We start from the raw sequence: 131,219 nt of genomic DNA on the forward strand, positions 1-131,219 counted from the left end.
CACCACGTCCCACCACCCCCATGGGAGCAGCCTGGGCTCCTCCTGCCTCTCCCCACTCCTGGAGATCAGTGCGTCCTCGTGAGAGCTCCTGGGAAAAAGTAGGAAAAGGGCTGGATGGGGAATGGATGGGCTTCCCTGGAGGTGATGGACGTGGAGTCTGGACACACTCCGGGAGTTTTCTCTCCTCGGCTTCTTTGGGCCCTGTTCCATCAGCACAGGATGCTCCAGTAGCCTCAAAGCTGCTTCTCCAGGGATGCTCCCAGAGCCAGAGTTTGACCCCAAACCACCCCAGTTCGGCTGTGATGTCACCGTGATGTCACCGTGATGTCACCGACAGCACCCCCGGCCCGGGGCCTCCCACCCCCAAAGAGAGGGAATCGCCGCGGTCCTTGGAGGGGCAGGACGGGAGTTCGGGGAGCCTCGGAGAAGGGAGGAGGAGGGGGCGAGGATGATGAAGGGCAGGGGAGGAAGGGTGGGAAGAGGAAGGATGGGCAGGGAAGGACAGACAGACAAACGCTGCCACCTGCTGTCCACAGAACCTCCCAAAGTCCTGAACTGGGATGAATTCAGCTCTGCGGGATCCCGGAGCTCGGGATCCTGCCCGCTGTGCTCCTCCGGCCTGGGAGAGCCACCGGCAACTCCATCCAGCTGGAAAAGGGAGCACGACTGGGAACGCTCGGAGTGGGGAAAGCTCCTCGTCCCACGGGGCTGCAGAAAAACGCCCGGGGACGGTGGAGAAAGGGTCCCATGGGACATTTCCTGAGCCCACCCCAGCAGCGGGAGCCACGATGAGGAAACCGAGGAGCCACAAGAGAAGCACGGGCTGAGCCGAATGTCCCCTCCCTGAGCTGCCACCCCCGCAGGCAGCGCCGTGGCCTCCCGGGCCAGGGGGACGTTGCAAACAGCGACATGGTGAGCTAATTGGGTGGCATTAATAACAAACATCCCACCCGAGTGATGGGCAGGAGAGCTGGCCCCCTCCTCCCGAGATTCGGCTAATTAACGGCCCCCTCCCTCCGCTGATGTCAGGCTTCCTCGAAAGGCCGTCTGTGGCCCTCATTAGAGGCTCCTCAGGATGAGTGTCCTCTGAACACCGACCTTATTTTGACAGTGGCAGTAATTACAGAACTCTCGGCGGTGCAATGACAATAATTACCCAGCCACGAGCAGAAAGGGCCCGGGGGGAGAGCACAGAAAGTGGCGGAAAAATCCAGACTGGAGCCCTCGTCCCTCCTGGTGGGAGAGACAAGGCCCAGCTCCCCAGGACTGGCTCTTGTCTCCCACTGCCTGTGAGAAAAGGCACATTCAGAGCCCCAAACACCGAATCCTGGGCATTGCTTGGCTGGAAACTCCCCAGGCATCTCAAAACTGCCCTGGAAACACCTCCTGCCATCCACACTCCGAACGCGGAGCCCTCAGGAGCCCTCCTGACCCCTTCAGGGGGCTGAGGGCTCTGCCCTGGGCCCACCTGGGAGCCCCCACCCTCCCCTGGGCCCAGACCCAGCTCTTTAGGGCTGCCCTCAGTTTTCCTCTTCTCCTTTTTCCTTTGCTGGATTCAAGGATTTGAAACAAGCAAGCCCAGTTCCTATGGGACACCCCTGGAAAACCATGGGCTGTTGCTTGATGAATTCCAGGTGTTCCCAGGGTTCCTGGGCTGAGCCGGGATGTCCCACGAGGACCCAGAACTGCAGCCCCTCCTGGGGCCTCGTTTCACCCCCAAATCTCATAAATCACAGGGAACATCCCCAGTTTCAGGTCTGGATTTGGGGAACCACACCGGGCTTGGATCTGTGGGATCCAAGTGGGATCTGCCTGGCTGAGGAGCTGCACCAGGAATTCCACTTGGCAGAAAGCAGTAGGAAGTGTTTGGAGACACAAATCCTCATTTTACGCCTTTGCTCTTTTTTCCTTCGTGTTTCTTAGCGCCAGTGCAGGTGCTGGAAAGGGCAGCCCGTGGGCAGAGGGATCCATGCAGGACACGCTGTGCCAGCAAGAGGCCACCTCACCTGAGAGGAGGAAACCCACAGGTCACTGCTTAGGTCCAAAAAGTGGGGGGGGAAAATGAAATATAAGAGAAACAGCAACAACAATTAAAAAAAAAAAAAACCTCATTGAAGGCGTCATTTGGAAAATCCGCCAGTAAGGATATTTTGTGCAGCAGCCCCGCTCCCGAAAAGCCATAATGATTCACAGTGACCCATCCAGGAAAAGCAGGATACCCGTGACCCACCTGTCAGCTCTGGGCATCCTCCAGACGTGTTTAAAAGCACCAGGAAGGAGAAGAGTTCAGCCAGAAGTGGCTCAAAGGAGGAAAATCAGATCTGGCGTGGAGGGAGCGGCTCTGTGCCCAAGGTAGGTGCCTCTTCCTCCCTTCCTTCTCCCAGTCTCCCAAGGAATTAAACCAGGTAAGGAAAGCATTTGGTGATGGGCAACAGAAGTCTGATTTTTGGCAAATAAAGGGTTTGGGGGGTGGCGTTTTATTCCCGCAGAATCTCTAAGGAATCCAGCGAAAATAAGGAATGTAAGATACAAATAAAGCTGCTCGCTTGGAAGGTGCTTTTCCAAGCAGTGGGAAAGTTCTCCAGCACGGTGGTGATAATTCCGGGATAGAAGTGTCACCCCCAGATAGAAAATGGGAGTCAGGGATAAAGTTCATTGCAATTAATTTTCTCTTTGGGTATCGCTGTGTGTGCCTGCACCAAAGCACAGGGAATGCATCGACAGGGAATAGGGAATGCACTGACAGGGAACAGGGAATGCACTGATCGGGAATAGGGAATGCACTGATGGGGAACAGGGAATGCACGGATAGGGAACAGCGAGGATGGAATTTTTCACCCATCCCAGTCCTGTCCACGCTCCTGGGCCGGGGTTGTCCCGGTGGATCCGTCCCGGGCCGTGCTGCCGGCGCTTCCCGCAGGGAGCGGGGGCTCGTTGGGAATTGCAGCCAGGAATTTCCCCCGCATTTCTGCCTCCCCAGGAGCACAGATGGTGCGGTGGCTGTACCTGTCCGGGCTGGTGTTCGCCGTGCTCATCCCGCCGGGATGGCAGGTGGCTCCCAAGGACCTGGAGGAGCTGTCCAGGTACGGGGCTGGGTGGAGCCGGGGCTGTGGGAGCAGCTGATCCCTCTCCATTCCCGTCGCTGTCCCAGCTCTCCCTATTCCCGTGCTCCTGTTTGTTTTGTACTGATCCAAACCAACTCCCTCCGCCCCCCCCCAGCCCAGGCAGGGACATTCCCGTGTAGGGAATCCCGGGATTTCCCGGCTCGGTCAGAGCAGGGACACCCTGCCCGGGGCAGGCCAGGCTGGGCCGGTGTTCCCATGGCTCAAATTCCTTTGGGAACCCTCTGTGGGGAATCCCAGCATCGCCCCGGAGCTGCGGGAGGATGAGCCGAACCTCGGAGCAGCCCCACGTTCCTGCTCTGATGTGGGAAGCAGGGAGCCGGGTGGAGCTTGGGACCCGCCGAGCAGGACAGAGGGGAATCATTTGGGACAGGACACCGGATGTATGGGATGCCAGGAAAACCCAGGCCAGGCTTGGCAAATCTCCGGAAATGGAAACAGGAATTGTGTGTTTGATTTGTGGGAATTCTATTAAATATTCCAGATTTCTTCCTATGCACTGTTCCATCTTTCCTGGCGGATGCTCCCACAGAGACAGCGTTTGCAGGGCACAGCCCTGTCCTGGGCATCTCCCGCGGGAGGATCCTGCTGGGGTGTCCTTAAACCCCGTTGTTCTCCCTTCCCCTCCCACCCCGAGCAGGTGGAAGTTGTTCGGATCCCAGAACTCCCAGAGCTTCCCACCCCACGCCAAGCGGCACTCGGAGGGGACCTTCACGAGTGACTTCACGCGGTACCTGGACAGGATGAAGGCCAAGGACTTCGTGCATTGGCTCATCAACACCAAGAGGTGCCGGGAGCAGGGAGAGGGGCGGGACCGTCCTGGGACACAACCTCCCCCCACCCCAATCCCGATCCAGAACGGAGCCCACAGGAGAGCTGGGGAGGGACCTGGAACAGTGCCAGGACACAGGGAATGGCTTCCCGCTGCCCTAGGGCAGGGTTGGATGGGACATTGGGAAGGAAATTCCTCCCTGTCAGTGTGGGGAGGGCCTGGAAGGGATTTCCCAGAGCAGCTGTGGCTGCCCCTGGATCCCTGGCAGTGTCCACGGCCAGGCTGGAGCAGCCTGGGGCAGTGGGAGGTGCCCCTGCCATGGCAGGGGTGGCACTGGATGGGCTTTGAGGTCCCTCCCAAGCCGAACCATTCCGTGATTCCATGAAACCGGTGGGTCTGGTGCCAAGGCAGGGTGGGACTCCCTTTTCCTGATGCCAGATGGCTCCTGGGGATTCTCTGGTGTCCTGTAACAGGGTCGGGAACGTGCAGGTGTTTGGGGTGGGATTGGAACTCTGGGATGGGAAGGGGCTGCTCCGTCCTCTCCGGGGTTTGTCCTCACATTTCCCTCCTCATTCCAGCGTTGCCTTGGTGGGATCGTTGGCATTTCTGGGGATTTTTCCTGGTTCAGCCATTCCAAAGGGGCGGCTCCCTCTGAGCAAGGGAATCCTCACTGCCCTTTCCCAGCTCCTGATTTTAGCAGGAGTTCCCGTCCCCTGAAGCTCTTTGGGGTTTGTTTTCAAGGTACAATTAACGGCGAATCCGGGCAGCAGCTTTCCAGCCCGCTGCACTCGGGAATGTCGGACCTGTCCCTCGCCAGCCAGGACCGGCAGCTCCGCGGGAAGGATTTGTCCATCGCACTCAGCTCCCTGCCCCATCCCGTGTTCCCAGGCAGCTCCTCCTGAAATCCCCCCACGGACCGGCCTTCCCTCAAACCTGCCTTCCTCTGGCTTCCTTTTCCCCGCAGTTCTCCCCAAATTCCAATAAAATTTTGCTCAATCCCGCCGCTGGTTCCCAACGTCTCCAACCTTTCCGAGCATCCCAGTGGGATCCCACGCGGTCCCAGGGGGTTTCAAGCCTCTGACTCCCCACTTGGTGCCTCATTTTTCCCTCAATTCCTCAAGTTTCGGATAAAAGGGAAACCAGGATGCACCCACCTGACCCCAGAGACCAGGTCCAAAAGAAATTGGAGAGAAATTTCGGGGAAACCCTGCAGGAACTCCCTTTTTGGTGTTAAATTATTCCAATACAACCTGGAACCAAAGAACCTCTTTGGAGTTCATTTAGTTCTAATTAATTACAGGGCAAATGGGCCCAAAGAAAGCCCAGAAAGGCAGCAGAGGGAGCAGCCCTGGGTAGGGAATTTCACCTCTCCAGGGCATTCCTGGAATCCCAGCACAGCTGGGCTGGCACAGGGGACACGTGTGACACAGCTACCCCCACTGAGAACGAAATGAAACGAAATGACATAAAATTTTAAAATAAATAATTTTTCAATAATTTTTTTAGAACAGAATAATTTTAAGGTAAAGTAATTTGGAAAAAAATAGAATAATTAGAAAATACATTTTAAATGGAGTAGTTTAAAAATGAAATAAATTGAAAATAAAATAATGTAGAAGTAGAATAATTTGAAAATAAATTTAAAATAGGTTAATTTAGAAATAATATAATTCTTAAAATAAAATAATTGAAGTTAAAATAATTTTTTAAAATTAAAAGTTTCCCCCCTTGATTTTATTTCCCAGAGCATTCCCAAACTCCCTTGGGATAAAATAAATGAAATTATTTCAGCCTCTCAGAAAGAGAAACAACTCCAGAATTTTCACAGAGAGCACAAAAACAACACAAAGAAAGTGTCAGCACCGCGTTTATTCCCTGCTCGAGTTATTCCCTGGTTACAGCCTTTGTCCTCCCCATTGCCATGGATTTCCTTTTGGGAATACTCTGGAAGGGGCCCAGGGGGGAAGTGGGAGGGGATTGATGCCAAATTTCACTTTCTGGGTCATTCTGAAGATATTTTGTGTTTATCCCTAAAGCAGCTCCAGGAACCGTTTGTGGGAGGTTTTCCCTCTGCACGAGGAAATATCAAATCCTCCCAGAACAAGGAGCTGTCCACGGCTGCCTTCCTTCCCAATTCCTTCCCAATTCCTTCCCAATTCCTTCCCAATTCCTTCCCAATTCCTTCCTTCCTTCCTTCCTTCCTTCCTTCCTTCCTTCCTTCCTTCCTTCCTTCCTTCCGAATTCCTTCCGAATTCCTTCCGAATTCCTTCCGAATTCCTTCCGAATTCCTTCCGAATTCCTTCCTTCCCCCCTTCCTTCCTTCCTTCCTTCCTTCCCTTCCCTTCCATGCCCTGCCCCTGCCCCTGCCCCTGCCCCTGCCCCTGCCCCTGGAAGTTGAGTCCAGCCCTGTCTCTCCTCTTCCAAAGAGGAAAAGAAAACGGGAAAACCAAAGTTGTCCAAGAGTGGGATCCCACTGATCCCAGCTTTCCCTTCCTCCAAAACTTCTTCCATTTTTCAGCCTCCTCTCCTTCCTGAGCGCCCTTGGCAGCTTCTCCCGCTCCGCCACTCCCCATCCCAGGCTGGCAGGATTCCAACTCCACTTCCCAAATCCCCATCCATCGAATCCGATGGAGTTGTGCCCTGCCTGGGGAGGTGTCGCTGCCATCCTTACAGAGCAGTTCCAGTTCTTCTCCCCAGTCATTGTCCTTTTGGGGTGGTCCCACGCAGGAAAAGGCTCCTGGACGGGCGGGATGAGCTGATGGGGGGAGCGGCCGTGCCCCTGTCCCAGCTGCAGGTTCCAAGAGCTGTTCCAAACCTCCCGAGGGCTGTGGGAGCCTTTTCCTCTGGAATGTCCTCCCTTCCCAGCTCCACAGCCCCCAGACTCAGCCGCACGTTCCAGGGGGACACCAGAGCCCCCCCAGCCCCCCGAAGGCGGGGAGAGCTTCAGGACCTTGGCTGCTCCACAGCCCCTCCCTGCGAAGGGACAAGGAGGAGGAGGAGGAGAAGGCACTTCCCAGTTCCCACCCCACGAGGAGAGGCTGGGCACGGACGGGGGAAGGGAAAACCGAGCCCGGGGATGCAACCGGAGGAGGCTCTGGGGGTGCAGAGCTCCACAGCTCACCCGGCTGCTCCCACCACCAAAATCCAGGGATTTTCATTTTAATCTTCCCTTGTGGTCATTTTAGACCTGGCTAAAAAGGGACATTTCTGGATTTTAGCACTTTCAGGCTGGTGGCCGAGCTCAGAAAAAACCCTCAAAAAAGATGGGAAAATGGAGCATAGGGAGAAAATGCTTTTCCTTTGCCTTATCCCGAGTGCTCAGGGATGGCTCATCCCAATCCATGCGAGGCTCCCGATGCTGTCCCACCATGGAGAGCATCCCTCTTGCACCACTAAGAGACAGAAGTCATCCAAAGGAGGATCCCAAACCAGACCAAAACCCCGGCTGTGAGGAAGCAGAAGGCGCCAGATCGAGCAGGGAATGGTTTTTTTTGTACATTCAGAGTTTATATTTGGAAAAAAAAAAAAAAAAAGACGAAGGAGAGGAGGAATTTGAGATTAAAAAAATAGCACTGATGGGAAGCGGTAGCGGAGCCTCCACCACTGCACAACACACGCACGGACACACGAGGCTGGACAACACGGATCCCCCGGGATGCAGCCCAGGGGAACGGGAAACTCTGCATGGCTTTATGGGACCCCTCGGATGGGAAACGAGCCGCTCCTCCGTGTCTGCCTTGGCACATCCCTGAGTCACGTTCCTGCTCCCCGACGGCGGCGTCGAGGCGCCTAAACGTGGGAATGGGGGCAAAGAGGGAAAGAGGGAAAGAGGGAAAGAGGGAGAGCATCATCAGTGGACGACCCAGAATCAGAGATCCGTGGAACTGTTCAGGTTGCAAAAGGTGTTTGAGATCCTCAGGTCCAACCATCGACCGCCGTGTTCACCGCTGGCCACGTCCCCCAGTGCCACATCCATGGTCTGGGAGCTCTTCCAGGGATGGTGACTCCACCACTGCCCTGGGCAGCTCTGCCAGGCCTTGGACAACCATTCCAGGAAGGAATTTTCCCCAGCATCCAACCTGACCCTGCCCTGGCCCAGCCTGAGGCCGTTCCCTCTCCTCCTGTCCCTGTTCCCTGGGAGCAGATCCCGACCCCCCCTGGCTGCCCCCTCCTGTCAGGGGCTTGTGCAGAGCCACAAGGTCCCCCCTGAGCCTCCTTTGCTCCAGGCTGAGCCCTTTCCCAGTTTCCTCAGGAGTTCTCCAGCCCCTTCCCTGCTGCTCCAGCCCTTCCCCAGCTCTGGAGCTGCCCCCAGCCCCTCAGGGCCTCTCTGGCTGTGGGGCCCCCGGCTGATCCCAGCATTGCAGGTGCAGCTCCCGCGCTTCCCTGCAGAGAGGAGCCGCTGTCCGTGCTCCTGCTGCCTCTTCCCTGGGGGCCCGAGGGCCGTGGGGATGTGCTGTCCCCACAAGGTCACGCCACAGCCGAGCCTTTACCTCTTTCCTCCCGGATTCAGAGCGTTTCTGTGTTCATGGTCAGAGCCTTCCACACCGTGGTCTTGGACATCTCATCCGAAATGTTGATGTCAGAAGGATCAGCCCTACAAGGAAAATTCCACCTTCCTTGGATGCACCCACCTGACCCCACAGACCAGGGCCAAAAGAAATTGGAGAGAAATTTCGGGGAAACCCTGCAGGAACTCCCTTTTTGGTGTTAAATTATTCCAATACAACCTGGAACCAAAGAACCTCTTTGGAGTTCATTTAGTTCTAATTAATTACAGGGCAAATGGGCCCAAAGAAAGCCCAGAAAGGCAGCAGAGGGAGCAGCCCTGGGTGGGGAATTTCACCTCTCCAGACCCATGAGGATGGGTCTGACCCCACCAAGAGCATCGGCAGCGGCCAGAGGAACAGGAGGGCCTGGAACAGCGGAGCTCAGCTGGTGAGGGTGGTTTGGGTGGATGAGGAATTTTGGGAATCAAGCCCCGGAGCTGCAGACCCACAGCTGGTGTTTCCCCCTGTGACCTCTCAGGTGGGAGCAGGAGGGTCTCCAGATCCCAGAAAGCCACTGGTGATGTAGTTTTGGGATAAAACGGGACTCATGCAGCCCCTGCGTGGGGTCAGAGCTCTGCCATCACCTCCAGTAAATTGGGATTTTCCCACTAAGATGACTGGGAACAACAAATCTGCAAGAGGAGAAACCTGAGCCGGACGCTTCCCATGACCCTGCTGGGGGTGCTGGCCTGGGGGGCTTTACCTGTCACTGCTGGGTTTTGGGGTGTCCACCCTGCTGGTCTTGCCCAGCTTCAGCTGGACGGAATTCGCAGCAGCCGCTTCCATCATTTTCTGGGACTCCTGAAAAGGGACGAGTCAAGTTCTCCCTCCTTGATCCAAGAGGGGATAAATGAAATTCCTTTAAATGAAATTCCTTTAAAAACCCGGCACGCTGCCCTCTCCTCTGACCCGCAGCACCGTTAGCAGCAGGTCAAGACCTTCCCCTGCAGGTGTTTGGGGTTACCGACACTGCTGGGAGCAAACCTCGCAGAAAAATAATTATTTTTATTATAAGTCTCATTAAAAAATGATAACGATGCCTCTGTTTAGGTGTGAAACTCTGAGAATTTAGGGGGAAAAAAGGTGGGATCCAGGCTATTGGATCTGTTGGGTTCAGTTCTGAGGTTCCCCCAACAGCTGTTACCCAGAGAAGCCGAGGAGTCCCCATCCCTTCCCCCATCCCTGGCAGTGCCCAAGGCCAGGCTGGACAGGGCTGGGAGCAGCCTGGGACAGTGGGAGAGTCCCTGCCAGGGCAGGGGTGGCACTGGGGGGGCTTTGAGGTCCCGTCCCACCCAACCCATTCCATGATCCCATGATTTAAGGATGAGCTGCGGCAGCAATAGGGAACCTCAGAGCCCAGAGGTTCCCAGCTCCTGGCGTTACCTCCTCTTCTTTGGCTTCATTTTTGGCATCGTCCAACTTCTTCTTCTTGCTTTCTGGCATGAGGTCATCCAGGAAGCTGAGCTCCCGCTTGGAGAAGCAGAAATCCATCACTTTCCGGACAAAAACGAGAGCCAAAACCTGCAGGAGGAAAGGGAAGATGGGTGAGGCCAGAGATGGTGCTGCCCATCCCTCCAGGGCTGCGAGCACTGGGAGCACCAGGGACACCAGGAACACTGGGAGCACCGGGGACACTGGGAATACCGGGAATACCGGGAATACCATCTCTCACCATCATGGGGAAGATGATGGCGGCGCGGGAAGCTTTGATGGCCCAGAGCAGGACGAGGCAGAGCAGCTGGATGAGCGTGAAGAGGTGCACCTTGCGCAGGGGCACGTGGCGCAGGTAGATGAAATCCGGCTGGTGCTTGGCCGGCATCCAGAACAGCTTCAGGCGGTCGAAGAACTGCAGGGAAAAGGAGACGGCGTCACCTGGGCGCTGCCAAAGCCCCTGGAGCTGCTGGGGTGGGGAGGTTTCGGGGGCAAGGAGAAATCCAGGATCCCGTCCTGCTCCTCCGGGAGCAGCGCCTCTTTTCCCTCCACTCCATCCAGAGACCAGCTGGCTTTGCCCACCAAATTCCAGCTCTTCCAGGTTTTTCTCTGGTCGGCATCTCTGGGCCCAGGGAATGCCCCAGCGAGGATTCGCACCTGTGGAATTTCCTTCCCTTCCCACTGAATTCCCCCAATTTCCCATCACCAAACACCAACGTGCCCTAAAGCCTCAAACAGAGAGCGCTGAACTGGTTCTCCCAGTGCTGAACTGGGTCCTCCCAGTGCTGAACTGGGCTCTGCCAGTGCTGAACTGGGCTCTGCCAGTGATGAACTAGGCTCTGCCAGTGCTGAACTGGTTTCTCCCAGTGCTGAACTGGTTCCTCCCAGCGCTGAACTGGGTCCTCCCAGCGCTGAACTGGTTCCTCCCAGCGCTAAACTGGTTCTCCCAGTGCTGAACTGGGCTCTCCCAGTGCTGATCTGGTTCCTCCCAGTGCTGAACTGGTTCCTCCCAGTGCTGAACTGGTTCCTCCCAGTGCTGAACTGGCTCTCCCAGCGCTGAACTGGTTCCTCCCAGTGCTGATCTGGTTCCTCCCAGTGCTGAACTGGGTTCTCCCAGTGCTGATCTGGCCCTCCCAGTGCTGAACTGGTTTCTCCCAGTGCTGAACTGGTTCCTCCCAGCCCTACAAACCTCCTGAGCCCCCACCCACGGGTCCGTGACACAAAACATTTGCATTTCCAGCTTTCAGAGACATTTTTCCCATCCCAAGGCCTTCAGGAGGAGGAAATTCCCCGGAGCAGCCGTACCTGGATTCCTCGGAGCGACGAGACCCCCATGTACAGGAAGACCCCGTAAAGCACCGGCATCGGGATAAACTGCGGGAAAAGCAATAAATTCCTGGCTCCCCTTTCACCTGCAGCATTGCCCCTCTCTGTCAGCACTCCTTCCTCAGGCACTGCCTGAAGATTCCCGGCTTTCCCACGCTGGATTTTATCCAGCACAGATTTTGGGCTCGGTGTGAGGCTGATCTTTGGAGTAACATTCCACCAGAATAATCCTCTTTTCCAGAGAGCTTGGAGACAATGAGAGGATTTCACCCATGAGGAGCACCTTTCATCTACCAACCACCTGAGACCTCCTGGGGGGGGAACAAATGATCCCGACAAACTCTTGTGGGAAGGCAGGGAAGTGACATCTCCTTGGAGCCTGGAGCTGGGATTGTGGCTCCCCTTAGCCTGGAGTTGGGATTGTGGCTCCCTGGAACCTGGAGCTGGGATTGTTTGGTGGGAAGAACAGGCAGGGAAGCCCGTGGGGGGAACTCTGAGGGTTCAGCTCCTGGGAATGGCTCTGACGAGGCTCTTGGGGGAGTGAATTGCAGCCAATAAACTCTTGCCTGTCTGAAATTGCTAAATTCTACCCCAAAACAGGGCTGGGTGTGCTGGGTTTGTGTGGCCATGTCTGGGGAGCAGGGGCTCACAGGGGTGGCCTCCGTGAGAAGCTGCTGGGAGTTTCTTCCACGTCTGGCACAGCCAATTCCAGCTGGCTCCAGGATGGACCCGCTGCTGAGCGGGGCTGGAGCAGCCCCTTCCTGAAGGACTGAGGCCTGGAAGAGTGATCCACGCTGGAGCAGTTTGTGGAGAGCTGGGAGGGACCGACGGTGCAGCAGGGGAGGGAGGGAGGGAGGAAGGAAGGAATTCGGAAGGAATTCGGAAGGAAGGAATTCGGAAGGAATTCGGAATTCGGAAGGAAGGGAGGGAGGGAGGGAGGGAGGGAGGGAAGGAATTTTTAAGGTCTGGTTTTACTTCTCATTTTCCTGCTGTGATTTTGTCAGTAATAAATTCAATTAATATCCCTAATTCCAGCCTGTTTTCCCATGATCATGATTGGTGAGGGATCTGTCCCTGTCCTTGTCTCAAGCCATGAACCTTTGTTCTATTTTCTCTCCAATCCCGCTGGGAAGGGCAGGGATGGACCAGCTTTGGTGGGATCCAGCCAGGATCCCCCCCACTACAGAGGGTCTGGGGGACACCTGGGAATTCAAGGATTTGTCTTGTTTGCTTGGCTTGAGCAGCCCAAACTGGGTCTGAAGGGCTGGGAAGCCACCGTGGCTGGTTCCCATCCTGGCGTTGGGATCACCTCCCTGGGGGAGAAGCCTAATCTTGCATCCCCTCCCAAACTCCGGCGGCCACCAGGTGCCTCCCATCCCGCGCTTACCTTGAGCACGGAGGTGAAGAAGACGGAGCAGCCCATGAGCACGAAGATCATCAGGCCGGTGACTCTCTGCTCCCGGATCCCCAAGAACTTGGGCTGCTCCCCCGGCGCAGAGCAGTCGGACTCCACTTTGAGGCTGTTCACGTGGGTGATGGACAGCACGGTGGCGGCCACGAACCAGGGCAGCCCCATCACCGAGCACACCCCGAGCATCACAGCCACCATGAACAGGTCCAGGTGGTACCCACAGCCTTTCTGGGGAGCAAAAGGGGAGTGGGAGCATCCCTCAGGGAGCAGGACAACACCACAGGACTCAGACCCTGCTCAAGCACAAGTCAACTTCTGGAAAACTTAAATAAGGTTTGAAATAAGAACTGAAATCAAACGTGGATTTCACGTCTTGCATGAAAATCTGACGGGATCAGACAAAATGGGTCTGGAGGGTTTGTACCATTTCTGCTTCTCAGAAATCATTTAAAAACTGATTATTTTTTCATTCATAAAGAAATTCCCAGCACTTGCAGGTAGGAGGTGGCTCTGAGAGATCCCTGGAGCTGCCACTGACTTTTGAAAACAAAAACACCTTCTCCCTCACTCCAAGATTCATCTGCTGCTCCCAAAAGCTGTCATCCCGTCCCCGCGTCCAGGAGAGCTCCTGCCACACAGCCTGGTGTTATCCCAAACCTTCCCAAAGCAGGTGGCGATGGGCTGAACCCCTGCAGCCCCTCACCTTGAGCCTGTGCTCCTTCCTGTTGACGATGACGGCCGTGATCTGCTGGTCCATGAAGATGAGGATGGTGCAGAGCAGGGCCGGGATGAGCGCGGCCAACACCGTCCACCACGGGTTGGGCCCGATGGGGTTGATGAGCCACCCACGGTCGTCCCTGGTGGGCTGCAACACACGGCGGGATCAGCCCCCAGCCCAAACCCTTCCCTGGCCTCCATTCCCCTCCAGCCCTGTGTCCAGGCATTTCCTAGCCCTGGCTTCGTGTCACCCTCTCCCGGGGGCCTCTACTGTGCCAGAGTCCTCTCTCCCAGTGCTCTCTCTCCCCTGGTTTTGGAGCTGTCTTCCCAAAGACAGGAAGGAATCGATGCACTTGGATGTGGCAGAGGAGATGCTCACACCACCAGCACCTCCTCCAGCCCAGCCCTGTCCTGCCGGAGATGGTTCTCCTGGTCAGTGTCTGGTTTTGGGGCTGTCTCCTGATTTCCAGGGGGGGTCGATGCCCTTGGATGTCTAAGAGGAGATGGTTTCACCACCAGCACCTCCTCCAACCCCGCCCTGACCTGCCCTGACATCACCTGGTGGCACCTGAGGTGCCAAAAGCCTTCTCCACCAACCCCCCCCGATACCTTGAACATGTGGGGGACGTGGAGCTTGGGGGACGGGATCCCGATCCCGAGGTCGATGAGCACCATGATGACGATGGTGAGGAACACAGCAAAGTCACTCACTGTGGATCGGACCTGGGGCGAGAAACCGGGGCTGAGAGGGGGCCAGGACACAAGATGGGAAATCTGGGGACACCCCCGACGTTTGGACTGGTTAATTCCTAAAATCCCACCACTCCGAGGAAACGCAGCCAACTCCCTTGGGCGGATATTGCTGCGTGTTGGAGATCTGGGGATCTGCTGGGGGACAGTAGAAGGAGTTTAATTAGGGGGAAAGTTCAAATTTTAATTCAAACAGTAACAAAAATACTAAAAATGAGGAAAGGCACCACACTGCTGGGTAAAAGGGGAATAAGGCACTGAGGCACCACTTGTTCCTGTTTTTCCATGGCAACTCCTCATTTGAATGCCACTCCAGCAAATGATGCTCAGAAGGTGAAAAGAAAAGAAATAACTTTGGAAGAGCTGATTTCCCACTGCCTGAGCCAACAAGCATCGCTCTGGAACAGGTCGTGAGGCGGGCGGGGAATGCTGCAACCTCTCTGCACTCATGGAAATGAGGGAGGGACATCCAAGGTCAGGACTTCCCAGCCTGGCCGAGTGCTGGCGAATCCTTCAGCGCTCCAGGGATGGCATTTTGGGAAAGGAGCGGGGAGCCTGTCACGGCCACCACCTTCCACCTACTCTGGTTGGGAAGTAACGGCTGGTTTTAAACTTCTTCAACAAACTCGACAGGGCAAAGGTGGAGAAGAAGAGGATGCAGCACCAGAAGAGGACGTTGGGCGCGTAGGGGCCGTTGCGTCCACAGGCAGGTCCTTGGAACTCCCCATGCAAAGAGCGACATTCCTGGAGAAACAGAGCATCAGGACACGGAGGAAAACCAGGATAATGGGGGGGGTTTGAGGGTCTTGGTGCAAGATCTGTGATCCTGCAGCTGCCACAGAAGTTATGAATGTAAATATATTATCGATATACCAATGTATTGTAAATATATCAGTATATTATAAATAGGTAAATATATTTAATGGGCAGCAGCGGCTGAACAAGTGACACGTGGAGCTGGAATTACACGGAGAGGAGCAGAGGTGGGATGTGGTGGGACATCCTCTGCTCCACCGTGGCTGAGGAAAACACCAGGGGGAAGGAAAAGCTGGAAATTGGTGGATAAAGACGGAGCAGGGAAGGAGGGCTGGGACAACCATGGGAGGAAAAAAGAGACAAATCCTCCCTTTGCAGTCGGGGCTCACAGGACAAGGCCAAAAGGGGCTGAAGAGCTCCCAAAGAGCTCCTGTCCCTCACCTGGGCTCTGCTTCCAGGGACAGTCCTGTGGGGCTGCTCAGACATGCAAATTTATGCGAGACCCCACAGACAGCAGGGCCTGGAGTCCTTAGGAACCAATTAAGGGAGCCAATCACGGCCTTCAGGCAGCAACTGCAGTCCTCCAAAGCTCCAAGAATCAAAGCACTGCCTTAACCTCGATCCCGGTCCCACAGCCCGGCTTGGGGACAAAGTGAGGTGGGCAAGGTGGGATGGGCAAGGTGGGCTGGACCAGGTGGGCTGGACCAGGTGAGCTGGGCAACGTGGGCTGGGTCACGTGAGCTGGACAACGTGGGCTAGGACAGGTGGGCTGGGCAAGGTGGGCTGGGCAAGGTGGGCTCTCCTTCGCAGGACCAAGCAGGTTAAAAGTACCCATGAGATTTCAGCAGGGACTTCTCAGAGCACTTTGAAGCCCAAAGTCACCTGAAGATGGTGCCTTTGGCACCTGTGAACGGCCCTGGCCTCCCCTGGCCTCCAAGAGGAACCGGTGGCCCGGGGCACTTACGGTTACTGTGAGGTTTCCCCAGGCGATTCCTGACACGTTGATCCCGTTGCTCCGCCAGAAGCGCAGGGTTTCGTTGCTGGGATGAGCCGGGGGCTCACACTTACAGCTGGAGGAGGGAAGGCGGGACAGGGCTGAGGGAACAGTGCCGGGACAGCCCCTGGGGCACCTGCAGAGGGATGAGGAGGAGAACACCCACTAATAGATGGTGAGGAGGTCGAGCTTGCTGTGCATGTGCACGGGGAAGGTCTCCCGCAGGTGGCTCAGCTTCTCCAGGGCCTCGTAGATGAAGATGATGCAGATGAGGGAGGCGAAGGCCTCCTCGGTGAAGCGGGTGATGTAGCACACCAGGCAGCTGGCGTCCGTGGCCACCAGCACCACGCAGAAGAACGCAGTCCAGAGCCCGATGCAGGTCCGCAGGGACAGATAGGAGAGCGTGTATTCCCTGGAAAAGCACAAAACTCCTGGGGAAAGGCCAGCACAGGCCTCGGAGCCAAGCTGTTCTCCAGGGAAAATCAGGAGCAATTTGGGAGCGTGTGGCGGCTGCAGGTGGTAACTGAGGTTTCCACATCCTTGAGGTTGCAGGGTGTGGGTGGAGAAGCCAAGTGTTTAATTAGCATTAATTAAGGTTGTCATAATGCCTTGAAGGCTGATTGAAGTTGTGGAAGGTTCTCCCACATCCCCCAGAGCCCCGACACCAAAACCAGCTGGGTTTGCCCCGGTCACCCACCGGCAACTTGGGGCTTAATGAGAAGTTTAATTGCAGTGTCACACCAACGTCACCAAGATGGAAGGACGGTCATGGAAAAGAGACGTTTCCCAGGAGAAACTTCTACTTGTTCAAAAATTCCCCAAAACTCAAACTATTCCAATTGAAAACTATTTGGATATTTGGGCGAAATCTATTTCCTCCTCCAGCAAAAATCAGGTTTAAAAGTTTTGTACTCAGTGGAAAACAAAGCCTCCCTCATTCCCAAACCACAGTGATTTGTCTCACCTTCCCTGGGCATCCATCCAGAGCCTCTGGTTCCTCCTCCTCCCACTGCTTCATTTTAACCCTAAAACCCAAAATGACCCCAAGCCAAAACCCCAAACGACCCCCAAGCCCGAGGGCTCTCACCCTTCCTGTGCTACAGCAGCAGCATGAGACCTTTGTGACCCAGCAAACAACTTAAATCTGACAACTGCCACCGAGAAAATGAGAAGAAAAACATCTTCTCCCCACCCCAAAAAAGAAAAACATCTTTTCCCCAAAAAAATAGAAGACAAACTTCTCACTTGCAGAATTTGTAGAGAATCTTCTCAAAGACCAGGACGGGCCCGGTGCTGCCGAGGATGGTGAGGGGTTGGCCAGCAAAGAGGGAATAAACCACGCCCGTCATGGATGCTCCCAGCAGGGACTCCATGGCACTCTGACAGGGAAGAGAGGGAGCAGAGAGTAAAGAAATCATTAGGGATAAAAACCCCCCCAAAAAACCCAAAGGAAATTCACAGCAGCAAAGAGATTTCAAAGATGATGGAGTGGGTTGGGTTGGAAGGGACCAGCGGGTTGGGCTGGCAGGGAATGGTTTGGGTTCCAAACACCCGCCATGGGCAGGGACACTCCCCAGCAGCCCAGGGGGGTCCGTTTGGGGCGTTTCCCCCTCCCGGGGCTCCTGGCAGAGGGAGGAGCTCACGATGTGGCCGTGGGTCGCCTCCCCCAGCAGTCCCCCGAAGGTGATGACGGGGGACATGCAGGCACAGTAGAGGAACAGGAAGGACGCCAGGCACTGCAGGCTCAGACCGTCCCGGAAGTCACTCCAGAACCACGGGGCCTTGCGCTTCACATCCAGGACCAGCCCTCCAAAGAGCCTGGAGGGAGGAAAAGCCAGGCTGGGAGAGCATGTTTGGTGTCCTTTGTGCAGAAACCTGCAGGGGTTTCCAGACCTGCCGCCACCCCAAAGCCAGAAAACCTGAGGGTGCCCATGCTGGGGCTGGGCCCCCCTGCCCAGGTGTCCCCCCTGCCCAGGTGTCCCCCCTGCCCAAATCTCCCTCCTGCCCAGGTGTCCCCCTGCCCAGCCCAGGGGACCAAGGTGGCAACGTGGAGCCGCTTCACTGAACCAGGTGACCCCAAAAGCTGCTGGAAGGGGAGGTGCCTGCTCAGATTTTGGAGGCAAAACAGAAGGCGGCCCCAAACCAGGAGAGCTCCCACCTCCCAGTCCGCTCCAGTTCAGGACCGCTGTGTTTCTCCGGCTTGCTGTGGGAAGAACTCTCATCCAGAGCTCCCGGCATCTTCCTCTTTTCCTGTGAACACGGAATTCAGCTCAAAACAGGTCTTTTTCTGGTATATTATCAACCACCGGCTTGTTTTGCTCCTGGCCTGGGTGTGGAATTCCAAGTTTAGCAGAATTTGCGTTGTTGTGCTGCCCGTCCCCCTTGCAGCACTCACCTGGGAGGGGACGTTTTTGGGGGGCTCGATTCGGATGGATGGGTCCCACTCTCCCGGCGGCAGCACCGTCACCTGATCCAGGAACTCGTCGATGCCGGCCACGAGGTCAGCCCGGTCCTTGGCTTTGTAGGCAACGTCATGGAAAACCTGCCCAGAGGAGACCTCCAGGTGGTGAGAGCAGAGCCCACCCTGGGTGAGAGCAGAGCCCAGAGTGGGTGAGAGCAGAGCCCAGACTGGGTGAGAGCAGAGCTCAGAGTGGGTGAGAGCAGAGCTCAGAGTGGGTGAGAGCAGAGCTCAGAGTGGGTGAGAGCAGAGCCCAGCCCGGGTGAGAGCAGAGCCCAGACTGGGTGAGAGCAGAGCCCATACTGGGTGAGAGCAGAGCCCAGAGTGGGTGAGAGCAGAGCCCAGCCCAGGTGAGAGCAGAGCCCAGACTGGGTGAGGGCACAGCCCAGCCCAGGTGAGAGCAGAGCCCACCCCGGGTGCCCTCACCAGGGCAGCTCCCCTCTGGCTACAGCAGGATCGTCTTCCCCAAATCTCCTGGCAGCCAGAAATATTCCCCCAACAGGAAAAATCTGGGCTTTGTGGTGCTTGTAATCATCTCCTCCATGAGGCCACCGTCCCTCATGGCCTTGAGGAGAAGTTCTACCACCCTGGCAGTGCCACCACTGGGATGGTGCCAGCCCTGGATGTGGGAAGGATGAGGTGCAGGATGAACCCCGGGTGGGATTTCAGCCCTGCCCCTCGTGGCCACACTGGAGGCTTTGGCTTAAAGGGAAGGAGTTCTTCTGGCCCGGGCAACGCCACCACTGGGGACAATGTCCTGGGTACCCCGTAGGGAAGGATGGGGTGTAGGATGCACCCAGAGGGGGTTTCAGTCCCCAGGATTTGGGTTGATGTAAATCTGCCTGGTTTGGGGTGCAAATGAAGGGCTGGGACAGCAAATCCTCTTCCTCACTGCTCCAGGGACAGGGAATGGTGAAGAACCCCAAAAGTGACCCCGAGATCCCTCTTATCTCGTCACACCTCGTCTGTCATGGTGGTGGCCATGGACCTGCCGATCTCGTGGTACTGATGGGCTTTTCCTCCTGGCCCCAGCAGAACAAACAGGAACCTGGGCAAGGAAAACCAAACTGAGAGAGGGAAACGCGGCTTCATTCCAAGAGCACCCAGGGAAATCCCTGGGACCGCAAGGGTGAACATGCTGGTTCCCCGCCTCCTCCGTGGGCTGAATTGTTCACCAAAACCAATCACAAATCTCATTTTGGGGCCAATTCCACTAAAATTGGTCTGTACGTTTCAAAGATCCAGCAGGGAAGGGAGGAAGGTGAGGAGCGGCATGGGAGAAACATGCAGCTCCCGCTTGTTCCCTTGGGCCCCGAATCGTGGGGCAATTTGAGGCGGGTTTGGGGTTTTTTCAAATAAAAACTTTGTGCTTGTCCTTCAGACCTTGTTGGGATGGGAACTTCCGTCATTCCCGACAGGAGCACAGCGGGGGTCAGGCGGACAAAGGCCACGAGGGGCTGCTGGAGGAAATCCAGCTCTCCCACCAGCACGTTGGACGCTTCGGCTCCGCTGGGAATTTTCTTCATGAAGTGCAGCTCCGCCTGGGCAGGACCAGCGATTCTCAGGGAATTCCCCAAAAATGAAGCCCTCAGGGTCCCCCTGGAGGTGTGGGAGAGGGGCAGGGGTCTCACCTTGCTCAGGTCCATGGCGCTGGTCTCAGGGGTCACCCCGTTTTTAGCTTCTGCGGTGGTGGGAGAAGGGTGAGGGGTGAGGGTTTGGGCTGGGAGGGAAGAGAAAGACACTGAGAAAGGGGGGAAAGGAGGAGCTGGGGTGTTTCTCTTTTGCCAGAACAAGTCTAATGGGGACAAAGTCACCCAGAAACCCCTGCCTGGTGCCAAAGCCTGGAGAAACCCTCAGCTGGTGTTAGATCCTGGGAGAAACCTTCACCTCATGCTAAAGACAGGCAGAAGACCTCACCTGGTGCTAAAGCCCTGGGAGAAAACTTCACCCGAAGCAAATTCCTGGAGAAAACTTTACCTGGGGCCAAATCTGACAGAAACCTTCACCTGGTGACAATCGCCTCCAGAAACCCTCACCTGGTGCTAAAATCTGTCAGGAACCCTCGCCTGGTGCCAAATCCCAGGAGAAACCTTCACCTCATGGTTAAACATGGCAGAAACATCACCTGGCCCCAAACCCCGCAGGACCTCACCTGGCTCCAAACCCCACAGGACCTCACCTGGTCCCAAACCCCGCAGGACCTCACCTGGCTCCAAACCCTGCAGGACCTCACCTGGCTCCAAACCCTGCAGGACCTCACCTGGTCCCAAACCCTGCAGGACCTCACCTGGCCCCAAACCCTGGCAGGACCTCACCTGGTCCCAAACCCTGCAGGACCTCACCTGGTCCCAAACCCCACAGGACCTCACCTGGCTCCAAATCCTGGCAGGACCTCACCTGGCCCCAAACCCCACAGGACCTCACCTGGTCCCAAACCCCGCAGGACCTCACCTGGTCCCAAACCCCACAGGACCTCACCTGGTCCCAAACCCCGCAGGACCTCACCTGGCTTCTCGAGCAGGTGCAGGTCCTGTTTCTTGCTGACGTCGGCGAAGGAGCGCACGATGGGCAGGAGGTTGTTCCTTTTCCTCTCGTTCTGGTGGTGGTGCTTCTTCAGCAGCACCTCCCGAACCTTGGCCCGCGTGCGCTCGTCGAACTCCGGGGACGGCTCCTGCTGGGCCAGGATCAGGTCTGGGTGGGACAGGGACACAAGGTCAGAGCACAAACGGGCCCTGCCAGAGCCACTCTGCCTTTAAAGCCCTGAGCTCCGGGGTGTGGAGGGCAAATGAAATCAGTGTAATGGGGGTAAATGGCTTGGAATGAATCGTTATTGAACGAAGGTCAGCTCTCAGGGAGAGCCGAAGAGCCAGGCCCGGAAACACTCAAAAATGTGCAGAACATTCCCCTTTTACCTCAGAACATTCCCCTTTTACTGCAGAACATTCCCCTTTTACTGCAGAATGTTCTCTTTCTGCTGCAGAACTTCCTCCAGTCGCTCTCTAACCCCAAAAATCGCTTTCCAATGGACCCCACGTTGCCAGCAAGAGCTGCACACCCAAACCCCACTCAAATCCCAGAAACCCCATGGGGACAGCTGGAAACGCCCATCCCTGGGCAGGATTTCCCCCGTACCCGCGATGTCCTCGATGCTGGTGGCGCGCACGTCCAGCAGCACCGTCCCGTTGATGATGCAGCTGCGCAGCTCAAAGAGGCTGTGCAGGGACAGCGTGGCCACGTAGGGTTTGCTCCAGCGCTCGCCCCCATCCTCCACATCCTCCTCAAACTTCAGCCACCTGCGGATTTGGGGTGGGATCAGACGGAGAAGAATGGCTCCAGCCCCTCAGATAAAACCAAGGGGCGGCAGGAGGACGTTCCTGCAGCTGGGAAGGTTCCACATCCCAGAGAACAGGGACTCCTCTGGCACCACAGCCGGCAGCAGGGGTCATGCAATCATGGAACAGCCTCAGCTGGAAGGGACCCACAAGGATCACAGAGTGCAACTCCTGGCCCTGTGCAGGACACCCCAACAATCCCACTGAGGGCGTTGTCCCTGACCTCTGGAATCATGGAATATCCAGAGATGAAAGGGACCTACGAGGATCACGGAATCATGAAAACTCTGGAATTGGAAGGGACACACAAGGACCATCAAGTCCAACTTCTGGCCCAGGATAACCCCCAAAATCCCAACTAATCCCCAAATCCCAATGTCCAAGCATTCCCTGACCTCTAGAACCACGGAACCTCCTGAGTGGGAAGGGACCCACAAGGATCATCGAGTCCAATCCCTGGCCCTGCCCAGACACCCCAAAATCCCACCCTGCTCCAGAGAGCTTTGTCCAAACACCCCTGGAGCTCCGGCAGCCTTGGGGCCGTGACCATTCCCTGGGGAGCTGTTCCAGTGGGGGAAGAACCTTTTCCCAGTATCCAACCTACCCCACTCCTGACACCGCTTCCTGCCCTTCCCAGATCCCAGGGATTTACCTGGCCGTCTCCTTCCACTCGGCATCTTCTCCCTCCTTCACGCAGATCTCATCCAGCTCCGTGAACAAGTCATGGGGGACGTGCTGCTCGTCCTCCTCCGTGCCCAGGATGAACTGGACCCGCTGGGATGGGGTGTCTGGGGACAGGAGGAGATTCCCCATCCCATTACTGAGCCTGGATCCATCCCGCCACGCCCACATGCTGGTGGCATCACACTGGGACCAGTGCAGCCATAAATGCAGGGCTGGCCCCTGTCCCACAGCTCTCTGTGGGCTCTCACAGAGCCCCCGTCCCCCCCTCCATGAGGATGAGCTGCTTTCCTTCCCCACACCTCCGGTTTCAAACCACGATCCCTAAATCCAGTATGGATTTAACTCCAAAACTGGAGAAAACTTTGGGAAAAGGGGAGTCTTGCTAAAAAAACCAGTTTTCTTTGGTAAAACAGCCACGCCAAGCATCCACAGGGACCGGGCTGGGAAGGCCAGTGGTGGCCACCCCGGCAGGACTCACAGTGGTATCCCTGCTCCGTGGGGACCGCGTCCTTCTCCCGCTCCCGTTTCCGGTGTTTCTGGCTGTGGGCGCGGTGGTGCCGGTGGCTCTGGCGCACCAGCGGCATCCGCACGCCCACGTACAGGGTCCGGTGGCCTGGGAAAACAGGGAGGTCGGGAATGAGCGGTGGCTCAGTCGCTGCAGCCATCCCAGGAGGTAACCACGGAATCGTGGAAGCTCCTCAGTGGGAAGGGACCCACAAGGGTCATCGAGGCCCTGCACAGGACACCCCAAAAATCCCACACCACCTTCCCTTAATGTAAATTCCAGTGGATCCCTGACTTTCCCAGACTTGTTCTTTTTTTTCCGAGCCTGTTTTACTCAAGCTTCACACCAAGGGACAGTTTGGGGTCACCTAAATGTGCCCTGAAAGCACCAAAACCCTTCTCAAATTCCAGCTTGGGCTGGACAACACCACCAACACCACCACCACCCCTCTGATTTGCTCATTAAGGGGGAGATAATGCAATAATTATAGTTTTGAAATCTTTTTATGGCACAAGGTGACAAGGAAAGATCAAAGGAGTCCCGTGATGATGAACTCCAGGAGGAAAACAGGGAATCTGCACCACACCAAACAGTTCTCCCGCCCTGCCCAAGCCAGGAGCAGCTGCTGTGGGAAAAGCAGATGGGAATTACCCAACCCCATGGCCACGACTCACACCGGGGCCTCCACGAGGGCTTTAAGAGCCACCACATTAAAAAACAGATCAATAATTTGTTGTTTAATCAAGAACCACGACAGGTTTGGCTGCTCCTGATGTGACACCGAGCAAGGGACATTGCAGGGACTTTTTGCCAGGGCCCGGTGGCCCCTCCAGCAGGATCCCAGCAGGATCTCACCTTCCAGCTCCTCCTTCTCATAGTGGATGTTGACCACATTGCTTGTCCTGCCCTGGTCAATCACGGCCTCCTCGTCGTGTCTCTAACGAGGAGAAGAAGGGAAACTTTGGCCATGGGCGTGCAGAGCTCCCTCCACCCTCCCTGTCCATCCACCATTCCCTGAGGAACGCGGCTTCTCCTCCAGGCACCGCCCAAAAAACAAGCACTTGTGGGAGGTTCTTTTCCCATTCCCAAATAAACCCGTCCATGTTTACGCGCTGGGAGTCCGGAAGGGTTACTACAGGGGGAGAGGGATTTCAGACCCAAATTCGGGCATTTCAGACCTAAAAATATCCAACCGCCTGCTTTGGTTTTGTGGTTCCTTTCTTGAAAAAGAAAAGCTACACCAGGATTTCCAAGCTGGGGGAAAAGAGCCACTTTTGGTCTCAGGGTGGTTCCTGCAGGACTCCCTGGGTGGCTCTTGGCCACAGGACGTGGCCACCAATGACCTCCAGAAGCCCTCAAGGTCCTGCAGAGGTGACTCTTCAGCCCAGTGAGGCTCGGGCTCCCCTCAGTGCGAGTTTTCCATGGAAAACAGCATTTTCCATCTTTTAATTGAGATTTCTGAGCCACCTGGGCTCGTGGGAAGTATCCCTGTCCATGGCAGAGGGCTGGAGCGGGAAGGTCCGATGGTTTCCCAACCCAAACCATCCCATGATTCTTTTATGCCTCAAATACTAAAGGAAAGACGCCACCACTGCTCACCTTGCCCTTCCTTGTGCCCCTGGACAATCCAAGAAAACCAAAATCCCATCATCCATGCAAAGAAAAACCCCTGCAATGCCCAGCCACCCCTGTTTTCTACCAGCTTCCCAACCATTCCTCATCCGAAGGCTCAGAGGGAAGGTTTGGGATGATTGAGTGGATGAGGTTCATCCTCGCGTCGATGCCGTCGCGGCAACCGAAAATGATTCGAACAACAAAAATCACACCCAGATTTCGATTCCTGAAACCGAAGGTGGGAAAGGAGCAAAATCCTGAGGGAACTGGGGGAGCTGGTGGGGCCGCTGGATGGAATTCCAGCAGCAGGAGCTCCCCTGTGCCCCGGGAACCAGCTCAGAGCAACCACAGCTGGGATTTGTAAGGAAACTTTCCAATGCTGCCCTTGTATTGATCACGATGCCCCAACCACGAGGTTATTGGAAAACGGAGAATAAAGAATGGATTATGATTTCCACTGGGAAAACTAACAGGGAGTCTGCTCTTAAGCCCCCAAATTCCTGCTTTAAGCAATGGGTGGAAAACCTTCGGGTCCCAGTCACGGGGGAGTTTGATGAGGAAGAGGAACAAACATTCCCGTCGGGAATGACCAGCTGGTCCCTGAGGAACGATTCCAGAGTTGACTGTTGCTCCCTCCCCGCCCGCTCCCGGACTTGCCCGCGTTGCCCAGGAGCCAGATTTTCCTGCACCAGTGGCTTTTCCGTCCTCGCTCCGGTGACATCCATCACCGCCCTCGTGCCCTTCCTGGCACCCTGCTCCCTCCGGAGCTGCCAGAAGGGACTAAACTCCAACCTTGGAAAAGGCACGGGGTGAAAGGGCTCAATGAATCGCAATGAAAAAGGGGAATTTTGGTAAAATGGTGAATTTGAGCCACACCCACGGCAGTGGGAATAAAGGGAGGGATTTGGGAGTGGCACATTCAAACCTCCTGTGGCTGACACAGGCAGTCTCCTTCTCTCCCGAAAAACATTTTGCCAACCCTCCCCTCCCGCACTCCAGGGAAACTCCAGCAGGATTTGGGGGAGTTTTCCCTCTGTCGGGGGGATGTGCAGCCCCTGGCAGAGCCCCGGCCGTGCTCGCTGGGATTCTCCCAGAAAGGGTCACTTTGTCACTGCCGTCACCTCGTGGGTCCCTTCCCGCTCAGGACATTCCATTCCCATCCATCCTCACGTCAGTCCCAGGTTTTGGGTGAGCCTCCAGATGGATCAGAGGGTTGGATTCCCCCAGGAGAAGGTGGCACCTGGTGCCCCTCAGCTCCAGAGATAAAAAGGGATGGAATCGGAATCCGTGGTGCCAAGCCGGGGGTTATTTAGAGCCACGCTCCCCAAAACTCTGCCCACTTGGAGAACACAGCAGACGGGAAGAACCCAGCTCTGTTTTACAGAAAACTCTGCGGAACGGGGTGTAAACACCACATCCTGCCAGGGGAAGGACAATCAGCCTCTGGGTGGATTTTAAACCCAAATTCCCGAAGAACAAGTGAGGTACAAACTATCAGGAAAAGAGACATCATGGGCAGGGCTGATTTCCATCCAGACTTCCTGCAGAAAGGGAATTCCAGGAAGGTCTCTCTTTGGCACGAGCCCCATCCCCTGGGGGATCCTCGTCAGCCGGAGCCAGTCCTGCCGCAGGACGGAGACTCCGGACAAGCCCCATTTTTCCTCTCCTCGCTCTCCAGCTCTGCCTGGCTTCCTGAGCTGAGCTAATCCGGCATCTCCATCCTCCAGACTCGTTTGCTTTAATGAGCTCCCTCCCCGGCGCCGCCGGACTCAAAGGTCACCTGCCCGGAAAGGTGACCCGGGTGTAAAATGACCCGGCCGGGGAAGGCGACACCGAGGGCTGAGCAGGGAAAATCCCGCCGGGATCCAAGCTCAGAGCCCCACTGCTGGGTTATTAATCAGGATTGGAGCTCCAGGAGCTTTAGGACGGGCAGGTGGGCACCTGTGGGTCCATGGGTGCTCCGACATCCCATCACCCTTCCCTGGATGCAGCAGCGTCCCCAAAACCACACAGAGGTGCCACCAAAGGAAACTCCAAAGCCCCCAAGCCTCAGTCAGGCCACTCCAATGGCCCGGGAGGGGTTGATCCCCAGAGGAAATTCGGGGGGACTTCAGGACTTTATGGCCGTGGGCCCGTGGGTTGGGGATGGGATGGAGCAGGAAGGAGGGGTGGCTCCAAACCACGAGTTATCCCAGGATACCTGGATGGGTACCAGCCTTCCCTCTCCATCCTCCTCACTGCCAAGCGCCTGGGAACCACCAGATCAGCCAAACTGGGCTGGAAAGGGGATGCCGAGCTTGGCATCGCTCACTCTGGAGTTTCAGAGCAGCCAGAGTTGTTTCAATTTGCTGTTTTCTAAGAAAAAACTCAATTTGGCCGCCTGGAAGTTGTTTTTTGGGGAGACAGAAAGGAATTGTTGCTACTAGGAATGAAATCAGGAGTGGCTGGAGCAAAGCAGGAAAGCCCATTTCAATCCCCCTCCACGTCACGAGCTCAGTGCTTCCCGTCCCCCTCTCCAAATCCATATTTTGTTGGGATTCTGTGTCCCCCAGAGGGATTTTTGGGAGTTCTGCCTCAGTTTCCCTGACTCCCTGCAACTCCTCAGGTCAGGAAAGAAAAACTCCTGCTCTGAGGAGGTTTGGGGTAATTGAGGATGAGGAAAAGCTCCAAGCAGAGGCTCAGGACCAGCTTTGAGCTCTCTTGGTCCCCAGCCCAGGACACACCAGGAGCGGCCACCAGCAGCGCGGGGAGGATTGATGTCACTCACCTCACCCGAGGTGTAATTAATAATTAATTAATAACTGACCCACCGTTCTTATGGGATGAGGGCAACAGGGGGTACCTGGGGGCTGCTGAGGTGGCAGAGCAGGGACACCCCCCCTCACCCCCTCCATCCCCATCCCTGGGGTCCCTCGTACCGCGTCACCCCCAGGGGCCCCCCGGCTCCTGGGCCAGGAGCTGAGCTGGGATCGGGACTGGACACAGCTGGAAATGGGGGAGGGGACAGGTCTCGGGACCCCCAAAATGGGGCTGGGGAGGGCCACGCTGGTCTCAGCCGAGCATCACCAGGACACGACCCTCACCGGTGCTGAGGGGACAGAAACTCCTTTCCTGCTGTAATTTCCGGGCAGATTAATTTATTCCCAACCTCTCATTAATTCGCCGCCTGTCGTGGTCACCCAGAGCGGCTCCTCCGGCCGGTCCCGTGGGTGCGGGGGGGGCAAGGGACAAGGAGACGCCAAAAGGGGGGGGAACAACCCAGCGGCCCCCTGCCCCCCCCCGGCACCGGGCACGGACTGGGGGCACAACACCGGAGCCCCCCGGACCTCGGGGCTGCGGCTGGGTGACACCGACTGGGTGACACCGACTGGGTGGCACCGACTGGGTGGCGTGGGGCTCGGCGGGGACAGTGGCCTTTGTCCCCTCTCCAAAGGGCCGATGGGGGGGGCAGGAGGGAGGGGAGGCACATCCAGATGCGGAGAAGGAGCCGGGCGGGGGCCCAGTGGGGACCCCCCCAACAGAGAGCACGCAGGTGCCCTTCCCCCCTCTTCCCCTCCCTCCTGCGCCCACCTTGAGCCCCTCTCGCCCCCTCTCTGCACCCCCCGCCTTGCCCCCCCTTCCAGAGGCCGGACTCCCCCTTCCACACCCCCGGCACCCCAATTCACGGACCCCTCTCCCCTCCCCCCTCGCCGATGCCCTTCACCCCCCTCCGCACGCCCCTTGGGGCCCCCCCTTGCAGATTCCTCCCCTCCCCGCCCCCCCCGCTCCCCTTCACCCGCCCCGGTCGGAAATGCCGCAGTGAAGCAGCCACGGAGCATCCTCCGGCCGCACCGGGGGGACCGGGCATCCCCCCCGCCGCCCCCCACCTGGTAACTGAGGATCCCATCGGGCTCGTTGCTGCCGGCGGGCATGGCTGGGCCGGGGCCCGGGCACCCCCCCGGGGTGGGGGCCAGGGGGGGCCGCCGCCGGCTGCAGCCCCGGTGCCGCTCACACCGGCTCCAGCATCGCCCGGCGCCGGGGCCAAACCCCGCCCAGGGCCGGCGGGAGGAGGAGGAGGAGGAGGAGGAGGGCGGGGGGAGGAGGCAGGGCCGGCGGGTGGGGGGCGATGCCCGGCGGGTTTCCTGCGGGTTTCGCTTCGGCAGAGCCCCCGGCCCCGATTCCCTCCAGCATCGCACTGACGCCCCCTCCCCCCCCCCGCCTTCGAAATCGCCCCCGGGCTCACCCCGCTAGCCCCCAGCCCCGCCCCCTCCTTCCCTGCAGCACCTGCCCTCAGCTGACCCCCCGCATCCCCCTGCCCCCATCCCCACCCGGATTCCCCCCAGCTTCAGCCCCATCCCCTCCAGCAGTTCAGAGCCCCCCCCTCAGAATTACCCCCTCCCAGGGGCGCTGCAGCAGCACCCCCAGCGTCCTCCTGACCCCCCCAGGATCACCCCAATTCCCCCCTCACCCCAACCCCCGCCAGCATTTCAGAGCCCCCTCTCCAGATCCATCGCCCACCCTCGGTCCCCCCCAGCATCCTCCTGCTCCCCCCCAGCATCGCCCCGACTCTGCTTCAGCACCGGCCCTTGAGCCCCTCGAGCATCAGCCCCAAATCCCCTCAGACCCCCCCAGCCCCCTCCCAGCTTCCTTCAGCAGCACCCGCGATTCCCCTCCACCATCCCTCCCCAGCATCACCCTGATCCTGCCCAGCATCACCTCCGACATCATCCTGACCCCCCCAGACCCATCCTGACCCCCCCCGGTCACTCTCATCCCCTCGAGAATCCCCACCCCAAACCCCATAACCTCCCCCTCACCCCCCATGTCCCCTCCTGGCCTCCTCCACCATCCCCCACCCCTCTTTTCCCCCCACCTGAGGCCAAACCTGGCCCTTTGTTCCCCAAAAAGCCCCTTGTCCCAGCAGGAAAGGCTCAGAAATTTGGGAGGGTTGAGCTGTCACCTAAAACTCTTCCAAAAACAACACTTGGAAGTCACTGAGTTGCTCGGAAATGCACATTTTTTTATCCCATTTTCCAGTCTCTGCCTCCTCGAGCTCGTGTCCAAACACAACGGGATCACGGAACATTTCCCTTCCTTTAATGAGGGATGAAAATCGAGGGTCAGTTATTAATTAACAGAGTCATGAATGACTTCCCATCCTCGCTGGTGGCACAGATGGGCTCCTGCTGCAGATGGGGGGAGAGATGATCCCCCTCTCCCTCATTTCCTATGGCAGCTCCCAGGAGGTTTGGGACAGCCACAGCAGAGAGTTTTTCCTTAAGAGAAGTGCTGTTCCTGGGCAGGAAATTTCCCTTTTTCCTCACTCTCCCATTAGAGGGATGAAATCCCGCCCTGCCCCACCCTCATTTCTTTTGTCTCCTCTGAAAATGTGGCCCCAGAGGAGTTGGGTGCTGGAATCTGGGGGTGTTTCGGGATTAGTGCCCAGAGCTCGGTGTCAGGACACGCCCGGCACCTGGGCAGCCCCTTCCCCCTCCCACGGCCCAGACCCCGAATTTAGAAACCCTCAAAAATGAACATTTCCCACCCAAAATGCCATTTCCAGCTGCGTTTTTGCTGCCGTGGTTTCCCCAGGAGCGCTGTGGCCGGTTCCATCCCCGCTTGGAGCTGGACACCCTCATCCCCGAGTTCTCCTGGCCCAGCTTTCACCCAATCCTGATTTTCCAACTTCTCCTTACGGGAATCTGCCCTCACCCAGCTCCTGCCTTTCCCAAAACGACTCCCACCCACCTGGAGCCCAACCTGGCCCCAACAACCACACCCCACCCACGGCCCCACCAGCACCCTGCAATTAAGGTTATTTCGGAGGCAGAGGCACATTCCTGCCCTGGAGAGGGCTGCATCCAAAAAGGAAGCTCCGTGTCCCTGGGGACCAGCTGGGAGGGGGGGATTAATCACCCCCACAGCTAAAAATGTCCTCGAGAGAGGCCAGGTGTGTGGAGCTTCCATCATTGTCCCTCCCGGCTCACTAGGGATGGAGGATCAGCCCAAAATTCCCTCATGGCTCACTCCAAACGCTCCCAGTGGGATTTTCCACAGGATTTTGGGCACTGCGGAGCCGCACCAGCCCCGTGCTGGCGGCTTTGACTCCTGAGGAAAACCATCCACGCTCCTGCTTGGGGAATTCAACTCCCCGGCCACGCTCTCCAGGCGAGGGGAGCCTGGCTGGATTCTCCTTCCGGCCATTCCGGGTGCCTGTGGCGATTTGGTAGCAATCCATGGGAATGAACTGATGGGTTCTTTGCTCCGGCTTTGGGATCTGCGGCTTCCAGGGACTCGCCTGGGAAACGAGGGTTTCTGCCCTAAGAAGAGCATAAAACCCCATCAAATAATCCCGGTTAATCTGAGGAGCCACAGGAGGAAACTTGGAGCAGGAGGTGGTGGTGGGAAAGTTCACTGGGATGTGGAGAAAACCTTGAGAAAATCCCGAGAAAACCCAGGAAAAACCCATTTTCAGGGAAATAAAGGCCTCGGTTCTACCCAGGGCTGGAAGCAGCTCCAGTATCCCCATGGATGGAGAATCCAAGGTCAAAGCTGCAGGTGCAGAGAAAGGAGTTGTGGGATTTGTCTTGGAAAGTGGCTCCGGGGACCCTGGGGACACGCAGAGCTCTGTCACGAGTAAATCCATTAAAGTGGCTCCGTTTTGGGGAAGAAACTTCACTCCTGACTGCTCTGTGCTGCCAAAGAGGAGATGTTGGAGCTGGAGATCCCAATTATTCCTGATGCCTCCCGAATTAGAGGAGATCCTGGCTCTCCGTTTCAACACAAGTTTCCTCAAACAGGAGATGCCAAATCCACTTTGGGAGAAACGTGCAAAATAGAAAGGCCTGAGATGGGATTTTTCCCAAAGAAAAGAGGGATTTGGAGCTGGTCCATGCTTTGTGCCTCAATTCCGCACTTCTGCAGTGAATTCCTTTGGGAAACATATGGATACCACTGATGGAAGTGCCATAAAACACCCAAATTACTGTTAATTAATTAGAATAATCCTTAGTGACCCCAAAAACCTTGAGATTCTCCCACTCAACCCTCCAAACTCCCAGAAAAAGCCAATGTGCCTTTCCAGACATCCCTAACTATTTATGGAAGACTCCTTTCCACTCAGTCAAAGGCAAATTTTGAGGAATTCCCTCTTCCCGGGAGCTGCAGCTCCCCCTCACACCTCCAGAGCCCGGGATGGGATCGGCTTCGATATCCACAGAGATCAGTAACCCAAAACACACCCGAGGTGATCCAAATTCCACATGGAGGACGAGGAAGGTGGAAAGTGCTCCCAGCCCAAACCAGCAGCAGGATCCCAGGATCCTCATCAGCCACAGAGCCCCAGGGCTGGAAGAGCCCTCCGAGGCCACCGAGTCCAGCTTGGGAATATCCAGAGCCCGTCCCGTGGGTCAAGGTACAAATCCATGGATTTCCCATAGGGAAGACAAGTCCTACTCCAGGTGGGCCAAAATGTGGCTCAAATACTCCACGTGTCCCGCTGCATCCGGGGGGAAGATCTCCTGGCGCAGGTCACAGGCCAGGCCCGAGCGTTCCCTCCTCCAGCGCCCAGCCCGGAGTCCAGGACGTCTGCAAGGAAAAGCGGGATTTGGGACAGAGAGACCCCCAGGAGCAGCCTGGGGCAGCCCCCAGAACCCGACCTTTTTGTGCCCAACAGGGCTGGGCTGGAGCCTGGGGGAGCTCGAGCCGCCCCTCGCTCCACCCTCCATCAATTCCACGGGACAATCCCATGCCCACGTGGCTCCCCAGCCTCCCCAGCGCTTCCAACGAGCCAAACCAGGAGGAAAATTGGCTTTGAGCAGCAAACTGGAGCCCATTTGTCACTTGTCCCTGTGCCGTTGTCCTTTGGGTGCTGATAGGGCCCCTTGGGGCCTCCCCAGACAGACACGGCCCCACTTCCCCCTTCTCCTTAAAAAACTCCCTCCCAAATATGGCCCAAAAGCAGGAGTTAACCCCGGGAATACCCAGCCCCTGAAGCCATGGAAGAATTGTTAAGGGCTTCATTTAGGAAAAGGAATGAAAGAAAATGGGTTTGGCATCCCAGGGACCCGGGTCTGCGGTGAAGGTTCACCAGGAGGACTGAGGGGCCAGAGCTCAAGAGGTCTTTAAAAGTCCTTTCAGAAGGACAGGAATCATTTGGAATGGTTTGGAAATGTGTTTTGGGGTGGAGAGATCCGGGAGAAGGAAGGAAATACTTCAGAGCTGTTTAACTGGAAGACCCAAAGGAGACAGAGAGCTTTTCCCCCAGCTGACTCCTCCAGGGGATCCTCAAAGCCTCCGCCAGGATCACGGGAGGGACGTCCTGGCTGGGACCCCGGGGGATTTCTGTACCCAATTCCCCTGGGAACCAGAAAATTGGGTGCCCAGAGACTTTTTAGGGCAATAACCCCACTCTGCCACACTTCCCGTGGGGCCGGGACTGATGGAGAGGAGGATGAAGAGTCCCTGATGCCGCAGCTCCCTCCAGCCTCCCGAATTACCTTCACAGGCCCTCGGATCTCCACCGGAGCCTCCACAGGGAGAGCCCCGTCCCTGGGAGCATCTTCCCTCTCAAGCACTTCTGGGGCTTCGTAGAGGTCCAGAAGATTTAGGAAGGAGCCCTCAGCCCCTGGATTTAGTGTCTCCAACCCCCGTGGGCTGCAGGGAGCTCTCCCTCCTTCCCGGGGGACAGGGAGGATCCAGGTCCTCATCCAGGTGGGCACATCCCCCTTCTCCCCCTCGGTGCTGCCAAAAGCTGCGGCGCCTCCGGTTCCAACGCCGTTCCCAGGGCTCAGGGGGAGCCTGCTGGCGGCCTGGGGCTGTTCCATGGGATGAGCAGAGCCCTCCAGGTTGGATGCGGAGGATGTCGGAGCCCCTGGGTGGTTTTGGTGGCTCTCAGGTGACCTCTGCCCTTCCCCCGTCACCGCGTCCTCCGTGCACTGGATGGGCAGCGACACCGGGATGTCTTCGGGACAGAGCGAGGCAGAGGGGTCACTCCTGGCAATCTGAAGGGTTTGTTTTCCCTTTCCACTGCCCCATTTTCCTGCTGGGCTTGGGGAACCCCCGGGCTGGCAGAGCTCCCCTGTCTCCTCTGGAGCCTGGGCCAGCAGAGAAAGGACACTGAGGACAACCAGGGAGGGCTGGAGGAGCATCAGCTCCCTCAGGAGACCGGGACATCCCTGGGCCCCCAAACTCCAGGCTCATCCCAGGAAAGGCTTTGGTTTAGGTCCTGGAAGGACACAGGTGGAAAGGAGGGAGCCCCAGGGCAGGGAGGCTGCATTTTCCCAGCACAGCTTTGTCCAAACCGAACCCTCCTGGCCACAAAATTCCCATTTTAGGGTTGGGAAAATGGTGCCAGACCCCATGAGAGTGATGTGAGTGTTTGGGGGGGACAGGAGAGTATGGGAAGGAGGAATCCTTGGAAAACCAGGGGGTTCTGGGTGTTTTCTGGGCTGCGGATCCTCCCCCAGCCCCAGCTCCCCCCACCACCAGTGATGGTCCCAGGACCAGGAGTGTCCCTGAGCAGCGAGAGCCAAAAGCCACGATGGGCTCAGGGCTCGTTCCTGCTCAAAGCCCCTTCACCCCACCGCCCTTCCCGCGGGAGCTTCCTGCAGGCACCGGGATAGAGGTGGGAACGGCCCTGCCAGGGTAAAGGTGGGAACGGCCCTGCCAGGGTAAAAAGGTGGGAACGGCCCTGCCAGCCCAAATGCGCGCTCTGGGGACACTGCAGGCCCCACTCACCCAGGACTGGCCCCTTCCTGGCCCTCAGCCTCTGGAGGAGCCTCCCCTGCTCTGAGCACAGCTCCTGCAGCCTGGCCACCTCCGCCCAGAGCTGCAGGAACAGCTCCTCCATCTCCCTCACACCTGGGCAGGAGAGAGGAGAGGGAACGACCACCTGTTAATGGTAATAATAATTAATAATCATAATAATAATCATCCACTGATAGCTGGCGTTAGGCACAGGCAGTGAGGAGCTGCCAGGGCCAGCCCGAGGATCTGGTGCTGCTGGTACCTCGAGATCCCGGGTGCTGTGGGTGTGTGGGATTGCACAGAAAGGAGCATTCCCGGTTCTCTCATCATTTATACAGATAAAAAAAGGAAAGGGAAGTGGATCTTCCTAAGAAGAGCCAAGCTGGGCTTTTCCACCTCTCCCCCACAGCTTCTGCGAGCTCCAAACAACCCAAAAATCCCATTCAGTAAAAAAACCTACCTGGAAAAAGCTGTATTTCCAACTCGGTACCAAAGGATCGAATTTTTTGGGCACGAGAGAAAAAAAAAACCCCAACTACAAATCCATCCAAGGAACGACATCCAAGGGTGGGGACACAATTCCCTTTTTTTGAGCTGCTCAGCCCCTTCTCCTCCCAAAAATACCCCGGGAAGCACCACCCAGCTCAGGCCCACCCAGTACCAATTAACCAAATATTGTCATTACGGAGGAAAATTGTGCTCCCCACGCTTGTCCCTGCTTTATTACAGATTAAATTTCCCAGCTTCCCCATCTTGCACCAATTATTACTGGGCGAAAAGATAAATAAACCCAAAGCTGGGCACAAATCTGCAAACCATCTGCAAAGGGGATCTGAAAGGTTCGTGCGATCTTAATTAGCATAAATATGCAAATCAGCCTGGCTTCCTGTCAGCTCCTCCAGGTTTGCTGCCGCTCAGCGCTGAAAGTTTCAGCTCGGCGTTCAATTTAAGCTCTGGCTCAAATTAGGGGTTTGACTGGAGGGTTGGATGGAGCCGCCTCCGACGCTGTGGATTCCCCGGGAGGGATGAAGGGCAGAAATCCCGAGGGAAATGCACCTGGAGCAAGGAAAACCTCCGAGGCAATGGTAAGGTTTGCTCCCAGCGCAGGGAATTTCGGTGCTCGCCCCACACCGAGGGGAAACTTCGCCCCAGTTCTGGCTCTTTGGGGTTCCTCTGCTCCTTAAAACCTTAAAACCGAACATATTTTTCACCCCCCGAGGCAGCAAACTCCACCTCTAATTCAAGTTTTATTTTGCCTGAGAGCTGTATAGAAAGACGCCAATTAATTATTAATTGGAGCGTGACCCGGAGCCGTCACTCCCTAACAAGCCTGGGAAGATTTTGTTATGGATTTCACTCCATCCCTGCTGGGGCTTTTCGGGACTCAGCTCCTCCTCGTTTCCCCGCATTGGTGCCACCAGGACGAAGCTACAGCAGGAGATTTTTCATGTCCCGAAAAAGCCTCTCCCAAACTGCAATTAAAAGCAGCAATTTGGGAGCACAAAACTCCCCATTTGCGGGGTTGGTGGAGCGGCTGCGAGGGGCGGAACCCGGCGGGGGGGAACGGGGCGGGTTCAGGGCACCCAAAAATCCCATCCCCACGGCCCAGCCCGGCGTGGACCCCAAAACCCTTCTAATTTCCCCCAAAAGTGACTTACCGTGGTGGGGACCGTCCTGGCCCTGCCCGGTGGCCGCGGTGGCATCGAGCTGACAGTGGCGGCCGCCTGAAAGTCGAGCAGCAGCAAATTTGGGGGAGGGAATTTCCCCTTCGGGTTTTGAGAGAAGAGCGAAACCTCCGAAGCAGGAAATGAAATGGGCGAGAGCGGCGGCTCCGAACTCGGAAAAGCCCCGGGGAGGGCGATGGAGGCCCCGGGGGGCTCGTGGGGGCCGAGGGTTGGCTCCAGGCGGTGCCTCAGTTTCCCCTCACGCCTTATTCCAGCTTTAATTTGCGGCTGAGGGGTGTTTGTGCCCCGGAGACCTCATCCCCTGTAAACCAGTTAATATTCCAGCGAATATCCCAATAATCCCGATTAATCCTCGCTCTGCTCCAGCTCAAATCTCCCAAATCCTCCGCGCAGCGCCGGAGCCAAAGGAAAATCCTCGGCTGGGTGATGGGGCCCGCCCGGGCCCGGGGGTTTTCCCGTGCTGCTCCCATCACCCCCAGCGCCGGGCGCTTACTGGTCCCAGCACTCCTGGGGTCCCGACCTTGGGACCTCCATGAATCCCTGTGGCTCCCAGCACGCCCAGTGCCACTCCCTTACTGGTCCCAGCACACCTGGGCTCACAGCCTGTGACCTCTATAGGTCCCTGAGGCTCCCAGTGTCCCCAGTGCCAGGCATTTCCTGGTCCCCAGCACGGCACCCCCATTTCAGGCGCGGGGCCGGTGGGTGGCACCAGCACCCGGCGTTGTTCCCTGACCGGCACCTCCAGGACCCGGCGTTTTTCCCGGGACAGGCGGCTTTAGGACCCGGCGTTTTTCCCGGGACAGGCGGCTTTAGGACCGCGGTGGCCCCGGCCCGTGCACCTGTCCCGGGGGGCGGGGAACAGGTAGCGCAGGTGGCTCCGCCCCGCCCGGACGCACCTGCGGCCCCGCAGCCGCCGTGGAGCCGGTGAGAGGGGAGGAGAGGGGACGGGACGGGGGTCCCGCTGCTGAGCCCCCTCAGCTGTAAGCGGGTCTGCGGGTCCCAGTGCCGAGCCCTTGCCGGGGGAAGGGGGTCCCGGGGTCCCGGTGCGCAGCCCTCGCCCCAGGGAAAGGGGCTCCGGTGGTCCCGGGGGTCTCGGTGCGGCGCCCCCCTCTGCGGTAAGGGGGCCCGGGGGTCCCGGTGTGAAGTCCTTGCGCTGGGTGAAGGGGTCCCGGTGGTCCCGCTGCAGAGCCCCCCACCACGGGGAGGGGGTCTGGAGGTCCTGCTGTGGCCCACCCCTTCCAGGCAAGGGAGACAGGAGGCTCCCGGTGAGGAGGGCTCGCCCCGGGGGAAGGGGAGCAGGGTGGTCCTGGTGAGGGCCCCTCCTGGGGGTTGGGTGCTCGGGGGTCCCGCTGCAGAGGCCCCTCCGTGCAAGGGGGTTTAGGTGGTTCTGGGATGGAGCTCCCCGGGGTGGGGGGATCCGGATGGAGCCCCTCGAGCAGCCCAGCGGCTCCAGGGCCTGTGGCAGTTCCGGGCAGGGCAGAGGGAGGACCCGGCCCCCGTCAGCCCCACGGGGTACCCCAGAACCCCTGGCGGGGCAGAGACCCTCACACACCCCCATCCCCCGGGGCTCCCATCCCACACCACCGGGAGCGGGTCCAGGACCCCTGGGGCTCATCCCAAGGGATGAGGGCAGCACCTGGACGGGGGGACCCCGACAGGAATCTGCTTCCTGTGAGCTCGTGCCCCTCGCACTCCCCAGCACATCCAGTTCCTCACACTGGAACTGAATCCCACCGGGAACAACCCCGCCTTTCCCTTGCTGCGCCCCACTTCCCGCTCCTGGCTTTTCCCCGTCCCTGCCACTCCCGATGTCACCGTGGCTCGCTGTCACGTGGAGCCCGTGGCCACCTCGCCTGCGGCAGTTTCGATGTCATTCACTTGTTCTTCTTTTTCCTTTTTTTCCTCCACGAGGATCTCTCGATTTCCACCTCTTCCCACCATCCCTCGCTCCCACACCACCGGGGGATGCTCCTCGAATTCCCACCAAACCCCTTTTCCCCCTTTTCTGACCCCAGCAGGCTCCCCTGGGTCATTCTCATGTTGTTTTCGAGGGTGCAGGGCCAGCACACGGGATTCTCGGGATGGGCTGGACGGGATGGAGCAGAATCCAGCTGGGAGTTTGCGGGGCCTGGAGCAGAGGGCGCAGGTGCACCAGGAGCTCCCGCTGGGGCTCTGTGCCAAATCCACCCCGGTCTTTTGGGGGGAGTTTTTAAATTTGTATTTGGGTTTTTTGCCCTTTTGGGGAGGGGGTTCCAATTTGTATTTGGGGTTTTTTGCCCTTTTGGGTTGGGGCCCCCCGGGAGCTGCCGCTCTTGTTGTGCACAACCGGCGCCCCCCTGCACACCTGAGTGTCCCCCTGGGGTTAATTAGCACCGACACCTAACGAGCTTCGTTAGCAACGTGGCAGGAAGGAAACTCCGAGAGATGCGCGGTTAATGGAAACGGGGGATTTTCCCCCAAAATCTGTTGCTTTCCCCTCTCCCGCCTTGCACGGCAGCGCCCTGCGACGAAAACCTCGGTGCTCAGGGGCACGGGTGGGGTGGGGGCACCTTCGCTCAGCTGCGGGCAGGAATTCCGAGGAAATGGCAGAAAATACGAGGGGATTGATGTTTTTTCCCTGGTTCTGCTTTTCCGTGGAGCCGCTGGATGGGGCCGCGCGCCCTTGGCAGTGGAGCGTGGTCCGGCTTTGATCCCGCGGCGCTCAAAGCGGGGACCCCGGGGACCCTCCTCCTCCTCCCCAACCCAAACTTCCTCGCCCTTGAAGTTGTGGCAGGTGCCCTTCCCCGCCCCATTTCCAAGAGAATGAAAAGAAAAGGGAAAAAAGGAATCAAGAGAAGGGGGGGACCCCAAAGTGGAGGAGGAGGAGGAGATGGCGGTGAATGGATCCCGCCGGGCTCGTCCATGCTCCGGCGGCCGCGGCTCACAAAGAGGAGCCGCGGGAAGTTTGGGGGTGGTGGGAAGCTCAGAGCCTCCGACGGGTCCCGGGGGAAATTTGGGAGCTGGCGCCGAGCTCCCGGTGGCCGCAGCACCGGACACGGCATCGGACACCGAACCTGCTGCTCCAACCCGGCCGAACCCGGAGCTCTGCAGGGTCTGCTCGAGTTTTCCTTCGCAGGCAGGAAAATGCCCAGGAAAAGGCTTTTTCCCAGCGGCCAAAAATATTTTGGCAAATTTCTGGCTCTGTTTTAACTTTGGCGCGCGAGGAGTGGTGGCGGGGGGAGGCTGCAGCCTCCGGATCAGACCCAGGAGAAACTTTGGGGGGGGGTCCCGGGTGTGGTGGTGGGGCCCTGCACATCCTCCGGCATTTATTAACCCGCACTTTTCTTGGTGCTTTAATTTTGGGATGGGTTTAGGGGCTGGAAGGGCTGGGGAGGGAATGAATTTTACAGGTATTGCTTGTGCCTGACTTTATATTAACATATTGCTAATATTATATGACTGTATTAATATATTTCTAATATTGTATTGCGATATTGATGCGTTAATATGTTACTGATACCGCATTACTATGTCGATATATTAATATATTACATTGCTATTGTATTAATTTATTATTGTTTGTTATTAATAATTTGGGGTTTTGTCTAGTGGGAGGTCCCCGCTCGTGGCAGGGGGTTGGACTGGATGGTCTTTAAGGTCCTTTCCAACCCAAACTGTTCCATGCCTTGATTTATATATTTATATATTTACATATTTACATATTCCGCTTTAAGTACAATAGAATCTATTCTAAGTGCAATACATTATGTCTCAAGTACAATATATTCTGTTTGGACATCAGTGGGATCAGCACATCCAGCCCAGGAATTAACTGCAGGTGTTTCTCCTTCCCCCAGGTCGCTGGAGCAGAGCAGCACATCGTGATACTCCCCGAGCCCCCACATCCCTGAACCCCCATCCCAGCCCGGAGAACCGTCCAAACCCCGCCCCAAAACCCCAAAATGAGGCTGTTCCGCCGCCGCTACAGCCCCTTGAAGGTGGCCTTGGCGGGCGCCGTCTTCGTCCTGTTCCTCTTCATCCTGCAGAAGGACGTGGGGCGCAAGGACCCGGGCGAGGAGCCGTGGCTGAGGAACATCGTGCAGGGCAAGGACCAGGTGCTGGACCTGATGCTGGGCGCCGTGCGGGACCTGCGGGACTCGATGCCGCGGCTGCAGATCGGGGCCCCGGAGCCGCCGCCGGAGCCGCTGCCCAGCGCCCGCTCCTGCCTGCCCGGCTTCTACACCGCGGCCGAGCTGCGGCCGCTCATGGAGAGGCCGCCCCAGGACCCCGCCAGCCCCGGGGCCGACGGAAAAGCCTTCAAGAAGGATCGCTGGACGCCCGAGGAGACGAAGGAGAAGGAGCGGGGCTATGAGAAGCATTGCTTCAACGCCTTCGCCAGCGACCGCATCTCCCTGCAGCGAGCGCTGGGCCCCGACAGCCGCCCCCCCGAGTGAGAGCCGGGGCCACTTAAGAATGGGCACTTACTTAAATCTGGCCGCTTACTCCCTTAAATTTAGGAGGAAATTAAAGCAGATTTGGGCCAGGACGTCAGCCGGCACTGGCAGGGGATTGAATGAAGGCAGAGATGAAAAAAATGCATTTATTTATTTATTCTTATTTTTCCCTATTTTTGGCCCCTTGGGGGTGGGTTTAGTGGCAACAGGCTCTTTGTGTCTCCCTGTACCTGCTTGGTGGCTCCAGCACCTCCCCGCCTTTCCCTCCTCTCCCTCCTTTTTTCCAGTGGTCAGACTTTTTCTTTTCTCATCCGAGTGGAACAGCCTCGGACCCCGCTGGGGCAGGGGGGGAGGGAAATGGGGAAACTCCAGAGATTTCCCCGCCTGCCCTCGGCCGGGGGCTGCCGGATTAAAGCGGGGCCCCCCCAGCCCTGCCCGCACGGGGGGGTGGGATGGGGGAGACACGGGGGGAATTCGGGATGGAAAAAGCCTTGAAAGGGATGGAGGAATCCAGCCCCCCGCGCCGGCAGGCGATTATCCGTGCTTAGCAGGTGTAGCGGTGACAAAGAGGGGACACGGGGGCCGGGAGCGGGACTCACTCAACCAAAATCAATGGGAATCAAAGCAGGGATGAGTCCGGAGGGGCCAGAGCTGCTCCCCCGCTGTGGGGTTGGGGGAGGATATCGGGGGGGGGGGTCACTCCGGTCGTGCCTCCCCCTTCACCCCCCCCCCCCCCATTCTGCCCCCCAGGTGCATCGACCAGAAGTTCAAGCGCTGCCCCCCCCTCCCCACCACCAGCGTGGTCATCGTGTTCCACAACGAGGCCTGGTCCACTCTGCTCCGGACAGTCTACAGCGTCCTGCACTCGTCCCCGGCTCGGCTGCTCCGAGAGGTCATCCTGGTGGATGATGCCAGCACGGATGGTGGGTGGGGGCCACGGGGACACAGAGGGATGCAGGAGCCGTGGTGGGATGTGGGACCAGAGGGGTGCAGGAGCCCCAGGGAGGTGTGAGGGAGCGGTGGGGGGATTCGGGGACCAGAGGGAGGCAGAACCCCTGGCAGGATGCGGGATCAGAGGGGTGCGGGAGCCCGGGCAGGATGCAGGGGATGCCAAGCCCCTTTCCATGCCTGGAAGCAGCAGCTCTGAGCCACTCGGAGAAGCGGCTCAGGCTCCCGACATCCCGGGATCTCCCAACAGCCGCTCCCCGTTCCACACCCAGCCCGGAGCACCCCTGGGATTTTCCCTTCCCCAGCACCGCTGTCAACCCAGCCCTGGGGACAAACCGGGTGCCCCACAAACCTCCACCCCCAGCCAGCTGCAACCCTCGTTAATGAGCACCCCGAGCTAATTAAAGCAGGGTTCAGTGTCGGGGCGCTGGGAGGAGCGGACTCTGCCCTTGTCCCAGATAAATTCTCCCTTTCCGCCCGCGGGTTCCCGAGGAGCAGCAACCTCGCGGTGCCGCGGGGCTTCATTGCCCGGGAACTTGGCTCCCACTGTGGCTGGACGTGGGCTGGACTCGGGTCCCCTTCCCAGGACGGTTTTCCGGCGGTCCCGGCTCTCACTTGGCCATTTCCAGCTCCTGGCTTGGCTGCATCTGCCAGGAAATCCCGGGTTCCTCTGGACACCCACGTCCGCTGTCCCTTCCCTCAGAAACAACTTGGTCCTGGTGACACTTCAAGCACAGGGATGTGACCTCCTCACCCTGTCATTCCCCGTCCCTCTCCAGAGAGGGATTAGACGGGAGGGGGCGTTTCCCTCATAAAATTCATTTTCTTTAGCCAAAAATACACTTGGGGCAAAGGTTCAGGTGTCCCTGAACCCAAACCCGGCTGCAGGGTCTGAGCAGCAGGGGATGGGATGGGATGGGATGGGATGGGATGGGATGGGATGGGATGGGATGGGATGGGATGGGATGGGATGGGATGGGATGCAGGGACCGGCACCTGCCTCTCCGATGGATCCGGATGCTCTTCCCGCCCGCAGAGTACCTGAAGGAGGAGCTGGATCGCTACGTGGAGCAGCTGCAGATCGTGCGCGTGGTGCGGCAGCGGGAGCGCAAGGGGCTCATCACGGCGCGGCTGCTGGGGGCCAGCGTGGCCAGCGGGGAGGTGCTGACCTTCCTGGATGCCCACTGTGAGTGCCCACCCTGTGACTCCCGTGTCTGCTCCCGGGCGCTGTGAGCGGGGCTGCCCCGCTCCAACCCTGCCCCGTGTCCCAGGCGAGTGTTTCCATGGGTGGCTGGAGCCGCTCCTGTCCCGCATCGCCGAGGAGCCCACGGCCGTTGTGAGCCCCGACATCGCCACCATCGACCTCAACACCTTCGAGTTCTCCAAGCCCGTCCAGAACGGGAAGCAGCACAGCCGGGGCAACTTCGACTGGAGCCTGACTTTCGGCTGGGAGGTCGTTCCCGCCCGGGAGAGGCAGCGCAGGAAGGATGAGACCTTCCCCATCAAGTAAGCCCAGCACGGGGGGATTCGTCATCCAGCTGGGTTTGCTCTTTTTTTCCAACGAATTTGGGTTTTCCTTGGTTTTGGTGCCTCCGGGTGGGCGGTGCTGCCCCTTCCCAGTGGGGTTTTCTCCGGGGATTCTTGGCATGAGGGATCTCAGGGGGTTTGTTCCCGGGCATGGTCAGAGCTGTGGGGGTGGTGGAGGACAAACCTCGCCTGAGGCTTGGGGGACGGACCTTGCAACTGCCTCCGGCAGAGTTTCTCATTAAGGATTTAATTGCTGTCTGTACCTTCTCACCCTCGCATGCCCAGGTGCCCCCGCACTGGCACAGCAGCACAAGTCACCTGCGGATCAGACTTGTACCAAAATCCCTCTTTTTATCCCTCTATTTTACATGCAGAGAAAGCCTGGGTGATTTTCCCACCTCTCCGCTGCTGCCCCAGGACAAGCCGGGTGCTCCCACGGGGAGACACCGGACAGCCCGGCTGGCCCCGTCCCCACCGCGGCCGCGGGGCTGGCTTTGTGCGCGGGTCACCTGGGAGACGCTCCTGTCCCTATAAAGGCCTCTTTTACCTCCAGCCGGGCGCTTGGCTCCCGGCGCTGCCTCGTCTCCAGCAGCTCAGCGAATCCTTGGGGTTTATTATTTCTCCTGAATAAAGGCGAGGTTCTGTTCCAGCCTCAGATGGAAAAGATTAGGGAAGCGGGAGGAGGGATTGGGGCACCGAGCTCTGACCTCCCCCTGGTTTTGGCGACAGGTTTTTGGTAACAATATCCCCTTTTCACTTTGAATCCAGCCGGCAGCGAGGCCCCTCCGCGTCACGCTGTCACCTCTGTCCCCTCCCAGCAGCTGGGCCCAGCCTGTCCACCAAAGCCACCACAGCTGGATGGGGGGGACTCTGATTTTGGGGCTGTGATGTCCCAAAACTCAGATTTCCGCCCTTTTATTTGTGTTTTACCCCTTCTTTGGTCCCCCCAGGTCCCCGACCTTCGCAGGTGGCCTCTTTGCCATCTCCAGGTCCTACTTTGAGCACATCGGCTCCTACGACGACCAGATGGAGATTTGGGGGGGTGAGAACGTGGAAATGTCCTTCAGGGTAAGGACGGGGGGTCACCTTCAAAGGCACCTCCAGGGAGCTCCCTGTTGGGGGGCCCGGGGGCTGGACCCCCCCGCCTCAGGTGTGGCTTCCCCGCAGGTGTGGCAGTGCGGGGGACAGGTCGAGATCATCCCCTGCTCCGTCGTGGGCCACGTGTTCCGCTCCAAGAGCCCCCACACCTTTCCCAAGGGCACCCAGGTGATCTCCCGGAACCAGGTGCGCCTGGCCGAGGTCTGGATGGACGACTACAAGGAGATCTTCTACCGCCGGAACCAGCAAGCCTCCCAGATGGCCAGAGAGGTACTGGACACCCTGGGGGGCTACTGCTTCTATTGGGGGGGGGGGGCTGGTCCTGCTGGGAGCTCCACCTGAGCAGGGGGAGGGGGGTGATGGGCGGGAAACCAGACACAGGTGGACAGAAGTAGCCAAAAGCCTATTTTCTTTTAATTCTTTGGCCAGAATGTTTCCTAGTAGGAAAACATCGATTTGTATGATTTTTTTTTTTTTTTTCATAACACCAAAACTTTGTGCCAAAATATCTCCGAGCTCTTGGTGGAGCCCGTGGGTACCTGCCAGGTGACACTCCCCCCCCCCCCCCCAATTGTCTCGGTGCTGCTCACACCGTGAGGGATGATGACAAAGCTGGGGTGACGCCCAGCTCTGAGCCCCAGCTCAGAAAGGAGTTTTTTGGGATTTTCCCTGCTGTTTCCGGAGGTGAGTTTAATTTTCTCCCGTGACTCCGTTGATAGAAGACGTTTGGTGACATCACAGAGCGGCGCAGGCTGCGGGAGCGGCTGCACTGCAGGAACTTCACCTGGTACCTGCAGAACGTCTACCCCGAGATGTTCGTGCCCGACCTCACCCCGACGTTCTACGGAGCCGTAAGTGCCGGGATGGCCAAAGCATCCACAGGCCTCGGCCCTGGGTGGGAACAGCGGAGCGGGGAAGTGCCCAAAGGTTGGGTTTGGGGGATTTGCATTAAACCAGCGCAGGGGACGGGGGTTGGTGCTGCCACGTTTGTCACCCGTCGCTGTGTCTGTCACCGTGTCTGTCACTGCTCACTGTGTCTGTCTGTCGCCACCTCTGTCACCGGCTGGCCGGGCCGGTCTGGGCTCCGGCTGAGCTGGAATCTGGCAGAGCTGGTTTGGGGTGAGCTCCAGGGTGGGGAACCCACAGGAACGTGGATTTGGGTTAAACTCGGGGGAAGAGCTGAAAATTTCCCTGAGCCCCGAAGAGTGCCCTGGCACAGGGAGGGCTGGGAAAACTGAGCTGGGGACGGGATGCGGAGCTCCAGCTCCATCCCGAAGGATTCTGGGAACAGGCGGGATGCAGGACCCCATCCCCATCCACCCATCCACAGGGAAGTGGAGACAGGGGGGATGTGGAGGGCTGGCTCCATCCCTGAGGGAGCTGGGGACAGGCAGGACACGGAGCTCTGGCTGCGTCCCCAAGGAACCGAGCACAGGCAGGATGAGGGGCTCCAGCTCCATCCCTGAGCAGTCGGGACAGGCGGGGTGTGGAGCTCCGGCTCCATCCTCAGGGATGGAGCCGCCAGAAAAGCCCTTTCCCCCAAACTGGGTCTGCCCCTCCTCAGGCAGGGCGATGTGACCGCAGCCGGCACGACCAGGTGACAGCGCGGTGACAGCGCGGTGACAGGGTGCTGGGTGCTGGCTCCCGTCCAGCTTTTAATTCACCTTTATTTCCTGAAAGCTCAACCCGGGCAGCTTTCCCTTTGCTCCGTGCGCCGGAGGCGTTGGCTTGGGCGTTCCTCGTGTCCTGGAAAGGACACGGGACCCGGACCCGGTGCTGAGTGCCGGAATCGTGTTTGCACAGCGATAACCCAGAGCCCCGCACAGCCAAACCTGAGGCGGGTCCTACCCCGGCTCCTCTGAGCCCTTCTTTCTTCCGCCCTCCTCCCCCCCCACACCTTTTGCCTCACTCCTGCCCCTTTTCCCCTCTGCCCCGTCTTTTTCCGCCTCTTTTTCCACCCTCCCCCCTCTTTTACCCTGCCCCCCCCTCCCGTTCCCTTCGTCATTTTCTCTCTTTTTCCCCCTCTTTCCATCTCCTTTCTCCCCTTCTGTTTCCCCCCACCCCCACCTCTCTTCCCCCCACCCCACAGATAAAAAACGAGGGCACCAAGAGCTGCCTGGACGTCGGGGAGAACAACCACGGTGGGAAACCTCTCATCATGTACCCCTGCCACGGGCTGGGGGGCAACCAGGTGCGCCCCCCAAGCCACTCCCATCATTTCCCCGTCTGCACCCCCCCTCCCGGTTTCCCCCGGGGGTCCCTCCCGGGGCGCGGCAGTGACGGCCCCGCTTGGCTCTTCCCGCAGTACTTTGAGTACACGAGCCAGCGGGAGCTGCGCCACAACATCGGCAAGGAGCTGTGCCTGCGCGCGGGCGCGGGCGCGGCCGAGCTGGGCGAGTGCCAGTTCCGAGGGAAGCCCGGCCGGGTGCCCGCCAGCGAGGAGTGGGACCTGGCGCAGGTGAGGAGATCCCTCCGTGCCGGGCACCGCCCCTGGGCACGGCGGCACCGTGCCCGCCACGGCGCTGCTTCCCCGGTGCCGCTTCCCCTCGGTCACGCCCCTCGTTCACCCCGCGATCGCTCGCTGACCGCTTGGGTTGTTTCTCGGCAGAACCGGCTCATCAAGAACTTGGCCTCGGGGATGTGTCTGACGGCCCGGGGGAAGCACCCGGCGCTGGTTCCCTGCGACCTCACGGACCCGCACCAGCTCTGGTCCTTCACCTAAAAGGGAGCGGAGCCCCCGGCCGGCCCCGGCCACGCTCAGGAAACCAGGATCCAAAAACCTTCCTTGTTCGCTTTAAGAAGTGAAAGCCTTAAATATGCTGCATTTCGTGGCTGCCTTGAACTGAATCCCGTGCCTTTGGGAGCCGGGCTCTGCCGGGGGCACCCCACGGACCCCAAAACGCAGCGGTCGTGAGGGGACGCTCCTGCAGATGCTCCTCGGAAGCCGCTGCTCGTCCTCCCCATCCCGGCTCCAGCCAGAGACTCTTCAGTTCACATCGGGCATTAAAAACGTGGATGTGCCTCCGCAGATGTGGAATCGGGGTGGGGAAATCCGCCGAGGAGGAGGATGGTGACCGTGGGGCTCCTCCCGTAAGGGGGCATCGTGGCTTGCGGTGGCCCCTGGCGGGCAATGGGAGAAGTTGGGATCTGTGCCTTAGGAATCACGTTGGATTTGAGGGGGAGGGAAGTTCGATTTGTGTTTGTTATTGTTAAATGATGATGATTCCTGGGTGCGATTCTGCTTGGGCTGAGCAGGAGGAGTTTCCCTGGATGGCACCACAGAATCCTTCCGAAGAGGATCCCGGGTGCCGCGTCTCCTCTGTTCCTGAATTTTTGTCTAGCCCAACTCCTGTAGCTGCCACTTTTGTTGCCATTTCATTTATAGTGGGTGCAAAATCCTCCTGGACATGGCAGGAGGCGAGAGAACCTGTCCTAGACACACAGCCTCAAATAAAGAGATGATTTATTTTACACAAATGCTGTCTCTAGCCTTTCCAAGCTCCCCACAATCCTCTCACCTTATAACCGTCCCTCTTCCTGCCCTAGAAACTCCCTATTTAGCCCAAAATGAGTCTACAGCCCTTTGTACTACGACTGGGGGCTCAGCTTTGGATTGGGGTGTCCCGGCGTGGGGCGGAGCCGCTGCCGCTGTCCCTCGCCGTGTGCCCTTGGTGCTGATAGAACCAACACGGGATCAGTTGGAGATTGTGTCCCTGTGAAATCTCGTGTTTTCCTTGGAGATAAGGGCAGAACGGCAGCAGGTGCTTTTCACTTCCTCCATTTTTCTTTACCCGCGTGAGCCCATGACCCCCGTGGTCCCAAATGCTGTTTGCCAGTGCCTGCGCCTCGAGGGCCAAGGTTCCCCCCCAAAACAGCCTCAAGTTGAAGGGGTAAAAAAGGACACCGTTTTGGCCAGAACTCCGGGCTTTATTTCGAGCCGTAGCGCTGCTTCATTTAGCCCCAAAGTCAGGCCCCGGGGAGGCCGAGCCCCGGCCCTGCTCCAGCGCTGGCTGTGCCGCGGGGTTGGCGAGGGGCTGGAGGTCGTGCCCCGTTTGTGCCTCGATTTCCCCAGGCCAGCAACGCTGCGGCTCCATTCGGGTGCTGGATCAGCCTCTGGGACCGTCCCACAAATCAAGGCCACGGAGCCGCAGCCGAGGCCCCCCGGGGCCGAGACCGGGACAACCTCGGGACGCGGCTCCGGGACACGGGAGCAGGAAGGTGCCGGCGCGGGGCGGCGTCTGCGCGGGATCCGGAGCCGAGGGACGCTCGGGGTGTCCGTGGGCTGCCTCGGCGCCGTGTGTGCTTTGGCAGAGGGGCCAAGGCCGCTCGCTGGGGCCGCGGCACCTGCTCCCCTTCCCGCGCCTCCTCCCGCGGCCCCGTTAAAGCGGCCGCGGGGCAGCGCCTCGGTCCCGCCGTGGACACCGCGCTCCAGGATGATGCTGCAGCTCGTGCTCCTCGCCGCCCTCGCCCTCTGCGGTGAGTCCCGCCCGAAGCCTTCGGCCTCGGCACCTGCTGACACCCTCCCTGAGCCCCCCGCTGGGGACTCACGCCGTCCCTCTGTCGCCAGGGCGCTGCTCCGAGCTCGATCTCGATGGGATGCAGCGGGTGGTCGGTGGGACCGAGGCGCGCTCGCACGCCTGGCCCTACCAGGTGAGTCCTGCCGGGGTCCCAAGGGCGATGCCGGGGCTCTCCTCGCCCCGGCACCCTGCGCTGAGCCCCCCCTGCCCGTGTCTCGCCCCCTCCCCAGATCTCCCTCCAGTATTACTCCGGGGGCAGCTGGCACCACACCTGCGGAGGCTCCCTCATCCGCAGGAACTGGGTGATGACCGCCGCCCACTGCGTGAACAAGTGAGCAGGGCGGGCCCCCTCCTTCCTCTCGGGAAAGCTCCTTTCCCCCAAAACCCTTTCCAAGGAGAAAGTCCGGCCGCCCCAAGCCGCAGCGCAGCCGCCCTTGGAGGCCTTTTGGGCTCCTCCGGCAGGGGCTGCACGGGGCTATTTCGGGAGCATGCTCTCCCTGCTCTGACCCTTCCGCATCAGCTCGCGCTTGGAATGACCGTACTTTGGGGCTGAAGGAGTGTTTTTGCACCTTCCCGGCAGTAACATGAACTACCGTGTGGTGGCCGGCGAGCACAACCTCAACAGGAACGAGGGCAGCGAGCAGATCTTCAGCGTCAGCAAGATCATCGTCCACCCCTACTGGAACAGCAACAACGTGGCCGCGGGGTAAAGCCCGCGGGAGGGGACCTGGGGGGAGCCCGGCCGGGATCCGGCCCGGGGGTCCTTGTAACATCCTCTCCCTCCCCGCCGCAGCTACGACATCGCCCTCTTCCGCCTGAGCGGCTCCGCCACCCTGAACAGCGCCGTGCAGCTGGCGGTGCTGCCCCAGGAGGGCAGCATCCTGCCCAACAACTACCCCTGCTACATCACCGGCTGGGGGCTCACCCGCAGTGAGTGACGGGCTCCCCCCGCCCCAAATTCCCCCGAGGCTGGGCGACGCCGGCAGCCCAGGGAGCTCTCGGAGCCCTTGGCCGCCCCAGGAGGCTTCGCTCGGGGCACGCAGGTGCCCAGCGCCGGCTGGGGCCGCGCCGAGCTTTGGGGGGACGGACGGGGCCGGGGGGGGCTGGGCGGGGGCCGAGGCTCTGCTTTGGCCGGGCCGTTGCGGGCTCCGGCGGCTGCGAGCCGCCGCTGACCGGCGCCGGGTCCGTGCAGGCAACGGGCAGCTGTCCAGCGTCCTGCTCCAGGCCTACCTGCCCATCGTGGACTACCAGACCTGCTCCAGCGCGTCCTACTGGGGCTCCACCGTCAAGAACACCATGGTGTGCGCCGGCGGCGACGGCGTGCGCTCCGGCTGCCAGGTCCGGCCCCGCGCCCCGCGCTGCCCCCCGGCACCCCCGGCGCCCCCCGCAGCCCCGGCTCACGCCGCTCCTCGCTCCGCAGGGCGATTCCGGCGGTCCCCTGCACTGCGCCGTCAATGGCCAGTACCAGGTGCACGGCGTCACCAGCTTCGTGTCCAGCCAGGGCTGCAACGTCCTCCGCAAACCCACCGTGTTCACCCGCGTCTCCGCCTACGTCTCCTGGATCAACAGCGTAAGGCGGCCGGGCCGGGCCGGGCCGGGGCTCAGCCCCGGCGCTCTCGGGGCACCTCTGCGCCGGCCCCGGCCCCGCGCGGCTCAGCCCGGCCCCTTCTCCCTTCCAGGTGGTCGCCCAGAACTGAGCAGAGCGGAACAAGCGCCCGCTCGCCCTCGCCCACGGACATCCCCTGACGCCCCCGCGCCGCGCTCCGGCCTTCTCGCCCCCGAGCCGGGGCCAATAAAATCTCTCTTCCCGTCTCTGTGCCTCGCTGCTGCCTTGTCCCGCGCCCGCCGATCCTTCCTCCTCCGGCCCGGCATCCTCCTCCCCTCCCATGCCCCGTCCATCCCTTGCCCGCCTCCTCCTCCTCCTCCTCGCCCCTCAGGGAAGAGCCCTGGGCAGCAGGAGCCGGCTCCGAGCTGTCGGGGCAGCCCGAGCGTCTGTGAGATGCTGGCAGAGGGGGGGGAAACGCTGCAAATCCCCTTCCTGGGCAGCAAGGCGGATCCTTGGGAATGCGGGGGACACCCAGAGGATACGGGGCCGTCCCATCGCCATTTTCCCTGACACTCGCTCCGTTTCTCTTCCCAAACTGACCTCCTTGGCCATGAGAGATGCCGGGTTCGGGGACGGTCACCTCCTCGTCCCTCAGCTGCATCCTGCGGCTGTGCCACAACCCCCCAGCCCGGGGGCAAACCGCCAGCACCAACGTGCCCCAAACACCCAGTTTACGCCCAAAACAGACGCCGCTGCATGGATCCAGTGGCCCCTGGGGGTTCCTCTCACCCCTTTGTCGTGTCCTGCTGAACAAAACACCCAAGGACAGCAAGATGGCCCTCCCGGCACTGGGGTGGCCGCAGGAGCGGTGGCTGCACCTGGCACTGCTGAAGCCCCTCGAGGGCTGTGTCCACTTCTGCCCCTCCCAACAAGAAAAACACTTGAGGAGGAGCTGGACCATGTCTGGAGAAGGGAACAGAGCTGGGGAAGGGGCTGGAGCAGCTGAGGGAGCTGGGGGGGCTCAGCCTGGAGCAAAGGAGGCTCAGGGGGGACCTTGTGGCTCTGCACAACTCCCTGACAGGAGGGGGCAGCCGGGAGGGGGGGGGTCGGGCTCTGCTCCCACGGAACAGGGACAGGAGGAGAGGGAACGGCCTCAGGCTGGGCCAGGGCAGGCTCAGGGTGGACAGCAGCAGGAATTTCTCCATGGAAAGGGTGCTCAGAGACTGGCAGGAGCTGCCCAGGGAGGTTTGGAGTGCCCATCCCTGGTGGTGTTCAGGGAAGGGCTGGAGGTGGCACTCAGTGCTCTGGGCTGGTGACAGGGTGGGCATCGGCCACAGCTTGGCCTTGATGGACTGGGAGGGCTTTTCCCACCTCAGGAATCCTGGGATTCCCTGCTTGGTGTGTCAGGAACGCAGCTGGTGCAGTAGCTCAGCTTGCGGCTGAGATGAAGGCTGAGCTCTGGGTGGTACCAGAGACCGTGAACTGCTGAGCCTTTGCCGACCCTTTGGAGAGCAGTGGCACAGCCAGGTGGGTGGACACTGGGCGAGACGGGAGGGGCCGAAGATTTGGGAGGAAGAGCCAAACTTGCACTCTTGGACTGTGAGGGGATAAACCCGAGGGAGGCAGCAGCTCAGGCTGTGCCTGTGTCACTGCCCCGGGATCGATGGAACAGGACACTGAGACTGCCGTGGGAAACCAGGGCTGGAACCGCTGAGGAAACAGCGCCTGACCTTGGGACTGGGGGATGTGGGGAGTCCGGGGGGGCCCGTCGGATCACTGAAGACACTGCTGTGAAGGGGCTCCAGCCCCCACAGTGAAAGTCTCTTGAGGTGAGAGTGCGACAGCCAGAGAATCTTGGGACTGCTCAGACTGGGAAGTTTCCTTAAGGAGGGCACCAGGCCCAGCACCACAGCTGGTCAAGGGAGGGGATTGTCCCACTCTCCTGATGTCCAGCCTGAACTTCCCCTCTTCCCTCTCCTCCTGTCCCTGTTCCCTGGGAGCAGAGCCCGACCCCCCCCGGCTGCCCCCTCCTGTCAGGGGCTTGTGCAGAGCCACAAGGTCCCCCCTGAGCCTCCTTTGCTCCAGGCTGAGCCCCCCCAGCTCCCTCAGCTGCTCCAGCCCCTTCCCCAGCTCTGTTCCCTTCTCCAGACATGGTCCAGCTCCTCCTCAAGTGTTTTTCTTGTTGGGAGGGGCAGAAGTGGACACAGCCCTCGAGGGGCTTCAGCAGTGCCAGGTGCAGCCACCGCTCCTGCGGCCACCCCAGTGCCGGGAGGGCCATCTTGCTGTCCTTGGGTGTTTTGTTCAGCAGGACACGACAAAGGGGTGAGAGGAACCCCCAGGGGCCACTGGATCCATGCAGCGGCGTCTGTTTTGGGCGTAAACTGGGTGTTTGGGGCACGTTGGTGCTGGCGGTTTGCCCCCGGGCTGGGGGGTTGTGGCACAGCCGCAGGATGCAGCTGAGGGACGAGGAGGTGACCGTCCCCGAACCCGGCATCTCTCATGGCCAAGGAGGTCAGTTTGGGAAGAGAAACGGAGCGAGTGTCAGGGAAAATGGCGATGGGACGGCCCCGTATCCTCTGGGTGTCCCCCGCATTCCCAAGGATCCGCCTTGCTGCCCAGGAAGGGGATTTGCAGCGTTTCCCCCCCCTCTGCCAGCATCTCACAGACGCTCGGGCTGCCCCGACAGCTCGGAGCCGGCTCCTGCTGCCCAGGGCTCTTCCCTGAGGGGCGAGGAGGAGGAGGAGGAGGCGGGCAAGGGATGGACGGGGCATGGGAGGGGAGGAGGATGCCGGGCCGGAGGAGGAAGGATCGGCGGGCGCGGGACAAGGCAGCAGCGAGGCACAGAGACGGGAAGAGAGATTTTATTGGCCCCGGCTCGGGGGCGAGAAGGCCGGAGCGCGGCGCGGGGGCGTCAGGGGATGTCCGTGGGCGAGGGCGAGCGGGCGCTTGTTCCGCTCTGCTCAGTTCTGGGCGACCACCTGGAAGGGAGAAGGGGCCGGGCTGAGCCGCGCGGGGCCGGGGCCGGCGCAGAGGTGCCCCGAGAGCGCCGGGGCTGAGCCCCGGCCCGGCCCGGCCCGGCCGCCTTACGCTGTTGATCCAGGAGACGTAGGCGGAGACGCGGGTGAACACGGTGGGTTTGCGGAGGACGTTGCAGCCCTGGCTGGACACGAAGCTGGTGACGCCGTGCACCTGGTACTGGCCATTGACGGCGCAGTGCAGGGGACCGCCGGAATCGCCCTGCGGAGCGAGGAGCGGCGTGAGCCGGGGCTGCGGGGGGCGCCGGGGGTGCCGGGGGGCAGCGCGGGGCGCGGGGCCGGACCTGGCAGCCGGAGCGCACGCCGTCGCCGCCGGCGCACACCATGGTGTTCTTGACGGTGGAGCCCCAGTAGGACGCGCTGGAGCAGGTCTGGTAGTCCACGATGGGCAGGTAGGCCTGGAGCAGGACGCTGGACAGCTGCCCGTTGCCTGCACGGACCCGGCGCCGGTCAGCGGCGGCTCGCAGCCGCCGGAGCCCGCAACGGCCCGGCCAAAGCAGAGCCTCGGCCCCCGCCCAGCCCCCCCCGGCCCCGTCCGTCCCCCCAAAGCTCGGCGCGGCCCCAGCCGGCGCTGGGCACCTGCGTGCCCCGAGCGAAGCCTCCTGGGGCGGCCAAGGGCTCCGAGAGCTCCCTGGGCTGCCGGCGTCGCCCAGCCTCGGGGGAATTTGGGGCGGGGGGAGCCCGTCACTCACTGCGGGTGAGCCCCCAGCCGGTGATGTAGCAGGGGTAGTTGTTGGGCAGGATGCTGCCCTCCTGGGGCAGCACCGCCAGCTGCACGGCGCTGTTCAGGGTGGCGGAGCCGCTCAGGCGGAAGAGGGCGATGTCGTAGCTGCGGCGGGGAGGGAGAGGATGTTACAAGGACCCCCGGGCCGGATCCCGGCCGGGCTCCCCCCAGGTCCCCTCCCGCGGGCTTTACCCCGCGGCCACGTTGTTGCTGTTCCAGTAGGGGTGGACGATGATCTTGCTGACGCTGAAGATCTGCTCGCTGCCCTCGTTCCTGTTGAGGTTGTGCTCGCCGGCCACCACACGGTAGTTCATGTTACTGCCGGGAAGGTGCAAAAACACTCCTTCAGCCCCAAAGTACGGTCATTCCAAGCGCGAGCTGATGCGGAAGGGTCAGAGCAGGGAGAGCATGCTCCCGAAATAGCCCCGTGCAGCCCCTGCCGGAGGAGCCCAAAAGGCCTCCAAGGGCGGCTGCGCTGCGGCTTGGGGCGGCCGGACTTTCTCCTTGGAAAGGGTTTTGGGGGAAAGGAGCTTTCCCGAGAGGAAGGAGGGGGCCCGCCCTGCTCACTTGTTCACGCAGTGGGCGGCGGTCATCACCCAGTTCCTGCGGATGAGGGAGCCTCCGCAGGTGTGGTGCCAGCTGCCCCCGGAGTAATACTGGAGGGAGATCTGGGGAGGGGGCGAGACACGGGCAGGGGGGGCTCAGCGCAGGGTGCCGGGGCGAGGAGAGCCCCGGCATCGCCCTTGGGACCCCGGCAGGACTCACCTGGTAGGGCCAGGCGTGCGAGCGCGCCTCGGTCCCACCGACCACCCGCTGCATCCCATCGAGATCGAGCTCGGAGCAGCGCCCTGGCGACAGAGGGACGGCGTGAGTCCCCAGCGGGGGGCTCAGGGAGGGTGTCAGCAGGTGCCGAGGCCGAAGGCTTCGGGCGGGACTCACCGCAGAGGGCGAGGGCGGCGAGGAGCACGAGCTGCAGCATCATCCTGGAGCGCGGTGTCCACGGCGGGACCGAGGCGCTGCCCCGCGGCCGCTTTAACGGGGCCGCGGGAGGAGGCGCGGGAAGGGGAGCAGGTGCCGCGGCCCCAGCGAGCGGCCTTGGCCCCTCTGCCAAAGCACACACGGCGCCGAGGCAGCCCACGGACACCCCGAGCGTCCCTCGGCTCCGGATCCCGCGCAGACGCCGCCCCGCGCCGGCACCTTCCTGCTCCCGTGTCCCGGAGCCGCGTCCCGAGGTTGCCCCGGTCTCGGCCCCGGGGGGCCTCGGCTGCGGCTCCGTGGCCTTGATTTGTGGGACGGTCCCAGAGGCTGATCCAGCACCCGAATGGAGCCGCAGCGTTGCTGGCCTGGGGAAATCGAGGCACAAACGGGGCACGACCTCCAGCCCCTCGCCAACCCCGCGGCACAGCCAGCGCTGGAGCAGGGCCGGGGCTCGGCCTCCCCGGGGCCTGACTTTGGGGCTAAATGAAGCAGCGCTACGGCTCGAAATAAAGCCCGGAGTTCTGGCCAAAACGGTGTCCTTTTTTACCCCTTCAACTTGAGGCTGTTTTGGGGGGGAACCTTGGCCCTCGAGGCGCAGGCACTGGCAAACAGCATTTGGGACCACGGGGGTCATGGGCTCACGCGGGTAAAGAAAAATGGAGGAAGTGAAAAGCACCTGCTGCCGTTCTGCCCTTATCTCCAAGGAAAACACGAGATTTCACAGGGACACAATCTCCAACTGATCCCGTGTTGGTTCTATCAGCACCAAGGGCACACGGCGAGGGACAGCGGCAGCGGCTCCGCCCCACGCCGGGACACCCCAATCCAAAGCTGAGCCCCCAGTTGTAGTACAAAGGGCTGTAGACTCATTTTGGGCTAAAAAGTTGGGATTTGTGGATTAATGGGATATTTGGGATTGTCCTGTGTAGGGCCAAGATTTGGACACACAACTTGTGTCTTATCCAACTCCAGATGTTCCACATTTCTTTGTTCCCAGTGGGCCCTTCCAAGTCAGGATATGCATGGTTCCATGATTCCGGACATCAGGGAGCACTTGGACACCGGTCTTGGCCATTGGGATTTTGGGCATCTTTGGGGCTGTCTTTCGCAGAACCAAGAGGTGACCTTGATATTCCTTGTGGGTCCCTTCCAACTCTGGTTATTCCCTGATCTGAGAGGTCAGGGACCTTTCTGACAACAGTCTTGAGCATTAGGATTTTGTTGTCTGTGGACTTTTGGGGTTGTCCTGTGCAGGGCCAAGAGCCGCCTCCATGATCCTTGTGGATCCCTCCCAGCGCCGGATCCTCCATGGCCCCAGCCCTGTGCCCCAGCCCTGTGCCGGGCGCCGGGGGAGCCTTTCCGGGGGTTCCGGGGTGCGCAGCGGATGCTGCCTGGCCTTGCCTCCAACTTCCTCCATCAAAACCCTCCAACGGCAGCTCCGGGGCCGCGGGCGGGGCCGGGCCGGGGCCATGGCCGAGGGCAGGAGCGGCAGCGCCGGGCTCTTCGCCAGGCAGGTCCAGAAGCGCTTCAGCCGCGCCCAGGAGAAGGTACGGAGGTGCCACCCACCCCCAGATCCCAGCTTTTACTGGATTTGTCCTTTCCCACCACAGGGCTCTCGAGGGGGCCCAAATGGCGCCGCTCGGCACCTTTGGGTGGTCAGAGGGTGGGAATTTGGGGGTTTCTGGGTCAACGTCATCGTTGCTCCAAGGCTTTGGATGATGGCATCTCCCAGAGCTCCCCAAGATACTTTGGCTTCTCTAGTCATGGGGGGTTTTCCACCCAAAATGCCTTGTAGAGGTTATGGGGTGGCTGTGGGGTGATGGCACAGGGTCCCTGTGGGCTGGCTGGGGGTGACAGTCCCCAGCAGGACCCGGCGTGGCCGGTGGTCCCAGGAATGCTGGTGAGATCGGCACCGGCCCCACAGGAAATGGGGGGGAAGGGCTGCGGAAGCGGCACGAGCAGGGCAATTCTCAGCTGCAGGGGGGCACCTTGGGGGGAGGGAGAGGGGGCTCTTTCCTTTTCTCTGCCCAAAAAAGCAGCCGTGACTCCCATTTTAGGCTGACACAAAGACCCCCCCCTCAAACCCTCCCTTCCCGGGTTTCCTGGCCAGGGCTCGGTGCTAAATTGGGCTCTCCAAGGCTCAATCATCCCGGGCCAGGCTCCGGCTGCTTCCCGCACACGCAAATCTCCCTCCCGGCCGGCCCCGACCTCTTCCTGGACACTCCAAAGCTCCCTGATCCCAGCCCTGGCCTCTTCCTGTGGGGATCAAGCTCTTTGTGGACACCCCAAAAGTCCCTCCTGCCTGGCCCCAGCCTCTTCTGGGGGGGGCGGGAGGGGCGGGTCAGCCTCCCCTGGACATCCTGAATTTCCCCCCATCTGGCTTCAGTCATTTTCCGGAGGGTCACCCTCTTCCTGGGCACCCCAAAACTCTTTCATGCCTGGCCCAGTCTCTTCCCAGGGGAGCTGAATCGCTTCCTGGTCACCCCAAAACTGCCCCAGTCCAGACTCAGCCTCTTCCCAGGAGGCTCAGCCTGGACACCCCAAATCTCTCCCCTCTCCTTCGGCCTCAGACCCTCCTCATCCTCCTCATGGTGTCCCCTGTGCCCCACAGTCGGGGCTCAGGGTGTTCTGGGGTGCACAGGACTGCACCCATAGGGTTTGGGGGGGGCGGGAGGGGATGGGTTGGCACCCAAAAATTCACTGTTTTCCTGAAAAGAACAAAAGCACTGGGGGACCCACCGAAATTTTGCATTTCCACATAAATCCTGCCCTGCCGGATCCTCGGCAGCCCCTCAGGGGGTTTTGGGGGGCACAGCCCCGTGACCCCGGGGTGTGGTGGGCGCTCCTCCCCTCTCTCTCCGTCACAGGTTTTGCAAAAATTGGGCAAAACGGTGGAAACCAAAGACGAGCAGTTCGAGCAGAGCGCCTACAACTTCCACCTGCAGCAGGTGACAGGGGGACAGCGGGGACACTGGGGACACCCCGACCCTGCCCGGGGGTCTCTGTGCCCCCCCCAGCCCCGGGGACAGCCCTGACCCCCCCTCGCCGCCGTGTTTTGCAGAACGAGGGGCACAAACTCTACAAGGACCTCAAGGGGTTCGTGGGAGCTGTGAGAGGTGCGGGACCGACCCCAAAAGTCCCAGGAAAACCTGGGAACAGGGAAGGGCTCGGGGGGAGCCTCGCTGGGTCTGTGAGCCGGGATAGTAAATAAGGAATATCAGAGGAGATAATTCATGCTCATAATAAATCGATTATTAATAAAGAATCATTATTAAATCAGAAGAAATAATAAATCGAAAGAAATATTGAGGATAAATAGATGGTAAGCTACAAATAGATAATAAAGAGAAAATAGATAATAAAAATACTATAGGTGGGATAATAGATAATAAATATATTTTATATGAGATATATTATATATCTTACATATACGAGATATACAACATGCATTTATATCTCATTATATATGAAAAACCTGGGATAATAAAGAGATAAAAGTAACAGAGAGATAATAAAAATATAAATAATAGATATTAAAGAGATATTAAAGATACAATAATAATAAAAATACTGTATGTGGGATAATAGGTAATAAATAGATATATATGGGATATATATTATATATGGGATAGTAAATAGAAAATAAGCAGATAATACATATATCATCTATCGGATATATGTGTTATATCTGGGATAATAAAGAGAAAATAAATAATTTAAAACAACATATCCGGGCTAATAAATAACATTAGACAACAACGAATTAATTAATTGCGATAACAAATAATCGATAAGGGGTAATGGCCGCTATCTGTGCCCCCAGTGATGCACGAGAGCTCCCGCAAGGTGGCCGAGACGCTGCAGGAGATTTACAGCCCTGAGTGGGACGGGCACGAGGAGCTCCGAGCCATCGCCGACGTGAGCCCGGCGTGTCCCCAAGGGTCCCCTTGAAGCCTGGGGGGGTTGGAGGGTCCCGGGTGTCACCTCTGTCCCTGTCCGGGGGGTTGGAGGGTCCCGGGTGTCACCTCTGTCCCTGTCCCTGTCCGGGGGGTTGGAGGGTCCCCGGTGTCACCTCTGTCCCCCCAGAGCAATGACCTCCTGTGGGACGACTACGAGGCGAAGTTGGCCGACCAAGCCCTGCGGCTCATGGAGAATTACCTGGCTCAGTTCGGGGACTTCAAGGTGCCCCCCTGCGCGGCCGGGCGGGGTTGGGGACAGGGGGAACAGGGGGGGTCCTGGCTCACCTGTCGCCCCCCAGGAGCGCATCGCCAAGCGGGGCCGAAAGCTCGTGGACTACGACAGTGCCCGGCACCACCTGGAGGCTCTGCAGAGCGCCAAGAAAAAGGATGAGGCCAAAATCGCCAAGGTTGGGACCCCCTGGGACCCCCGGGCACAGTCCCCATGTGGGGACAGTCCCCCGGCCGTGCGGACAAAGCCACGGTCCCCCCGTGTCCCTCCCCGCAGGCTGAGGAGGAGTTCAACAAAGCCCAGGCGGTGTTTGAGGACCTGAATAGGGACCTGCGGGAGGAGCTGCCGGTCCTGTACGGCAGGTATGGGGCTCTCACAGGGGCTGGGGGCATCGCGGGGGCTCGGGGACATTCGGGGGCTGGGGGGACGCTGCAGGGATTTGGGACATCGTGGGGCTGGAGGTCACGGTGGGGGTTGCCAGGCTGGGGATATCACGGGGCTGGGAGACATCGCAAGGGTTTGGGGACATCACAGATCGGGGGCTGGGGACATCGTGGGGCTGGGGGACTCTGCAGGGGCAGGGGGACATCGTGGGGCTGGGGGATACGGGCTGGGCACAGATGCCATCGGGAGGGTGAGTTCCCCCCATGGCAGGGAAGAATTGGCCTGGGTCTCTCCTCAAAGTCCACCCTGGGGACACATCGGGGATCCTGGGGGACATTGGCCATGGGGGCCTGTGACAGTGGGAGGTGGCAACTCCACAGCATCCATGGGGTGGCCCTGAGGGGGCCATCCCGCTTCCCTGTGGGGTCCACTGAGTTGGGTGGGACGTGGGTGAGCACCCCCAGACCCCTCTGGTATCCCCTCCGTGGGACATCGTGGGCACCCCCAGACCCCTCTGGTGTCCCCCCACAGCCGCATCGCCTGCTACGTCACCGTTTTCCAGAACATCTCCAACCTCCGCGACGTCTTCTACAAGGAGATGAGCAAGGTGGGGAGGGCACCTCAAAACACCTTCCCCACCCCCTGGCAGCACCAGGCTTCCCCAGGTGTCCCCAGGCCTCCTCAGGGCCCCCCAGGTGTCCCCAGGTGGCTACGCCGGTGCTGCCTCCCACACCCCCAGAGTCCTCACTCTTCATTTAATTCATTCAGAGCAGCCCGAGAGTGTTCGGGGTGTCTCCAGGTGTTGGGGGCCCTGCTGAGCCCCCGGATGATGAGGGGCACCTGGGGGCCCCCTGAAGTGTTCCTGTGTCCTCCCTCCCCAGCTCAACCGAGACCTGTACGAGGTGATGAGCAAACTGGAGAAGCAGCACTCGAGCAAGGTCTTCATCATCAAAGGTGTCCCCAGGTAACACCTGGGGGAGCTGAGGGGACAGCGGGGGCTAAGGGGACGAATCGCCCCCAACCCCCACAAATGTGATGGAGTCCGGTCCCAAAGCCCTGGGGCGGGTGGGCGTCCGCCAAAGAGGGGCTGAGCGTGCTTTTGGTGGTCCTGGGAAGTTAATCCGGGTCCCGCTGGATGGGGCAGCGTCACCTGCAAGCTGGGCCAGTGACACCCCAAGGACGCTTGGGGACACCCCAAGCTGAACCCTCTGTGTCCTCCCCCCCCAGCAACCGCCGCTCGCTGGTCATCTCCTCGCCCGTGAGCCCCCCGGCCATGTTCCCCTGCCCGGACAAGGCGCCCGTGGTGGACGCGGAGGTGACACTGGGGTCCCCCGGCGGGGACAGCGCTGCCACCGATGCCACCTCCAACGGGGACCTGGGGGCTGTTTCCCCCGGGCCCCCCCCGGCTTCGCCCGCCAGCGGGGGGTCTCTGGACACGGCGTCGGTGTCCAGCGAGGAGACGGAGGAGCCCGGCCCCGGCCACGACAAGGCGTCCCCGGAGCAGGAGACATCGGTGACGGTGTCGGTGTCCAGCGAGGAGACTCCGGAGCCCATCTCCAACCCCCGCTCTCTGTCCCCTGGTCCGGAGGCATCGGCGACAGCCGCGGAGCCGGGGGCCGACCCCTCCAGCGGGGGTCCGGAGCCGGGGGGCGACAGCGGGAGCAGGGGGCCCGAGGGCATCGCCACCTCCCTGGCGTCACTGATTTTATCCGAAGCCATTGCCCAGGCCACCGGCACCGCGTCCCCAGAGCCGGGAAAAGCCACGGGCACGGCAGGGGACAGCACGGCCACCAGCGCCGAGGGTCAGGCACGTCCCGCGGTGCCACCGTCCCCCACCGCAGCTGTCCCCGGCGATGTCCTCGGGCCCGCGGCGGCGGCACCGGCGCGTCCCCGGGAGCCGTGCCAGCTCGGCGGTGACACGGCACAGCGCGGTGACACCGGGGACAGCGCGGAGGTGACGGATATCGAGCCAAAGGTGGGCAAAACTCAGGTGGGGAAGTTCTGGGAAACGCCAGGGGTGGGAGCGGGGAGCTCGCACAGGGGGATTCCTGGCTGGGGGGACCCCCGGGCGGGACGCGGGGACACGGGGCCGGCCCGGGGGACAAACCCGGCCCGGGGGACACTCTGTGCTGCAGGTGGGGCTGGACCTGCCCCTCCCCGCGGCGTCGGGCCCCGGGAACGGCCGTTCCCCCTCTGGATCTCCAACCCAGGCGGCTGCAATGGGGCGGGGGGGGGGGGGGGTCACTTTCGGGTGGGGTTTAACGGAATCACGAGGTGCCCGTGTCACCCCCGTGTCTCTCCCAGGGCTGTTCCGGGACACCGGAGCAGGACACGAGCCAGGATCCCTCAGGTGCTGCAGACCTCCCCCAGGACCCCCCCGAGTTCCTCAGCGCCCTGTGATCCCACGGGAAATGCGGCGTCTTCCCCAAATTCATTCCCCAGGATGCATTTCCCAGCCCCCATCCCCTCCGAAATAAAGGTGAAAAAGGTGGCAAAATCCCAAATCTCTATCTGGGATTGCGGAGGGGTCCGGGGGGGATCCCCCCACCGGGGGGTTTGGGGTGGCTGAGTGCGGGGGGTTGGGGGTTGTCACTCTCTCCCCTCCCCTCCAACACCCGTGACTCAGGGAGAAGGTGTCGAGTCTGTTCCACCAGCTCCCGGAAAATGCGCCGTCATGCCAAAAAGCCCCCAAACACCCCAATTTTCCCCTCCCGTGATCCGGAATTCCTCCATTCCCACACAAAGCCCCATTCGCGGTCGCCGGGGTGAGGGTTTGGCTCCGCAGCCAGCGAGGGGTTAACGGAGGAGGAATCCCGGGGGCTGATCCTCATTCCAGCCGAACTGGAAAGGTGAGGTAGGGAGAGGGCAACGCCTCCACCTGGGCAACGCCTGCACCTGGAGCCGCACATGGTGCCGGCAGGTAAGAGCTGGAGGAGCGGGACCCGGGTCCCGGGATGCCCCCCCGCAATTCCCGTTCCCTGGGGGGGGTCGGAGGGGGTGGGTGCGCCAGGCACGGGGTTTTGGACACGGAGGCACCGGGGCCCCGCAGTGAGGGCCGGGCTGTGCAGCTGGTTTGGGGTGAAGCAGGAATGTCGGGGCTCGGCCGGGCATTTTCCAGCTGGATTTGGGGTGGGAGGGGAGGGAAAAGGCCGGATCCTGCCACAGGGAGAGGCTGAAAACAGGAAATCCGGCAGGAAAGCTGAGGGGGAAACGGGGAGCAAAGTGCTGATCCCAGGGGATCATGGCAAGGTGACGGAGAAGAAATGAGGGTGAGCAGCAAATCCCGTTCTCCGTCCGCTGGGGAGGGGAAGGGAGGGCTGGGAAGGTGCTGCTGAGCACCCCAAAAAGAAGCCCGTGGAGACGTTTGCTGATCCCATCCTCCATCCGCCGGGAATGGGAATGGAAGTGGGATGGGAACGGGGGGGCTGTGAAGGCACTGCCAAGCACCCCATAAAAAATCCCTGTGGGGGTGGTTTGCTCATCCTGTCCTCCGGACACCAGGAATGCGCATGGGAATGGGGATGGGAATGGGGGACTGCAGCCCCAGCGCTCCTCGAAGGAGTTTTGGGGGTCAGAGCAGCGGAGCGGGGTTGGGTTCCCTCGGGAGCGGCTCTCGAGCCGCTCGGCCGGAGCGCAGGAATGAGGAAGATGCGGGCTTTTCACAACCCTGCTTTAAAAACACATGGAAATCCATCGGGATGCGGCGGGCTGGGGATGATTCAGTCCCGCTGCCAGCCCCCTCTTCCGGGCTGCATCCCGGCCTGGCACCGCCAAACTCCCCGCGGATTTCCGCGCTGGGAAGCACCGGATCCTTCCCGCTGGGCTTTGGGGAGTTCCTTCCCACCATCCCAAGGCGGGAGCAGCGAGGGCCATCCACAGGGAGCATCCCTGCCCCCGGACAGAGCACGAGGAGCTCCACCTCCATGACCACGGATGGTTTGATGGAAATCAAACCTTTCCTCAGATAAAACTGGGTTTAGACCTTTGGTGAGTCCCAGGATTCTGGGTTTTGGGTGCTGTGGGTCCCAGCATTCCGTTTTTCGGGAGCTGGGCACAGAACGGGTTTGTGTTTCCCACCGGCAATGCCAGACTCTTCCCGAGAATCCCTCCCTGAGGCTCGGAGCAGCTCCCGTTCCATCCAGCGGCGCCTTTTCCTCTTTTTCTCTTAAATCCCGATCTCTTTTGGGGAAGTCAGACCCAGTTTCCGCTCTGAAGCCACCCGGGAGCAGCAGCTGCTCCTTGGGACGGTCGTGGTTGGCTTTGGGGAAGGCCCGTGGCTTCCTGGACAGCGCTGCTGGGGGAGCTTCACAGCAAAGCTGGGTTTAATGAACAGCTGGGTTAAAGCAAAACCGGGTTTAAAGCGAAACTGGATTTAAAGCAAAACTGTTTAAAGCAAAACTTGGTTTAATTCAAAGCTGTGTTTAAAGCGAAACCGAGTCTAAAACAAAGCTGGGACTAAAGCAAAGCTGGATTTAATGCAAAACTGTTTAAAGCAAAATTATGTCTAAAGCAAACTGGGTTTAAAGGAAAGCTGGGTTTAAAGCAAAATCAGGTCTAATTCAAAGCTGGGTTTAATGAGAAGCTGGACTTAAAGTTGGGTTTAAAGCAAAATGAGTTTAAAGCAAAACCAAGTTTAAAGAAAAGCTGCGTTTAACATAAAACTGGGACTAAAGTAAAAACAGGTTTAAAGCAAAATTGAGCTGGAAAGAAAACCGGGTTCAATGAAAAACTGGGTTTAAAGTAAAGCTGCGTTTAAGGCAAAATCGGGTTTAAAACAAAGCTGGGATTAATGCAGAGTTTGATTTCAAGCAAAGCTGGGTTTCAAGCAAAACAAAATTTAAAGTAAAACAGGATTAAAACAAAGCAAGGTTTAATGCAGGGCTGGTTTTAAAGCAGAACTGGTCTTACAGCAAAACCAGGTTTAAAGCAAAGCTGGGTTTAAATTAAAACTGGGTTTAAATAGAAGTTTGGCTTAAAACAGAGCTGGTTTTAAGTAAAACGGAGTTTAATGAGCGGGTGGCTTGTGCCAGCCCGAGCCGGGCATTGCCAGCTCGGGGTCCCGCCCATCCCGAACGTTCATTTTTCCCCAATTCCCGGGGCCCCCCAGCCCCAATTCCCGGCCCCCCCCCGGCCGTGGCCCCGCCCCGCTCCCGACCCGCGGCCGCGCTCCCGCCGCTCGATTTCCTCTTTTTTAAAAAACCGCAAACAAATGAGATTTGATTCGCTCCCGACCGCGCTGAGTCACGGAATCCCCGAGCCCCGGAGCCACCCGGCCCCGAGCGCCGGAGCCACCGCCGGGACACTTTGGGGGGTCCCGGGGGTCCCCACCGGGCACAGCCGAGGTGGGTCCAGCAATTCCACGTCCCGGCTGCGGCATCGACCTCCGGCCGCGGATTTAGGGCATTTTCAAGGACTTTCAAGCAATCTGAAGCTCTCAAAATTTGGAAAGGAATCCAGTCAGGGGCTGGTCCTTCCCTGTCCCGGCTCCGACCCCAGTCCCAGTGATACCAGTGCGTTACTGGTGCCGCGCCCCCCCCACCCCCTCGCGCACAGCCTTTCGGGGAGATTCATGAGAATTCACTGCTTTTACCCCTATTTTTGGCAGTTCCGAAGGAACCCGGAGCCTCACCTGGAAGGAGCCACTGGAAGGAGGGATCTCAGCCCCACCTGGGCCCAGGCGATGGGGCAGTGAGTGGGGAATTTACCGCTTTTATCGCTATTTTTGGCAGCTCTGAAGGACTCCAAACCCTCACCTGGAAGGAGCCGATGCGATGGAGGGAGAGCGACCCCACCTGAGCGCAGGTGAGCACCTGGAGCCGCTTTTCCGGGCTCTTCCCACCTCCTCCGCCTGGCTCAGGCCCTCCCTCTCTCCTCTGTCCCGAGGAAGACCTGACGACCCCGTACCTGAGGAAGGCTCCCACCCCCCCCGGCCATGAGGACGCCGACACCGCCGTCATCGCAGGTGAGGCCGCTCCTCCGGCTCCGCCCCGGGGCAGTGCCGCCGTCCCGGGGCTGACCGGCGCTCCCCTCTGCTTCCCCCGCAGTGGTGATCACCCTGGTGTTCCTCACCTTGCTGACGGTGCTGGTGGTGATCGGGATTTACCTGTACCGGAACCAGGGCTCCTACCGCACCTACGAGCAGCCGGAGCCGGACGTGGCCCCGCGGGCCGAGGAGGCTCCGGCCAAGGAGAAGGAGGAATATTTTATCTAAGGACGCACCTGGGATCCACCCAGGTCCCGAAATTCCCTGGAGTTGGGGGTCTACATAAATTTTCAGAAGTTAGGATGCTGCCTGAATTCCCCGGCATCGGGGATTTGGGATCTGCCCAAATTTCCTGGAGTTGGGGGTCTACCTAAATATCCTGGAGCTGAGGATCTGCCGAAATTTCTTGGAGGTGGGGGATTTTCCTAAGATGGGAATCTGCCTAAATTCCCTGGAGTTAGGATCTGACTAAATTCTGGAGTTGGGGCTCTGCCTAAATTCCTTGGATTTGGGGATCCACCTAAATTGGAAACCTGCCTAAATCCCCTGGGGTTGAGGTTCTGCCTGAATCTCCTGGAGCTTGTGATGTACCTAAATTCCCTGTAGCTGGGGTTCTGCATAAAGTTGAGGCTGATTTTGGTTTTTCATTTCGTTTTTCCTTTAATTTATGAAGCCAACCATGGAAGGAATATGTGGGTGCCCGAGGGCAGGAAAAACCCCAAATAGCCCCCCTGAAATAACAACCCCAAAAAAGGAAGTTACCAGCCCAGCAGGAAAAAGGAAAGAAGTGAGGAAACCCCTGGCTGGCAGCAGCCAAAAGGATTCTCACAGGCCTGATAGAAATTTGTTACTTCATTTAAATTTTCAAAATAATCTTTATTTTATTTTTGGTTTTTAGTATAAAAACTCCACAAGTTCAGTGCAGCACAGAGAGTCCGAGAGCCGAGCTCGGGAACAGTCAGGGATGGTCACACACACACAGGACACGGATTCAGATTAAAGTGAAATACTAAGATAAAACAGAGTCGAATCTGAGCTCCTTTTTCATCAAATAACAACCAAAAAGAAGAAAAACACCCGATTGAGGATCCCTGAAATGTTCCTCCTCAGCTTGTGGAGGTTTGGTTACCAATGCACACATGAGTCACCGATAAACCCACTGATAAACTCATTCACATCCCATTTACAGACATCCCATTCATAAAAATCCGTCTACAAACGTTCCATTCATAAAACTCATTCATAAACCCGCTGATAAGCAACTCATTGATAAACCCATTGATAACCCTCCTCCCAAACGCTCCCATTCCCGAACAGTCCCCGATCCAAGCGGATCTGTGTTAACTGACAGCTCCCACACGCCCCCGGACAGATGGAAACCAGCCTCTGGGATTTAAGGAATCTGGGTGTGAAAACACCAGGTTTGAGTTAAAACCAAGCGTTTGCTAATTAAGCATCGGTTAAACCTGGTTCTAGCTGGAATGGGATGATCCCACGGGAGCTGCAGCACGGCCCTGGCACCGGTCATGGCTTTGATTAGAGCTGAAGTGCAAACAATCCAAGGTTACTTGGAGCGGGTTAAAAAATCCCAGGATAAACGTTTCCGGAGGAGAAAGGTGGGAGAGAGTGAGGGGGGACCCCTGGAGTGAGGCCAGCAAGGGCTCAGGTGCCCTTCCCACTGCTGGGAAGGGGATTTTTGCCTCTGGAGAGGGAATTTCGCTTCTGGGGAGGAGATTTTGCCTGTTTTCTACCCAAAATCCACCTTTCCCAAAAGGAAGGGAAACCCGGATGGGTTCAGCAGGGGGAAGAGGGCGGTGGAAGGGGAAACACTTCCCCAGGGCGTGATTAGGCCGTTAATTAATTAGAGCTTCATGTAAATGAGAAAAGGGCGGGGCTGAGCTCACCCCAATTTGTGAATGAACCCCCCGGGACCGCCCCCCCCCCCCCATCACCTGCTCGTGTCACCTGCGGGGGGGCCCCTCTCCGGCCTTTGGGGCTCCCCAGGTACCAGGGGGAGGTGCTGACGGGCAGGGGGGGCTCCCCAAACCCGGCCCCCCCTCACCAGAGGCTGAAGCCACCCCCGGCCCCCCCCAGGCCGAAGCCCCCCTTGCGTGGGGGCAGCAGGACGGCGGCTCCGGGCGGGACGGGCACCGGGGGGGCACCCGGGGGGCACCCGGCGGGCGGCGGCTGCAAGACACAAACGGAGGGATGGGTCACTGTCATGACAAGGGGACAGCCGAGGTCACTGTCACGACAGGATGGGTCAGGCAATGTCAGTGTCGCGACAGGAGCGGGGGACAAGGTTATGCCACAGGAGGGAGCTGATGTCACTGTCACAGGAGGGGACAGCCGCGGTCAGCGTCATGTGAGGAGGAGGGAGACGAGGTCACTGTCACAAAACGGGACAGATCAGGTTGGTGTCACACCCAGGGCGGGCACGAACCCCCGTGGGCTGGGGGGACACAACAATGTCCCCAAACCCTGCTGAGGGACAGCGGCCGGGGGTGGGACACTCAGCCCTGACCCACCTGTGACACCTGCAGCACCTGGGAGCTGGGACCTGGGGGACACCTGGGGGACACCTGGGGGACACCTGTCACCTGTGCTGTCACCTGTGGGACACCTGTCACCTGTACTGTGACCTGTGCTGTCACCTGGGGGACACGCTCTCCACCTGTCCACGAGCCACAGGTGGGAATTCCAGGGGAGCAGGAACCTCTCAGGTTCCAGGGAAGGGGAGCCAAGGGAGTCTGGGGAAGCAGGGACCAGGCGAGCAGGACCCTCCCCAGCTCACAGGAAGTGCCACGCTCAGGTGTGGGGACAGGTGAGGTCAGGTGGCCAAGGGTTTGGGCAGCACTGGCCACGCCCTGCCCGGCTGTGAGCCAGAGCCACCTGCGATCCCCAATCCCACCTGGAAGTGCCCAAGGCCAGCCGGGATGGGGCTGGGACTCCCCTGGGCCAGGGCCAGGTGATCTTCTGCTCCCTCCCCGCCCAAATCCCCCCATTGTGTGCACCCACCTGCACTGCCGGCGATGCTGCCAGTGCCACCTGTCCCAGACCTTCCCCCCCAACCCCAGATCCCACAGATCCGCCTGCACTCACCGGGATGCCGCCGCTGCCCCCTGTGCCCAGCCTGGCTCCGGTGTCAAATGCCCCTTCCAGCAGCACCGCGGATCCCGGCGGATACACCTGTCCCAGCGGGAAATAGGCCACGGGGGAGCCCAGGGCCCCCACGGGCACCGGCGGGGCCAGGGGCAGGTACAGGGACGCACCTGGGTACGCCGGGGACACGGGGGGGACGCTGGCAGCGCCCAGGGGGACGAAGCTGAGACGGTAGAGCTGGAAAAACGCCGAGTCAGCAAGGTCAGGCAGGTGTTATCCCACAGCCAGGTGTTCATCCAGCACCCGGGGGGCTCTCACCTGCCTGCGGGAACAGGGAATCACCTGGGATTCACCGCTGGGCTCTGACGGGGTTTTTGGGGTCAGTTGGGCTAAGGAGGGTGTCACTGCCCAGGGGAACCAGGTGAGCTTTGGGGCTCCCCCGGGGCGATGGGCAGGAGGGGTCCCAGGGGTAAGGGGCCCCTCTGGACAGGGGTCCCACCTACCTCGGGGTACGCAGGTGCAGGGTCAAGGTAGGGGGGCGGCTGCGGCAGGGGCAGAGCCTGGGGGTACCCGGGGGGGGCCAGGCCGGGGAACGAGGGCTGGCCTGGGAACGGCCCTGGGGGGGAGAAACGGGTCAGGAGAGCCGGGATGGAGGAGCTGGAGGGTTTGGGATTGAGCAGGAAACTGCCCTGCCTGGAAAAGGCATCGCCCCCGCGCCCTGTGCCCTCCTCCCCATGGCATCGGCGTCCCCGTTCCCCTCCCCCCTCTGGCATCAGTGCCCCCCTCCTCCCGCTATCAGTGCCCCCAGCCCCGCTATCAGTGCCCCCCTCCCCCCGCTATCAGTGCCCCCTCCCCAACGCTATCAGTGCCCCCTCCCCAACGCTATCAGTGCCCCCCCCCAACGCTATCAGTGCCCCCCCCCCATGGTATCAGTGCCCCCCCCCCATGGTATCAGTGCCCCCCCCCCCCTCCCGGTATCTCCCCCCACTGCCCCCCAAGGCATCAGCCGCCGCCCCCCCCCGGCCCCTCCCATGGTATCTCCCCCACCCCGCTCCCAGCCCCGCCCCCCGGGCCAAAGCGAGGCTGAGCACGCGTCTCCATGGCAACCCTCGCCCCGCCCCCAGCCCCGCGCGGCCCCGCCCAGCCCGCGCCGTCACGAGCCCTTAAAGGCGCCGCGCGCCCGGGACGGCGCTCCCGGAGGGGGCGGGGGGGGCTCCGCTGAAGGGGAGCGGGGGGCGGCGGCCCGGCCTTGCCTTTGCCGTTCATGGCGGCGGCGGCTCCCGGAGTCACGGCGGGGGAGGAGGCGGAGGCGGAGGCGGAGGCGGGGGCGGCCCGCTGGGGGGGTGAGGGACAGGGCAGGGAGCGGGGCAGGAAGCGAGCGCCGTGACGTCATCGCGGGCGGGGCGGGGCCGCGCGTTCTTAAAGGGGCCGCGGGGAATGGAGGGAGGGTGAGGGGGGTGTCCCGGGGGGAGGGGGGGATGGGGTCACAACGGAGGGGCTGGAGGAGGGGGGGGGGGGTTCCTAAACGGGGTCTGGGGGGGTCTTGGGGTCCCCAGGCAGGGGTTGGGAGGGCTCAGAGGGAGGGGGATCCCTAAGCGGGGTCAGGGGGCGCTGGGGGGGCCCTAAGCGGGGTTTGGAGGTGACGGGGGGGTCCCCTGAACCTTTCCTTTTTGGGGCGACCCCCGAATGGCCCCCTTGGTCCCAGGGTGCCCCCCGACCCCTGGGCAGGTGAGCAGCGGGTCCCCCCCAGCCCCCAAAACTGCCCAGAGGCTCCAGGGGGGGACACGGGGCAGCCTCTGCCCCTCCCCCCGTTCCCTCATCCCGCACCTGCACAGGGGACCCGCAGGGAAAGGAGGGAATAAAAACCCCCTGGGGAATAAAAAAACCCTTTTCTCGCGTGTTTTGTGGCACTCGGGGGCTGAAGGAGGGGCGGAGGTGTCACAATATTCCATGGATTTGGGGTGGAGTTGACCAAAATCCTGAAATCCTGGCCCAGGTGTGACTGTGAGGGGCTCACCTGGTGCAGGTGCGGGGGGAAGCGGGGCTGGGCACGGAGCGGGGGTGGAAAATAGCGTTTGAAAATGGAATAGATCTCAAATAGAGCGAATAATAGCAAATACCGATAATAAAATAACAGCGTTCTAGATTTGGGCATAAATGCGTGAGAATTTAACATCAAATACAGTTAAAATAAGTATTTTTAAAATATCTATAAAACCTTTAGGGATATATAGTGCATACTATAGTAATATAGAAAAATAGCAAATAATAAATATTAATAAAATATTAATGTAGTATATAATGTATAATATATAAGAATAAATATTAATAGTATAAGTATTAATAAAACATTGTATTAATTAATAGAATAATATATTAATATTAAATAGCGTATAATTATGCATCAATCTATAAATATAAAATATAACATATAGTATCATATGAATATATGCCAAGAAATAAAGATTTATATAAATAGACAATATATAGTATAATTGTAAAAAAACACAGCAAATACTGATAAAATAAGAGAATATATAGTGCATAAAATATAAATATAACCTGCATCACATATATAAAGCTATATATAAATAATCCATATATCTCTATGTCCTTAAAGAGCCCCCTTGGGGTGTAAAATTCCCCCTAAAAGTTAAAAATTCCGCCCCCTTTTGGGGTGATTTTCCTGCTCCCTCTCCCTTCATTTCGCCCCCACTTTCAGGACTCAAATCTCTCCTTTCCCACCTCATTTTCCCCCAGCTCCATCCCCAAATCCGAGCGAGCCGCTCATGAATAATGTAGCAGCTGCCGCATGAATATGCAAACGAGCCTCCCTGCTGGAGTGCTGCTCATGAATAATTAATGAGGGGGAAATGTTCCTCACCTTCAAAATGCAGAGCAATGGAAAAAATAATATTTATCTTCAAAGTGGGACCAGACCCCGCTCAGGGACCCCCCAGACGTGGCTTGGGGACCCCCCCAGACCTTCCCATGGGGTCCCCCGTGCCTTCCAGCCCTGCCCCGACCCCGCTAAGATAGCCCAGGACCCCTTCGGGACCCCCTCTTCCCTCCAGACCCCGCTTAGGGACCCTCGGACCCTCCTTGGGGACCCTCTATCCCCCAGACCCCGGCTAGGGACCCCCAGACCCGCTTAAGGACCTTCCTCTTCCCCCCAAACCCTGCTTAGGGACCCCTCTCCCCCTCTAAACCCCCAGACCCATTTAGGGACCCCCCTCTCGTCCAGCCCCCCGTTAGTGCCCCTCCGGGCCCCCAAGGCCCCCCCTCAGCTGAGTCTTTGTTAATTAAAATCCGCCCCCCCACCCGAGCTGTTTTCCTTTCCCCGTATGCAATCTATTAGCGCTATGCAAATGTATGCAAATGAGCCCGGGATTTAACTAGCTGTAGGTATTTAACGATTCGTATTTAATATTCATAATCATGGCAGCGCATATGCAAATGCACCGGGCAGAATTGGGCCGCGGCCGCCAATAACAGGCGCACCTGGGCTAATTAGAATGTTAATGAATATTAATGATTATTAATGAGGAGGGGTCGGTCTGGCTGTGGGGTCATTAATATTTGGCCCTTGTCCCCCCCTTCCCCCGCCCCCCTCCCTTGTCCCCTTTGTCCCCTCCTGTTTGAGGGGATCCTGGCACTTCGGGGGCTGGGGGGCTTCAGGATTGGGGGTCCAGGCTTTTGGGGGGGTCTGGAATTGCCGGTCTGGGGTTTTGGGGGGTCCAGGACTGGGGATCTGGGGTTTGGGGGGTCCTGGCACTTTGGGGTCTGGGGTTTTGGGGGCTCTCTGGGCTGGGAACCTCTGATTTGGGGGTCTTGTGGCTGGAGGGGGCTCTGGTTCAGGTGCTGGGGAGGGTCTCTGGTTTTGGGGTCCCAGGGCTGAGCAGGGCTCTGCAGCTGGGGGGTCTCTGGTTTCGGGGAGGCTCTGGCTCTGGGGTGTCCCTCTGCTCTGGTAGGGGGTCTCTGCCTCGGGGGCGGGGGTCTTTTGGCCCAGGGGCATCTCGGGAGTCTCTGGCTCTTAGGGGGCTTCTGGAGGGGGCTCTGGCTCTCGGGTCTCTCTGGCTCCGGGGGCTTTCGGGGAGGTCTCTGGAACCGGGGGGTGTCTGGCTCGGGAGTTTCTAGGGGGTGTCCCGGGGGGTTCTTGGGGGCCTCTGTCCCGGGGGGGTCCCGGGGGTCTCTGCCTCGGGGGTCTCTGTCCCGGGGGTCCCGGGGGTCTCTGTCCCGGGGGTCTCCGAGGTCTCTGTCCCGGGGGTCTCCGGGGTCTCTGTCCCGGGGGTCTCTGAGGTCTCTGTCCCGCGGGTCTCTGTCTCGGGGGTCTCTGGGGTCTCTGTCCCGGGGGTCTCTGGGGTCTCTGTCCCGGGGGTCTCTGTCCCGGGGGTCTCTGGGGTCTCTGTCCCGGGGGTCTCTGTCCCGGGGGTCTCTGGGGTCTCTGTCCCGGGGGTCCCGGGGGTCTCTGTCCCGGGGGTCTCTGTCCCGGGGGTCTCTGTCCCGGGGGTCTCTGTCCCGGGGGTCTCTGCGGCGGCGCTCGCAGCGCCCCCAGCGGCCGCGGGCGGGAGCGCCCCTGCGGCAGCGGCCTGCGCATAAATTATGTTCATGACGCAGCAGCCCCAAAACCCCGGGAAGAGGCAAAAATCCCCTTCCGGGACCCCCGCGGGACCGAGCCCCCCATAACCAGCCCCCGCCGCTCCCCCCGGCCCCCCCCCCCCCTCCCCGGGCCCGGGCCGGGGTCCCGGGGCCGCCCCCCCGCCGCCCCCCGCCCCTTTGTGCCGCCGCCGCCGTCGCGACCGCAGCGATCGCGGGAGCGGCGCGAGCGGCGGGGACCCCCCGGGCCCCCCCGGCCCCCCCGGGGCGCCCCCGGACCCCCGACCCCCGGCTCGGTGAGTGCGGGGCCGGGGCGGGCGGGGGGCGGCGGGCCCGGCGCGGTGAATATGCAATGGCGTAATTAGCATAATTTATATATTTATGATAAAGAGCGGTGGGGGGGCGGGGAGGGGAGAAACGGCGGAAAACGGGGGACAGCGGGGGGGGCACCGGGATTTGGGGGGGGGAAGGGAGGTCAGGGGAGATTTGGGGGGGCAGAGGGGCTTGGAAGGAGGCGGTGGGGCCGGGGGGAGAACTGGGGAGAACTGGGAGGAACTGGGGAGAAACGCGCAGGCACTGGGGGGGGGGGGCAGAGGGGAGCGTGGGGACTGGGGGGGATTAGGGGGTGCCAGGGGGGACATCGGCTTAGGGGGGATCCCTGAGGGAACCCCGGAACTGGGGGGGGCAGGGATGGGGGAAGAGGGGCTGGAGAGCCCCGGGGCAGGGAAAGGGGGGGACTGTCCCGGGGGGGGTGCACGGGGGCGGGGGGGTGGGGGGTGTCAGGGGAAATTGGGGTGCGGGCGGTGGGGTTTGGGGTGCAGGAGAGGGGGCAGGGGGTGAGGACAGCTTTGGGGTCCTGCCTGGGGACGGCAAAGAGACTCCCGGGGTGAGAGGCGAGGGGGGCACCGGGATTTGGGGGGCAAAGACAGTTCGGGGGGGGGGGGGCAAAGGGGCTTGGGGGGGGGAGCTGGGTCTGAGGGGGGAATTGGGGAGAACTGGGGGGACACGCACGTGCTGAGGGGGGGCAGATAGGGGCAGGGGGCACCAGAACGGGAGCTGAGGGTGCCGGGGGGCCCTCGGCTAAGGGGGGTCCCTGGGGGCACCCCGGAATTGGGGGGGGGGCCAGGAAGGGGGGGCTGGAGAGCTCCGGGGCAGGGAAAGGGGGTGACTGCCCGGGGGGGGAGGGGGCAGGAGGGATTTTGGGGTGCAGGAGACGAGAAACAGTGCTGAGGGGGGCAGGACGTTGTTGGGGTCCTGCCGGGACCACCGGGGGGGAGTCGAAGGGGGGAAGGGGGATTTGGGGGGGGGGGGAGGACAGATTGGGGGGGGTTGGGGGGCAGAGGGGCTTGGAGGGGGGCGCTGGGTTCACGGGGGAAACTGGGAGGACGCCACGTGTTGGGGGGCACAGGAATGGGGGCTGAGGGGTGCCAGGGGGACCTCGGCTAAGTGGGGGTCCCCGGGGACACGCCTCAGTTGTGGGGTGCAGGGAAGGGGGAGGAGCGGCTGGAGAGGAAAAGGGGGGGGTGCAGGAGGGATTGGGGTGCGGGAGGTGGGGTTTGGGGTGCAGGAGAGGAGACACGGGGTGGGGGGTGAGGACAGTTTTGGGGTCCTGCCCGGGGAGGGCAAAGAGACCCCGAGGGGGGGGCACTGGGATTTGGGGGGCAAAGGTGGTTGGGGGGAGGGCGGGGGAGTGAGAGAGGCTTGGAGGGTCTGGGGGGGACATTGGGGAGAACGGGGGGGCACGAACGCAGTGAATGGGGGTGGTGAGGATTAGGGGGTGCCAGGGGGGACTTCGGCGAAGTGGGGGTCCCTGGGGGCACCCCGGAACTGGGGGGGTCAGGGAAATGGGAAGAGGGGACTGGAGAGCCCCGGGACAGCGAAAGGGGGGCACTGCCTGGGGTGGGGGGGCAGGAGGAATTCGGGGATGAGTTTTGGGGTGCAGGAGATGAGAAACAGGGCAGAGGGGGGCAGGGCATTATTGGGGTCCTGTTGGGACCCCCAGAGGGGCGGCAGTGGGATTTGGGGGGAAAGGCAGGTCAGGGGAATTTCAGGGGGGTAGCGGGGTTTGAGGGGCAAAGGCAGGTCGGGGGGGAGGGGGTGTCCAAGGGCATTTTGGGGTGCTCCAGAACAGCGGGGGGGGGGGGAAGGCTGTGAGGGTTTGGGGAGCTGAGCACCCCTTAGAGGGGGGCACTGTCCCAGGGCTGCCCCCACAGCCCCCCTGAGCCCCTCGTTTGGTGGTTTTGGGGTGGGGGGACCTTCCCTGGGTGTTTCAGAGCCCCAGCAGTGCAGGGATGGGGGGCACGGGGGGTCCCCACCTTTGGGGGGGGGGTGGAGGAAGGGGCTGGGGCTGTGTTGTCCCATGTCCTCCCCAAACCTGTCCCCAGCACCTCCATCCGTGGCCATCTCAGCGTGACTCCTGTTCTTCAACCCCTGCACCCCAGCCGAACCCCCCAAAGGGCTAATGGGGGCACAGCACTGCCCCCCATCCCAATCCATCCCACCCCATCCCACCCCATTGATCCCACTGATCCCATCCCATCTCATCCCATTGATCCCACTGATCCCATCCCATCCCATCCCATCCCATTGATCCCATTGATCCCACTGATCCCATCCCACTGATCCCATCCCATCCCATTGATCCCACTGACCCCATCCCATTAATCCCACTGATCCCATCCCATCCCATTGATCCCACAGATCCCATCCCATCCCATCTGTTATGATCCAATTATTATTCTTAGAAATGCCCAAATTAAGGTGCAGACGAGACCATTTGCCAGTGACAATAGTAAGGGTTTTATTTGATGCTAAATACGAGAGAGAGAGAGAGAAAGAAAGAAAGAAGTAGAAAATAGGTGAGGGGGACAGAAAGAGTGACAGGGACTGAATAAGGAAAATGTCCCCACTCCGTGGGTCCCAAGGATGTCCCGTTGGTGCTCTCCAGCTGCTCTTCTTGGTGGTGAAGGTCCCCCCAGAAGGTGTAGGATCCCAGGGGTTGTGGGTACACCCCTGAGCCGGGTGGCGATGGCCAGGCAGGTCCCCCTGGGGGAGGGGGCCGTGCTCACAGCAGGCTCTGGGTCTGGAGCATCATGGACAGTCCTGTGGGGCCTCTGGGGAGCCCTTTGGGGGGTCTCTGGTGGGTTGTGACTCCCCCTGGGCTGTCTCTCACGTGAAGTCCCGTGGATGTGGTCTGTGGGGTTGGGGGTGCCACAGCCGGGCCGGTTTGGGTTTGTTTAACGGAGGACCCGAAACCTCCTCGCCCCCTCGGCTGGGGGGGGTCTGTGTAAACCTGGCTCCTGTGAGCTCTGCTCTCCCCCACCCCAAACTCACCGTGTGCCCTTGGCCTTTGGTGGGTGCACACCTTTCCCTCAGCCGAGGTGATTGAACAATGGGTTTCCCTTTATCTAATCAGCAGTTTGACTTTCGGTTCAACTCCCACCCTCCAGGGAGGCTTCTTTGGTTGCAGCTTCTTTGTCATGAACAAAACTTTCAGTGTTTGAGGCATGAACTGTTTTCAGTCTCTGACACCCATCCCATCCCATCCCATCAATCCCATCAATCCCATTAATCCCATCCCATCAATCCCATTGATCGCATCCCATTGATCCCATCAATCCCATTGATCCCATCCCATCCCATCCCGTCCCATTAATGCCATTAATCCCATTAATCCCATTAATCCCATTAATCCCATTGATCCCATCCCATCCCGTCCCATCCCATCAATCCCATTGATCCCATCAGTCCCATTGATCCCATCCCATCCCATTGATCCCATCAATCCCATTGATCCCATCCCATCCCATTGATCCCATCCCATTGATTCCATCCCATTGATCCCACCCCATCCCATTGATCCCATCCCATTGATTCCATCCCACTGATCCCATCCCATGGGATATAGGCGCGGGGTGGGTCCCGTGCCCCCCAGACCCCCGTGCTGCCCCTCCAGGGTGTCCTGTGCCCACGGGGGCACTTCAGGACATCGATGCTCCAGGTTCTATTTTGGGGAGGGCCAAACTCCACTTCTGGCCTTGGCAGGAGATTGTAATCCCGGGAATAAAAATTCCTGGGAAGTCACCACAAAGTGCTCCCACTGCTCCCAGTGCTGGGGGGGCACATTCCCCACAGGCAGCAGAGCCAGGGGGACCCCAACACCGCTGATTTGGGATCAGGATTTTGCCCCCAAAACGCCCGTGAAAGTGGGAAGGAAATCAGGGATTGAGGAATTCCACCAAGGCTGCGTGGCCCAGGTGCTCCCTGCATCTTCCAGTTTGGGAAAAACGTGGCAAAAACGGGGAAAATCGTTCCTTTGTAGGGGGAAAATCGTTCCTTTGTAGTGGTGCAAAAAGGATTTTCGGAGCGTTGCAGTTAAGCTGCTGAGCTGGCAGGAAACCTTTGGCCGACTGGTTTGGGGTTTTCCTTGGTTTCCAGCAGTTTTTGGGCCCCTCCTCAGGGTATTTCCTCTCTGACAGAGTGATTAAAGGATATTATTATTATTATTATTATTATTATTATTATTATTCCCTGGATTTGGGGGTCAGGGCGCTGGCACCCCACAGCCACACACCCGGCTCAACAACAGCCCCTCCTTTTGCTCAATCAAATCCCCCCAAAACTCCCCTTTTTCTGGGCTGCCCCTTTTTCCCGGATTTGGAAGATTTTGGGGCGGTAAATGAGTTTTCCCAGATTTTCCTTTGGAATTTGGTATTTTGGGGGCAACATCTCATCCCCCGCCTCAGTTTCTCCATCTGTAAATGCCACAAAGCCATAAAAGACATCAAATTTAGAGGGAAGGAAGGATTTGGGGGGCATTATTCCCTCCAGGAATGAATCTGAGATAACAGCAGCAAGGAGTTTGAGTCCAAAGTCTCCCCTGCTCAGGTTTAATTCATCCCTGGGGTTTCTCACCTGGGCAAACTCCATTTTCCACCATCTTTGGATCCATCTCTGCCTCACCAATGCTTAACTAACATGGAAATTAGATCCACAGGGAGACTGGGAGCATCCTAAACATCCTTCTCTTCCCTTTTTTCCCCCCCTTTCTTTATTTTTTAATATTTTTATTATTATTTTGTGCATTTCCTTGCCTTCCCTCCATCTGTTGCTCCGTGGCCGCTCCTCCCTGCCTGCCCTCGCCGCCATCTGGATAAATTATCTGTCACATTAAATGCCAAAAAATACCCCAGAAGAAGTGTGAGAAACGGGATCCGTGACAGGGAAAGGATCCCGCTCCCAAATCCGGAGCTGGATGCCCACCTACATCCAGCCTGGAATTACAAATGTCTGATTAATTGTCTCATTAATTAGTCTCTCCCCCCTCCCCCGGGTTATTTGAGTCTCCTCCCACCAGCAGCAGGGAGAGAAATCCAAGGATTTTGGGCATCTCATGCCCTCCTCAGCCTTTTGCTGCTCCAGTTCAGCCGGAATAAATCCAGTTTGGCTGCTTAGCTTGGACTGGGATGGGTGGGGATGGATAACGGGGAGGTTCTGTGCTCCTGTGTCCCCAGAGTCCCAGAAAATCCCACACATCCATTACCTTTCCCCTTTCTCCTGACCGAGTCGCCTTTTCCCAAAACTCCTCCATCCTTTGGGAGCAGGAAGGGAGGATGGGGGGGATCCTGGGGCTCCTCGTGTTTTTGGGGAGTGCAGGAGCAGCCAGAGCTCAGCACGGGAACAGCTCTGGGTTTTGTGTCCCTGCAGGCCAAACCCAGAGACCCCAAAACTCAGAGGAGCCCAGGGAGCTGGAGCCCCAAAACCAGGAGAGGCAGAACCCCGGAGAGCCCAGACACCCCGAAACCCGGAGAGCCGGAGCACAGAATTGCAGAGACCCAGGACACCAGAGAGCCACAGCCCTGACACCTGGGAGCCCCAAAACCCAGAGAGCCGGAGCCCAGAGTCCCGGGAGCCCCCAGCCCCAGAGAGCCGGGGCCCATCAGCCCATCCCGGGGGGCAGCACCCACATCCAGCCCCGTGTCCGGCCGGGAGGGTCCCTCACCCCGGAGCAAACCGTGGGTGAGTAGCCGGCACCCCAGAATCCCATGGGATTCCCTTCCCTTTCCCTTTCCCATTCCCCCTTTCCCCTTCCCGTTTGGGGTCCCAGCGTGGCCTCAGCCATCCCCTCCACCGCAGCCCCCCTGTCTCACAGGTGCAGGGGAAGGGGTGGAGATCCCACCTGGAAGAGGCAGGAGCGGAAGCTTTCCCACCTTTTCCAGCCTCAGGTGTAGGAAAAAAGCTGCCCCAGGACTTTGGGATGTCCCTCGGGAGGCTCCTCCCGGCTCCCTGTGGCTCCCTGGGGTGGGTGTGTCCCACCTGGGGGTGACTCCAGCAGGACACAGGGCCCCCCCCCAGCGACTGCTGTCACCCGCTCCAGGAAGCGTCCCCAACGATCTGGGCCTCCTCGGGAAGCACCAGGGACTTGTGGGGGCAGCCAGGGGTCGCCTGGAGATCTGGGGACCCACTTTGGGCTCCAGCGAGGTGGCTTCACCTGGCCCATACCTGGTTTTTAGAGTTTCAAAGGGGTTTCAGAGGGGTGAGAGGAACCCCAAATCCCCCCGGGCACCCCCAGGCTCTCACCCAGGTGGTGACAGCTCCTCCTTGTCCCCTCTTGCAGCATGTGGCAGGTGTGACCCTCCCCACCTGTGCCAGGTCACCATGGAGCTGTGCCCGGGGCAGCCCCAGGAGGCCCTGCTGACCGTCAACGAGCAGGTACGGCCACCCTGCCCCCCAAAACCGGGCCGGGGGGGGTGGGACCCCAGTTTGTGCCCTGGGAGGGGCTGAAACTCCTGTAGGGATTCAGGGGGCTCACCTGGCCCTGGGCCACACCTGTGGGGCTGGAGGGGCACTGTGGTCCTGCAGGTGTGGGGTGCTGGCCCTGCTTTGGGGTGCTGCAGGTTTGGGGTGCGGTGGATGTGGGGATGATGCAGGTGGGGGGTACCTGCTCTGTTTTGGGGTGCTGCAGGTGTGGGGGTACCGGCTCGATGGGTTCATACAGGCTCAGGTGAAACAGCCAGGTTTAATTAATCATTCATTAACACCGGGGTCACCCCCAGTCCTTGGGGGGAGGGCCCAGAAATGAGTTTGGGGGCACTGTGGGGGCTCTGAGGGTTCATGGCTCCCTCTGAGGGGCTGAGCCAGCCCTGCCCCAGCAGGAGCGGGAACATCCCTTGGGAATGGGAACGTCCCAGCAGCTCCGGGGGTGGGTCTGGGGTGGGTCTGGGGGCGCGCTGTGGCTGTGAAAGGCAGGACCTGCCTGATAAAAAGCCTGTCTGGGACGATAAGAATCCCAGTAGGATAAACAAACCAATCCCAGCAGGATAAAAACCCCAATCCCAGCAGGATAAAAACCCCAATGCCTGTGGGATAAAAGCCCCAATCCCAGCAGGATAAAAAAACCCAATGCCTGCGGGATAAGAAGCCCGATCCCGCCCCCACAGGGGCTGCTCCTCACGGCCTCTTCTCCCTTATCGGGCTCAAAGCCCAGCACGAACCCCTCCCCTCCTCCCTGGGCCGGGCAGGGGGTGCAAACCATTACCCCTGAGCATTCCACACCCTCCCACCGGCCCCTGGCTCCGAGCAGCCAAATCTGCCTCCATGGGGATGATTTTCACCGGAGGGAGAGAAGGAGGAAGGAGGGAGGAGGTGGACGGGAGATGATGGCCCAGAGCCACAGCAGTCCTTAAAAACACAAGTTCGGGAAGCAATGGCATTCCCATTCCCGCTCACCAGAGAGGCCCAGAGGCAGGGAAACCGAGACCTTGGGTCCAGCCGTTGGTCCTTGGAAGGTTCTCTGGCCTGGTCAGGGGTCTCCTGCTCCTTCTGCGGGGTGGTGGCCTTGCCCTGGTGCCACAGTCACATCTCACACCCCACACGCTCCAGGCTCTTCCAACAACGGATGGAGATCCCGGTTTTGTAGAGCCAGGTTTGGGAGCTGCTGGAGCTGGGGGTTCAATTCCCCCAAGGCACAGCCAGCCCAGTGCTTTGAGAAGGTGTGGACTGGGTGGTGTCTTGCAGAGAAAATCGGCGTCTCTGAGGATAAAAGTGTTCTCTGGCACTGGAGACGCTCCCGTGTCCCACCGGGAAACCCCAACAGCAGCGCTGCACCTCACTGAGCACTGCCCCACGTCCAGGGGACACTGGCACTGCCTGGCCGGCTCCGTGGGTTTGGGAAGAGCTGGATTTGCTCTCGGTTTGGGAAGAGCTGGATTTGCTCTGGGTTTAGGAGAAAGTTGGATTTGCTCTGGGTTTGGGGAAAGAGCTGGATTTGCTCTGGGTTTAGGGGAGAGCTGGATTTGCTCTGGGTTTGGGGAAAGAGCTGGATTTGCTCTGGGTTTGGGGGAGAGCTGGATTTGCTCTGGGTTTGGGGAAAGAGCTGGATTTGCTGTGGTTTTGGGGGAGAGTTGGATTTGCTCTGGGTTTGGGAAGAGCTGGATTTGCTCTGGGTTTGGGGAAAGAGCTGGATTTGCTCTGGGTTTAGGAGAAAGTTGGATTTGCTCTGGGTTTGGGGGAGAGCTGGATTTGCTCTGGGTTTGGGGGAGAGCTGGATTTGCTGTGGGTTTGGGAAGAGCTGGATTTGCTCTGGGTTTGGGGAAAGAGCTGGATTTGCTCTGGGTTTGGGGAAAGAGCTGGATTTGCTCTGGGTTTGGGGAGAGCTGGATTTGCTCTGCGCTTAGGGGAGAGTTGGATTCCATGCACAGCCCACTGATAGGTGGAAAAGACTCCTCTGCTGGGTTAAGCGGTGCCGTGGGTGTGTTTATTCCAGCGCTGGGGCACACGTGGGTGTGGATTGCCCCACTAAATGCCCCCCTCGGCTCAGTCTGTGTCAGGTCACGAGCTGCATATTCATTAAACTCCCCAGCGAGCCTATGCATATTCATTACCCAGCCCCGCCTAGCCCCCTTTCCTCTCTTAATGAGCCCAAAGTCATTTCCATCCGCGTTGGGCTCGTGCAGGAGTCTCAGATGAAGTTCGGGAGTCTTCCCCAGGTTAAACTTTTCACCTTGTGCTTGTTCCCTGAATCCCTGGCCCAAGTTCAAACCCCAGGGCTGGGTTGAGCTGGTTTCTGGGTCCAAAGCGGGATCTTTCGGTCACGGCTGCTTCCCCTTATCAATAGCTTTGTGTCCTCTGCTTCCCCTTATCAATAGCTTTGTGTCCTCCCCTTTTTCTGATCGGCAGGTGTGACAAATCCAAGCTGTGTGCAGCCCCTTCAGTAATTCACTTAACCCTCCTTTCCCCCACTCACCGTTGGGATCCATCCCTTTCCCTGCGCCTCCTGTTCCACACTGAGGTCAAATAAAGTCGCAGACCCTCCCAGGACACCTGGTGGGAACCCCAGCACTCCGCTGGGTCCAGCCCTACCAGATGTGGGCAGCTGGGAAGGCATTTTCCCACCCAGACATGCCCAAACTGTTCCTTGTGGAATATTTGACTGGTCAGGGATCCAGGTCACCTCAGGGAGCTTCCTGTGCCTTTTCCCTGGAATTCCAGGCCCTGGGTGATGGGAATGGCCCAGGACAGCCCCGAGGCCCATTGGGTGTAGCCTCAGTACCCCTGGTTGGGATAACCCAGCATGTCCTGGATAGCAGCTCCCAGCTGCCAAGGTACTCCAGGTTTCTATGGGCTCACCTGCTCCTGCTGCCAAAAAATGCAGGATAAATCAAACTCCAGCACTATTTTTAGTCCTAGAAAACGGCACTGCTTCAGTCACTCCCCAAACTCCCCCGCCCCCCACTTCCAAAACTTTTCACTATTTCTACATTTTAGCGAACGAAGAAATCCGTGCCCATGGGCTATAAATTACAGAACTGGCATTAATTAGCGTTCTGTCCCCTATTGGTTATTGATTTCTCTCTCCTCATGCTGGTTTAGTCCCCACTCTCAGTCTCTTTGTTGCATTTTTCCCAGATAGGGAGAGTTTCGGTTCAGCCGTGGACTGCCTGTGTCTCTTCTTTATCTCTGGCTCCTGCAGAATGTCCTTGTGCTCTGTAAATCCTGCATTCCTCACGTCCAATTCCAGCAAAAACATCTCCCTCTCCCAGGCTTTGTTTATTGAGAGAAGTATCAAGGTTGGTTCAGCAAAACTCAAAAGTTTCAGCGATTTTCCCAAACCAGGTTCCCAAAATAGCAGCCGGTGACAAACCTTGCTAAGTGCCGGCTGCGGTGGAACATGGCGCTGCTTGTGGTTAATTAAAGCCATTAATTAGAGAAGTTAATTAAAACAATTAATTAGGAAAGTTGTTAGGGAAGTTAAATCATTTCCAGCGCAGAGGCACAGTCTGTAAATGGTTCAGGAGGGGTTGGGTGGGAGCTGGGAAGAGAATTCCCTGTTTTTCATCCCTGTTCCCTTCCCAGTCCTGTCCCTCCCCCTGCCCTGGGACAGCCCCAGGGGACATTTTCTCGTGTTTTGTCAAGGTTATTTCGTTCCCCTGTTCATATCCCTGAAAAATTCAAACAAATCATCACCAATCTGAAGCCCTCTGAGGCAGAACTGATACAAATCCCTTCATTTGGATGATTCCAAATGTTCATTAATGCTCGTACCAACTCCCAGGCTTCATTTGGTTCAATTCCCTGATTTTCAGTTCGTTGAGACAAATTTGTACATAAGATAAATGTACATTTAAGGGAAGAATAAAAGCTTTTCCCACACCATTCTTCTTTTCCAGTAAAAAAAAAAAAAAAAAAAGACAAAATCAACTCAGCAAAAAAATCAACCTGGCAGCACACGAAATAAATCTGGTTTGGATAATCCCAGTCATATTTAGTCGCCCAACAAGTTGCTCACAAGACAAATCAGCAGTTATTATTAAATTGATAACACAGGAGGTTCTTTTGGGGACAGTTTAAAGTGGTTTTGGTCCCCCACAGCTCGATCAGATCCCATAAAAAGGGAAAACTCAGCCCAGGACAGAGCAATGATTAAAAAACAGGAGAAGTCCATCAATTCCCAACTCCTTGTCTGCTCTGGCAGCTCCAGGGTGGAACGCTGGCATCGGTGACTCCTGTGAAAGGGCAGAGTGATGAATGCAAACCCCAAATCCTGGGATGATCTGGGAGCCTTCCCTGTAAACCCAATGCCCTCCCCACTCGGGACTGGCCAAACTGGTCAGCCCCAGCTCCCGGGGGCTCTGGCACTGGTGAGGGTTGGAAGGGGAGTGTGAGACCACCCCCAGTGCCCAAGGACCTTGTGGAAATCTCATCTTTTCACTCCAGGAATTCTGATTTTCCCTCTTTTTCCGCTGCTCTGTGGGCAGCACCGCCTGCCCTCTGCCAGGTTTCTGTCCTGCAGGAATTGCAATTCCACCCTGGCGGGGTCAGGAATTGTCAGAGCCCAGCTCAGGGCAGGAGGAGAAAAATGACCATTGGTCACCGAGGACAGTGACCACTGAGTGACCCTCAGCAGTACCACCCTCAGTGACCCCTTGAGGGTCAGTGTCCTGCTCCCCACGGACCCTCCCTGAAGGTCAGCTGGGCTTTGTCCCAGAGGAGACCTCACAGCAGGTCTGGGTCACACCAGAAACCCCAACACCAGTGCTGGACCTCGCTGAGCACTGCCCCACATCCAGGGGATCCCAGCATTGCCTGGCCAGCTCAGGGAATTTAGGGAAGAGTTGGATTTGCTCTGGGTTTGGGAAGAGCTGGATTTGCTCTGGATTTAGGGGAAATTTGGATTTGCTCTGGATTTGGGAAGAGCTGGATTTGCTCTGGGTTTAGGGGAAATTTGGATTTGCTCTGGGTTTGGGGGAAAGTTGGATTTGCTCTGGATTTAGGGGAAAGTTGGATTTGCTCTGGGTTTGGGGAAAGAGCTGGATTTGCTCTGGGTTTGGGGGAAAGTTGGATTTGCTCTGGGTTTGGGGGAAGAGCTGGATTTGCTCTGGGTCTTGCAGAGGAACAGCCACGATTCTCAGGAGGGTCAGGACCAGGCAGTGATTGACCCTCTGAGGGTCAGTGTTCTTCTCCCCATTAACCCTCCCTGAGGGTCAGCTGGGCTTTCTCAGGGAGAAAACCTCCCAAAGGTCTGGGTCACCCCAGAAAACCTCAGAGGGTCTGATGTGCCCAGGTCAGACCAAGAGGAGAATTGGAGTGGTGGGGAGCAGCGAAGATCAGGCACCTCTCCAGCTGCCAGGACCTTCTGCCAGAGGTTTCTGTCAGTTTTCTGTCTCTTGTCCCTTGTCCAACCCTCCAGGTGCCGTTATCCCATAGGGAAACCTCTGGATTCTCAGAGTGATCCTGGTCCTGGCACCAATAAAACATTCCAACCACCCCAAATCAAGGGTAACGCAGGGTGTTGTTGATGGAACCCTTGGGGTGAATTAGAGTGACACTGCATGACCTGTGTTTATAAACATATAAATATATAAAGATATATCAGTATAAACATATGGGTGTGTAGGATTTGGTTTAGAACAATTTAGTTGCAATGGAGAGCAGGGTTGGAGCTGTTTGGGTTGGCCTCATCTATGGAAAGAATAAAAATAACACAAGAAAATGTACAGGGAAAAGAGAAAGGGGAGGGAGGAGAGGAGAGGAGAGGAGAGGAGAGGAGAGGAGAGGAGAGGAGAGGAGAGGAGAGGAGAGGAGAGGAGAGGAGAGGAGAGGAGAGGAGAGGAGAGGAGAGGAGAGGAGAGGAGAGGAGAGGAGAGGAGAGGAGAGGAGAGGAGAGGAGAGGAGAGGAGAGGAGAGGAGAGGAGAGGAGAGGAGAGGAGAGGAGAGGAGAGGAGAGGAGAGGAGAGGAGAGGAGAGGAGAGGAGAGGAGAGGAGAGGAGAGGAGAGGAGAGGAGAGGAGAGGAGAGGAGAGGAGAGGAGAGGAGAGGAGAGGAGAGGAGAGGAGAGGAGAGGAGAGGAGAGGAGAGGAGAGGAGAGGAGAGGAGAGGAGAGGAGAGGAGAGGAGAGGAGAGGAGAGGAGAGGAGAGGAGAGGCAGGGCTGAGTTGTAACTTGGATGTGCCTTGGTCAAAGGGGAAACACAAAGTTCAGGGGCTCGATGCCCCTTTGAGGTCGGGTGAACACCCAGGAACCTCCTGGGGGGAGTTTTACCCTCTCTGATGTAACACCGGGGTCACCCCCAGCCCTCGGGGGGAGGGCCCAGAAATGAGTCTGGGGGCACTGCGGGGGCTCTGAGGGTTCATGGCTCCCTCTGAGGGGCTGAGCCAGCCCTGCCCCAGCAGGAGCGGGAACATCCCTTGGGAATGGGAACGTCCCAGCAGCTCCGGGGGTGGGTCTGGGGTGGGTCTGGGGGCGCGCTGTGGCTGTGAAAGGCAGGACCTGCCTGATAAAAAGCCTGTCCGGGATGATAAGAATCCCAGTCCCGACGGGATAAGAAGCCCGATCCCGCCCCCGCGGGGGCTGCTCCTCACGGCCTTGTCCCTTATCTGGCTCGAAGCCCAGCACGAACCCGTCCCCTCCTCCCCGGGCTGGGCGCGGGGGACGGAGCAGCGCCGGCCGCGACAATGGCAGCGGCCTTCGGGTCATTCACCATTTACGTCCCGGTCCCGGCCAGGCTCCTGCAGGTACGGGGGCACCGGCTCTGTTTGGGGGCACCGGCTCTGGGGTGCTGCAGGTGTGCGGAGTTCCGTCGGTTTGGGGGTGCTGGTTCTATTTAGGGGGTGCTGTAGCTGTGGAGGTTTTGCTGTAGGTTTGGGGATGCTCTAGGTTTGGGGGTGCTGCAGGTGTGGGGCTTCACCTGCCCAAGGTCTCACCCGGGGGTGCCCCTGGAGTTGGGGTGCTGACAGCGAAGCCACCCCCCCACCCGTCCCTCTTTCTTCCAGGGCCCAGGTGGGCTCTGCACCCCAAAACAGGCCCCCGTGGGGCGGGGGGAGCCCCTGGGGGACACGGCCGCGGGGTGACATCCCCGGAATTGACTTTGGGGTCCGTTTGCAGGTCATTGTCATGTCCAGCCATGAGACCATCCGGGTGCTGGAGGTGGGGGTGGATGGGGACCCCAAAACGGCCGGGGAGGGAGCGGGGGGGTCCCCGGGACAGGGGGGCCCCCCAGGTGTGGAAGACGCTCCCTCCAGCACCCCGAGCTCGTCCGGCGGGGAGGCGGCAGGTGAGAGACCCCCCCTCCTTCCTGGGATCGTTCCCTTCAGTGCCCCGGGTCCGTCCTTCCCGGGATGGTTCCCGGCCGTGTCCCGGGTCCGTCCTTCCCGGGATCGTTCCCAGCTCCATCCCGGGCAGCGGGGGCGGTGTCTGGGTTGTGTCACCTGGGCTGCTCCGGGGTCCGGCTGCAGCTCCACCCCCACCCGCTCCCCGGGAACGCACTTTTTGGGGAGATCCCACTTTTTTCCTCGCTGGTTTCTGGCCAGCGCCCCAAATCCACCCGCACGTGTCACCTGTCCCGCCCTCTCCCCTGCCGGGGGGAGGAGGAGGCCCCGCCCGGGGGGATGGGGGATGGTCGCCGCCCCGGTCCCACTACGGCTGACCCAAGTCACTGCCCCTCCCCGGGCACTGGCCGCACCTGAGGACACCTGTGGGAGGGTGTTCGCTCCCTGGCTGTGCAGAGTTTGGGTGCCCCCCTCCTCACCCCCACCTGTTTCTCTCCCAGGTAAAGCCAAAGCAGCGTCGTCGCCCGTCCCCGTCCCCTCGAGCCACGCCCCGAGCCAGCCCGGCGTGACCCACCTGGCCGTGCAGGCCGCCCCACAGGTAACTGCCCCCCGGGGCCGGGGGGCGAGGGGGGGCCCCGGGGGAGGTGTCCGCGGAGAGGGGGTGGCCAGGTAAAGGGGACCCGCTTTTGTCCCCCCACACAGAGGGGTCTCCACAGACCTGGGGGGGGGAGGAAGGGAGGCCCCCAGGTGCCCCTCGTCTCCCTATGGAGAAGGGGTTCCTTGTAAGGGGGGACCCCGAGGCAAAGGGGATCCCCTCAGTGCCCCCCACCCCCCACAGAGCGGGGGTCAGCAGATAAGGGGGACCCCCCTTTATACCCTCCAGAGAGGCATCTCCACAGCCCCCCAGTGCCCCCCACTCAACAGAGCTCCCCCCCCATCTCCCCACGGAGTGGGGTTCACGGGTGAGGGGGGCTCCCCCTTTGCCTTCCCCCCCCCTCAGATGTTCACCAGGGAGCCCCCCCTGGGCCCCCCTTCCCGCAGGGGTTCACCAGCTCGGGGGGCTCCCCCTTTGCCCTCCCCCCGCCCCCAAGAGGGATTCACCGGGGAGCTCCCCCTTTGCCCCCTCCCCACCCCAGAGGGGTGTCCCAGGCCGGGGTGGGGGGGCCCTGTGGGGGTTTCCCTGATGCTGAGCAGGGCGTTGATTTGTGTTTCTCTTTCAAATCTCATTTATCTCCGCAGGTGTTGGCTCAGGAAAGCTTAGCCACAGGTGTGACAGGAGTAATGGTTCCGGCAGGGACAGTTACTCAACCTCTTCTTATCCCCATCAGTATTGCAGGTCAGGTGACAGGCCAGCAGGCGCTGGCCCTGGTGACAATTCCCACAGCAACGCTCGCCGCGCTCCCGGGACTGACGCCGGCGGCACCTGCGGGGGCGATTTTCAAACCGCCCGTAGCCAATCTCACAGGTAACCGCAGGTAACCGCGCCTGCCCCGCCCGCCCGCACACCTGGGAGCGGAAACGGGCTCCGGCCGGGGAGTTTGAGTGAAAAAGGTGCAGATTTGGGGCTCCAGGAGGGGTCTGAAATGGGCTAGAGTTTGGGGGATTTGAGAATAAAAGGCGTAGATCTGAGGTTCCAGGTGTGGCAGCCGGTGCAGATTTGGGGCTCCAGGTGTGATACCCGATGTAGATTTGGGGTTCCAGGTGTGGTACCTAGATTTGGGGTTCCAGGTGTGGCAGCCAGTGCAGATTTGGGACTCCAGGTGTGGTACCCGATGTAGATTTGGGGTTCCAGGTGTGGCACCAGGTGCAGATTTGGGACTCCAGGTGTGGTACCCGATGTAGATTTGGGGTTCCGGGTGTGGTACCCGGTGTAGATTTGGGGTTCTGGGTGTGGTACCCGGTGTAGATTTGGGGCTCCCGATGTGGCTGCAGGAGGGGTCTGAAATGGGCTTGAATTTGGGGGATTTGAGAATAAAAGGCGTAGATTTGAGGTTCCAGATGTGGCAACCGGTGCAGATTTCGGGCCCCAGGTGTGGCACCAGGTGCAGATTTGGGTCTCCAGATGTGGCACCTGGTGTAGATTTGGGGTTCCAGGTGTGGGACCTGGTGCAGATTTGGGGTCTCCAGATGTGGCACCAGGTGTAGATTTGGGGCTCCAGGTGTGGCACCAGGTGCAGATTTGGGTCTCCAGATGTGGCACCTGGTGTAGATTTGGGGTTCCAGGTGTGGGACCCGGTGCAGATTTGGGGCTCCAGGTGTGGGACCCGGTGCAGATTTGGGGCTCCAGGTGTGGGACCCGGTGCAGATTTGGGGCTCCAGGTGTGGCACCTGGCTGCAGCAGGGGATGCTGGAGCTCCCTTTGCCCCCTCCCCAGCTCGTCCTCAGCCCAAACCCAGCCCGTGGGCTTCACTGTGAGGGCTTTCAGTATAAAAATTACAGATTTAGGATTCCAGATGCAGCACCTGCTGCAGGAGCGTTCTGAAATGGGCTTGAATTTGGGAGATTTGAGACTAAAAGGTGCAGATTTGGAGGCCCAGGTGTGGTACCTGGCTGAAACAGGTGACCTTGGGGCTCCCTTTGTCCCCTCCCTAATTCATCCTCCCCCAGCTCAGCCCCAGTCCAGGTGGTCTTCACCTGCAGGCGTCTGAATTGGCCTTGAATTTGGGGAATCGGAGTATGAAAGGTGAACATTTGGGGCTCCAGGTGTGGCACCCCCTGCAGCAGGTTGGGGGGGATCGACCCCAACATGTGGGGTTCTTACGGACCCTGGACCTGTCCCAGGTGTGTCCGGGCAGATTTTGGGTTCCCCCAGGTGCCCCCCACTCTGTGCTGCCGCAGCACCGGGGTCAGGTGAGGGCCCGGCCCGGTGATGGGAGGGGACAGGCGGGGCGGGGCGGGGGGGGGACGCGGGCGCGGTGCCCCCGGTGCCACCCCACTGACGGTGTTTCCGTCTCTCCGCAGCCGCTGCCGTGCTCAGCCCCGCCATCCCGGCCATCCCGGCGGTCCCGGCGCCGCGGCCGCCCCCGCTGCCCCCGGGGCAGCCCCCGCTGCTGCCCCAGCCCCCCCCGGCGCCCACCCCCCCAAAGGACCCCCCGATGTCCGTGCAGCCCCCGATGTCCGTGCAGCCCCAGATCACCGGACTGGCCTTTAACCCCGGCATAGTAAGGACCGAGCCCACCCCATCCCGGGATCAGCGGTTGCGGGGCCACGGGGAGCCCCGGGAATTCCAGGGCCACGTCCCGGCCTCAGTTTCCCCAGGCAGGATCCCACTCTCAGTTCCACACATTCTGACCTCAGTGTCCCTGGACAGGATCCCCGCCTCGGTTTCCCAGGAGAAGACCCCAGCCTGTTTCCCCGGTGGGATCCCTGCCTCAGTTTCCCTGTGCAGGATCCCAGCCTCGGTTTCCCCAGTGCAGGATCCCAGTTTCAGTTTTCCCGGGCAGGATTCCAGCCTCAGTTTCCCGGGGCACAACCCCTGCCTCAGTTTCCCCATCGCGATGAGCTGCAGCAGCTCTGCTTTGGGCAGCTCCCAGGGGATGGATTTATAGATTTAAGGACCCCCAGGGTGGCCACGGGGTGGGGGGGACGATCCGGGGGGTCCCGGTGGCCCCCATTGCCCCAGCTCTGACCCCGTTTCCATCCCACAGCTCACGGCAGCTCTGGGGGCGCAGCCGCAGCTCCTGGGGTCCCTCAGTGCCCCCCCCGTGATCGCCAACCCCCTCCCCAGCGTCCAGGGGATCCCAGGGCAGCTCCTGACCAACGCCCAGGGCCAGGTACCGCGGGGGGTCCCCTGTCCCCCCCACGGGGTTGTGTCACCTGGGGAGGGGGTCCTGGATGCTCCCGGTGTCGTGTCCCCACTCCCCTCCCTCCCCCCCCCCCCCCACTGGGTGGGCGTTTTCGGCTCCCCCAGCACCGTGTCCCCCCCCCAGGTGATCGGGACCCTGCCGTGGGTCGTGGCCCCCCCCGGGGTGGCCGCGGCCGCCCCCACGCCGGCCCCCCCCAGCCTGCAGGTGACGCCGGTGACGCCGCAGCTGCTGCTCAACGCGCAGGGCCAGGTCATCGCCACGCTGGCCACAGGGGCCACGCTGACCGCGGGGGCCACGCTGGCCACCGCCCCCCCCGCACCAGCCCCCGGCAAGAAAAATGGGCCCGCTGAGCCCCCCGTCAAGAGCGAGGTGAGCCCCCACCCCTGAGACCCCCTGAGCCCTCCCAGGCCACCCTGAGCCCCCACCAAGAACAAGGGGAACCTCTGCGCCCCGAGAACCCTGAGCCCCCCAGGCCACCCCCCCACCCCCCACCGAGGTGGGTCACGGCCGGGGGGCCAGGGCAGTGTGGCCGAAGGGCGGCAGCGTCCCCAAAGGGGCTTTGGGAGCAGGGGAGCGGCTTTGGGACCCCCCCGCAGCTTTGGGACCCTCTGAGTACCTTTGGGACCAGGCCACGCAGCCTTGGGGGAGACAGAAGCGCCTTTGAGACGTGGCCAGGTGGCTTTGGGATACCACGACCATTCCTGGGACACGGCCCCGTTGTTCTGGGGAGATGTGAGCCCCTCTGGGACCTGGCCATGCTGTTCTGGGGGGACACGAGCACTGCTGGGACGTGGCTGTGGGACCCCCTGAGCACCTCTGGGCTGTGGCCACATGGCTCTGGGACCCAGACAGGTGGATTTAGGAGCCCGTGAGCACCTTGGGGACCCAGCTGTGTGGCTGTGGGGGCACATGAGCCCCTTTGGGTCCTGGCCATGGGGCTTTGGGACGCCAGGAGCACCCCCAGGCTGTGCCCCCTCCTGTCCCGTGGCCACGCCGTGGCCCTCCTGGTGCCACCAGCTGTCCCAGTGGGCCGTGCCCCGCGGGGAGCGGAGCTGCCGGTTCCCCCCAGGTCACCCCCAGGTCCCCCCCACCCCAGGTCCAGCCCATCCAGCCGGCCCCGGCCGGGGTGGGGACGAGCCCTGCGCCCGTGGCCAAGGTGTCGCCGTCCCCGGTGCCCATCACGTGCTCCGAGACCCCCACCGTGAGCCAGCTGGTGTCCAGTGAGTCACTGGGAGCACTGGGAGAGGGATAATGGGCTGTGGGGTCCGTGGGAATAGCAGGGACTGGGGTCCTGTGGAAAGAGGGATGATGGGGGTCTGGGATCCCTGGGCAGAGGGAAAATGGGAACTGGGAAGAGGGATAAGAGGGTCTGAGGTGTTCTGGGGTTAACAGTGTTGGGGAACCACTGGGAAGAGGAAACACGGTGCCTGAGGTCCTTGGGAAAAGGGATAACAGGGACTGGGCTCCCCCGGGAAAAGGGATAACGGGGACTGGGATCACTGGGAGAGGGATATCAGGGACTGGGGTCCCTGGGCAGAGGGATGAAGGGGTTCACAGCCCCCCGTGTCCCACCCCAGAACCCCCCGCCCCACCCAGCGCCGAGGAGGACGGGATCAACCTGGAGGAAATCCGGGAATTCGCCAAGAACTTCAAACTGCGGCGCCTTTCGCTGGGGCTGACCCAGACCCAGGTGGGGCAGGCCCTGACGGCCACCGAGGGCCCTGCCTACAGCCAGTCGGCCATCTGCAGGTAATGTCACCTGGGGGACAGGTGTGGGGCTGTCTGCAGGTAATGTCACCTGGGGGACAGGTGTGGGGCTGTCTGCAGGTAAGGGGACACAGCCAGGTACAAGCGGTGACAGGGGCCAGGTTGGGCATGGGGGGAGGAAAGGGGAAGGAAAACTGGGGGAAAGGAGTATTGGAGAAAGGCAGGAAAACAGGAGGAAAGGAAAATTGGAGAGGAGGAGGGAAATTGTGGGGAAGGAGGAAAAGCAGAGAATGGGAGGAAAACGGGGAAATGGAAAGCTGGGAAAGGGGGGAGAGGTGGAGGAAGAGGGAACTGGAGAAAAGGAGGAAAATGGGGGAGAAAAGGAGAAAAATTGGGCAAAGGAGGGTGCTGGGCATTGCTCCCACCTCACTGTCACACCCCCAAGCCCATCCTGCTGTCCCCCTGTCCCCCATCCCTGAGGGTCTCCCATGTCCCCTGTGTCCCCTCAGGTTTAAGAAGCTGAACATCACCCCCAAGATATCCCCCCGAGTGTCCCTCCGAGTGTCCCCTGTCCCCGCAGGTTTGAGAAGCTGGACATCCCCCTGAGTGTCCCCCTGAGTGTCCCCCTGAGTGTCCCCTGTCCCCACAGATTTGAGAAGCTGGACATCCCTCTGAGTGTCCCCTTGAGTGTCCCCTGTCCCTGCAGGTTCGAGAAGCTGGACATCCCCCCAAGTGTCCCCCCGAGTGTCCCCCCGAGTGTCCCCCTGAGTGTCCCCCTGAGTGTCCCCTGTCCCCACAGATTTGAGAAGCTGGACATCCCCCCGAGTGTCCCCCTGAGTGTCCCTTGTCCCCGCAGGTTCGAGAAGCTGGACATCCCCCTGAGTGTCCCCCTGAGTGTCCCCCTGAGTGTCCCCTGTCCCCGCAGGTTCGAGAAGCTGGACATCACGCCCAAGAGCGCGCAGAAGCTGAAGCCGGTGCTGGAGAAGTGGCTGCGCGAGGCGGAGCAGCGGCAGCGCGAGGGGCAGCAGCACCTGCTGGAGTTCGTGGGGGGCGAGCCGGGCAAGAAGCGGAAGCGCCGCACGTCCTTCACCCCGCAGGCGCTCGAGGCCCTGAACGCGCACTTCGAGCGCAACGCGCTGCCCACGGGCGCCGAGATCACGCGCATCGCGCAGGAGCTGCGCTACGAGCGCGAGGTCGTGCGCGTCTGGTTCTGCAACCGCCGCCAGACCCTCAAGAACACCAGCAAGCTCAACGTCTTCCACGTGCCCTGAGCTGGGGTGCTGGCAATGCCCCGGGCGGCCCCCGGCCCGCTGCCGTCAGCGCTTTGGCCGCTGGTTCTGTCCCTCACCGCCACCCACGCCCGTAGCTGTGTCCGCCCGTCAGCATCTCCCCCCGTGCCCCGAGCTGGGAGCACTGGGAGCCCTCCTGTGTCCCCCCGGCCTCCTGCCATCAGCACTTTGGCCACTGGTTCTGTCCCTCTGCCACCTGTGTCCAGGCCCTCACCTGTGTCCACCCCCACGCTGCCCTTCAGCACCTCCCATGTGGCCAAGACTGGGAGCACTGGGAGCTCTCCTGTGTCCCCCCGGCCTCCTGCCATCAGCACTTTGGCCACTGGTTCTGTCCCTCTGCCACCGCCCCTGTACCTGTGTCCACCACCCCTGTAGCCGTGTCCAACATTCAATGTCTTCCACACGCTCTGCACTGGGAGCACTGGGAACATCCCAGTTCCCAGTCCCCCCAACCACCTGCCATCAGCACTTTGGCCATTGATTTTGTCCCTTTGGCCACCAATCTTGTCCCTCCACGCCCATGCCCATACCTGTGTCCAGGCCTTTCCCTGTGCCCACCCCCCCTGTGCCCCTCAGCATCTTCCCAGTGCTCTGAACTGGGAGCACTGGGAATCCCCTCTGTTCCACCGGTCACAGCCCCTTGACCTCCAGCCATCGGCACTTTGGCCACTGGTTTTGTCCCTTTGGCCATAGATTTTGTCCCCCTGCCCCCGTGCCTGTGCCCACCGGTGCCTGTGTGTGTCCCCCCGTGCCCTCCTCGTCACGCCTCCCCCGCCTGTGACACACGTGGTGACAGAACCCCCCCGCCCTGTCCTGCCCCCCGAGTGTCACACACCCACCCAAAATCAGTGATTTCCATTTTTCTGGCTTTTGCCCTTTTTCCTGTGTTCCTGAGGCAATGTCACGGCTCACCAGGGGTGACCCCCAATTTATGTCACTCCCCCGACGCTGATTTGGGGGGTTCCTCACCTCGTGAGGGGCTTCTGGGGGTGATCCCCCACCTTGGGGATGTCCCGTGGGTGGATTTTGGGGACATCACTGGACTCCCCGGGTTGGGGGGGCGTGAACCCCAAAACAGAGGCAGCGCCCCTTCCCCACCTCCCCCTGCCCTGAGCCTGGGGGGCTCCAGCCCCCCCGGGGGAGGGATGGGAGGGGGAGGTTTGGGGGCGACGGGGGACACCGGGGTGCCCGCTGGGGCCGCGGCAGACTGATGCACTTGATGTAGTGGTGTGAAATAAACAGTATTTTTCTTTTTTCTTTTCCTTTCCCCTTTTTTTCGGATTTGGGGGGTCCTTCCTCCTCCTCGGCTCCCCCGCCCGAGGCCCGCGCAGCTCCGCGCACGCCTCAGGCAGAAGCGGGACTCGAACCCTCGGCCCCGAGGGGGGCGCCGCACGGAGCCGAGCGCGGCACGCCGCCGCCGCCACGCCCCCCAGCCAATCCCTGTGCGGCCTGCTGCGCGCGGCGCTCTCTATTGGTTGCTGCTTCCGCCTGTCACGCGGAAAGACCCCGTCCCATTGGCTGAGCGCGGCGGAGGGGCGGGGCCGCCCTCCCAGCGGCGGGGGCGGGGTCGCCGCCTCCATCTTGGCGGAGCGGCGGGTTTGGGGGTCCCGGCCCGGAGCGGGGGGGGCCGGGCCAGGACTGGGGCGTCCCGGCTCGGATCAGGGGGTCCCAGCCCGGCCCGTGGGGTCCCAGCCCGGACTGGGGGGTTCCAGCCAGGATTGGGGGGTCGCAGCCCGGACTGGGGGGTCCCTGCGAGGGGCAGCGCCTAGGGCGGTGCAGGATTTGGGGGGTCCCTGTGTGTGCAGCCCTTAGAGGGGAGTGCGGGATTTGGGGGGTCCCTGCGGGTGCAGCCCTTGGAGGGGAGTGCGGGATTTTGGGGGGTCCCTGCGGGTGCAGCCCTTGGAGGGAGTGCGGGATTTTGGGGGGTCCCTGCGGGTGCAGCCCTTGGAGGGGAGTGCAGGATTTTGGGGGGTCCCTGCGGGTGCAGCCCTCGAGTGGAGTGCAGGATTTTGGGGGGTCCCTGCGGGTGCAGCCCTCGAGTGGAGTGCAGGATTTTGGGGGGTCCCTGCGGGTGCAGCCCTTGGAGGGAGTGCAGGATTTGGGGGGTCCCTGCGGGTGCAGCCCTTGGAGGGGAGTGCAGGATTTGGGGGGTCCCTGCAGGTGCAGCCCGTGGGGGGTGGTTCGTAGAGCTCGGGACCCCCGGGGGTGCCGCCTCTCAGGAGTTTGGGGGTCCCCCCAAGGCGTTCCCTTTGAGGGGCTTCAAGGGCGGGGGTGCAGCCTCGGGGGTGTCGCTGGGTTTTGGGGTTCATTCCCCTGTGGTAGCGGGTTTTTGGGTGTCCCCAAATTAGGCACCTCAGGAGAGGGTCCCCAAGAGGGCTGCGGGGCTTTGGTACCCCCAGAGAACAGGGGGAGGCGTTGGGGTGCCCCCGAGGAGCCCCTGGGTTGGGGGTGACTCTGAGTAGCCCCATTTTTGGGGTGACACTGAAGACCCTGGTTTTGGGGTGACCCCGAGGCCCCCTCACACTTGAGGTGCCCCCAAAGCCCCCTGGTTTTAGGGGGACCTCTACAGACCCCTTTTTGAAGCCATCCCGTGTTTGGGGGTGACCCCACCCCCCGCTTTTGGCGTGTCCCCAGGACGCCCCCATCTTTGAGTAGCCCCTGAACCCCCCCTTTTGGGGTGTCCCCAAGGCCCCCTGGTTTTGGCGTGACCACAACAACCGCGTTTTCTTGGGGGTGACCCTGCCCTCTCCCCGTTTTTGGGGGTGACCCAACCGCCGTTTTTGGGGTGCCCTCGGGGCCATGGCGTGGGCGCTGAAGCTGCCGCTGGCGGACGAGGTGATCGAGTCGGGGCTGGTGCAGGATTTCGACGCCAGCCTGTCGGGGATCGGGCAGGAGCTCGGCGCCGGCGCCTACAGCATGAGGTACCAGGGACCCCAAAACATCCCGGGCACCCCAAAACATCCCGGAGAGCCCCGGGGCTTGGCAGGGGCTGTGCGGGGAGCGGGGAACCCTGAAGTGAGCTGGAGGTTGAAGGCGTTGGGCGGGACCTCAGCACCGGTACCTGCAGCGGGAGGGGACCCCAGAATCTCCAGGGGAAACCCCACAACCTCCGGGGGTCCCCAGAATATTCATGGGGGATCTCAGATCCCCAGGGAGGAACCCAAAATCTCCTGAGGTCCCCAGAATCTCCGGGGGGGATCCCAAAATCTGTGGGGGATCCCAGAATGGCAGGGGATGGCAGGGGTGTGGGGAACCCCGAAATGTGCCAAAGTTGGGGCACGGAGAGGGGCACGGGGGCGGATTGGGAGGGAAACGGGGGCGTTGGGGTGGAGTTGGGGTTGGAGCAAGGAAGAGCAGGCTTGGAGGTGGAGTTGGGATGGAGTAGGGGTAGAGTTACAGTGGAATTATGGCTGAAGTAGTGCATGGAGCTGGGATGGATTCGGGATGCCGCTGGGATGGATTCGGGATGGATTTGGGATGGATTTGAGATGCAGTTGGGATGGATTTGGGATGCAGTTGGGATGGATTCGGGATGCCGTTGGGATGGATTTGGGATGGATTCGGGATGGATTTGGGATGGATTCAGGATGGATTTGGGATGGATTCAGGATGGATTCAGGATGGATTCGGGATGCAGTTGGGATGGATTTGGGATGGATTCAGGATGGATTCGGGATGCAGTTGGGATGGATTTGGGATGCAGTTGGGATGGATTCGGGATGCAGCTGGGATGGATTCGGGATGGATTCAGGATGGATTCGGGATGCAGTTGGGATGGATTTGGGATGGATTTGGGATGCAGTTGGCCTGGAGCTGTGGATGGATTCGGGAAGGAGCAGGAGTGGTTACGGTTGGAATTGGGGTCATTGTAGTGGTCGGAGTCAGGGTTAGGAGTTGGGACAGAGCTGTGTGCAAGATGCTCACAGGTGTGCCCAGGTGGGCTCAGGTGTGCCCCAGGTGCTTACGGGTGTATTCAGATGGGCACAGGTGTATCTCAGGTGAGCAGGTGGCACCTGGGCACAGGTGTGCAGGGTGCAGGGGAGTGGGTGGCACCTGGGGCAGGTGTGCAGGGGAGTGGGTGGCACCTGGGGCAGGTGTGCAGGGCACCCCTGGAGTCCTGGGCTCAGTCTGGGGCAGGGTCCAGAGGCAGAGCCAGGTGGGGGCGGGGCTTTTCCCCCAGGTAACGAGGCCCAGGTTGGAGTGAAGGAGTCCCTGACCCCGCGGCCCGGCCCCCACCTCACCTGTCTCAGGTGACTCTGTCCCCGTGTCCGCAGCGACGTCCTGGCTCTGCCCATCTTCAAGCAGGAGGAGTCCAGTTTGCCGCCGGAGAACCAGGACAAGCTGCTGCCCTTCCAGTACGTGCTGTGCGCTGCCACCTCCCCCGCGGTCAAGCTGCACGACGAGACCCTCACCTACCTCAACCAAGGTGAGGCCACACCTGTCCTGCACAGGTACCTCCGGGAACCGCCCCGAGCAGGAAGATTCCGCCTGTGGAAGTTTCCAGGGGGAAATTCCCCATTTCTGCGTTGTTCCTGGTGGGAAGTGGGAAGTGAAGCGGCGCTGCCTTCACCTGGCTGTGCTCTGGCCAGGTGGAGCTTGAGTCACCTGGGGGATTTCACCAGGTTAAAGTGTGGGCTCAGGTGACAGGTGTGTGTAAGGTGTATCTGTACGGGTGTGTTCAAGGTGTACCTGTACAGGTGTGTGTAAGGTGTATCCATACAGGTGTGTGTAAGGTGGTTACAGGTGTGTGCAGGGGGGTACAGGTGTGTTCAAGGTGTACCTGTACAGGTGTGTGTAAGGTGTATCTGTACAGGTGTGTGTAAGATGGTTACAGGTGTATTCAAGGTGTACCTGTACAGGTGTGTCAGTGCGGGACAGGGGTTACAGCTTCAGGCTGTACCTGCTGCTTTCAGGTAGAACTGGAATCTTGGGGTTGGTGGGACCCCGGATGAACGAGGAGCTCAGGTGACAGGTACAGGTGACAGAAAACCCTCAGGTGCCCTCCTGCCCCCAGGTCAATCCTACGAGATCCGGATGTTGGACAACAGGAAGCTCGGGGAGCTGCCCGAGATCAACGGGAAACTGGTCAAGGTGGGCAGAGAGCACAGGTACCCCTGGCCAGGTGTGCCCGTCCCAGCCGGGCGCTCTCCAGGGCCCTGCAGCAGGGTGGGGGTGGGAGATGTACCTGGTTTGGGGGGGAAGGGGGTTTCCTTTGCCCCTTTTTGGCACAGGGAAGGGCCGCACACCTGGCCAGGTGTGCCAGGGCAGCTCCAGGTGATGTTTCCCCCTTCCCCAGAGCATCTTCCGGGTGGTTTTCCATGACCGGCGGTTGCAGTACACGGAGCACCAGCAGCTGGAGGGCTGGAGGTGGAACAGACCTGGGGACAGGATCCTGGACATAGGTGAGTCTCACCTGGCTGGGGCGGGTGGGGGGTCCCAGGTGGGCCTCACCTGTTCCCCCCACAGATATCCCGATGTCTGTGGGGATCATCGACCCCCGCGCAAACCCGACGCAGCTCAACACCGTGGAATTTCTGTGGGATCCGGCCAAGAGGACGTCGGTCTTCATCCAGGTGAGGGATGGGGGGCGGTGTCCCACATCCAGGTGAGGGACGGGGGGCAGTGCCTCACATCCAGGTAAAGGACAGGTGGGCAGTGCCTCACATCCAGGTAAAGGACAGGTGGGCAGTGCCTCACATCCAGGTGAGGGACAGGTGGGCATTGCCTCACATCCAGGTGAGGGACAGGTGGGCAGTGCCTCACATCCAGGTAAAGGACAGGTGGGCAGTGCCTCACATCCAGGTGAGGGACAGGTGGGCATTGCCTCACATCCAGGTGAGGGACAGGTGGGCAGTGCCTCACATCCAGGTGAGGGACAGGTGGGCAGTGCCTCACATCCAGGTGAGGGCCAGGTGGGCAGATCCCACATCCAGGTAAAGGACAGGTGGGCAGTGCCTCACATCCAGGTGGGGGCCAGGTGGGCTCTGTCCCACATCCAGGTGAGGGCCAGGTGATCCCGGGTGCTGCCCCGTGGATGCCACGTGCTGCCCCAGCTGGCAGCAGCGTTCCCAGGGCAGCACACCTGTCCCCAGGTGCACTGCATCAGCACGGAGTTCACGCTGCGCAAGCACGGCGGCGAGAAGGGGGTTCCCTTCCGCGTGCAGATCGACACCTTCAGGGAGAACGAGAGCGGCGAGTACACGGAGCACCTGCACTCCGCCAGCTGCCAGATCAAGGTGTTCAAGGTACCCCTCCCACCTGGGCTCACCTGGGAGGCTGTCCCAGTTTGCCCTGGGGGCTGCTGGTGCCTCTGGAACCTCCCACCTTTAGGAGTGGCCCCAACCTGGTGCTGGGAGGGGCAGGGGTCGTTCCCACTCTGGTCACACCTCAGGGTGCCTGTGGCTCCATCCCACCTGCGACATCCCCAAAAATCTCACCTTGGCTCCTCTTCTCTCACCTGTTCACCCACCTGTCCACCTCGAGGGGTCAGTGGGGTTTGGGGTCCTGCCCTGCCCTCCCCATGTCCACCTGGGCCAAATTCCTTCACCTGTGAGTGCGGGTGCAGCCAAATTTTAAGAGAATTTCTTCAGGGATCTGCCAAGGGGAACACCTGAATACCTGTGGAGGTTCCACACCTGTGCTTCCCCTGGGGTTTGAGTGAAATCCCCCCGGTTTTGGGTAGAAGAGGGGCCCAGGTGTTCAAGGTGTGGCAAAGTCAAGGCCACCCCTGAGACCTCGTGTCCAGGTGCACTTTGTCCCCCCAGAATCCCACCTCCTACCTGGGTGATGCAGGTGCAGAAGACACAGCTCAGGTGTATTGGGGGTTACAGGTGTACTCGGGGTTACAGGTGTGTGCAGAGTGGTAACAGGTGTCCTCGGGGGGTTACAGGTGTACTCGGGGGGTTACAGGTGTACTGGGGGGTTACAGGTGTACTCGGGGGGTTACAGGTTTATTCATGTGGTTACAGGTGTACTCAGGGGGTTACAGGTGTGTGCAGTGGTTACAGGTGTACTCAGGGAGTTACAGGTGTACTCTGGTGGTCACACCCCTGTCCCTACAGAGGCCCTCAGGACAAGCTTCTCCCAGAACGACTCCTTTTCCCTCTGTAAAGCACCAAGAAGGCTGAGTCACCTGTGTCACCTGTGTCACCTGTGTGTTTCCCACACACCTGTCCTGGCCTGTCCCTTTTCCAGCCCAAAGGAGCCGACCGGAAGCAGAAGACGGATCGGGAGAAGATGGAGAAGCGAACGCCCCACGAGAAGGAGAAGTACCAGCCCTCCTACGAGACCACCATCCTCACCGAGGTGAGCTCACCTGGCTCACCTGGCCGGCAGGGAGCAGGGCTGTGCTGCCGGGAAAGCTTCACCCAAGGTGTTCCTACCTGCCAGGCAAAACTGGGGGCAGAGAAGGTGCTTTTGTACCTGAGAAAGGGCTCTGGGGACATCACTGACCTGAGCCGGGCAGGTGTGTGCAGGTGTGTGCAGGTGTGCATGTGTGTGCAGGTGTGTGCAGGTGTGTGCAGGTGTGCATGTGTGTGCAGGTGTGTGCAGTGCAGGTGTGTGCAGGTGTGTGCAGTGCAGGTGTGTGCATGTGTGTGCAGGTGTGTGCAGTGCAGGTGTGTGTGTGCAGGTGTGTGCAGTCCCAGGTGGGTGTGTGCAGGTGTGTGCAGTGCAGGTGCAGTCCTGGCACACCTGTGCTCACCTGGCCTGTCTGCAGTGCTCGCCCTGGCCCGAGGTCACCTACGTCCCCAGTGCGCCATCCCCCGGCTTCAACAGCTCCCACAGCAGCTTCTCCATCGGGGACGGGTGAGTGGGGACGGGATACTGGGAGTGCTGGGACGGGGGGCAGACCCCAGTGCCATCCCAGTGACCCCAGTGCCATCCCAGTGATGCCAGTGTCATCCCAGTGCCATCCCAGTGACCTCAGTGCCATTCCACTGCCGTCCCAGTGACACCAGTGTCATCCCAGTGCCATCCCAGTGCCGTCCCAGTAATGCCAGTGCTGTCCCAGTGTCATCCCAGTGACCCCAGTGCCATCCCACTGCCATCCCAGTGATGCCAGTGTCATCCCAGTGTCATCCCAGTGCCATCCCAGTGACCTCAGTGCCATCCCAGTGGTGCCAGTGCCATTCCAGTGCCATCCCAGTGACACCAGTGTCATCCCAGTGCCATCGCAGTGCCATCCCAGTACCATCCCAGTGACCCCAGTGCCATCCCAGTGGTCCCAGTGCCATCCCAATGACCCCAGTGCCATTCCAGTGCCATCCCAGTGCCACCAGTGTCATCCCAGTGCCATCCCAATGACCCCTGTGCCATTCCAGTGCCATCCCAGTGACACCAGTGTCATCCCAGTGATGCCAGTGCCATCCCAGTGCCATCCCAATGACCCCTGTGCCATCCCAGTGCCATCCCAGTGATGCCAGTGCCGTCCCAGTGTCATGCCAGTGCCATCCCAGTGCTGTCCCAGTGACCCCAGTGCCATGCCAGTGACCCCTGTATCCCCGGGACAATGACCCCAGTATCCCAGTGACAGTATCACCAGTATCATCCCAGTGACCGCAGCATCCCAGTGATCCCAATATCCCCATTAAAGTAATCCCAGTGTCCAGCCATCCCAGTGTCCAGTTGCAATGTCGCCATGTCCCAGTGCTCCCAGTGTCCCCAGTATCGCAGTGACCGTGTCCCTCTGTCCCCAGCAGTGGGTCCCCGAGCCACCAGCCCGACCCCCCCGCGCCCCTGGCTGACGTAAGTACCTGCCCTGGTACCTGCCCAGGTACACCTGGGGGGGGGGGGAGGTTCCACAGGGGGACACTTGGGGTCACCTGGAAACACCTGGGAGGCCACGGCCCTTCTGTCCCCACCCGGGGGGGATCCACACCTGCGCCGGCCCTCCCCGAGCTCACCTGAGCTCACCTGAGCTCACCTCAGAGGAAACTCCTCCAGGTCACCTCTGAGGCCATCACCTCATCCCAGCTGCTCAGGGCTTCAATCCACACCTGCCCTGGCCCCCCCTGAGCTCACCTGTGCCCCTGCCCGAGTGCAAACACCTGGTGCGCCTCACCTGGTCACCCAGGTCACCTGGCAGCACCTGTGTCCCCCCGTGTCCCCCCCAGACGCTGCTGCCCACCTGGACCCCGCAGGAGGCGCAGCAGTGGCTGCACCGGAACCGCTTCTCCACCTTCTCACGGCTCTTCAGGAACTTCTCAGGTGAGTTCTGCTCCCTCACCTGGGCCAGGTCACCTCCTCCCCTCACCTGGGCCAGGTCACCTGCACCCCTCACCTGGGCGAGGTGAGATTTCCCCAAATCCCTGTTTTTATAACCCAATCTAACGGCTCACTTGGCACCGCCTCCCCCGGCTCACCTGGCACAGGTAACACGAGAAGGGCTGATTTTGGGGCAAAATGGAGCTGAAAAATGGATCCATGGAAATGGATGATGTGGAGACAATGAAGCTGAAAAATGGGGATTTGTGGGGGGAGAAAGCTGAAAAAAAGCTGATTTGGGAGGGAAAAATAGCTGAAAATGGCAATTTAGGGGAAAACAAATTTAAAGTGCTAATTTTGGGGGAGACAGAGGTAGAAAATTTTGAATTCAGGCAAAAATGGGTTGGAAAGTGCTGATTTTAAGGAACATGAAGCTGAAAAATGGCAATTTGGGGGGGGGGAGCGAAAGGTGAAAAATGCAGATTTTGGGGAAAACCAAGATGGAAAATGCCAGTTATGGGCAAAATGAAAGTGAAAAGCTGATTTTTGTGGAAAACGGAGGTGAAAAATGCTGATTTTGGATAAAGCAAACTTGGAAAATGGCAATTTTGGGGAAGACTGAGCTGAAAAATACCAAGTTGGGGGAAAATAAGCGAAAAATTGCTGATCTGGGGGAAAACAAGGATGGAACGTGCAAGGTTTGGGATAACCAAGCTGAAAAATGCTGGCGTGGGGGAAAACAGGTGGAAGATGTTGAATTTGGGGGAAATCGCACTGAAAAATGCTGATTTGGGGGAAAATGAAACTGAAAAATGGTGATGTGGGGAGAAAAAGGGAGAAAAGTGATGATTTTTGGGAAAACTGAGCTGGAAAATAAGGATTTATGGGAAAACAAAGGTGAAAAATGCTGATTTTAGGAAAAAAAGTGGGAAAAATGCTGCTTTGGGGAAAACAAAGCCAAAAATAGATAATCTGGGGGAAAGAAAAGCTGCAAAAGGCTGATTTTGAGGAAAAACAGGTGAAAAATACCAATCCTGGGCAAACAGAGGAGAATTTGGGGCGAATTCGAGGTGAATTTGGCCCTTTGGGGGTTTCCCAGGAGCAGATCTGCTGAAGCTGACGCGGGAGGACGTGATCCAGATCTGCGGCCCCGCCGACGGCATCCGGCTCTTCAATGCCCTCAAGGGCAGGTACGGGGGGCTGGGGCTCACCTGTGGGACTGGGACCCATCTGTGGGACTGGGACCCATCTGTGGGACTCACCTGTGGGACCCATCTGTGGGGCTGGGGCTCACCTGTGGGACTGGGGCCCATCTGTGGGACCCACCTGTGGGGCTGGGACTCACCTGGCCCAGCCTTTTCCCACCCGAGTCAGGAATTTAGAGGCACTTTGAGGAAGGCAGTCCAGGCAGGAGAGAGGAATTAGGAATTATTTCACTTTGAGAGTCCAGGAGTGGAGCCACAAGCCAGCAATTGATCCAGGAGCTGTCTCCACCTGTGACCCACCCAGGTGGAGTTACTTGCCTGGGAAGTTCCCAAAAAGAGGATGTTTCTTACACCTTTCCCTAAAAGGCAGGGGTTTAACACACCTGGAGCGTTTGGGAAGGCTGAGAGGGACAAGGTGTCCAGGTGGGGATGTCTGGGAAGCATCATCCCAGATACCTGCCACGGGACAGGGGAGGGCATCCCAGGAGCATTGCAGGTGTGCATTCCTGCCCCCATGGCACCAGGGAATGCTGAGCCAGGGTCACCTGTCCCCCAGGGGACACCTTGGGATCAGCCAGGTGGGGACAGCCACAAGGGTTTTCCTGCGGGATGAGCTCGTCCAGCTCCTGCTGAGGACCCCCGGCAGGGAAAGGGGCTGGGAAGGGAGGGAACCGCAGGTGACCCTCACCTGTCGCAGGATGGTGCGGCCCCGCCTGACCATCTACGTGTGCCAGGAGTCGCAGCAGGTCAGGGACCCCCAGCACGAGCACGAGGACGGCGACGGCAGCGCCGGCACCTTCTTTGGTGAGGGGGAGCAGGGATCACACCTGGGGAGGATTGGGAATGTGGGGTCACACCTGGGGGGGATTGGGAATGTGGGGTCACACCTGGGGGGGATTGGGAATGTGGGGTCACACCTGGGGGAGCAGGGATCACACCTGGGGGGGATTGGGAATCTGGGATCACACCTGGGGGGGATTGGGAATGTGGGGTCACACCTGGGGGGGATTGGGAATGTGGGGTCACACCTGGGGGAGCAGGGATCACACCTGGGGGGGATTGGGAATCTGGGATCACACCTGGGGGGGATTGGGAATGTGGGGTCACACCTGGGGGAGCAGGGATCACACCTGGGGGGGATTGGGAATCTGGGATCACACCTGGGGGGGATTGGGAATGTGGGGTCACACCTGGGGGGATCGGGAATCTGGGCTGTGCTGGCAGCTCTTCCCAGCAGAGCACCTGCCCACAGGTGCTCAGCACCCGCTGGCCCCATCCCTCATCCCCTCCTGAGATCAGCTGTACCCTCACCTGTGTCCCCACCTGTGCCTTGACCTGTGGCCTCACCTGTGAGCACAGAGCTCACCTGGGCCCTCTGTACACCTGGGGTCAGGTTAAAGTGTCAGAAAATGACCCCCTTCCCCCCATTCTTTGCCCCGATCCCGGCGGATTTCCCTCGGTGCCACCACACAGGTGTTGGCATCTCACCTGTGCCGAGCCAGAATTGGGAACACCTGTGAGAATCCAGGGGGGGCTGGGGAGGGGCTGTTCCCATCCTGCTGGGAATAAAACCCACCTGGAACAGGCCAGGTGGTGCTGCCCAGGTGGTGCCAGAAGGATTTTGGGGCCGGGTGTGTCAATCGCAGGCAGGACACGGGGACGGGCGGGTCCCCGTTCGGGGGCACAGCTGAGCCCGGGCACGGGGGGCACGGGGGGCACGGGGGGCACACCTGGGCAGGTGTGAGGCCGTGCTGTGCCCTGCAGTGTACCACGCCATTTACCTGGAGGAGCTGACGGCGGCCGAGCTGACGGAGAAGTTGGCGCAGCTTTTCCGCGTGCCCGCCCAGCAGATCCAGCAGATCTACAAACAGGGACCCACCGGGATCCACGTCCTGGTCAGCGACGAGGTAACGCCCGCCTGCCCCACGGGCACAGCTGGGAGGGTGGGCAGGATCCCCTGGGAGGTTCACCTGGAGAACGGCATCACCAGGGATCACCTGGGCAGGTTTTGGGAGGGGCTCTCTCTGTTTGGAGACAAATTCTGGGAGAAAAACACTCTGCAAAAAGTGTTTTCTCTAAAGAGAAAGGACGTCAGCAATTCCCTTTCTCTGCCAATGAGATGAAGGAATACCAGTGGGTGAAAGTGACAAAAAAAGGTAAAACAGTTCATTACCAAAGCAAGATACCTGCAAGGCACAGAAAGAAATATTGCACCTTACAGCCCAGCCCCACCTGGGGGTGTGGCCGGGAGGCGAGGGCGGGGGCTGGCCCCGCTTTGGCTCAGGGAGGGGGAGAAGGGAGTGCACGCAGCAGCTCGGGCAAAAGCAGACGGGAGCCTGGTGATCCTCTGGCCTTGGTCTCCTCCTCGCAGCAGAAGCTGCTGGGTTTTGGTGTCCTTCCTCCTGTTGGTTCAGCTTCTCCGAGCTCTCGGAGCGGCCCCCGCCGGCTCCCTGGACTGAAAAGCAAGCCAAAAACAGCTCAAGAAAAAAACCCAAAATAAACAAAAGTCACCTAAAGGATTCCTGGTACAGCCTCCAGGCTGGGGGAAGGGAGAAAATAGAAAACTTCTTGCTTCAAGCTAGCGAAAACCAAGGCAGTGAAAGCGAGGATGGGACGTCACGTGCCAGAGAGGGAGGCTTTGAGTGAAACCCACGTGGGTTAAAATCCTCCAGGTCCCTCTCAAAGCTCCAGCAGCCATTTCTGGGCATGAAGCAGACGATCAGGGAATGGAGAATCATCTGAAAATCACCCCGAGACAAGGGCCCGAGGAAGGAATGAAGTATTTCTGGCTGGTGCTTCCAAAGCGCCCACCTGAGCTCCCACCTGGGCACCTCCAGCCCTTTGGAACCCAAACCCTTCCCCGAAAACCCCCTAAATTGGTGTTGTTTTGGGTTTTTCCAGATGATCCAGAACTTCCAGGATGAATCCTGCTTCGTCCTGGACACCATGAAAGGTGCGTGAGTACCTGGGGCTCTGTGTTTGGGCCGCACCTGTGTCCGATGGCCCCGCCCCACCTTCCCTCACCTGCTGCGGGGTGACCTTGGCTTCCTTTGCAGCCGAAACCAACGACAGCTACCACATCATCCTGAAATAGGGGGCCAGGTGAGGGACAGGTGAGGAGCACCTGCAGCCTCTCAGCACACCTGGAGACCCTCCACTCCCAGCACGAGGACACGAGCAGAGAGATCGGGAACCCCCAGGTGTTGTTACCTGGCCGCCCTCCTCGCAGGGAACACCTGGAAACCCCCCCGGAGAGCCCCCAGGTGTGGTTACCTGGCTGCCCTTCCCACAGGTGACTCCTGGGATGGACAGGATGCTCCGTTGCTGGAGCTCTGAGGCACCAGGTGTTCACCCACCTGGGAAAGGTGCTGCCTCCAGGTGTGTGCAGGTGCGAAGTGATCTCATAAGCTCATCAAGAATTCCAGATTTAATTATGGAAAATTGGAGGATAAAGGAATAACTTGGGGGAGGGGGGGGGTGGTGAGGGGACATTGCTGCGTGTTTTGGGGAGAAAAGCAAAGATTTCGCTATTTCTGCTGAATATGTGAAGTGATTGAAGGGGCTCCGGGCAGGTGGCCAGGTGTGGGAGGTCGATCCCCAGATCCCCCCAGACTTGGATGCTCCTCAGCCCATCAGGCATTTTGGGCAAAAAATTGGGGAAAAAAGACAATATAAACCAAGGATTTGAGTTAAATAAAGCTGGGGTGGGATCCAGGTGAGGCAGGTACTGGCTCAGGTGACAGTCATGACAGTCTGGCCAGTGCAGGGGGTCAGCTTCTCCAGGACTGCAGTAACACCTCCAAAATCACCCCAAAATCATCCCCAAGACCATCCAAAAATCACTCAAAACCACCCCCAAGTAATCCCCCAAATCACCCCCAAACTACCTCAAAATCACCTCCAAAAATCTGCCAAACCACCTCAAGATGGCCTCAAAATCACCCTGAAACATCCCTGAATCTTCCCCCAAATTACCCCAAGTCACCACCGAAAATTACCTCAAAATCATCCACAAATTACCCCAAAATACCCAAATCCACCCCAAATCCCCCATGCCCAGGGGGTGTCAGAGCCGGAGGATCCCGAGGCTGATGGTGGTTCAGGAGGAGCAGGAGCGCCCCGGGATTTCCCCTGGAAAAGGCGAGGCTGGGGGGCACGGAGGGGCTCTGATCCTTTAATTTCGTTAATCAATAACTCCGAGTCGTGGTCCCCAGTTCGGTGCTTCCCCCCAGACTCCGAGCCACGCCCTGACCCAGGCGTGAAAAGAGCAATTACTGGAAACAGCAACACTGATAACAAACGGTGTGGAATGACCTCGGGGTCCTGGCTGGTACCGAATGATCGGAGGGTCCTGGCAGGTACGGAATGACCACGGGGTCCTGGCAGGTACAGAATGACCACAGGGTCCTGGCCAGTACAGAATGACCACGGGGTCCTGGCAGGTACAGAATGACCTCGGGGTCCTGGCAGGTACAGAGTGACCGTGAGGTCCTGGCCGGTACAGAATGACCTCAGGGTCCTGGCCGTGCCCCTCACAGCTGCTGCAGAAATTAACCCTGTCCTTGCCACCACCGGTCCATTCCCCATGCCTTACTCCACACCATCCACGTCATTCCTCATTCCACACCTTCCACTCATCCTTTATTCTACACCATCCACATCATTCCCAGGTCCCCACACCTTCCAGCTCCTCACGTATTTATGTGTACACACGTATTTGTGTGCACACACGCAGGCAGGAGTTTATCTCCACGGTCCCTGGCTGTCCCAGGTGTCTCTTGGGGTCGGTCAGTCCTGGCTGTGGGATGTGTCCGTCCCGGATCTGTCCCAGGACACGAGGGCTGCTCTGCTGTCGGCTGGTGGCTGCATCCGGAGCTCCCAGCTGGTGCAGCCCATCCTCACCATCCGTGGGAGTTCTGGCAAACGCTGGCAGTGTCACCCACAACCACCACGACACAGTTCAACATTCCAGATGTTCTCACCCCAAAATCAAAGCCCCTTGAAGGACACTTGTGTTTCCCTGCCCTTGGCATCACCCTCCAAGTGCACCCAGGTCCATGAGCAGAAACAATCCCAGGGATGGGTTTGCCTTTGCTTGGGGCAGGACTGATCCAAACTCTCTTCCCTGACACATTCCTTGCATGAACCACAGGGACTTTGTTCCCTTCTGTGGCACCTGGGGGTTCACACTGGGCAGGGCCAGTTCAACTGGTGGAGCCTCGGGTGTTGAGTGACCAGCTGACCTTCACAAAATGCAGATCCCAATGGTTGAAGGTCCCACCAGCCCCTGCCTTCAGTGTGGGTTTTCACAGCCATTGCACCGTTCCCGTTACCCAGGGCTGGTGCCTGACAGGGAATGTGACACCCCCACCCCATCCCGAGCTCTCCGGCCCAGGTGTCCACGAGGCCATTCTTGAGATGAGTCCCAGTGTCCGACCCCATCTTTCAGCGCTGCCATGTCGCCATGGGACTTGTTTCCCAAGGCCCAGGATGGTTTTCCAGGCAGTGGCGTGAGGCACAGGGTCCATCTCCAGCCATCCACTGGTGCCCCCCACCGCTGTCAGCAGCAGCGCCTGCCTTGGCGGGTTTGAGGCGCTGCGATGTGATCGCTCTGCCAGCCCTCCCCACGCTGGTATTTAGCTCACAGGGGCTTCACCCGCTTGGCCCTGCCTGATCACAGCGCACGTTTCACAGTCGTGGGCTACCAGGGGTGCAGTGTCCGTGGCTAAGCCCATCCCTCCGTCATGAGCCCATCACTGCACTGCCTTTCTGCCCTGATGAGCCCACCAAGCTGGAGTAACTCTCCAGATGTGCCTGACCCACCTGGTCATCGTCGTGATGCTCCTCATTAGCGCCTGATGGCTTTTCATGGTCAGCTACTCCACCCGGGCAGCGATGTCTTGCCACACTTGGGCAGCCCAGATGAGTTTCCCTCCACAATGCCAACTGGCCTTTTTCCGTTGTACTAGTTTGAAAACAAACCAGTGGGAGATCCCAAGCCAGAGTTACAATTTAATAGGAAAATTAAAATAAAGGCAATATTACAGAAACCCTGGCTTAACCTGACAGGGTCAGGATATGACCTGACACCCTGCCGGGCAGGGCAGTCCGATTGAACGGTGGCTGCACTCCTGTTGGAGTGATGGATGTGGCTCTGTTGAAGCAGTGATCCTGTAGGAGGGGCTGCTCTTCCTCTGAAGGCCCAGTGGTGGTTATGTAGCTCTTGTCCTCTGGGAATCCACTAGGAAAGGCTGCCTGTGGTGTTCCAAACCCCAGATCATATCCAGGTAGGAATGCTTGGCTCCTCCCCCTGGGCGGAGCATCTCACAGTGGGCTGATGTTTTACAGGCCATGCGGCCTTTGTGGCCCATTAACAGAAGATACACCCGGAGGGAGTTATCAGGGATGTGTCATGCAAGAGATAAGGAACCCTGCCCCACCTGCTTTTAACAGCTTATGAAAATAGTGATAGAATACCTACTTTTGGTTAAATCTTACATTGAGACATCCGTCGTGCCAGCCACTCGCACACACCATTTGTCACCACCCACGAGTTCCTTCTCTTGCTCAGCAATACCCAAAGCCAGCTGGGCGGCTTTCAGCTCTGCAACCTGACTTGATCCCCCTTGTCCCTCGGTCGCTTCCCCGAGCCGCTGCACAGGGCTCTGTACAGCACTTTCCATCTCCTGCTGGTCCCTGCGCTCCGGCAGGATCCAGCACTGAGGAGAACGCGCCGCCTCCCACTCTCCGGTAGCTGGTTGTGTGGTGGGACCTCAGTCACCTTTTCCTCCTCTGATGATAGTTTGAAATATTCACCTCCAGGCCAGTTTGTGATGATTTCCAAGATCCCAGGATTAGGATTTCCTCTCCGAGCTCGCTGTGCCATCAGTGCAATCCACTTGCTCCACTTGGCATCAGCTGCGTGCGTGATTTGTGGAAAGGGCTTTCCCTGTGAACGTCAGCCCAGCACTGGCAGCCGGGTGCCAGCAGCAGCAGCGCTTCGGTGCCAATCACATCTGAGGCAGCTTGAACCCCTTCACAAGCTGCTAAGATCTCTTTCTCAAGCTGTAGCTGATCCTCTACCCCCAAATCCAGAGCCCCAGAGGTTGTTCTTGAGGTCCCTTCTGCCAGAGGCTCCAGGAAGGACCATTCTCTCCAGCTGCAGGGTAGAGCAGATTCTTCACATCCTGCCCTGGTCTGACTGGCCCAAGGGCTCCTGCAGGAACAATCTGATCTGACCAAAAGCTTGTTATCCTTCAGGGCCTCACTGGAAATCCTGCTGCTTTCCTGTCACAAGGTGGAGAAGGCTGACAGTCCATCTGCAACCGAGGATGGGCTTCCTCCAAAACCCCACAGGGCCAGGAAGGCCTGGGTCTCCTTGGTGCTGGTCAGTGGGGACACAGCAGTTACCTCATCATCACCTCTGCTGGAATCTGCCACCACTCCACCCCCAGGAACTGAATTTCCTGGGTGTGCTAGTTTGAAAACAAACCAGTGGGAGATCGCAGGTCAGAATTATAATTTAATAGGAAAATTAAAATAAATGCAATGGTACAAGAACACTGGCAGACGATGCTCCAACAAACCCCCACCACCTGGATTGTGTGCCCTGGCCCTGCAGGGACTGCTCGCTCTTGGAATCCCTGTGGGTTCCCTCCAGCACAATTCCCTCAGGTCCTGGACACCTTTCTCCATGGCGTTCCAGCTGCCTGGAGGCACCTTGGGATCATCCCTGAGGGAGCACCTTTCCCTCACGCTCAGCAGGAGTCTCCTGCAGGGGCTGGGAGTCTCTGTCCTCTTCCCAACCCCCTCATCAGTGCCCACATCCCAGGACAGGGATCCCGGGTGCTTGGCTTCACTCCCACCCAGTTCCACGCTCACGATCTCCCAGCACTGGAGCAGCTGGGCCACCAGGGCCTGAAATCTTTTCCTGTATCCCACAGGTCTCCCAGGAACAGGCATCAGGGGGATTCTTGCTGCCTCTGCCTCTTCCTCAGGTTGGGAGGGCCCCGCTTCCTCTTCATCCCTCACTGAGTGAACTGGTTTGCTCTTGGATTTCTTCTGTGTCGGGGTGGCTGCTCCTGGCACGGGCTGTTCCTCTGGCCCAGCTGCACTTGCAGTGGCCACGCTGCCTCTGGCTCTGCTCTCGTCCTCCTCCTCCCCCGAGGGTGCTGGCCAGTGACCAGCAGTGTCTGGCTCATCACCACCAGGGCCCAGCACACTGCACTGGGTTGCTGACAAAACACTTTTCCTTCACATATTTGATCACTTTATCACTGCGGTTTTTCGGGGGTGAACTTCCAAACCCTTGGAGCAGAGAATTTCCCCAGATCCTGGCCCATTTTCTCCCACTTTCCAAACTGCCATGACTCTCCACCCTCGGGGCAGATCTCTGAAAGGCCTCCCTGGAAACCTCCTCCTCCTCCTGGACCACACTGAGCAGAGCTGGCAGAACCAGGAACAGGACCAGGCTTTCCTTAGCACCCAAAGGGAATTCAGGATCCTCCGAAGCTGCTGTAACAGGCCTGAAGGAGGCAAAGGGGCTGAAAGGCTGGGGAGAATCCTCCTTCCGTTTCTCCCTCCAGGATGGGTTCGGTTATTCAGGAATTCCCAGAGTAGGGGAGCAGGGGAGCAGCGCTGAACGTGCACCCCAAATGCCCCTCACTGCCCTGGATGTGCCCACAGCACGGCCACAAAGCAGCCCTGATCCCTCTCCCTGCTCTGGAAAGGATACCAAGGAGAATTTGGGAACATGGCCAGGCCTGGACACCACACCCACACGAATACAAACAGCCCAGCGGCTCCGGACCAACACACAAATCGTGGGTCAGAGTTGTTTCCAACCCGCTCTGGGCAGATCTCTGGGGGTCTCAACCCTTCGTGCCCTCCTTTGGGCTCCAGTTGAGGCTGTTGTGGTTTAGGAATGGTGGTCTCCAGTTTAGTGCTGCCCCTGAGACTCCAAACCAGACCCTGCTCCCCCCCCCCCCAACGGGAGGCACAAAAGGTGAAGATCCCAGGTGGAGATAAGAACAATTTACTGGAAACAGCAACGAGATAAGAGACGGAACAGGAACAGCGCCAATATTAATAACCGAAGGTGTGAGAAAAGAAATTATTCACACGGACAAACATCCCCAACAATAAACAAACCCCAGAGGGTTCCCTCATCCCATTCACTCCATGGAAGGAGCCATTCACTCCCTGGGAGAGAACCCCTCCCCCGGCCCCAGCAGTGGCTGAGGTGGGACAGAACCACCCCTGGTCCCAGCCGAGCCCCTCCCGACTGCTGCAAAGCCCAGCCCTGTCCTGGCCAGACCAGGAGTGGTCAATCCATGGCCCCGTGGGAAGATCACCTGGGAGGAGCCAGGTGAGGGGGTGCCCAGGCCAATTTGGGGGTCTCAGGGAGGGGGGGACCCACTGGAGGCTGTAGCAGGGCTCAGGTGCTTCGGGCCCCTCCCCACGGCCTCGAGCCCAGCCCAGCTCCGGTCCAGCTGCGCTCCCCGCTGGGCTCTGCAGAAACGGGGCGGGGCTGGGAAATGCCTTGGACCCCCCATCCACTGTAGCCCCCCACATCCCCTATAGCCCCTGCATATCCTCTATATCCCCCATATCCCCTATAGCCCCCCCAATATCCTCTATAGCCCCCCCACATCCCCTATAGCCCCATCCATATCCTCTATAGCCCCCCCACATCCCCTATAGCCCCATCCATATCCTCTATAGCCCCCCCATATCCCCTATAGCCCCATCCATATCCTCTATAGCCCCCCCCATATCCCCTATAGCCCCATCCATATCCTCTATAGCCCCCCCCATATCCCCTATAGCCCCATCCATATCCTCTATATCCCCCACATCCCCCATAGCCCCCTCTGTAGCCCTCATATCCCCTATAGCCCCCCATCCCCTGATGAAGTCAGGGACTCCTGGCCAGCAGGTGAAGTTTCAGTTGAGTGAAAAAGGGAAACGTTGTCCCCATTTTTGGAAAGATGGAAAGGAGGATCCTGGGAACGGCACTGCCACCCCCCGGGCCTGGGATGGATCCCCCTGGGAAGGTTCTGTGAGGCACAGGGGGAACAGGGAGGGGATTCGGGAACCCCAGCTCGGCCTCACCAAGGCCGAGTCCTGCCCAGTGGCCTCCGAGGGAGTGACCCCATCAGGACACGGGAAGGGACACGGATTTCATTTATCGGGATTCCTGTGAAACCTTTGGCACGATTCCACACATCCAGGCTGGGGGCACGGATTCCACGGCTGGACTGTTCGGTGCATCCAGAACTGGCTGGAAAATCACAACCAGAGGGTCATGGGCAGTGGCTCAGAGTCCCGATGGACATCAGTGACCAGTGGTGCCCTTGGGGCTCCACACTGGGACCGCGTTACTGAAAATCCTCATCAGAGGGACCTGCGCAGGTGACACCGAGCTGAGGGTCAGGGACACCCCTGAAGGACGGGGCCATCCCGAGGGACCGGGACAAACTGGAGCAGGGCCCTGTGGGGATCTGCCGAGGTTTAACAGGGCCGAGGGCAGGGGCTGCTCCTGGGCCGGGGCAGCCCCCGGGATGGATCCAGGGGGATGAGCAGATGGAGCAGCCCTGGGAGAAGGAGCTGGGGGTGCCGGGGCTGAGAGCTGGGCCTGCCCCAGCCCAGAGACCCCCGAGCCTGGGCTGAGCCCCAGCGTGGGCAGGGGGGAGGGGGGGTTCTGCCCCTCTGCCCCTGTGCTCAGGTGAGACCCCACCTGCAGAGCTGCCCCAGCCCTGGGGCCCAGCACAGGGAGGAGCTGGAGCTGCTGCAGAGATCCAGAGGAGGCCCCGGAGCTGCTCCAGGGCTGGAGCCCCTCTGGAGCCAGGCTGGGAGAGCTGGAGGTGTTCACCTCACTCTGGGGAGAGCTCAGAGCCCCTTGCAGGGCCTAAAGGGGCTCCAGGAGAGCTGGGGAGGGACTGGGGACAAGGGATGGAGGGACAGGACACAGGGAATGGCTTCCTGAGGGCAGGGCTGGATGGGATATTGGGAAGGAATTGTTCCCTGTGAGGGTGGGGAGGCCCTGGAATGGATTTCCCAGAGCAGCTGGGGCTGCCCCTGGATCCCTGGCAGTGCCCAAGGCCAGGCTGGACATTGGGGCTTGGAGCAGCCTGGGGCAGCGGGAGCTGTCCCTGCCATGGCAGGGGTGCAACCAGATGGCTTTAGGGTCCTCCTAACCCAGTCCATCCCATGACTCTGTGTTGTCCCACCCCAGTATCCCCCTGACCTCAGGGCCCAGCCCAGTGCCCACATCCCGAAATCCCCATGTCCCAGTTCAGTGTCCCACCCCAGTGTTTCCATCCTGGTTTCCCATCCCAGTGTCCCATCCCAGTGTCCCATGCACACAGCCCCAGGCCAGTGTCCCATCATGCTGTCCCATGCCCATGTCCCCATCCCAATGTTTTCATCCTGGTGCCCCATTCCAATGTCCCCACGTCCATCCCAATGTCCTGATGTCCCCATCCCAATGCCCTCATCCCAGCATCCCAATCTCCACGTCCCATCCCAAAATCCCACGGCAGCATCCCCAGCCCTGTCCCCCACCCCCCATGTACCCCCACGCTCCCCAGCCCCCCCGCACCCCTCAATCCATTGCATATTTTTATTGGATCAAAGTTACAGACCTGGGGGGGAAATAAAAAATAAATAATGCCCCCCGAGGGTGAGACCCCCCCGGGGCTGGGGGGGCAGGGGGCAGGGATCCCCCCGTCCGTCCTGGGGGTCAGGGCTATGTACAGGGGTCCGTCTGTCCGTGCTGGGGGGGCTCTGCGGCACCGGCCCCCCCGGGGGGGCCTGGCCCCCTCCTTGTGCCCCCCCCCCACCAGCCAGGGGGGCCGGGGGGCTCCCCCTGCTCAGGGGTGGTCCTGTTGTATGGGGGGATCCCCCCGCATGGGGGGTCCCGTTGCCTGGGGGGGTCCCTCTGCCCAGGGGGGTGGTCCTCCTGCCCCGGGGGTCCCGTTGAATGGGGGGATCCCCCTGCCCGGGGGGTTCCTGCTGTCTGGGGAGGTCCCGCTGCCCAGGGAGGGTCCGGGGGGATCCTGGGGGGGTCCCGGTGCGTGGGGGGATCCCCCTGCCCGGGAGGGGTCCCTGCCCCCCCACTCAGTCCTCGGTGATGCCCTTGGCCCGCAGCTCCTCCTGCACCCGGGCGAGGTACGTGGGGTCGGGGTACCCGAACCTGGGGGCAGAGGGGGGAGTCAGTCAGGCCGTGCCCCCCCCGGGTGCTCTCCCCTCAGCCACCCTCCCTTCCCCCCCACACCCCAGCTGCCCCCCCAGTGCCCCCAGTCCCCCCCCCCCCGCACACCCGATGCCCACTGGCACCATTGGTCTTGTGGTGGACGTTGTTCCCCCACCCCTCGGGTGCCCTCCCATGTCCCCAGGTGCCCATCAGCCCCCCCAGGTGCCCCCCTCGCACAGCTGGGTGCAGGCAGTCTGTGCTGGACGTTGCTCCCCGACCCCTCAGATGCCCCCCAGGTGTTCCCAGGAACCCCCCAGGTGCCCCCCAGCCCCCCCAGTGCCCCCCGCACAGCTGGGGCCCGCCGGTGCAGTTGGTCTTGTGGTGGATGTCGTTCCAGGTGATGACGTTGGCACGGCCGGTGGTCAGCGAGGTGCCCACGGTGAAGGTGAGGCGCTGGGCGAAGGCCTTGCGGAACAGCCCCAGCACCTTGTTCCCCTCGGGGCAGTCGGGCAGGTATGCCACCCGCGTGGTGCCAGGGTACCGCACCCCCGGGTTCGGGTGCTCCACCTGCACGGGGCACGGGGCACAGGTGAGGGGGGTACAGGTATGGCATCCCCGGGTTCAGGTGCTCCACCCGTGGGGGCACAGGGACAGGAGTCAGTGCCCATGTGGTGCCCAGGTACGGCATCCCCGGGTTCGGGTGCTCCTCCCGTGGGGTTACAGGTGAGGGGGGAGCGACGAGGGGCACAGGGGGACAGATGCCAGCGTCTGTTCTGGGGTACTGCACCCCCGGGTTCAGGGGTGCCACCTGTACAGGGGGCACAGGTAAGGGGGGGGAGGGACAGGGGGCACAGGGGACAGGGGCACTGCCCGTGTGGCACCCACGTACCACATCCCCAGGTGGGGTGCTCTGCCCGTGCAGGGGATGGGGGTACAGGTAAGGGTGGGGGTGCCCAGGCACTGCACCCTCGGGTATCCCCCCGGGGTGGGGACAGGGGCCAGGGTGGGAGGGAAGTGACCGGGGGCACAGGGGACAGGTGCCACTGCCCGTGTGGTGCCCGGGTACCGCACCCCAGATTCAGGTGCTCCACCTGCACAGGGGACGGAGGGGACACACACAAGGTAAGGGTGGGGACAAGGGACAGGGCTGGGGGGTGCTTCACCTGCCCGGGGGGTGGCGGGCACTGGTCAGGGTGGGGGACAAAAGGATGGGGGGGGACAGGAGGGATGAGGGGGATGGGGATCAGGGCTGGGGGCACAGGATGGGGGCACCCAGCAGGGTTTGGGGCACCCAGGGGTGTCGGGAGCACAGGGGTGTTAGGGACACAGGGCTGCATCAGGGGCATTTGAGGGCACCAGGGGTGCCAGCAACACCCATAAAGATTTGGGAACTCCCAAGGACACCTGTCAGGATGTGTGGATAGCCCAGGGACGCTGGGTACACCCAGCAGCAGGGTTTGGGGGTACCCAGGGCCGTTGGGGGCACAGGACCAGGTCAGGGGGTCCCTGTAGAGTCTTTGAGGCCACTCAGGAGTGCCAGGGGCACAGGGCTGGCTCAGGAGCATTTGGGGGCATCCAGGGGCATTCGGGGGCACCCACGGGGGTTTGGGGCACAGGACTGGGTTGGGGTACCCATCACAGTTTTGGGGCACCCAGGGGTGCTGCATGCACTCCTTAGGATCTGGGGGCACCCGGGGGCATTGGGGGCACCGAGCTGGGTCAGGGGTATCTGGGGACACCCAGGGCCATCCAGCAGGACCTGAGGGTGTTGGGGACACAGGACTGTGCTAGGGCCACCCAACAAGATCTGGGGACACCCAAGGGTGCCAGGGCCACAGACTGTGGCCGGGTGCCCTCATCAGGACTTGAAGGCACCCAGAGGTGTTGGGGACACAGCACCAGGTCGGGGCACCCATCATGGTTTTGGGGCACTTCAGGAGTGCTGAGAACACTCAGCAGGATTTAGGGGCACAGAGCTGAACCCGGGCCATTTGGGGTACGCTGCGGGCACAGGGCTGGGCCAGAGCCATCCGCCAGGATTTGGGATCGCCGAGCAGGATTTGAGACCCGCCCCGCGGCCGCACTCACCCCCTGCACGCCGGGCGGGAAGACGTACTGGATGATGATGGTGCCGAAGGCCTCGTAGCCGGGCAGGGGCAGCGCGGCGTCGCGGGTGACCAGCATGCGGCCGTCGGGGGGCTGGTTGCCCACCAGCTGCCCGTAGAAGCGGCCGCAGACGGGGCAGGCGGAGCGCACCTGCAGCGCCCGCGCGATGCACTCGCCGCAGAACGAGTGCCGGCAGCGCTCCAGCGTGCGCGGGCCGCGCATCTCGCCCAGGCAGATCGGGCACTGCCGCTCCGGCTCCTCGTCCCGCGCCGAGCCCGCGCCGGGGGCACCGGCGGCACCCGCGGGGGGCTCCGGCCGGGCCCCCAACACCTCCCCGTGCCGCTGGCTGCGCTTCTTCAGCTCCTTCTCCGTCTCCTTGAGCAGCGCCTTGAGCGCCTTGCGGGCCGGGCAGAGCCCCGCGCCGCCGGGGGGGCCCGGGGGGGTGGCGCAGAGCTGCAGCACGTACAGCTCGGGGGTCTCGCCGTCCACCAGGATCCGCACCCGCGCCTCCTGCGCCAGCAGCGCCAGGCGCGCCGCGCGCTCCCGCGTCACGAACTCCCACACGCGCTTCGGCACCGTCACCCGGCTCTTGGCGGGGCCCCCGCACCCCGACATCCTCGACAGCACGAAGGACACTGCGGGGACAGCCCGGAGCGTCAGGGGCTGGGGAAGGATGGCTGAACAGCCAGGGAGTGGACATGGACACCCCGAAACACCCAGGGACACCCTAAAACACCCAGAGATTGGGCATAGGCCCCAAAACACCCATGGACACCCTAAAACACCCAGGGGCTGGGCACAAACACCCCAAAACACCCATGGATACCCTAAAACACCCAGAGATTGGGCATGGACCCCGAAACACCCATGGACACCCTAAAACACCCAAAGATGGGGCACGGACCCGAAAACACCCATGGACACTCTAAAACACCCAGAGATTGGGCATGGGCCCCAAAACACCCATGGACACCCTAAAACACCCAGGGGCTGGGCACAAACACCCCAAAACACCCATGGACACCCTAAAACACCCAGGGGCTGGGCACAAACACCCCAAAACACGCATGGACACTCTAAAACACCCAGAGATTGGGCACAGGCCCCAAAACACCCATGGACACCCTAAAACACCCAGAGATTGGGCATGGGCCCCAAAACACCCATGGACACCCTAAAACACCCAGGGGCTGGGCACAAACACCCCAAAACACCCATGGATACCCTAGAACACCCAGAGATTGGGCACAGGCCCCAAAACACCCATGGACACCCTAAAACACCCAGAGATTGGGCACAGGCCCCAAAACACCCATGGACACCCTAAAACACCCAGAGATTGGGCATGGGCCCCAAAACACCCATGGACACCCTAAAACACCCAGGGGCTGGGCACAAACACCCCAAAACACCCATGGATACCCTAGAACACCCAGAGATTGGGCACAGGCCCCAAAACACCCATGGACACCCTAAAACACCCAGAGATTGGGCACAGGCCCCAAAACACCCATGGACACCCTAAAACACCCAGAGATTGGGCATGGGCCCCAAAACACCCATGGATACCCTAAAACACCCAGGGGCTGGGCACAAACACCCCAAAACACCCATGGACACCCCAAAACAGCCAGGGACTGGGCATGGACACTCTGAAACACCCAGAGATTGGGCACGGACCCCAAAGCACCCATGGACACCCTGAAACATCAGGGCCTGGCACAGACCCCCACATGGCCAGAGACTGGACCCCACTGGCACCGTCACCCGACTCCTGGTGGGGCCCCCACACCCCAACACCCTCCACAGCGTGAACAACACTGCAGGGGACACCCCAAAACTGTCAGGCTGGGCACAGGTACCCCAACCCCCCAGAGACTGGGAACACCTGGGACACCCCAAACCATCGGGGGCTGGGCACAGAACCCCAAACCCCCAGAGACCCGGATCCCTTTGGTGCCATCCTCCCACAGCCCAACATCCCCAACAGCACAAATAACACCAGGGAGGGGGGACACCCCAAAACCGTCACGGGCTGGGCTTGGAGCCCGGGCACAGACCCCCCCCAAACCACCAGGGGCTGGGGATGGACCCCCCAAAATCTTCTAAGCCTGGACCCCACCATCAACCATCACCTGGCTCTTGGTGGCCCCCCCGCACCCCAACATCCTTGACAGCATGGATGACACTGGGGGACCCCAAAACTGTCAGGGACCCCCGAAATCCCCATGGACCAGACCCCATCACCTGGTGGCCCCCACACACCCTGACATCCTTGACAGGACAAAGAACATGGGTGGGGACACCCCAAAACCATCAAAGGCTGGCCATAGGAGCCCTGGAACCCCAAAATCTGGGCATGGGATTTTAGAAGCCTGAGACTGGGCATGGACCCCCAAATCCCTCTGAGACTGGACATGGAGCCCCAAAACCTCTCAGAGCCTGGGCATGGATCCCCAAAATCCTCTGGCACTGGGCATGGAGCCTCCAAGACCCCAGAGCTTGGGGGCTGTGGGGTGCCCCCAAAAACCATCCAAGTCTGAACATGACCCCCTCAAAACCCTCAGAGTTTGGGTATTTAAGGGACCCCCCCAGAACGCCCAGAGCCCAGACACGGCACCCAGGGGGTCCCTGAGGGGGCCACAGTGTCCCCCTGCCCCCATGAGGGGGCATTTACCCACCCAAGGTGCCACCTCAAGGGTTAAAGATGCCCCCGTCCCCCAAATCTGCCCCCAAACCCCCCAAAGCTGCCCCCCCCCCCCCCAAAACCTCTGGGGGAGTCGAGGCAAGGTTTGGGGCCTCCCCAGCACCTCCCTCCCCATCCAGCGGGGTCCCCACAGCCCGGGGGTGCCCGAGGATGGTCCCCAGAGCCCGAGGAGGCTCCATGGCCGGTGGGGGTCCCACAGATTCAGGGGGTGCCCGGGAGAGGTGTTCGGAGGGGGTCTCACGGTGGGGGGTGCGCGAGGAGGCTCCCACAGCCCAGGGGGAGGGTCCCAAGGGGGTCTCCAGAGCCGGGGGCGTCCCCAGAGCCAGGGGGGTGCCCGAGTGGGGCGCACACGGCCGGGGGGGGTCCCCAGAGCGGGGTGTCCCCCGCACCCACCTGGTGAGCCCATGGGGGACACGAGCGGAGGCGCCGGTGGGTCAGCAGAGCCACGAGCCCGGGACTGGGGGGACACGGGGGGACAAGGGGGGGGGTCACAGATGGTCCCCACCACCCCCCAGACCCAATCTGGGGGCTCGTCAGCCCCCCCGATGCCCCCCCGCCCAGGTGACCCTACAATAACAACAGCAGCGTCACCCCCTCCGTGTCCCCAGGGGACCCCACAGCACCCGCAGCCCCAGCACCCCCGCCAGCGTTTTGGGGGGGGGGGGGGGTGTCACCAGCGTCTGGGGGTCTCCAGCCCCCCCGGCCCCCCAAAACCCGTTCAGCACCCCCGCATTGGGCGTCGAGGGCTGTTTGCCCACCCTCGGTGCCCTCGGTGTGGGGGAGTCCCCTGGCCGGGGGGGGCTGGACGTGCTGCCCCCCCCCCCCCCGGGGGTCCCCCACCCCCGAGATTCGCGAGGGGCTCCACGCGGGGGGGGGGATCAGGGTGGGGGATGGGGGATGCGGCCCGGAATGGGGGGGCTGAACCCGCCCGGGGGAGCTGGGGGGTCTCGATGAGGCCCGGGGAGGGCAGGACAGCCCCGGGGGGGTCCGGATGAGGCCCGGGCGGGGGGACAGGCCCGGCCGGTGACAGGACAGGCCCGGGGGGCGTGAGGGGTCCCGCTGAGGCCCGGGGAGGGGACGGAACAGGCCTGGGGAGGGGCCCGGGGGGTCCCGATGAGAGCCGAGGGGGGATCGGGGGGTCCCGATAAAGCCCGGGGGGGGTTCGGGGGGTCCCGCTGAGGCTCGGGGGGGGAACGGACAGGCCCGGGGAGGGGCCCAGGGGGGCGCTGCGGTGGAGGCAGCACCAGGCCCGGGGCGGGGGGCGCGGACAGAGCGGGCTGCCGGGGGGGGGGGGGGTCAGGCCGGGGCGGGGAGCGCGGCGGGGAGGCCGGGGCGGTGCCGGGGGGTCCCGGGGGGTATCGGGGGTCCCGCACCCACCGGGCCCGGGCGGGCGCAGCATGGCGGGCGCGTCCGGCGGCGGGGGGCGCCCTGCGCGGGGCCGCGTCACGTGACCGCGCGGGGCGGGGCCGCCATGGCAACGGGGGGGAGGGGCGGGGCCATGGCAACGGCGCGCGGGGCCGGGCGGGAGGACGTCGCCATGGCAACGGCGCCGGGGGGCGGGGCGGGGGCGGGGCCACAGCGGCGGCGGAAGCGGAGCCGGCAGGGGGCGGGGCCTGGAGCCGGGAATTTGGGGAGGGGGTCCCTGGGAATGGGGGTGCCCGCGGGGGGCGCAGAGGGGTCCGAGGAGCCCAGGGAAGGCGGCAGACTCAGGGCCGGTTCAATAATTTATTTCTCGGGGTACGGAGCGGGGGAAGGAGCCCCACCCATGCAGGGGGGCACCGCTGGTCATGGAGGGGGGGGGGACGACACACGACACTCCTGCAAATGGGGGACAGGGGTGTCAGCCCAGCAGGGCCCCGCCCCCCCAGGGTCACACCAGGCCGGGGTCCTCCCCTGACCCCCGGGAGCTGCAGTAAAGGGGGGGAGCTCTGGAGCCCCCCCAGGTCCCACAGGGAGGGGGGCAGGGTGTGTTCCCCCCCAGCCTCATTCGGAAGAGGGGTGGGGGCCCCCTTCCCTGGGGCAAGTAGTGTTTGACCCCCCCCCCTCCCAGCTTTGGGGGGGGGCAGTAGGGTCCCAGAGCCCCTTGTGGGGGGGGGAGGGGGGGCACTCCAGACCCCCCCATGCCAGGGCTGGAGCCCCCCAGGCCCCCCCTTACATAAAGTTAAGGCACTTGAGTAGTGAAACCCCACTGGGGGGGGGGGGCTGCTGTGGGGGCACTGAGCATGGGGGTGGGGCAGCGCACCCTGGGGGGGTTTTGGTCCCGCGGGGAGGGGCCGGGGCCCCCCCTCAGGCGAAGATGTTGGTGATGAAGTCGAGGAAGCGCTTGGCGTATTGCTCGGGGTGCACCGTGGAGATCTCGGCTCCGGCCTGGGGACACCGGCTCAGACCCCACACGCACCCCAGGAGCAGCCCCCTGCCCCAGATACCCTGGGAACCGACCCCCCCCAGCCCCTCCTGACACCCCCCACCCCAAAATGAGCCCCCCACAACACCCCTGGGAACTGACCCCTCCCCAAAACCCGCCCACAGCGAGCAACACCTGCCCAGGCACCCCCTACAGCTTCACCCACCACCCCCCACCCCCTCCTGCCCCCCCAGACCCTGCCAGGGCCTTAACCCCCCCTCAAAGCCTCCCCTGAAGGGTCGCCCCCCCACTCCAGGCCCCCCTAGGCCTTCCCTCTCCCTCCCCTCAGCACACCAAGAACCCCACTCCCCAAAAGACCAAGGGGAAGCCCCGGCACCCCCCAATTCACCGGCTCGGAGGTGATCCCCCCAGTTCGGGGGTGCTCCCCCCGGCTCGGGCCCCCCCTCACCCCGTGTTTGACGGTCTTGGCCGCGTGCGCTGCCTTCTTGCGGGCGTCGTACTGGGTGAGAACATCGATGAGCCCCATGAAATAAACCTCGCGCCGGGGGGCTCCTGGGGGGCACAGCGAGGGGGGGAGGGGGGGGTCAGCGCTTCCTGCACCCCCAAACCCCACCCCACACCCCCCCCTCACCCCAAGCCCCCCTCCCCGCTCACCCTCGGCCCCGCGCAAGGCGTACACGTCCACGCAGGGGTCGAACTCTCCGGGCCCCAGGGGCCGGTAGGAGTTGAGGAGCCCCCCCAGGCCCTCCGGGGAGGTGCCATAGGGGCCCCCCAGCCCCCCCTCATCGCCTCCTCCAGGCTCCTCTTCCTCCAGCTCCTCCTCCTCCTCCTGCTCGCCCCGGTCCACCTCGTGGATGCCCAGGAGCAGGCTGTAGTCCATCAGCTTCTGCTGCACCAGGAACTGAGGGGCAACAGCGGGAGTTGGGGGGGGAATGCCAAAACCCTTGAGGGCTGCCCCCCAAAGCCCCCAGAGCCTGAACACTGAGAAGGGGATCCCCACAACCATCACGTACTGGGCACAATCCCCAAAAACCCCTCAGCACTGGGGGGACAAGCAAGGGGTCATTAGGGGTGGGGGACGCTTCCATGGCCCCCCGAACCTCAGAGCCTGGGCACTGGGAGGCCAACCTAGGTTCATTTGGGGTGGGGGCCACTCCCGCGGCCCCCCAGGGGTGCAAGCCCCCCCAGTTCCCACCTCCACGTCCCGCTTGAGCTTGTCCATGAACTCGCGCTGCTGCTCCTCCTCCACGAACACCTTCTCGTTCTTGTTGAGGAAATCCACATCCTTCAGCGTGGGCAGCTCCTTGCCCTGTGGAGGGACAGGAGGGGCGGCCCCCCCAAAAGCCCTGAGCTGGAGGGGCACCCCGGGGCTGCAGGACCCCCCCAGGCAGCGGCTCTGCCCGTGGGGGTCCCCAGGCTGGATCCCCCCCTCGTCAGGGGAGTGAGCCCTGCTGGGGGAGGGGAGCAAGTAATGAACTGTTATTATTGGGGGAGAGGGAACATGAGGCCTGGAGACCCCCCCCCTAAATCTGGGAGGGTCACAGCACCGTCCTGCGGTACCTTCTCCTTGTCACTGGCCTCTCGGTCCACGAGGGAGCCCTGGGGAGGAGCAGGGCACAGAGGTGACGGGAGGGTTTTTGGGGGAGGCTGGCCCCGTAACGGGAGTCAGGGGAGCTCAGGGGACACCCCGATACCTTCAGGTCGTACTTCCTGTGCACGGGCAGGCGGTGGCTGAACAGGTTCCTCATGACCAGCAGGTAGGTGTCCTCGCTGTCCACGCTCACCCGGTACATGCCCAGGAACCGCGGCAGCAGCGTCTGCCCGTGGCACTGCACCACGTACTGGGGGAGTGGGGGGGACGAGGGTGACACACCCGCACTCGGGGACCGCCCCCCGCACCCCACAGGCCCCCCGTACCTGGTGGTAGTGGGACAGCAGCCCGTGGACATCGGCCACGTCCTCGCTCGAGAGCTCCTTCAGCACCAGCGTCCGGTCGGCCGAGAGCAGCAGGCGGTGGCCGCTGCCCGCCCAGCGTGGGGGGCTCCGCGTCAGGGACACCTGGGGGACACACGGGGAGGGGTCGGGTGGCCACGAGTGCGGGGAGAGCCCGGGGGTCCCCCCCAAAGCGTCCCCCCCACCCACCTGGTAGTCCTGGTCGTCGACGCCGAAGCGCTCGCGCAGGTTGCGGAACACCTGGGGACAGTATTCCTTGAACTTGAAGTGGCTGGGCAGGTTCTCCCTGAGTTTTGGGGGGGGGTTCGTGGCATAACGTGAGGTTTTAGGGGTGTCCCCCGCTGCGGGACACCCCCCAGGCCCCCCGGCGCCGCTCACCTGTTGAACAGGTGGTTGTTGACCTTGATTTTGGAGCTGGCTTTGAAGTCGTCGGGCAGCAACATCACGGGCAGCGGCACCTGGCTCAGCTCGTTGATCTGGGGCGGGGGACGGACGCGTTGGGACCCCCAGGAACCACCCCCACAACAACCCCCAAGCCGCCGGGGGTCCCCCAAGAGGGGCGAGAGGGGGTGACGGGGATCCCGGGGGATGGCGGACATGGGACAGCGGGCAGGGGGCGACGTGAGGGCTCCGGGGGAAATGAGGGTCCCAGGGAAGGGACACGGTGATCCCGAGGTGGGGAGATGCGGGGAAAACACGCGGGGGTCCCGGAGGGAGGGGCACGGAGGTCCCGGGTGGGAACGGGGGTCTCGCTGGGGGGACCGGGACCGCGGTTAAGGACCGGGGATCCTGCGGCCAAGGGAGGGGACACAGGGGTGCCGGAGGGAGGGGGGAGGGTACTGCGGGGGGAGCGGGGGTCCCGCGGGGGTCCCGGTGCCGGGTCTTGACCTGGTGCGTGACCCCCCAGCCCAGCACCGCCAGCAGCGGGTCCGCGGCCCGCGGCAGCTTCACGCGCTGCGGCACGAAGCGCTTCTGCTTCTTCTTCGTGCGGGCGGCGCCGGGGCCGGGGCCGGGGCCGGGGCCGGGACAGGGACCCGCCGCCGCCGCCGCCGCCGCCGCCATGGCCGCCGCTTCCGCCGCCGCCGCCGCCGCTTCCGCCCGGCCCCGGCCCGCACCGGAAGCCGGAAGCGGCGCCAGGAGTTGGGCGGGGCTGGCCCCGGGCGTGCCGCGCGGCCGGTAGGGGGCGCCAGAGGCTGTGGGCGGCGCGTGCGGCACGTGCAGGGGCGTGGGAAACCGGCAGGGGGCGCCCGAGCCGCGCGGGGGACACGTGACAGGGACACGTGACAGGGACACGTGTGGGAGCCCACCGGGACACGTGACAGTGTGACACCTGCAGGACACGTGGGACACTGACAGGGGACACGTGACACCGACAGGACACGTGTGACACCGACAGGGGACACGTGTGACACTGACAGGGGACATGTGACACCGACAAGACACGTGTGACACCAACAGGGGACACGTGTGACACTGACAGGGGACACGTGTGACACTGACAGGACACGTGTCCTCCCCATAGAGGGCGTTTGTGATCCCTGCAGGGGACAGGTGTGACCCCACAGCTCTGGAGTGCTGCCATGGGGGGCTCCAGGTGTGCCCAGAATGGCTCCAGGTGTGCCCTGGGTGGCTCCAGGTGTGCCCTGGGTGGCTCCAGTTGTGCCCTGAACGGCTCCAGGTGTGCCCAGAATGGCTCCAGGTGTGCCCTGGGTGGCTCCAGTTGTGCCCTAGTGGCTCCAGGTGTGCCCAGAATGGCTCCAGGTGTGCCATGGGGGTCTCCAGGTGTGCCCTGAATGGCTCCAGGTGTTCCCTGGGGGTCTCCAGGCCCTTCAGACGGGACAGGTGGAGCAGGAGCGGTGCTGGGGCAGCTCTGAACGTCGGGGACGTTTGGGTTTGATTGTGCTGACCCTGGCCATGAGGAGAATGACGATGATGATGAAGGTGCCAGGGAAGGTCACGGTGATGAAGGTGACAATCGTGGTGACAACGGAGGTGAGGATGATGACGATGATGATGATGGTGACAGTGAAGGTGCCACTGATGAAGGTGATGAGGATGAAGGTGGCATTGAAGGTCACGGTGATGAAGGTGATGCTGATAAAGGTGATGCTGGTGAAGATAACGATGATGAAGATGACAATGATGAAGGTGACGATGACGACGATGACGAAGATGAAGGTGATGAGGATGAAGATGATGATGATGATGATGATGAAGGTGACGATGATGGTGACGATGATGGCGATGACAAAGGTGATACGGCCGAGTGCCTGCGGGTGGAGGTCAGGGCGGGGTCAGCAGGCCGGGTGTCACGGGGGGTCAGTTCCAGACCCCCAGCCAGGCTGAGGGGTGAGGGGCGGCTGAACTGTCCCGCAGAGCTCCCGCGGCCATCGGCCCTCGGGCACCTGGGCAGCCTCCCCTGGCCGGACGTCACCCGGACGTCACCCAAATGTCACCTGGACGTCACCCGGACGTCACCCAAATGTCACCCGGACGTCACCCGGACGTTAACCCAGTCCAGGAGGCTCCCGAGTGTGAGAGAGAACTTCTGCCACACCTGGGACCTGAGGAGGGGCCGCTGGACCCGCCCTTTGTCACTGGCCAGGGCTGGTGGGGACAGCGCCACTTGGGCCAAGTGACCCCAAAATGTTGGGGTTTTCCCTGGCGGGTGAGGGAAGGAGGGACACCAGAACGTCCCCCCTGGACCTGCAGCGGGCTGAGCCCGGCCTGGGCAGGACACTGGGCAGGGCAGCGCTCGGGGAAAGGCGGGGCCTGGTGTCCTTCTGTGACCGAGTGACCGCTCAGCAGGGGACAAGAAGGTGGGGGATGTCCCCCTGTCCTTTGGGAGAGCTCTGGATGTCCCTGTCCTTTGGGAGAGCTCTGGATGTCCTTCTCCCCTTCAGGAGAGCTCTGGATGTCCCCCTGCCCTTCAGGAGAGCTCTGGATGTCCCTGCCCTTCAGGAGAGCTCTGGATGTCCCCCTGCCCTTCAGGAGAGCTCTGGATGTCCCTGCCCTTCAGGAGAGCTCTGGATGTCCCCCTGCCCTTCAGGCGTGTCCAGCACCGTCTCCCGCAGCAGCTCCTGGATCAGTGTCTGAGCACGGGGTGGATCCTCAGCGGGTCCAGTCCCGGCTGATGGCCCAGGTGGGGAATGGAACCAAACCCAGGAGGGGCCAGGCCCCCGTGGGGCTCCCCGGGGTCGCTGCTGGGGCCGCTCCTGTTTCACACCTTTGCTGCTGACCGGGATGAGAGGGTGGGGACACCCCGAGCTGGTTCACAGGTGACACCGAGCTGGGTGGGATGTGGATCTGCTGGAGGGTGGGAAGGCCCTGAAGAGGATCAGGACAGGCTGGAGCCACGGGCTGAGCCCAGCGGGGTGGGGGTCACCAAGGCCAAGGGTCCCGCAGCGGGGTCACAACATCCCCATGGAATGCTCAGGGCTGGGGAGGAGAGCTGGGAAAGGGGCTTGGGACAGGGGCTGGACACGAACCCGGCTGTGCCCACGTGGGCAGCGTCACCTGGGCTGGAGCAGGAAGAGTGGCCAGCAGGACCAGGCCAGCGCCTGCCCCCTGCGCTGGGCACTGCTGGGGCCACCCCTCCAGGGCTGTGTCCAGCTCTGGGCCCCTCATTTCAGAGGGGCTGCAGCGTGTCCAGGCAAGGGAGCCACGCTCGGGAAAGGTCTGGAAAACGCCCGCTGAGGGGCGGCTGGGGGTGCTGGGGGTGCTCGGTCTGGAGGAGAGGAGGCTCGGGGGGATCCCACCGCTCCCCATTGTCCCAGGTGGGGCCGCCCCTCCTGCCCTGTCCCGAGGAAACGGCCCTAAACCGGGACAGGGGAGCAGGATGAGCGATCAGAAGGTGCTGGAGTGTTGGAGGGGTTGGCACTGGAAGGGACTGCCCGGGGAGCTGGGAGCGGCCGGGGGTGTCCCTGGTGGGGTCCAAGAGGTGTCGGGACCCGGCACCAGGCGACGTGGTTTAGGGTTTCAGTGGTTTAGGGGCTCCACGGGCAGTGCTGGGTGGGACCGGGTGATCCTGAAGGTGTCTTGGAACCTTGGCAATTCTGTGATTCTGTGACAGGGATGACACCTGCAGGGACGGGGGTGATCAGCACAGGGATGGGGGTGACCCCGGTTGGTGGTGTGGGAAACCAAAAGGGGGTGTCTGATCCCCGTAGTGGACAGGTGTGACCCCATAGGGGACAGGTGTGACCCTATAGGGGGACAGGTGTGTGACCCCATAGGAGACAGGTGTGTGACCCGTATGGGGACATTTGATCCCATGCAGGACACGTGATCCCCGTGGGGGGACTTGTGCGTGACCCCTACAGGGGACACAGGCAGTCCCTGCTGGGGACGTGCGAAACCGACAGGGCGGCCCCGATCCGCACAGGGACACGCGTGACCACACAGGGGACTCGTGTGACACCTGTAGGGGACAGGTGCGATCCCTGCATGGGGTGTGGGAAACCGAGAGGGGGCGCCCCTTCCCCACAGGGACAGGTGTGACCCCACAGAGACAGGTGTGACCCCACAGGGACAGGTGTGACCCCATAGGGACACGTGTGACCCCACAGAGACAGGTGTGACCCCACAGGGACAGGTGTGACCCCATAGGGACACGTGTGACCCCACAGAGACAGGTGTGACCCCACAGGGACAGGTGTGACCCCACAGGGACAGGTGTGACCCCATAGGGACACGTGTGACTGCTATAGGGACAGGTGTGACCCCACAGGGACAGGTGTGACCCCACAGAGACAGGTGTGACCCCACAGGGACCGGTGTGACTCTATAGGGACAGGTGTGACCCACAGGGACCGGTGTGACCCCATAGGGACAGGTGAGACCCACAGGGACAGGTGTGACCCCACAGAGACAGGTGAGACCCACAGGGACAGGTGTGACCCCATAGGGACAGGTGTGACCCCATAGGGACAGGCGTGACCCACAGGGACAGGTGTGACCCCATAGGGACAGGTGTGACCCCACAGAGACAGGTGTGACCCCACAGGGACAGGTGTGACCCCATAGGGACAGGTGTGACCCCACAGGGACAGGTGTGACTCTATAGGGACAGGTGTGACCCCACAGGGACAGGTGTGACCCACAGGGACAGGTGTGACCCCATAGGGACAGGTGTGACCCCACAGGGACACGTGTGACTGCTATAGGGACACCTGTGACCCCATAGGGACACCAGTGACCCCACAGGGACACGTGTGCCACCCGCAGAGTGTCCCGTGCAGGGGGGGTCCCACTCCCCCCTCCCCAGATCCCCGTGTCCTTCCCGCTGCCCCAAATGTCCCGTGTCCCCCATCCCTGGAACGAGCGTCCCCCCAAATGCCCAGTGTGACTCCGCTCCCCCAGCCCCCTCCCCCAGCCCCCCCGGCCCCCCCAGCCCCCTCCGCGGCCCCCCAGGCTCCTCTCAGCATCTCCAGCCTTTATTGAGCCTCCGGCCGCGCCGGGCGGGACATGCAGCGCTGGGGGGGGCGGGGGGCACGGGGGACCCCCACGCGAGGATGGCCCGGACGGTCCTGTGGAGGGGGGGGGGCACAGCCGAGATGCCAAGCGAGGGGACCCGGGGGGTGCGGGAGGGGGGGCTGCCCCCCACTTGTGGGGCCGGGCCGGGGGGTGACATTCTCCAGGTCCGCGTTAAGGCAGCTCGGGCGGCCCCCGGCGCCGCCCCCACAGCGGGATTGGGGTGTCCCGGGGGGGTCCTGGTGGGGGGGGACAGCCCCCCCGGCACGGGGCGAGC

The 131,219-nt window shown here is 60.7% G+C and overlaps 11 protein-coding genes across 16 annotated transcripts; 6 read left to right on the plus strand and 5 right to left on the minus strand.

Annotated features, from left to right (window-relative positions):
• Nucleotides 1-8,400: 8,400 nt before the first annotated feature.
• SLC4A8 (solute carrier family 4 member 8) lies at nt 8,401-28,330 on the minus strand (the record flags this gene model as incomplete). The annotated part of the gene is made up of 24 exons (XM_082299147.1): nt 8,401-8,488; nt 9,145-9,242; nt 9,825-9,962; nt 10,114-10,287; nt 11,178-11,246; nt 12,586-12,837; nt 13,313-13,474; nt 13,936-14,049; nt 14,659-14,820; nt 15,797-15,902; nt 15,993-16,238; nt 17,072-17,205; nt 17,470-17,644; nt 17,985-18,076; nt 18,222-18,368; nt 19,245-19,332; nt 19,668-19,825; nt 19,916-20,004; nt 20,790-20,975; nt 21,417-21,577; nt 22,269-22,404; nt 22,779-22,913; nt 23,661-23,742; nt 28,286-28,330. 24 exons carry the CDS (start codon nt 28,328-28,330, stop codon nt 8,401-8,403), a joined length of 3,237 nt encoding a protein of 1,078 aa, XP_082155273.1.
• An 11,441-nt stretch (nt 28,331-39,771) lies between these two features.
• Nucleotides 39,772-46,565, plus strand: GALNT6 (polypeptide N-acetylgalactosaminyltransferase 6; the record flags this gene model as incomplete). The annotated part of the gene is made up of 10 exons (XM_082299162.1): nt 39,772-40,259; nt 41,014-41,186; nt 42,248-42,397; nt 42,483-42,717; nt 43,689-43,806; nt 43,906-44,106; nt 44,556-44,687; nt 45,926-46,027; nt 46,142-46,294; nt 46,445-46,565. 10 exons carry the CDS (start codon nt 39,772-39,774, stop codon nt 46,556-46,558), a joined length of 1,866 nt encoding a protein of 621 aa, XP_082155288.1. The 3' UTR covers nt 46,559-46,565.
• Nucleotides 46,566-48,263: 1,698 nt separating this feature from the next.
• Nucleotides 48,264-50,050, plus strand: CELA1 (chymotrypsin like elastase 1; the record flags this gene model as incomplete). Its single annotated transcript, XM_082299194.1, has 8 exons — nt 48,264-48,312; nt 48,404-48,486; nt 48,584-48,684; nt 48,934-49,059; nt 49,147-49,283; nt 49,546-49,691; nt 49,774-49,923; nt 50,033-50,050. The coding sequence occupies exons 1-8, from the start codon at nt 48,270-48,272 to the stop codon at nt 50,048-50,050; spliced, it is 804 nt and encodes a 267-aa protein (XP_082155320.1). The 5' UTR covers nt 48,264-48,269.
• Nucleotides 50,051-52,859: 2,809 nt separating this feature from the next.
• Nucleotides 52,860-54,646, minus strand: LOC309583492 (chymotrypsin-like elastase family member 1; the record flags this gene model as incomplete). The annotated part of the gene is made up of 8 exons (XM_082299195.1): nt 54,598-54,646; nt 54,424-54,506; nt 54,226-54,326; nt 53,851-53,976; nt 53,627-53,763; nt 53,219-53,364; nt 52,987-53,136; nt 52,860-52,877 (listed from the first exon to the last, which is right to left on the minus strand). Exons 1-8 carry the CDS (start codon nt 54,638-54,640, stop codon nt 52,860-52,862), a joined length of 804 nt encoding a protein of 267 aa, XP_082155321.1. The 5' UTR covers nt 54,641-54,646.
• Nucleotides 54,647-56,093: 1,447 nt separating this feature from the next.
• BIN2 (bridging integrator 2) lies at nt 56,094-61,648 on the plus strand. Its single transcript, XM_082299166.1, has 11 exons — nt 56,094-56,183; nt 57,504-57,584; nt 57,698-57,752; nt 58,460-58,554; nt 58,723-58,818; nt 58,895-59,002; nt 59,101-59,186; nt 59,740-59,815; nt 60,090-60,172; nt 60,436-61,183; nt 61,513-61,648. The coding sequence occupies exons 1-11, from the start codon at nt 56,106-56,108 to the stop codon at nt 61,606-61,608; spliced, it is 1,602 nt and encodes a 533-aa protein (XP_082155292.1). The 5' UTR covers nt 56,094-56,105; the 3' UTR covers nt 61,609-61,648.
• A 3,331-nt stretch (nt 61,649-64,979) lies between these two features.
• SMAGP (small cell adhesion glycoprotein) lies at nt 64,980-65,419 on the plus strand (the record flags this gene model as incomplete). Its single annotated transcript, XM_082299193.1, has 3 exons — nt 64,980-65,010; nt 65,096-65,170; nt 65,253-65,419. The coding sequence occupies 3 exons, from the start codon at nt 64,980-64,982 to the stop codon at nt 65,417-65,419; spliced, it is 273 nt and encodes a 90-aa protein (XP_082155319.1).
• A 633-nt stretch (nt 65,420-66,052) lies between these two features.
• On the minus strand, nt 66,053-69,652 carry DAZAP2 (DAZ associated protein 2). 2 transcript variants are annotated; one of them, XM_082299192.1, is made up of 4 exons: nt 69,547-69,652; nt 68,797-68,909; nt 68,294-68,530; nt 66,053-67,378 (listed from the first exon to the last, which is right to left on the minus strand). In XM_082299192.1, the coding sequence occupies exons 1-4, from the start codon at nt 69,557-69,559 to the stop codon at nt 67,250-67,252; spliced, it is 492 nt and encodes a 163-aa protein (XP_082155318.1). In that variant the 5' UTR covers nt 69,560-69,652; the 3' UTR covers nt 66,053-67,249. The 2 variants fall into 2 exon arrangements, with proteins under 2 accessions (XP_082155318.1, XP_082155317.1); XM_082299191.1 differs by having other exon boundaries at nt 68,210-68,530.
• Nucleotides 69,653-72,980: 3,328 nt separating this feature from the next.
• POU6F1 (POU class 6 homeobox 1) lies at nt 72,981-94,871 on the plus strand. Of its 4 annotated transcripts, XM_082299155.1 has the most exons (13): nt 72,981-73,185; nt 78,596-78,769; nt 78,809-78,907; nt 79,506-79,600; nt 86,769-86,937; nt 87,433-87,530; nt 88,172-88,397; nt 89,894-90,093; nt 90,580-90,705; nt 90,862-91,107; nt 91,835-91,958; nt 92,316-92,487; nt 93,371-94,871. In XM_082299155.1, the coding sequence occupies exons 4-13, from the start codon at nt 79,547-79,549 to the stop codon at nt 93,714-93,716; spliced, it is 1,761 nt and encodes a 586-aa protein (XP_082155281.1). In that variant the 5' UTR covers nt 72,981-73,185; nt 78,596-78,769; nt 78,809-78,907; nt 79,506-79,546; the 3' UTR covers nt 93,717-94,871. The 4 variants fall into 4 exon arrangements, with proteins under 4 accessions (XP_082155281.1, XP_082155280.1, XP_082155279.1 ...); XM_082299154.1 differs by lacking the exons at nt 78,596-78,769; nt 78,809-78,907; XM_082299153.1 differs by lacking the exons at nt 72,981-73,185; nt 78,596-78,769; nt 78,809-78,907; nt 79,506-79,600 and adding an exon at nt 82,833-82,956.
• A 930-nt stretch (nt 94,872-95,801) lies between these two features.
• On the plus strand, nt 95,802-107,364 carry TFCP2 (transcription factor CP2). The gene is made up of 15 exons (XM_082299196.1): nt 95,802-96,655; nt 98,009-98,160; nt 98,749-98,825; nt 99,031-99,136; nt 99,201-99,307; nt 99,827-99,979; nt 100,929-101,039; nt 101,452-101,540; nt 102,431-102,479; nt 102,848-102,941; nt 104,038-104,128; nt 104,841-104,947; nt 105,908-106,050; nt 107,045-107,096; nt 107,200-107,364. Exons 1-15 carry the CDS (start codon nt 96,534-96,536, stop codon nt 107,235-107,237), a joined length of 1,491 nt encoding a protein of 496 aa, XP_082155322.1. The 5' UTR covers nt 95,802-96,533; the 3' UTR covers nt 107,238-107,364.
• Nucleotides 107,365-115,874: 8,510 nt separating this feature from the next.
• On the minus strand, nt 115,875-122,616 carry DTX3 (deltex E3 ubiquitin ligase 3). The gene is made up of 5 exons (XM_082299179.1): nt 122,530-122,616; nt 121,546-121,609; nt 118,428-119,080; nt 116,689-116,906; nt 115,875-116,339 (listed from the first exon to the last, which is right to left on the minus strand). The coding sequence occupies exons 2-5, from the start codon at nt 121,556-121,558 to the stop codon at nt 116,264-116,266; spliced, it is 960 nt and encodes a 319-aa protein (XP_082155305.1). The 5' UTR covers nt 121,559-121,609; nt 122,530-122,616; the 3' UTR covers nt 115,875-116,263.
• Nucleotides 122,617-122,863: 247 nt separating this feature from the next.
• Nucleotides 122,864-126,547, minus strand: PIP4K2C (phosphatidylinositol-5-phosphate 4-kinase type 2 gamma). 2 transcript variants are annotated; one of them, XM_082299176.1, is made up of 10 exons: nt 126,359-126,547; nt 125,849-125,946; nt 125,660-125,756; nt 125,435-125,575; nt 125,212-125,346; nt 125,078-125,116; nt 124,713-124,826; nt 124,172-124,418; nt 123,966-124,069; nt 122,864-123,519 (listed from the first exon to the last, which is right to left on the minus strand). In XM_082299176.1, the coding sequence occupies exons 1-10, from the start codon at nt 126,530-126,532 to the stop codon at nt 123,439-123,441; spliced, it is 1,230 nt and encodes a 409-aa protein (XP_082155302.1). In that variant the 5' UTR covers nt 126,533-126,547; the 3' UTR covers nt 122,864-123,438. The 2 variants fall into 2 exon arrangements, with proteins under 2 accessions (XP_082155302.1, XP_082155301.1); XM_082299175.1 differs by having other exon boundaries at nt 125,212-125,358.
• Nucleotides 126,548-131,219: the final 4,672 nt, after the last annotated feature.

The sequence above is a fragment of the Coloeus monedula genome, assembly GCF_965178545.1.
Source record: "Coloeus monedula genome assembly, chromosome: 30".
NCBI classification, from domain to species: Eukaryota; Metazoa; Chordata; class Aves; order Passeriformes; family Corvidae; genus Coloeus; species Coloeus monedula.

Bases quoted from the DNA above. Each gene is read 5' to 3' on its own strand.
- TFCP2 (XM_082299196.1), top strand. From the start codon at position 96,534: ATGGCGTGGGCGCTGAAGCTGCCGCTGGCGGACGAGGTGATCGAGTCG. The intron at 101,040-101,451 runs GTGAGCTCACCT...GCCTGTCTGCAG, and splicing joins AGACCACCATCCTCACCGAG to TGCTCGCCCTGGCCCGAGGT. The intron at 102,480-102,847 runs GTAAGTACCTGC...TGTCCCCCCCAG, and splicing joins CCCCCGCGCCCCTGGCTGAC to ACGCTGCTGCCCACCTGGAC.
- POU6F1 (XM_082299153.1), top strand. From the start codon at position 82,861: ATGTCCTTGTGCTCTGTAAATCCTGCATTCCTCACGTCCAATTCCAGC. The intron at 90,094-90,579 runs GTAAGGACCGAG...TCCATCCCACAG, and splicing joins TGGCCTTTAACCCCGGCATA to CTCACGGCAGCTCTGGGGGC. The intron at 91,959-92,315 runs GTGAGTCACTGG...GTCCCACCCCAG, and splicing joins CGTGAGCCAGCTGGTGTCCA to AACCCCCCGCCCCACCCAGC.
- DAZAP2 (XM_082299191.1), bottom strand. The intron at 68,531-68,796 runs GTAGGTGGGACC...GCGTTTTTCCAG, and splicing joins CTGCACCTGCGTACCCCGAG to CTCTACCGTCTCAGCTTCGT. The intron at 67,379-68,209 runs GTGGGTGCACAC...TGTGTCTTGCAG, and splicing joins CAGCATCGCCGGCAGTGCAG to CCGCCGCCCGCCGGGTGCCC.
- DTX3 (XM_082299179.1), bottom strand. The intron at 116,907-118,427 runs GTGAGTGCGGCC...TGCCCCGTGCAG, and splicing joins TCCCGCCCGGCGTGCAGGGG to GTGGAGCACCCGAACCCGGG. The intron at 116,340-116,688 runs GTGCGGGGGGCA...CTCTGCCCCCAG, and splicing joins TGCACCGGCGGGCCCCAGCT to GTTCGGGTACCCCGACCCCA.
- BIN2 (XM_082299166.1), top strand. From the start codon at position 56,106: ATGGCCGAGGGCAGGAGCGGCAGCGCCGGGCTCTTCGCCAGGCAGGTC. The intron at 58,555-58,722 runs GTGAGCCCGGCG...CTGTCCCCCCAG, and splicing joins AGCTCCGAGCCATCGCCGAC to AGCAATGACCTCCTGTGGGA. The intron at 59,003-59,100 runs GTTGGGACCCCC...CCCTCCCCGCAG, and splicing joins ATGAGGCCAAAATCGCCAAG to GCTGAGGAGGAGTTCAACAA.
- PIP4K2C (XM_082299175.1), bottom strand. From the start codon at position 126,532: ATGGCGGCGGCGGCGGCGGCGGCGGCGGGTCCCTGTCCCGGCCCCGGC. The intron at 125,359-125,434 runs GTACGGGGGGCC...CCACTCCCCCAG, and splicing joins TGCTGTCCCACTACCACCAG to TACGTGGTGCAGTGCCACGG. The intron at 124,419-124,712 runs GTGGGAACTGGG...GTTGCCCCTCAG, and splicing joins AGCTCAAGCGGGACGTGGAG to TTCCTGGTGCAGCAGAAGCT.